General features: G+C 34.2%; 3 protein-coding genes across 3 annotated transcripts; 1 reads left to right on the top strand and 2 right to left on the bottom strand.

Moving 5' to 3' along the window:
- Positions 1-3,177: 3,177 nt before the first annotated feature.
- LOC134256049 (uncharacterized) lies at positions 3,178-17,295 on the bottom strand. Its single transcript, XM_062738639.1, has 4 exons — positions 16,853-17,295; positions 14,460-14,559; positions 5,230-5,436; positions 3,178-3,197 (listed from the first exon to the last, which is right to left on the bottom strand). The coding sequence occupies exons 1-4, from the start codon at positions 17,126-17,128 to the stop codon at positions 3,178-3,180; spliced, it is 603 nt and encodes a 200-aa protein (XP_062594623.1). The 5' UTR covers positions 17,129-17,295.
- A 13,648-nt stretch (positions 17,296-30,943) lies between these two features.
- On the top strand, positions 30,944-70,151 carry LOC134256047 (neuroglobin-like). The gene is made up of 3 exons (XM_062738636.1): positions 30,944-31,676; positions 51,526-51,757; positions 69,592-70,151. Exons 1-3 carry the CDS (start codon positions 31,483-31,485, stop codon positions 69,847-69,849), a joined length of 684 nt encoding a protein of 227 aa, XP_062594620.1. The 5' UTR covers positions 30,944-31,482; the 3' UTR covers positions 69,850-70,151.
- Positions 70,152-109,787: 39,636 nt separating this feature from the next.
- Positions 109,788-110,774, bottom strand: LOC134256048 (integrase/recombinase xerD homolog). Its single transcript, XM_062738638.1, has one exon. The coding sequence runs from the start codon at positions 110,772-110,774 to the stop codon at positions 109,788-109,790; it is 987 nt and encodes a 328-aa protein (XP_062594622.1).
- Positions 110,775-122,260: the final 11,486 nt, after the last annotated feature.

Raw genomic sequence — 122,260 nt, 5'->3', positions numbered from 1 at the left:
TAAAGTTTTTAGTCCCAACTGCTACTTAGAATTCTCTTCCTTTATTATAAGAACTACAGTCTCGACAGAGACTTCCGGTCATACTTAATGTCACCAACCATTAATGAATGTACTGATGACGGTAAAAACTGATTCTGAGAAAATGCTCAATGAAGAATGCTGTGTTTTGTGCCCAGTTTGAACTGTTCATTAGCCTCGTCCACTTCTAAGATAAGACAAAGAAGATTTCTAAGGTCTATATGTCCTCTGTCTACAGCTGGGATGGGTATTATTAAATCATGCACCTGAAAGGGGAGTAAAATTTGAATGCTTCTCGTGATCAATTTGTCTGCTTGTTTACACATATGTGAAACACTGGCATGGCGCTTTCTTTGAATGTTCTGTGATCTACAACAAATATGACAACTGTTCTGATTATTGTTATCTGTTTGAAACAGAGCATTACAGATTGTGCATTCTCGTTCATATTTAAATAGACACCCTTCTATTGTTTCTGTAGGGTCTGTACCAAGATTCTTGGGGGCTTGGTCTTGTTTGAGAGGATATCTCTGGATTGTTTTTTTTTCAGATGACATGTTCTGAGGCTCAGGAATTTGTAGGTCTTCCTCTTGTTGAAGAGTGAGCAACATTTTCTTCAGGGATATAGAGGATGAGGACAATCTAATCTTTGGAGCACATCCAAACATTGCTTCGTATGGTGACCTTTTAATCCCAGAATAATCACGGCGATTTTTCTGAAACAGTGATCCACTTCGTTGTATGATAATCTCTCAACCAGCTTACTTACATATCATGAACATCACCATTTGATCTTTCGACACCTCCCAGAGATTGCAGATGGCTTGGTTTTCCATGAAAAATAATTAATTCTTGCCATATTTCAACTCAAATCAAAATCAATTTAAAAAAAAAAAATTATCTAATAAAAAATTGTTTTTCATTGTAATTCTATTTATAATGTTTCAATGCACCTTTCCACCAAAGTATTTTTTAAAATTCATATTATTTGAATTTTTATTAAAAAAAATTATCTGATAAAAAACAAAATTGTTTTCAATTGTCATTCTATGTCAAATGTTTCAATTCAACTTTCCACCACAGTACTTATTGGAATTCATATTATTTGAATTTCTATAAAAAAAAAATGCTTTCCCCATAGACTTCAATGCAATCTTTGTTAATTAACTAATGCTTAGTTAATGAACTTTTTTACTCTCTCTTATTTCGATGAACGGTGTTGCCTTTGTTTCTGGAAATAGAAATTTCTCTCAATTTGCTTTCAAAATGCTACACCTCCTACAGTTTTGATCTGATTTCAATATAACTTGGCACACAAGTAGACTACACTAAGATACACAATTCTTTCTATCGATTTTTGATTTCAAGGAATGATGTTGCCATGGTTACTAAATTTGTGAATACTCTAAAAGTTTATTAATAGCTACTCCTACAGCTGTAGTCTTATTGCAGTATCTTGCCACAAAAAGAGCTCAATCAAGCATCATTATTTTATTTATTGCTGTTGTAAAGTTTTAAGTCCCAACTACTACTTTTGTCTTCATTTGTTATAAGTACAAACCAGTAGAGCTTCAATCTCGAAAGAGACTTCTGGTAAAGTGTACATTTTGGTCAATTTTGAAGTGACCTTGAGAACACACCCTTAGCCTCATGGTAATTCCCCGTGCAAATTTTAATCTTCGACATATTTTGATTCTTTGTTTGTAAGTTTGACGAAAATATGCCTGGTGGTTATGGAGAAGATTTTTTAGCAAGCAGTACTTTTGGTTTTATTTTCCTGATTATCTCCCCTTGTTTAAAAGCCCCAACCCTAGTATTAGTGTAAATGGTATCTCTTGGGCCAAGGATACCCTGTGACAAATTTGACACTGATTGCCGAAGAGGTTCTTGGGCTATAGCCCATTTTCTAGAAAGTTTACGCACACTGCACAAATGGTCATAGCATGCGCTCTTTGAGCCTTTGGCTAAAAATATAAATCTGAAAATTGTAGATCAAACGAAAATAATGACAAAGAAGAAAAGCAGTTTAAGTTTAAATCGCCCAAAAATACACAAAAAACGAAAATGATGAATCTGAGTGTAGTTCGACATCACAAAAGCAAAAACGAATTGTATCAACACCATCAAATATGATTTTATTCCGCCCGTGGTGTACTAATTTTCATTGCACAATATTAGAATATAAGATCCTTTCAAAGACAGACACAAAAAACACCCACAAATGTTCCAGTCAGGAAAATATATAGAACCCAGTTATTCTCCGAATTATTGACCACTTGTTCTGAGGACGATTTTGAAATGTTACCATGATTATGTAATGAAAGAGAAAACACATGTAATATTCTCCACGAATTGTTTTTTTAGAATTGTCCCTCTGCGAGAGTTGAACATTTTATATGCTTCAAATAATTTCACAAAAAAGGTTTCCATGGAAAAATAGTACACATTCCGTGCTCAAGGATATTATTAAGTGCCACAACATAGAAAATAGTAATATTTACATTTCCAATGTCTTTGTCCGAGATAAAATTACCAAATGTTAATGTACTTTATTTCCCCATCAATGTATTGGCGCGGTTCCAAAAAAAAAAAACCCACGTGCAGAGCGGGACAAACAGCTAGGCCTAGACAGAAGCAGGGCTTGGAGCACGTGGATTGGCGGAATCAAAGCATGTAAATATAAGGAATAACTGTCAGATTTTTCAATTTCATGAAGATGATCAATCGATTGGCTTGCGTGATAATTTTATGTATAAACGCCTTCGGCATTTATGCAAATTATCACGCAAATCAATCGATTAATCACTTCATGAAATCGAAAAATAAGACAGTTATTCCTTAAATGAATCAAAACTTGTATGGAAGCTGGGTTGTCTGATGTATATCTGACGATAACATCAGACATCGATGCAATTTATCCATCTTCAACAAGACCTTGACCAACTTGTAGCATGAGAGGAGACTTGGAAAATGAATTTTCATCCAAAAAAATGCAATGTTCTCACTATATCCAGACAGGAAAAGGCACCCCATTATGAAGAATAACACCCTTCATGGTGATCAGCTTGAACATGTAACAACAGCAAAATATGTAGGTGTATCAATTACATCAGATATGAAATGGAACCAACATATATCCAATATCTGCCAATGATACCATCAGCTTTCTAAAACGTAACCTGAACATAAGAAATGCAAACATCACAGAAAAAGCCTACAAGTCAGCTGTAAGTCCTACCCTATGCTTGTACTACATGGGACCCATATTTCAAAGAGGATATATAAAAGATTGAGATGGTACAACGCAGGGAAGCCAGTACGTTACCAACCGATATCATAACACCTCGTCGGTCACCTATATGTTGGATACCCTGCATTGGGTCGCTCTGGAGGAGCGCAGAAGGAGGGCCAGATTAATTCTTTACAAGATCCAAAATGGACTAGTCGGAATAGAAACATTAGACAAATTAGTGCCGTCAAGACTCAGTCGAAACATTGGTATGCGCACCGAAGTGGCAGTGTTATCAGTGGTTGATGGTGGCTGCAGAGTGGTAGAAGTAGAAACCTCAGTATAGAAGCACACTTTCTCCAAGGACATGAATTACTCACTCTGTGTTACTCGATACAGGTATTCTTAGCAGCATTGAGCTGCGATGAATTTCAATTGTATATACTCCTTAGAATCTAATCATGCAGATTGAATTTGACTGCATATTTCAGTAGTTGTACCCCCTTGGATTTAATATAGGCTTATATAATTTGCACTTATTAATGGCATATTTTTTATATCCACGGATATATACCATAAACATAAAGAGTAGAATTTCAGAGACAGTAAACATTACCATTATGCACAATGAGGAGTAAAGACATATATCAATACTAGTAATTATATTTGGAGATAACAAACTCAGAAAATCAATGAAAGGGTTACTCCTACCTTTACTCACTGAAATAAAAATTTAGGAAAAACAAATTGTTATATGTATTCAGCGGATTTATATTCCTTGATTTTTTTACTTAGTTAAAGTGCAGTATTTATATTTTTAATGCCTCAATAGTTCACATTTTTTATACATGGAAAGATAAACACTCGGGTATTTATAATAACTTTTTCGATTTCCAAAATTTAAACTGTCTTTACAGTATGTTCTACAATTTACCATACTTGTACATGATAAAGTTTGTCCAAATGATTCAAAACTTATTTTTGAAAAGGAAAATTTAACATTTTCTGTTCATTATCATTGAACAAACACCTTTATTAACAATACGCAGCATTTATCTATTTTCTGAAGCCTTATATAATAAACATCAAAAATCAGAATGTGGCATTAAAGTCAAAAGAGTTGTTTGTACTCGAAAAAACAATTATTTATAATTTTTTATGCCCCCGTAAACGAAGGTTCGGGGGTATATAGTTTTGTCGTGTCCGTCTGTCTGTCTGTTTGTCCGGAAAAAACCCAACCTTGCCCATAGCTTTTGATTTAGTGGAGTTTGACTTTCATACTTCACATGTGTATTCCTTGTAACAAGACCTCTCTTTGGGAACCTCCGACCATGACCTTGGAGTTTGACCCACTTTGACACTAAAATTCTAAACTTTTACTGTGGCCATATCTTTTGAACAGTAGATACTAGGATATTTATAATTCACATATGTATTTTTTGTGGAAAGACCTTTTAATGGATATGAACAACCTTGACCTTGGAGATTTTTGTACTTATGAAAAAACTTAACTTTGGCCATAACTTTTGAACGGTAAGGGATAGGGCTTTCAAACTTCACATACGTAATCCTTGTGAGAAGTCCCTTCATTGGATACCAAGAACTTTGACCCTTTGAACTTGGAGTTTGACCTACTTTTAAAAAGCTAACTTTGACCATAACTTTTAAAGATGTATGGCTACTGCTTTCATACTTTACATATTTAATCCTTGTGACAAGACCTTTCATTTGATAGCAAGATCTTTGACTTTGACTTTGGCGTTTGACCCATTTTTTCACACAAAAATTCCAAACTTTTACTTTGGCCATATCTTATGAACAGTAGATACAAGGACGTTTATACTTTACATATGTAATCTTTGTGGCAAGACCTTATTCCTAATATAATTTGTGGGGGAAAAAATTCCATTTAGCCCCGGGGTTGAATGGGGGGGGGGGGTTCCTGTCCACAAGTACATGTGATATCCAAATGAAAATTATACCTTGGCAGGAAAACTTTGGGGTTTCCCATAAACCGTTCGCTAAACACGTTAACTGATTTCCTCCTACAGGAACTGTTCCTGATGCACATGTGTATCGTTTACTGTCACCCACGTAACTTTCCGATGTAAATGAACCATTGCTATGTAAGTTTCCTGGTAATGAGGCGTTGTATCCATAAAAAACCGGAGGTGGTTCGTGCACACACCCTATCAAGAAACAATTTTAAAAGCCAGTATTAATAGCAGGATGATTTGTAAAATTAACAACAATTTAAACAGTGCAATGCTTTCTTTCGTTCTTCTGTTGCAGATTTTGTGTGTGTGTGTGTGTGTGGGTGGGGGGGGGGGAGTAGCTGCAGTACAAATTCCCGTTATATCAAACAAAGACATCTTATCATTTATATCTGTAGTATTCGGTACAAATAATCATCTAAAAAGGATTTATTAGATGAAATAGAGTATTGTTGATTTTTGCATCATTCCACATTTCATTGATGAAACAATCACTGTTCATGTAATCTGTTAAGGTGATATGCTTATTGATAACTTGCAATGGTTTTCTTCCGAAATAATATGGAGATAATATTAAGTGGATGTAAGCCTATATATTATTTATAAGAATTGTATGTTGCAATCATTCCATTCTGATTGAAGTTTCTTTACAGTCACAGCCGTGTAAAAATTCCAAGATGATATAATCAGGGACTTTGTAGTGATTTTCGATTTTACGATGTAATGATTGCAAATGTTGTCCTATATTCTGCACTAAGGACCTTTGAGCTGGAAGGAATCTCTTTCGTGCCAGCACCCTCTGCGACACGGGATCTCTGTTTATGCGGTCTGCACGTCCTCATTCATAGATGAAATCGCTTACCAAATCAATGTATAATTTTGTATATCAACCGACAACTTGAAAAACTAGATATCATTGAGATGGTGGCCATCTCAAAGGGCCCCACTCTTAGCAATATGAGTATGAGTCACAATGGACCGATAGGAGAGAAAATTAATATGCTCCAAACAAGGATTTTGATATAATTCTGCTATGACCTTAACTTTGATCTAGAAACATGGTTCAAGGTCACTGCACACGCTTCACCCAAAGGCACTCTGTGAGTTAAGTATGACCCTCATTGGACCAAGGGGAGAGAATAAGAATTTTTCATATAATTCTGCTATAACTTTATCGTTAGAAACATGGATCAGGGTCACTGCACACCCTTTACCCAAAGGCACTCCGTTTGTGAAGTATGGGCCAGATTAGGCCAAGAAAAGTGAAAATATGCTACAGACAAGACTTTAAATAGAAAGGCTATTTTTGACCTTGACTCTTGACCTAAAAACTTTGCTCAAGGTCATTGCACATTCAATGACCACTGGCACTCTGTGAGTGAAGTACGAGTCGCATTGGACAAAGGGGAGAGAAGATATGCTCCGAACAATGATTTTTCATTTGATTCTGCTATGACCTTGACCTTAGACCTAGAAACATAGTTCAAGGTCACTGCACACCTGTTTCACAAAGGCACTGTGGGTGAAGTATGATCCAGATTGGGCAAAGGAGAGAGAAGATATGCTCCGAACAAGGATTTTTTTTTATCTAATTCTATGACTTTGACCTAGAAACATGGTTCAAAGTCACTGCACACCCGTTACCCAAAGGAACTCTGTGGGTTAAGTATGAGCAGACTGGCTGAAGTAGAGAAGATATGCTCTGGACGGACGGAAGGACAGACTGATCACTTTACGGCGCCCGCCCTAATAATGCATTTGTCTGAATAGAGATATAAAGGTGTTCAAGCAGTACCGTCCGGACACAACCGAACAGAAAGCGAACCCGGAGCGCACTCCGGGTTCGCTCGGGCTGACCCAGAGCGCACTCGTAGCGGACCCAGAGAGCGAACCCCAAATTTAATAGAGGTCCCATAAAGCAAACGCGCGTTCGATATTGCTTAATAAAATTGTCAATCAGGATTAGCGATTAACCAATCAGCGCGTTGACCGATCAAAATGGCATATAGATCTGTCAATTGGGATAAAAGATCAAATGCGAAATGTAAATCCAAATATTGTACAATGTACATGCAAGCAAAGTGTTAATGTACAATACCGACCGGACACAACCTAATACCAGACCGAACTCGAAGCGCACCCAGGTTCGCTCCCTGGGTCCGCTTTCAGAAATTTTGCCGCGTGCGCTTTGCGTTTGCTCCGCGTTCGTTCGAGGTCAGCTCTGGGTCTGTTGGAGCGAACCCGACGTTCGCCTTTCGCACTCATGCGTGAAGCGGACCCACGCTTTAATCTTGCCGCCAGTAAGCCCTGTCCCTTGTACCGTACATCCGTTTTTTATCGCGATGATCTATTTTTCGCTTTTTTCTGCGATCATTTTTAATTCGCAAAATATAATACAAGCAGAAATTATGCTAGCTATAATGTGACATAAAAACATTACCATCTTTAATCGTAAAAAAAATAACTTATGCAAAATAAAAATGTCCAAGTCTAACTTTTTTTGCAAAATTTCGAACACGCGAAAAAAAAACCCACATGTATATACGGTATATTCCAATACAGTAATGGAATTGATCATTGTTGTTTTTGCGACGATCGATAAATGTACACTTTACATGGTTAAAATGACAATGTGGAGTACATCGATAAATTTTCCAGAATTCCGCTGTACATTCGACGTAGAAATGTAAGTGACGCTGATTTCCTAATATCTCCGGGCTCGGAATTTCGAACCCGAGAAATTGTAAGTTTTATAACAGCGGGATATTATTTTACACGTTTAACGCGGGAAACTAGAAGAGGAAGAAAATTGAAGGTGTTGAATTTATCTTTAATTTAAACAATATTTTATTCACTGATGGTATCGTGAATAGGATTGGGCAGCAGGCGCAGCCTATTTTAGCCCTCTCCCTACATTTAGGTCAAAGTACAAAACAAATAGTAATAATTAGAGAATGTACAAAAGAAGAGAAAAAAAAAACACAAACAAAAATGAACAAAGTAACAGAGAAAAAAAAATACAGAAAAAGTCATATAAAGAAAATAAAATGATTTATCTTTAATGCATCGGATGTAGTACTAGTGAAACTGACGAGAGCATCAAAACACTTTTCAAATTCATGCATAAAATAGTTTAAAATCTATTTGATATTGCTGTTGTTTTGCTAAATTGTAGTTTAAATTATTGAAAGACAAACACATTAATTATGATATTATCTGATCTATTACTCACGGTTCTTCGGATGAGACCGTATAAACCGAGGTCCCGTGTCGGCAGTAGGTGCTGGCACGAAAATGATCCCTCACTGCTCAATGGCCCTACATGTAAGTGCTGAGTATAGGTAAAAATGTGTAGCTCTCCACCGGCAAGTGGTGGTGTCTCCGTATGAGTGAAACGTTTCGAGAGGGACGTTAAACAACATACAATCAATCATATCTAAATATGAAGTGAGACACATACACGTAAATATATGTTAAGTGTTCATTTATAGCAGTTTCACATCAAGGTTTCTAACACATATTTAACTGAAAATTTTTGAAAAAAAAAACATTTGATAACCAGAAGTCTCTGTCGAGACTGTAGCTCTACTGGTTTGTACTTATCAAAAACCATTGCACTATTTTATGTATCTTTGTGTAGTCTACTTGTGTGCCAACCTATTTTGAAATCAAACTAGAACTGTAGAAGGAGTAGCGTTTTTAAGGAATTTCACAGAAAATTCTATTTTTAGTAACCATGGTAATACCGTTAATCGAAATCAGAAACAGATGCACTATTCTATGTATCTTAGTGTAGTCTACTTGTGTGCCAAGTTATATTGAAATCAGACCAGAACTGTAGAAGGAGTAGCGTTTTTAAAGAATTTCAAAGAAAATTCTATTTTTAGTAACCATGGCAAAACCGTTCATCAAAATTAAAAACTGATGCACTATTCTATGTATCTTTGTGTAGTCTACTTGTGTGCCAAGTTATATTGAATTCAGACCAAAACTGTAGAAGGAGTAGTGTTTTTAAGGAATTTCACAGAAAATTCTATTTTTAGTAACCATGGCAACACCGTTCAACAAAATCAAAAACCGATGCACTATTCTATGTATCTTAGTGTAGTCTACTTGTGTGCCAAGTTATATTAAAATCAGACCAAAACTGTAGAAGGAGTAGCGTTTTAAAGGAATTTCACAGAAAATTCTATTTTTAGTAACCATGGCAACAAAGTTCATCGAAATCAAAAACCGATGCACTATTCTATGTATCTTAGTGTAGTCTACTTGTGTGCCAAGTTATATTGAAATCAGACCAAAACTGTAGAAGGAGTAGTGTTTTTAAAGAATTTCACAGAAAATTCTATTTTTAGTAACCATGCCAACACCGTTCATCAAAATTAGAAACCGATGCACTATTCTATGTTTCTTTGTGTAGTCTACTTGTGTGCCAAGTTATATTGAAATCAGACCAAAACTGTAGAAGGAGTAGCGTTTTTAAGGAATTTCACAGAAAATTCTATTTTTAGTAACCATGGCAACACCATTCATCGAAATCAAAAACTGATGCACTATTCTATGTATCTTAGTGTAGTCTACTTGTGTGCCAAGTTATATTGAAATCAGACCAAAACTGTAGAAGGAGTAGCGTTTTTAAGGAATTTCACAGAAAATTCTATTTTTAGTAACCATGGCAACACCGTTCATCGAAATCAAAAACTGATGCACTATTCTATGTATCGTAGTGTAGTCTACTTGTGTGCCAAGTTATATTGAAAACAGACCAAAACTGTAGAAGGAGTAGTGTTTTTAAGGAATTTCACAGAAAATTCTATTTTTAGTAACCATGGCAACACCGTTCATGGAAATCAAAAACCGATGCACTATTCTATGTATCTTAATGTAGTCTACTTGTGTGCCAAGTAATATTGAAATCAGACTAAAAATGTAGGAGGAGTAGCGTTTTGAAAAATTGTTTACAGACAGACGGACAGACAGACGGACAGACAGACAGACAGACAGACGGACGGACGCCGGACGCATTACTATCACATAAGCTCTTCTGGTCTCTGACCAGTAGAGCTAAAAATCAGATCTTTGTCGCGCTCGGAAATACAATTTTGTACAGCGACCATAAGAATTTCGGAGCGTAACAAAGATCTGATTTAAATCAGAATTTAATAAAACCCCACAAAAGGCACAACATATATTAATTTGCTCAAGTTACTTTCAAGTAAATGTTTTTACTGGTTCATGCCCCCTCACCCTTCATATACATGTATATCACAAATAAATGAAATTGAAAATGATTTTTCAAAAAAGGTATTTCTAATTATTTAAACATAATTATGAAAATGATTCTTTAAAAAGGATATTTCTAAATATTTGAACATAAATAAATACAGGGAGATCTAGACCCCCAAAAAAATCGTAACCGTAAACTCTCATGATTAACTAGATTTAAAGATAACGTCCGATGGGTTTTTAAATATACGAGTCTCTTTGTTTTCTATGAACCTGCTGTAGTTTCATTTTCAAATGATATACAGTACAATGTATATTTAATTTTTACTTTTCGTTCTCAATTAAGAAGATCGATAATTTTGATGTAGATTTTCAAAAGAATATGTAAATTGAGATAATAGAAATAAAATAATTGAATGAGGGCACGCACATATTCCTGTACTGTATTCTAAGATAATGAAATTATACAATTTGTCTTTCCTTCCCATGTTCAGTAACAAATGTCATACACTAAGCAATAATACTAATAATTTATAGATGAGATGCCATAACTCGCGTGTGTGTCAAACATTTAAACTACGATTTAGCAAAACATGTGGAATAACAAATAAAATTTTCAAACTTATGTAACGCATGAATTTGAAAAGTATTTTCTTAAGATGCTTTCGTGAGTTTCACATGTACTCCATTCGATACATTGAAAATAAATTCAACACCTTTTCCTCCTGTTCTATTTTTGTTTTCGCGTTATAAATAAAGACAAAATAAATGCCTGATAGCCCGCTTTGAAATAACTTTCTCGGGATCGAATTTTCAAGGGTGCCTTTTTAAAAGTTGTGAAATGTGTCGCTCCAGAGTCCGAGGTTTCCAGTGGCGGATTTAAGGGGGGGCGCACCCGGCGCGCGCCCCCCCCCCCCAAATTGTCAAAATTAACGTAAATCACAGTTTCGTCTAGAAAATGTAAATATGTATACTTGGTAGACCTTATTTTTACCCTACAAAATCTCTAGAATCCAGGAGCTTCCGGGGGCTTCGCCCCCTGGGCCCCCACCAGGGCTTTGCCCTGGACCCACTGGGGGCCTCAAGGCGGCCCCCAGACCCCTTGCCTACTTTTGGCGCCCCCTCTAACTTCAATTCCTGGATCCGCGCCTGGTTTCCGTAGGAGGGGGCACTGCTGATTATTGCTGAATATTACTGATAAGTTGAATGCAATTTTTTGTCTACTAGCTCTGCTTATGGGTATTAAGTTACCAAAGTAACTATTTAGTTAGTTTATTAATATCAAGGAGCAGAGAAGACGATTTTCAAAGAACTAGTATGTTTTCACTACAAAACCAATACAGCCCCGCCCTTACACTAGACCCACTCACCCTGGAACCATGAAATCCACAATTTTTTCACAATTTTAGAAGAGGCAACCTTTCTAATCATAATTACGCAATGACGTTGCGCACGTTGTTGGTACACATTGACGTTACGTCAAAATAACGTAAAAAAAGTCATAACGTTTTTATAACGTTTTGAACCTGCATATTATAGATCTTTAAATGAATTTTATTTTTCAAAGATATAAGAAAAAATTAAATAAAAGGGCACATAGTGTTCAATGTTTGAACCTTCTTTTTTGAAATATTTATATGTTTATTAATAGATCTTAATAATAAAATTTTAATTACTGAAATGCCAAAGGCACTCAGTGAATATTCCTCTTTCTATTTTTCTCACTTGTCTGTCTTAAAAGGAGAAAATATATAAGTAGCTTTCCCTTTCAACCTCCTTCAATATTTTTTTTCAGTTAGGTCATTACAAGTCTTTTATTTCTATATAGCGTCCGCATGCGGTTTGGGTGTATAGAGAAAAAAATTATACTTCCTACGTTTCAGTGGAAATGGTGTCATTTTGAATAAAAAAAATTAGTATCAATTTAGTATATTGAGGGGTTGAAAGAAAGGAGGGATGGAGATGTTTCACCATTATTGAAAATCTGGTTTATCACGAAAATTCTAAAATCTTTTTACTATTTTTAGTGAAAGAAGGGGGGGGGGGCTCTTATAATGCATACTTCGTTTATTAGGGTATTTTTGTGGTACGATATCATTTTGGGATTTTCATAATTTGTTTTCCTTTGGTACATGTACACATGATGATTAAGTGTAATAAATATACTTTGTGAAAAAAATCTCCAACAAGCTCCGGGGTTGAATATTGGGGGTGGGTGGGGGTGGTTCCTGCATGACCACAAGTACCTGTGAGCTGGTACTACGGACCTGCATGAAAAAAGCCACGGCAATAAAAATTTGACGCTCCTGACGTCATATGTACGCATTGCGTAAAATGACGTTTTTCGTACCTGTGACAAAATGGCTACACTTTTATTGATGCTTGCATTTATTTCATGTAGACCATTACTGTAAAGATTGTGTAATTTGTAAATGGAGCATTAAATGTTCTTTCAAGCTACATACATGATTGCTTTATATCTTACATAAATCTATATATTTTTGATATGTTACTGAGACATATTTAGTAACAATACAGTGACTCTTGCGTGCATAACAAAATGGCTACACTTATGAAAGCCTTCCTAATATTTACGTTGGAAAAGTAATATAAAATGTATCAATCCACTTAATCTAAGAAATATATGTACTAAAAGATTATTCACCAAAATTAATATTTGTCTGGGATTTATGTCTGGTACACATCTCCATTTCGGCTAATGTCAGTGTAAGGAAACGATTTCTTACTGTTAGACATTTTACTTACGCACTGTAGATCCAGTCTAAATTCATGAAATTGATAAAATGATGTTAAAAACTCAACAATATCTTAAAGAATGCATATATTTTATTGTACCCCCTAAATTTCATTTAATCCAGAGAGTTGTAAGTGCATTTTTTCACACCTTTTAGTTGCGCGACCAATAATTGATGTAACGTCGGACATGGGAATTTCGCCGTAAATGACCAATATTGATTAACGCCTCATCAAAGTTAAAATAATTTTAGATTATTTAAAAGAAATTTTAAGAATTATTCATTACTTTAGATAACATAAATGATTTTATTTTTAATTTAAAGTAAATATGACATCGCGAAACCGCCATTTTCTTTGCGACATAAAGAGTTAGATATTATAGTACCAACACCGTGCGCAACGTCATTGTTAGTATCATGTTTAATGCCCAGGAGCAGAGAAGAGGATTTTCAAAGAATAAATACATTTTGACTATATAATTAATATAGCCTCGTCCTTATACTAGAACCCCTGACCCTGGGGCCATGAATTTCACAATTTTGGTAGAAGAGTCAGGGCTTATTACAATCAAGCCAATAGTTTGACTGCGTGATGATTAAGAGGAAAGAAGATTTTTAAAGATTGCATTAATTTTAATGGTTTTTGCCTACCCTTCAGGCCCCAGTGGGGACAGGGAACATTGTTCCATTTCGCCCATACATGCTTTATGGAAAAAACGCAGAACCTGAAAATGTTCAAATGTTAACACACGACGGACGAAAACAGATAGCTAGAGGTCACTCAGGTGACCAAAAAAAAAATATTGGATTTTTTTATTTGTACATAGTGCAGTTAATACCAATAGACTACTGCCACATCCATACAATATGCAACATCACTATAAGCACGTTAAGAACTCATTTCTAAATATAAATATAGCATATATTCACCAAAAATTAGGCAAAATGATTACTTCCACGTACTGTAGCTTAATTATATATATACCGTGGTTGTAAATATTAATAAGAGATTAGCATCTAATTAAGTAGTCTCCTCATGTTGAAAAGAGCTGCTATATTCCTCATTGAAAATGTAAAACTTGTAGTAGTTTCCCCATATAATATTGTTGATTATGTACAGATAACTCACACTGTTTCCAAAAAAAAAAACACCCCTAACTATGATACAATAAGGTTTATCTTCGACTTGATAGTTGTATAATGTGATCTTAAAAAAAGAATTGTAAATATACTAACTTGAATTAATACATGTAGTTTTCCCCGAGCGTAGAACTATACATCTCTTTCCTGGTAGACATGCAACAGTACTGCAAGCTCCTGTGATGGATATTACATCCTAAAAATATAATAATTTCATATGGGCGCACATTAAAGCTGTTTTCTGAATGAATCAATGCATTTTGTATTCAGATGGGGGGGGGGGGGGTTCGAGGGGGACACTTAAAGAAGGGCTTAATTCTTTTTTTTCTTTTGATAATTTTAAAATATGTAAGAATTAATACCATAATATACGAAAAATTTGAAAATATATGATATTCATTGTGTGGTAATGAGATTCACGGAGCAATCACTTGATTCCAGTTAAGTTTTTGCACATTTTTAAATACGTTTCATTCTGTAGACTGTTAATGTCTGTTCCATCCTTAAAAATGGAATGACGTCAATAGTGAGACATAATTATTCTTGTCTGAAATGTCCTTTGTGGGGTCCACAGGAGCAAAGTTCGTGGGATATTGGAATAGCGAATGGACAGGGTCTTCAAATTTGTCTACCCTACCATTCTAACAAAGAAGATGGTGGGGATAAGGCGGGCAGAATGCTTATAGCGTCAGATATTAAGAAATCGCATTTGATATGTAAATTGAGTAGTTAAATTTACCTCTCATTATTGATATTTATGAAATTATGAGAAAAAACATTTTCTGAGAGAAAATAAATCTCTTTAAAAAATTTCATATAAAAAAAATATTAGATGGTATACGTGGGATTCGACCCCAAAATACCGAAGTATCATATTGCTTTGAGACTAACGCGCTAACCACTATGCTACATGGCTCATGATGATTAAGGGCATTTAAATCATGTTTGTGATATGACCCTTGAATTAATGGACTTGAAGTATTTCTCGGAAAGGTGCGAATGTTTTGTCATAAAAGTGTATTTTTAAGGTATAGTGGGTCTTCGCTCCATTTTTTTGTAAACCAAAAAATATTTATTTTATCGCAAACTTTTAGGATTATCTTTCAAAAAAATGGAGCGAAGACCCACTCATATTAAAAAAGTTTGTTAAAGTATGAAAAAATTATCGTTTTTGTTCTTTAAAGTCTGTGTTTGCTTTTTCATTGGCAAATATTTTCAGTCATTGTGAGATTTTTGTAAATTATAGCGATTTAACATTAAGTATACTTTAATATTAGATGAAATATGAAATAAAATTTGGATATAATTGAGATTAAATTTTTCACTTCTTATCTGTCGCGCTATAGGCATCCTGCCCGCCTTATCCCCCCATCTTCGTTATTACCATTTAAAAACTTTTGTCCTAGATATGTATAGGCAGTTCCTACAGCATCTTACAACATTCTAGTGTCTTGGGTATTTTCCTCTCGGTAGATTTAAGTATAATAGATCCATGCTCTAATAATCTCGATGACGTAGAACACTTTTTTTTGTTGCCATTCTCGCCTACTTTATTAATTTTACGCAGTGATAATCTTTAATTGACAATAAAAGAGTCCCTCCACTGAAATTCAAAACTTGGCCGAAGAGAAGTTGGGGGGGGGGGGCTCGAGGGGGACACTTAAAGAAGGGCTTAATGTTCTTTTCTTTTCTTTTTTTTTTTTTTGATAATTAATATGTAAGAATTATTACATAATATACGAAAAATTTGAAAATATATGATTTTCATTGTGTGGTAATGAGATTCACGGAGCAATCACTTGATTCCAGTTAAGTTTGTTCACAATTTTAAATACGTTTCAGTTCTATAGACTGTTAATGTCTGTTCCATCCTTGAAAATGGAATGACGTCAATAGTGAGACATAATTGTTTTTGTCTGAAATGTCCTTTTTGGGATCCACAGGAGCAAAGTCCATGGGATCTTGGAATAGCGAATGGACTGGGTCATCAAATATGTCTACCCTACCATTCTAATAAAATTATTACCATTCAAAATCTTTTGTCCTAGATATGTATAGGCAGTTTCTACAGCATCTTAAAAATTCTAGTGTCTTGGATATTTTTCTGTTGGTAGATTTTTTAAATTAATAGATCCATGCTCTAATAATCTCGATGACGCAGAACATTTTTTTTTGTTGCCATTCTCGCCTGCTTCATTAATTTTGCGCATTGATAATCTTTAATTGGCAATAAAAGAGCTCCTCCACTGAAATTCGAAACTTGGCCGAATGATGTATCATAAATATTGTACTGATAGGTTAAATATTAATTTTTGCAAAGATACACTAATTTCTTAAAATAGAGATCTTCCCACACTTTATATAACAGCCCTCGTTTAAAAGTTAATTGTATATTTTGCATTGCAGAAAGTTTTGATCCCCCCTCCCCCTCCCCCCCCCATTTTTTTTATTTACATAGAAAATGAATTTTCTCCCTACAAAGAACGTACCGGAGGAATAGATTGCCTCGAGATGTAGATGAAGTCCTCCGTTTCACTTGTGTTTTCCGTGACGGCAAGATTTCCAGATTCCTGTTGTGAATTCATCTCACATAAAAGCCGAGTTCTACTAAAATTAATGGAGAGACAGTCGCTATGGACGAAACACAACTTCAAGCATTCTTTTTTGCTCACCGGGCTTTCTCTTTTGAAATCGAATCCAAGTAACCTACGCCCTGCTTTCACGGAAATAATACACATCCAAAAAATTACACTCATATAATTCATTTTATAAAGTAATAAGTCACTCTAATTTTAGATTTGACTTAGATCTCCTGTTTTGAATTTTCTCGGTGATTGAATTGGTCCATTTTATAGTGTAACTTACTTGGTCTAAATATTTATCCCTATGACACACTTGATCACAGTATCAATAATTCATATGCAATTATCCTGAGCCGAATGATGCATCTTTCATTTCTGATTTCCAATACATGTTTATCCCTGGTTTTATTAAAGAATAGAAAATGAATATTCAATTAACTGTGTATTTTCAAATGTCAGATGAAGTTACATTATTGAAGAATTCCACTCTGCAGGAATAGCATTCTTTACAAATACACTGTACTGAAAACAATAATGAAAACAGAAATCTCATTTGTCACAACTCTGATCCTCGTCTTATATGCTTTGCTTGACTTGACAAAATGAAATGATTTATTTTCCTTATATTTTCGCAACTCATAGATCCAACTGATTTCCGATAGTACAGAAGGGCTCATACAATTTGAAACGACTGAAGCTATTAAGGATTTCCATCCCTAATAGGACCAAATTCTCTACCCTTAAATATTCAAGTACATAATACTCTGATATTTAATTAAAGCATTTTATAGTAAAAATGGATTGCCCGCGAGAGTCAAAAATTTCATTTACTAAGCAGTAGTTAATTAACAAAGATTGCATTGAAATCTATGGGAAAAACATTTTTTTTTATACAAAAAAAAAAAAAATATGAATTCCAATAAATACTGAGGTGGAAAGTTGCATTGAAACATTTGACATAGAATGACAATTGAAAACTATATTTTTATCTGATAATTTTTTTTAATTGATTTTTTTTAAATGAAAATTCAAACAATATGAATTTCAATAAATACTTTGGTGGAAAGTAACATTGAAAGATTAGAAATAGAATTACAATGAAAAACAATTCTTTATCAGATAAAATTTTTAGAAATTGATTTTGATTTGAGTTGAAAGAAAAATGGCAAGAATTAGTTATTGTTCGTGGAAAACCATGCCATCTGCAATCTCTGGGAAGTGTCGAAAGATCAAATGGTGATGTTTATGTTATGTTAGTAAAGCTGGATGAGAGATTATCATACAACGAAGTGGATCACTGTTTCAGAAAAATCGCCGTGATCAGTTGGGATTAAAAGGTCACCATATGAAGCAATGTTTGGATGTCCTCCAAAGATTAGATTGTCCTCCTCCTCTATCCCTGAAGAAATGTTGCTCACTCTTCAACAAGAGGAAGACCTACAAATTCCTGAGCCTCAGAACATTTCATCTGAAAAAACCAATCCACCTCTCAAACAAGACCAAGCCGAATCTTAGTACAGACCCTACAGAAACAACAGAAGGGTTTCTATTGAAATTTGAACGAGAATGCACAATCTATAATGCTGTTTCCAACAGATAACAATTATCAGAACAGTTGTCATATTTGTTGTAGATCACAGAACATTCAAAGAGAGCGCCATGCCAGTGTTTCAAATATGTGTAAACAAGCAGACAAATTGATCACGAGAAGCAATCGAATTTTACTCCCCGTTCAGGTGCATGATATAATGTAACAATACCCATCCCAGCTGTAGACAGAGGACAGAGAGACCTCAGCAATTTTCTTTGTCTCATCTTAGAAGTGGACGAGGCTAATGAACAGTTCAAACTGGGCACAAAACATAGCATTCTTCATGGAGCATTTTCTCAGAATCAGTTTTTACCGTCATCAGTACATTCATTAATAATTGGTGACATAAATTACAAAATGAAATTACTGTTAGGAATGCTTCTCGGCTACAATCTGTTGGGGGTGGACAAGGCTTCACGAAATGTACACTGTACATGTACATGTAAAAGTGGCTTCATCAAAAGAACATGTAAATGTCTAAAAGCAAATTTACTTTGTAACTCTAGGTGCCACAAAAGTCTGTCTGTCACAATAAGTAAACGAAATGTTTTTAACACGTATGTTTTTCTTTTTTATATGAATGTAAAGTATGATTTTTAAAATGTATCTCCATATATTTTACTCCTATTGGCATACTAAATTCAATTTTTAAATACTTTTATATATGAAGTCGTTGTTTTTAGAAGGATATAAGTAATACAATATGGTTTAGTTAAAACGTGTAAAACTCTCTAAAATTTTCGGTATTTCCTAACCCGTTCAGTGATTACATGTATTTCTTAAAATAGCCAGTAAATACAGGTATTTACTGAACGGGTTAGGAAGTACGTGAAATTCCTAATTATATATTTACTGTAATATATAAACAAATCTTTTTTCCATATCTTTTTATTATTTGCTTCAGTTCATAATTTAATAATTTTGAAAATCGGGGGGAGGGATCGCCCGACCCCCCCCCCATCCCACCAATCTGAGCTTCCTTCTCTTTTTCCTTCAGCGGGGGACACAAATTCTCTGAATAAACTTGTTTTTTAACACATCATTTGCTGATTTAATCAGAGCTTTTTTCTTCTGGTGTTTATTTATATCTCCACACTGCTGACTTGAGATACATTTCTCTTGTCTGCACTGTCTTGAATTATGATCCAATTTAAAATGACAATTTGAACATTGCTTTCCAAATTCGGGAGTATTATTAACACAAAATTTGTCTCTCAAATTTTTGTAAATGCCCCAAAGCACTTTCGTTTTGGACCTCAGGCTCCAAAATTTCTTGTTTTAAATTATTCACCGAATGTTTTATAAGCGTTTGATATGTGAAATTTCGAAATATATCCTTTTTCTGCACAAATAACTGAGTCTCTGACACACTTTTAGGCGTTTTATGCATAGGTGGCTCAGGAACTCCTTCTTTCACTTTAATAGTTATATTTGAATCTGTTGATGAGAAAAATTTCAAAAATCGGTTGTTCTGTTTTTCTGTCAAATCGACAAAAAAGTTTTTCTGTAAAATCGAAGTAATTCCCCGCTTCATTGCGGTATGATAACATAGGTGTACACATAAGACCAATAGATTTTATTTCGGAATAAGTGACACTTTTTAATCCAATAAAAGAACTAAGTCCCGTAAAGTCTACCAACAAAGGGGACACGCGTTTCACTTCGTAACTGTAATTATATGAAACTGTTCTCCTTTCAACTTTCTGATAAATAACTGTCACTTTCGTTTCCCATCATTTATTTCCATCAACATTGGTAAAGGAAATCGTAGAGGAAAGGGAAAAGATTGACTACAACAAACAAAATAAACAGAACTTACAATGCTGTACATTATATAAATGTGGCTGATCAAAATGATGCACTATTCAACTGATTGATAATACCGAGTACAAATATTACAAATACTTTATGTCATAAACTAGTAATGCATGATAGTGTTGAATAATTTCAGTGAATAGAAATTTATAAATGACAATAAAAATTTACCCTGTGAGAATGCTAAGTTACATCCTATGCTCAAACTGAATATAACCGTTATTTACTCCAAAAATACAGTATACAAAAAGATATGAAGTTAACACTGCATTCAGACAACCAAAAAAAAAAAGGTAATTACCGTGATTATTTTCCAACTCGTAGAAAAATATCAGGTAAAACAGCTCAAAATCAAAACAGCTTTTGGTATACATCGAAAAATCGTGCAAACATGGCGGGTTCACACGTCATAATTGAAAATTCCTATTCTGATAAAATTGCAAAAATAAATGAATCCGGATAAATTTGGACAATAACACAAAATCAATCTTACAGGAACATTTATTGCGTATTAAGGATATGGAGATAACGAATAGTGTTCAATTTCAAAGTCTACAAAACAATACAAAACAGGAGCAGAGCAAACACGGATCTCCAAAACATCAGTGGGATCAGGTACCATGGAGGAGATAGCATCCCCTGCCGCCCGGTCACACCCGCCGTGTGCTCCTTGTCATGATCGGGAAATAACAGAAAAATCCGTCGTTAATTCAGTGTATAAACAATGGACTAACAATTAGTATGAAAAACGTCAGTCAGCATTTGACTTAATGATAAATTGTATTTGCTGACAAGGTCATTGTATCGACCATAGAACTTACGAAATGATGACTTTAAACGAACCTGCTGATATTCCTGTTTCATCAACTTGTTTTTCAATAATTTAGCTAGTTTTAGAAATTGTTCATACGTAGAGCATGCTCTTGCATATCGAATCAACTGAGATATATAAACTCCGTATGCAAGTGATGAAAGTATTATATTGTTGCATAAGTAAGGAAAGTTGACAATACAAAAGTTAAAGTCATCATGTTTATCATAGAGCTTGGTTGTTAGATTACTTTTACCATTGACGTCTTTTTCAAGTAAAATATCCAAGTATGAAACAGAAGTGTCAGACTCTGTGGTATCTTTTATCTCAAGCTCACCAGGATATATCGTATCGACATACATTGTAGGAATGGAAATTACCATTGTTTATTGACAATACGTAATGCCACAGCAAATGTTTTCTTCTTTTCAAGCATAAGATTTTGCACAAATTCATCTTCATATGAATACAAAAATAGATCTCATAACGGAGCATGAAGAATACATCTCGAACACTTTCTTCAAACACCGCCGTAATAATCACGTTCTACGAGGGATGTTCAATAAATAATGTCACCGGTGCTCGGAAAGAAACGCTTTTCAATGATTTTATCTTTTTTATTTCCCTTAAAGTTACACAATGAGTCAAAATCACATGTTTGTTTCAAGATATCTGCAGCATACAGAGAAAGACATGAAAACCATGAGTCGAGCGAAGATACGACAATTAAACTGCCCTGTAAAGCAAAGAATGACTGCACAATATAAGCCCCGGAAAAGCAAAGGTTGTATCTACCGTTTCGTTATTTTCGTGTTTGTCAAGGTCACGCCACTTTAATTTTTAGCTCAAACTTGTAAACAACATTCAACTGGAGCATGAAAAATATGTTCAAACAACTTTTTAAAAAGATTGCATCAACATCTTTGGTCTACTTACATTCATTCCTGGGTACTTGAGACCACGGTGACTTATTCAACTTTTCTGCACACGCGTACAATAGGGAGGAAGAAGTAAACGCAGTACATTTGTATTTTTGTTATGGGACATACTGAAATTATCTTACTTTTTTTTCTCCATAAAAATAGATTTTTTTAGGTTCTGATACCTGTAATATTTTGAAACCTAATACTTTTAGGTTTCTTGGGTCATGCAAAAAATCTGCGTTTGTCAATTTTCCCTTTGTGCGTCATGGTGTTTCTTTAAATATTTTCTCATGTTCAGCAATATATTCAAGAAGTGGCGTGAATCAGATGTGCATACTCAAAAATTCTCAAAAACTTTTGGACAATTTGAAATCGCAAGATTTTACGAAAATCAACAGCTTAAAAACGTACGACTTTTTAACTTTATACACAACCATTCCCCACGATAAATTAAAGTCCAGGTTTTTTGATATCATTGACAGCTGCTTTTTCAATAAAAAATGGAACTCGTAAATTTACTTACCTGGTCATTTGTCATTTGCAAAATTATTTTGTTAAAACACATTCTGTTTGCACACACAAGCACTCTGAAGTTGACATCAAAAAGATGCTTGAGACTCCGATTAACAATATCTATGTGGTTTTTGAAGACCAGGTCTTCCAACAATCTATTGGAATTCCCATGGGAACCATTGCGCTCCGTTATGAGCAGACCTATTTTTGTGATCATATGATGCAAATTTGTGCATATTCTTATGCGTGAAAAGAAGAAAACACTTTCTGTGGCCTTCAACTCAACATTTATCATTAAGTCAAATGCTGACTGGCGTTTTTCATACTAATTGTTAGTCCCATTATTTATACACTCAATTGACGACGGATTTTTCCCGTTATTTCCTGATTATGACAACGAGCACACGGCGGGTGTGACCGATCAGCAGAGGATGCTCAATCCTCCATAGCACCTGATCCCACCTCTGATGTGTTAGAGGTCCGTGTTTGCTCTGCTCCGTTTTTGTGTTGTTTTATGGACTTTGATTATTAAATACTGCTCGTTATTTCCATATCCTTCATTTCAGGTGAAATAATGTCTGAAACATTTATTTCCAATTCCTAATTGTTTAAGAGCACATTTTTTAGTACGAGTCTTCGTTTACTGGAAAATGGCAGATCCTATGATTTCCTGGACTTGTTTCTTGTTTCTGAAAGATGTTTAGTAAAGTTTGGAAAATGAAACAATTCCAAGTGTGAAATATCTGGGGAATAAAACATTATTTTTCTGTTTATTCCAAATATCCCTTTACGATTCAGGACGTGTCGGTTTCGACGCTTCATGAAAAAATGAATTAAGGCTGGTTACTAATTCTGGTTCCTTTTTAGCTCTACGGTCAGAGACCAGAAGAGCTTATGCGACAGTAAGTTGTCCTCCGTCCGTCTGTCTAGCCATCTGTCTGTAAACTAATTTTCAAAATGCTACTCCTCCTCCAGTTTTAGTCTGATTTCAATATAACTAGGCACACAAGTAGACTCTATTACGAAAAAAAAATCATTTTATCGGTTGTTGATTTCGATGAACGGTATTGCCTTGGTTACTAAAAATAGAATTTTCTGTGCAATTCTTTAGAAATGCTACTCCTCCCACAGTTCTAGTCTGCTTTCCGTATAAGTTGGCACACAAGTAGACTACACTAGGATACATAACTCTGTATATCAGCTTTTGATTTCGATGAACGGTGTTGCTGTGGTTACTAAAAATAGAAATTTTGTGAAATACTTTTAAAAATGCTACTTCTTATACTGTTTTAGTCTGAATATAATATAATGTGGCATGCTAGTAGACAGACTGTCTACTAGCATGCCACATTATATTAAATACTCAGCAGACATGATTCCAAAGAAAAAGAAAAAAGGCTGAAGGGGGTCTGGGGGTCCTCCCCCAGCGACGCTTCAAGGGGCAGCGCCCCTGATCAGGGGGGTCCAGAGGGCCTTTGGCCCCCGGCCGAAAATGGCTATTTTAACATTCAAACACCCCCCCCCCCCCTGAAAACTGAATTTTAGTTCACATAGTTAAATTTTGAATGTTAAAAATAAACATGAAAAATGTCTTCTTAAAATTATCCTTTGGAGAAATAAATAACAATGGGTAACACTGATGTTATCTATTTCTTAAGATTTTTATGTTGTTCCAAACTTCTCCATCCCCTACCCGCATACTAGTAACTGATATGTTTGTTGCAGAGCTGGCATAAAGCAGTGCCTTTCAAGTTTAATTTACGGATATATTTTGAGATCGGCTCGTTATTGACGATCTTTTCCAACCATTCCCACTTCCAGCAATTGCGAAGACCCTTATCAATTGCCTGAACATCTGATTGTTCTCGCTGCACCACAAGTCCGGACATTGTTAGGCATTATCTCGATCGTTACATAAACGGACTCAATGATTGGACAAAATCAAAAAGGAGGCAATTATTCAACCAATGAACAACCCGAACACATAACAAATATAGGAAGTGTTTCGAAAAACGTAAAAGACAAATTAGTTACGGAAAAAATCCGAATTACTATATTACTGCACTAAGACACATTAATCTTTTTATCGGTTTTTGATTTCGATAAACGATGTTGCCTTGGTAACTAAAATTAGAATTTTCTGTGCAATACTTTCGAAATGCTACTCCTACAGTGTTGGTCTGATTTCAATATAAATTGGCACACAAGTAGACTACACTAATATAAACAACTCTATTTATCGGTTTTTGATTTCCATGAACAGTGTTGCCGTGGGTACTAGAAATAGAATTTTCTGTGAAATACTTTAAAACTACTACTCCTTATACAGTTTTAGTCTGCTTATAATATAATGTGGCATGCAAGTAGACTACACTGAGATACATAGTTGTTTTATTGGTTTTTGAATTGGATAAATGATGCATGGTGACTAAAATTGAAAACTATTGTAAAAAAAAAACTTGTAAACTTTTATTTAAAGCTTCTCCTACAGTCATAGTCTTATTAAAGCTTCTCCTACAGTCGTAGTTCTGTTGTAATCTTGCTACAACAAGGGACTTAACAAGAGACTTCTGGTTCTCACCTTTCAATTTTTTTCAAAGATTTTATTTTCTAGGCTCGTCCAGATCCCAAATAAGAATCTGTGCCCGTTTTACAAAAGAACTTATGACTAAGAAGACCAAAAATTTTAACCATTAGAGAACAGTGGGGAAAAAATACCCCATCTCTTTTCAAATATAGGTTGTTTTTTTTAGCTCCATCATGGTTGGTAGTGTCTTTCAAAGTCTTTTCTTATACATAATAGTGTCTTTTTACTAGACATATTAAAAGGTTCAGTATAATATGATATTTACCATCTCTCCCAAGTATAACATCTATTAGGTTTATTTCAATGTTCTGGTCAGTTTTATCGTTTATCCATTCTACAACTTTATTCCATGGTATATCAACATATAAACATTCCCAAAACAAGTGGGCAATAGATTCAGGATGCATACCACAAAAAGTACAGAGATCAGAATTTACAATTCCTATTTTCTTTAAATAAAATTGGTGCTTAAAATGAACAATTCGATATTGAAACCATCGTTAAAATTGTACTTGTACGTGTTTAAAATAACTATGTACTTGTTTAAAATCATTATGCTATCCATTTTTTTTGATAACTTATCTGTCGATACATATACATATTGTATGAATGTGGTGTGAAAGGATTTGTTAGCTTTTTTTTCATTGAAAAATTGTCCTGGTCAAATTTATAGTGTTCATATTATTAATAGTAGTTTACTTATAATAGTGCCATGTGTAACATGTTCATATACATGATAAAGTGAAAGTCATTTTATCAGAATTATTATATATCACGGAGATGTTAACACCCAACTCGTTTCTGGGAAATATTTGTCATCTTGAAAGTATGACTATAATGTACATCAAAGGATTTCATAAATTTTATATATTCTATATATATATGTACTACAGTGTATACACTATATTGTCCTTAAATTCCTCTCTTTGTCAGTTTGGTGAATCCGTGGCTCCCCAACCTTGGCGCCATGCATCATGGCATGGAATCATATACTGCTGGGGCAATTAAACAAAAAGAAGAAGACCAAAAATTTTAGTTGATTGTAAAATTCTTCCAAATTTATCAAAAAGTATTCGAAAACTAGAGTGTCCCAAAGAACGCATATGTCGTCCTCCTTTTAGCTTCTTTAAAGATGTAACTGAATCCTAGAGTGGTCAGTTACTACACTTCTAGCATATACAGTATTTCATGCAAAAAACTGAAAATCTATAATGATACTTAATACATGCTTAAAAACATCCAGATATAGTGTAAAACTGCGGTATATTGACACTTTGAACTTTTTAGTAAAGTCGGTAAAGGGTCACGATGTCGGTAACCATGGCAATTTACAGATGTCATAGTGTCAAGCTTAATTATAATAAATGTGCAAAATATCAAGTCCACATCTCTTACAGTTCTGAGATACAAGGTGTGACAGACGGACGGCCAGCCAGACACCGGGTACAGTGATCCCTTAGTGCCGCTCTGCTCCACAGGCCAGGCGACACAAAAATGACGGTTAAATTTTAAGTGCTTAAACCAGCGCCTTCCCATGCACAAATTAGAGTTATCCCTCTTACTATTTGTATGCACAGACATACTTTGTTATGACGTATTTTTGTCGTCTGTAATATTGTTTTGTTCCCGGTATCAAAACAAATGGGCAGGGAAGAATCTGAACTTTGTGAGTCCGAAAAAGACAGCAGTCTATCCTTGTCTACAGATAATGCTAGTATAAATGAAATACATGTAACTCAAAGGCCCAAATCTAAATTCAAGTTACATATGTGGGATTTTTTTTTTTTGAATGAGTTATCGGACTTCGCCTATGTGGACGAAGATGGGAAAAGAGTACCAATTATTTTCCCGAAGAACTCTATACAAATCTGTTGCCAGTACTTTACTATTTCTCTTTCCAACAAATCCCTGGTATCATTTGAAACTTCATTCTAAGCGCTACTATAGTATTTAAAAACACTGAAAAATACATACCGTGCCGTGGCGATTATAGGTCAAATTGCAGATATTTACAACTTACCGTGATCGGCAGTTAATGGCACTCTACTTCTAAAATCAACCCCACTCCTTCATTTATCCCCTGGTATTTCTATACTTTCTAGAATATTTCCTCATTCCATCATTTATTTCAAACATTAATATTTCGCTTCAAAATGAAAATATTTACATACCTGAGTTTAGCCAATCAGGTAAAGCCTACCCATCTAGTACTCTACTTTATCTTGTTTAACCAGGAAATGATGTAAAAATACGGGGATTTGGTGCTCTTTTTCCAGATGAATAGCTCGACACTTGCTTTCTTCAGAGGATAACGTTGCATCTTTAGACAAATATGTACTGGAAAATCAAAATTGATTGCATATCACCCTATCAGTGATAAATAACTAATTTTTGGGAGTTCTGGTTTCTTACGTATATATATACGTGAAGCAATTGTCAAAGAGTTTTGCTTTTTTATACCCCAAATATGAAACATTTTAGTGCAAAAGAGTCACATAATAATTTACGTGCATTAATTTGCATTGATTTGTTCAATGGAAGAAAATAATCAGATTATTTTATGTAAAATAAAATTATAATTATTTTCATAAAAACATCTAATAATAATACAGGATAAAGATAAAGTGATTAATCAGAGTTACAATTTAAGTGCAAAAAAGGTCAACTTAACTGAGCAGCTGCTCAGTAAGATGAACACTGACACCAAACACCCCATTTCCATTGCAATTTTGAGTTAGGCTATATGAGTACTTAATATCTAAAAATGAAGTCAAAATAATAAAGTATGTAAGTTATAGCCTATTTTGATGTAAAAGATTGACTTTGGCCTTATGTACAGTATACTTCTCAAAGAATCCTTGATATAACTTACTAGTATTTCACGAGTGTAATTATTATTATTTGTTTCGTTTTCAAACAGCGCAGAGTTTCCGAAAGTGACAGAGTTACTATCATTCCAATAACAGCGTGTCACTTTATGGAGAATTAAAATTTAACACGTCGATCACAATATTTCTTATTGATTGGATGTTTGATTTCAATGAAAAGAAGACTACTTGCATATAAACAGAGAAGCCAACAATGACTTTAACTGACCACGTGTTGTTGCCCATTACAATTGTCGTCCTCGTAAACAATCTTAAATACGATTGGTCAATCTTATTAATGTACTGCTGCATTCTCTTCTTTATATGCAAAGTCGCATTCATTTCTTTCGAATCAAGCATCCAATCAATGCGAAATATGGTGATCAACATATGGAACTTTTGCACGCTTGATCTTACCAAGTGACACGCTGCTATTGGAATGATAGTAGAGGGTCTGGCGATGCAATTAAAAAATATTATTAATATTGAATTAAAGGAGGCTCCAGCAAACTCGCATTCGTCAGAAAAAAAAAGTGCTATCTATATACACATTTAAGCTGAAAACGACCCGTAAATATACATATGCCATATTCAATTATACTATATATGATATCGGCATCGGGGTATATATGCCGCATTCGTTACGCCTGACTGCTTTATTTTCAAAGGTATCGGCGAGGAATGGCGACAAGTGCTCGTACTGGTTTGTCTTTGTTTACATTTATTTGCCGTTGACCATGTACTTGTGTTTTTTGTATACTGTAGTATTCATACAACTGTTGTCAGTTTCTTTGGTATCTGTCTCTCCTGCCGTAGAAGTATTTTTTTACGCTACCGAGTGCTGTGTTTCATGCGACCGACTGATTACAATGCACAGTGAATATGTGAGCGGCTTATATAGGAACTCTCTGATACTGTCAGTGAATATTAAAATAGGGAGGACAAATTCCTTTTACGAAACATGTTCAGCTTTAATGCTAAATATGACGAGTTTAAGGGGGCCGACTATAGTTTCCATTGCGCAATATTTCGCGCATCATAGAAAAATGAAGCGTATTTACTGTTTTAATGCAACTTTTTTTGCTTAATTATTAAAATTAAACAAAATTAAGAAATTATAGGTGTAAAAATGTAATTACAATTTGATATAGCTGATTTTTTAACCGATTCTGCAATTGATAGGTAGGTTGACGTCGTTGCAGTGTGTTTTTGACGTTATGATAATCTGTAGCTCTTAAAGAAAAGAGTAATAAAAATATTATTAAGGAAAAAGTAATAAACATACGCTCTTGAAATTTAAAACATAGAAATTTGAGAATATCTCCAATATTTTTATCATGTTTTCATGTGAATCCATTGTGTACGTCATATTTTGTAATACTCTATAAAAATAGTAAAATTTGCTAATATTTTGCATTTTGAGATGCTCCCTCTGGTAACAAGACGGTAGAATTTTGTGTTTCTTACATATATTGTATAATATAGTATTACTCATCAAATATTATAGTTTGAATAAAATGTCTATTGTAGTATTTGTATAATTTTCTTTAAAGTGCTAAAAATTGGCATTTTCCCATATAATCCTATAGTAAATGTACCTGTATTTTGAGACGGTCCCTCAAAAATACCTGGACGGTAGATTTCCCCCAAACTTTGCATGTACACTGAAGTTAATGTAAGTTATATATGGTATAAAAATGAAGAGTTTCGCTATTGTAGTTTTCACACAATAAAACTATAGTCGGCCCCCTTAAATTGATGTAAATGCGAAGGAATCTTGGCATGTTAACCCCCGATATGGTGACTAACGGAAAACCCTTGCTAATAACATATTTCAAAACAATATATAGGAATGTGCTTTAGAGAATCAGTACTGTTTTTGTAAAACTTTTAAAATATGTAATAGGTAACAGTATATTGGTTAACTGATTCTTGTTTAACGTCCCTCTCGAGAATTTTTCACTGCATGGAGACGCCACCACTTGCCGTCGTATTTTGGCTTATTTGTTAAAGGCTAACGGCAGGTATGATAGAGAGGATGCTTACTCCTCATAATCACCTGATCCGACCTCTCGATTTTCTGTGGAGTCCGGGTTTGGAGAGCTGCAAATGTAGTCCTATACTCTGCACTCAAGGCCATTGAACAGGGGGGATATTTTTCATGTCAGCACATTCCGCGACAAGGGACCTCGGTTTAAAGGGTCAGGTATCAGTATAGAGGATATTTAAAAGTTGTTATTTAGTGTACTTTCTAAAATTATTACGAACTAACTTACCAATTGCGGAAGGAAATAGATGATAACTTTGTACAAAGCACGTTTGAAAGATTCCAAACTTTGATAAAGCTTATTTCAGACTTGTGAAAATACTCGGAACTACTTGAAATTTTATCAAAGTTAAATCAAAACTGTTCAAGGTTTCCTCAAACAACATTTATATATACATATCTATAAATATATGTATATATTTGAAAGAGAGAAAGGTCTGTATTTTTATGAACATACCGGTAATTCTAGAGTTCAAGGTCAGATTCGAAATGTAATAAGTTAGCCGGCATCCTTTTATCAGTCTGATGTAGAATCTAGACCGCCAAAGCAATCATTGGCTCAAGAGAACTAGTGGAGATGGTCAGCGTATTGTCACATATTAACAAAAGCGATCCAAGATTGACATAATTGAATCGACATTGTATTACATTCAATTTATTTCGTCTAACGGTGATGCACAAGACATATGAACGCTCTCTGCTGAAAGAAATAAACTGACCCACTCGCCTCAACTTTATCAAATAATTATGTATATTGATCCTTTGTTGTTTAAATACTTTTTTTCTATTGTAAGAAATAATTGAGTCATACAAATTTTTTTACATTCTGTTGAGGGAACAGTAGCCCTGGAAGCAATTACACGACTTCTAGGTGTAATTGGTGTAGGGGAGAGCCGCAGCCCACAGAAAACAAACATTACTGAATGACTAGGTCGGAAGAGGCAATCGATAGATTGATTTCACAAGCTTCAACCTGGATTCTACAAACTAGTTGGATCACTTGCCAACTTTCCCCGTATTTGTTAAAGCCGTTGTAAGTAGTGGAATAGGAAATAACTACCATTTTGCAAGGTATATATTTTTGAAGACCATCAAAAAAGGGTCTGAAGGAAGACGTTCAGTAAAACTTATCACAAAAGAAATAGAGCCATCGGAGAGCAGATAATCATCTGGTTGATGTTTTCAGGTTTACTGATCTAAATGTGATCTCCATGAAGAAATGTAGATGTTTTCTGATTACTACCAACGGTGTTTGATACACGTAGCAGCAGGCATTTTCTCATCTGTTATATTTGTCCGCGCAATGGTTCAAATTTCCGGGAAAATGCTCATTGGATGGCTCATTTAACTTCATTTTAAATGGATTTATAACTAATCGTGAAAATGGGGTGTCGACAAACAAAAGTTGAGAAAGATGTGGAAACCAAAGAGAATTTTGACAAATTGGAGGATAAAAGCTCCGTCCCTCAGGTAGATCCACGGCTTCCAATCGACGCCAGAGAAGCTTTTAAACTCAAACAATCTTGGAAAGGCATTAAGCGCAAGATCGAAGAAACAGGTGTGGAGATGTTTATTAGGTACGTCTTAAAATACTCAACGTTAAAAAAATGGTCTTATCTTTTTTAGAGTCTATTGGGAATATTTAAATAGAGCTACAAATTGGTTTGGAATTATATGGCTCAATGCAAAGTTCAGTCGGTATAATAAAAGAGGCATTTTGTCAATTTTTAAACTTGACGTATAAGCAAATTAATTTGATAACTAAAATTTTATTTTGATTAATAACTTTACATGTTTGATACACGTAAAGCTGTTCGTTAGAAAAATTGTGCCCATGGAAATTTTCAAAATTTTTAATTATAAACAACTTTACAATAATTGAACATGTTTGATACATGTAAAATTGTGCCCTTGGATTTTTTTTCTTAGATAACTGTTTCCTTTGATTTACATCAAACTGATGTGTTCGCAATGCGAGATTTATAATTATACATGTGCATCATTTAATTACGATTGAGCACGCATTACGTGATGCCATAAATACGTTCAAGTACAAATTTGAACTTTATGCTGATCCCCGGGAGATTATTGGAAAGTTTAAGATAATAACAGAACAATAAAAATGCATCTGCGACAAGTTTTTTTTACACATACTGCATAATGACTTGACTGAGAAACCAATACCAAAATCTGCGTTAAAAATGGATCGCATGATCAGCGAACCTAATGTTCAGAGTAAGATCGTTTTATGAATTGGGATTTTCACTGATCTATCTCTTTTCACTTTTCGTAGAACAACCATTAAATATTTATTTTTCACGAATCATTTCCCGATCCTTTTAGATCGTTATAATGTGTGTTTTCTCGAACTTGAATTGAAAGAGCGTTAATATTTGTGTGGGAATATTATATTGAAAATTCGAAGTACATCTTTTCTGTTTTATTGGACGGACGAAAATGCGAAAAATAAGAGATAGGGAAAGGCACAACCCATACACCTTTACATATAGAGCAATCATCAAGAAACAAAATTCTCCATCTGATTTAGCTTGTCTGAATGTGGTAAATATAACTATCGGATAAAAGACCTTCCCTGCATGAAATGAAGCACACACACACACAAATGTTCAACTTCTCTCGTCTCGGCTTAATTAAATAAAAGTCAAATTTTCAATAATCTTTATAGAGGAATGATGTTATCATACTTACATGTAATAAAAAGTTACACTTTTATAAACCTCTTTTTTTAAACTATAAAAATAACATACAGAATTCTATAACTAAGATGTAAAGAAGGTGTTGCAGTTCTTTTGTTATTTTCCCTAAATGTGTAGCAGATTAAAAGAATAATTTTTATGTTGCAGAAACTCATATTAATTTTTTTCAAATGCAACAATATATGAAGCACAACGAGAATCAGTATTTGGAAGCTGCGTATTGACTTCCAATTTGTCATTAAATCATGTGAAAATTAGTCTCACGGCAAAATATGTCAGATTTTCCGTTTTTTAAATAGGGAATCCCCACTGTTTTGAAAAAGTGCCTACTCGAAACAGAATAATTTTGATAAATACACAAAGAGGCATGAATTTTCTTCAAAACTGTCATTTCCGATTTTTGTTTCAAAGAGGCACATTTTTGAAAATCGCAAAAATTAAATAAAAATTATTCTCCAAACGAAATGAAAAATGTGAACATTAAATAACCCTCGATCTATCGTGTCCGAAATGGTCTGGTGGATATGCTGGTGGGCTTTCAACTAGTATTTTTACCAGAGAATGGGTTCGAATCCTGGAATGGATCATTTTTGCATATTTTATTTTTTTCTTATTTTTTCCCATATTTAATGGTAGTGTAATTATATATTTTGTAAGAGAGAGTGAATGTCAAGAGGTTAATTGGGTAATAATTATAAATGAGAAATGCAGGATTGAATTCTTTTCCTTGCTGACTTAAAACTAATGCTTTATAAAATTTAAGTTTTGTCTTGGAAAGTTATTGTATTGTTTAAATAATCTATTTTTTACTTTCTTTAGTTATTGCAATTTTGAATAATTCTGGTCTCTAAGTTAGTAGCCAAGATTTGATTTAAAACAATGTCCTGGATGTAGCACCAACAGTGTGAATATGGGACACAGTTTTATTTCATTAAAAACAGTTCCGCACGATGTCTATAGTATATCTTTCAAAATGCTGCTTTAGCTTTTGTGCTTTTTGTTGTTCCAACTTTTTACGTGCCAAATGACGAAAGTGTTTTGCTGTGTCAAGCAGGAAACACCCGCCGTAAACATAGTCCTCTACGTAGCTGTAACTATATTTAGACATAACGAGGGTATTTAAATGTCCTTCTCGATATATAGGGAATAATCGCGAGTTTCTGCAACACCCTCTTTAATAATAAACATTGCGCAATTCTAAATTTTTACACGTCTTCTTTGAGCAAACATTCTGAAAGTAGTGTATTTTACAGTAAGGGGACGACCATTTGATTCTGAGGGGGGCTGGCAAATTTTTTTGAGACGGATTATTTATTTTCATGCCTGTCAAGGACAGATTATTTATTTTCAAGATTATCGAGGACAGATTATTTATTTTCTTCTTTGTCTTAGGGTACCTTGATCGATTGATTCTAAAAGACTTATCATTTATATACCATAGGCGGATTCAGGATGGGGGGTGTGTATAACTTCGTTCAAGCAAGAGGTCTTGGGCCGGGTTAAGGCCCCCAGTGGGTTCTGGGCGAAGCACTGGTGGAGGCCAAGGGAGGGAAATTCCCTAGAAGCTCTTGGGTTTTCGGGTATTTTAAGAGTAAAACCAGAACAATTATAGTGGTATTGGTTATTATATAGCAAAGTATGACATTATTAATATTGGTCATATCATACTTTGAAAGAATGGGGTCCAGGGGGCGAAGCCCTCTGAAGCTCGTGGGTTTTTGTGTATTTCAAGAGTAAAAGCAGGCACAATTATGTAGGAATTGGTTAGTTATGTTCCAAAGTATGACATAATTAATACAAGTCATATCATACTTTGAACGAAGGGGGCGCAGGGGGCGAAGCCCCCTGAAGCTCTTGGGTTTTTGTGTATTTTAAGAGTAAAACTAGGCATAAAAATATTGGTATTGTACTTAAAGCATGGCAATATTAATATAATTCATATCATACTTTGAAATTTTAGGGGAGGGTCATACACATGTATGCCTTCCTTAAATCCGCCACTGTATACTTTGTATTAATTTATCAGGAAGTATAATTCTTTGAAAAGAAAATCTATCTTTTGTGGTGTTTAAGAATTGGCTTGTTTTTAAAGTGATTCATCACATCTACTGAGTGCTCATTGTCATGTTGATCAACTGACTACAAGTATCCAGTCTGGTAATCTGATTTTAAATATTATTTGGTTCTAAGATGGCGAGCGAAGCGAGCCAAAAAAAATGCTGAATTGAAGATTAGAGGTTAAATTACACGGAAATAAAAAGGTATTTTCACAATATTTAAATATCATAAGTCAAGGTCAGATTATTTATTTTCTTTGCAGAGGAGGACAGATTATTTATTTTCAACATTTTCAGGGACAGATTATTTATTTCCAAAATCTGCCAGGCCCCCCCCCCCTCAGAATCAAATGGTCGTCCCCTAAAGAACATCTGGACAAGGATAAGGTTCCTTTTTAAAACATTCGTTTATTTTTTCTCTAATAAGGTATAGCAATCAATTAATAGTTGCTTAACACCGAGTCGGCAACATTTCACCCATATTTCGACGGAAGAAAAAATAATAGACAAATAAATAAATAATTCTGACCTACTGGTATCTTTATGGCATTTGGTAATTCAAGGGCAGAAAATTACAAATAACTTTTTCTGGTCTGTATTGAATTGGTAAAGAAAAACAATATTAAAACCAGAAGTCTCTGTCGAGACTGAATAGCTCTACTGGTTTGTACTTATTGCAAAGGAAGAGAAAAGTACTTGGGAATTGAAACTTTACAACAGCAATAAATAGAATAATGATCCTTGATAAAGTCTCTTTATGTTCTTAGTGTAGTCTACTTGTGGGCCAAGTTATATTGAAATCAGACCAAAATGTAGGAGGAGTAGCATTTTGAAAGAATTTCACAGAAATTTCTATTTTTAGTAACCACGGCAACACCGTTCATCAAAATCAAAAACTGATATACAGAATTATGTATCTTAGTGTAGTCTACTTGTGTGCCAAGTTATATTGAAATCAGACCCAAACTGTAGGAGGAGTAGCATTTTGAAAGAATTTAAAAGAAATTTCTATTTTTAGTAACCATGGCAACACCGTTCATTGAAATCGAAAACCGATACATAGAATTATGTATCTTAGTGTAGTCTACTTGTGTGCCAAGTTATATTGAAATCAGACCAAAACTGTAGGAGGACTAGCATTTTGAAACAATTTTACAGAAATTTCTATTTTTAGTAACCACTGCAACATCGTTCATCGAAATCAAAAACCGATACACAGAATTATGTATCTTAATGTAGTCTTCTTGTGTGCCAAGTTATATTGAAATTAGACCAAAACTGTAGGAGGAGTAGCATTTTGAAAAATTGTTTACAGACAGACGGACAGACAGACAGACGGACGGACGCCGGACGCATTACTATCGCATAAGCTCTTCTGGTCTCTGACCAGTAGAGCTAAAAATCATTTGGCCTTTGACCATGAATTGGACTGCCATAATAAACAGTAGGACGGACAACCTCAGAATGGACATTTTTCCGAACTTGCGCACCCTTTCATTTAAAGCTATCATCTTGGGATTTTTTTTAAATGGTGGGGTTTTCTTCCCAAATGCGTTTCTAAAATAAAAAATGCAACATTTTCTGCTAGTTTTTGAGATATTTAGTGTCAAAAATAAAAATCCCATGGGGAAACATGTACCTAAAATTACCCCATGAAAAACCCCACGGAAACCCCATGAGGTTTATAATTTCCCCCATGGGGCAATATGGGTTTAAAAACCCCACATTGATTTTTATGGGTATATTTCCCCCATGGGGGAAATTTTAAACCCCAGGGGGTTTATGTGGGGTTTTCCATAGAGTAATTTAAAGTACATATTTCTCCATGGGGTTTTTATTTTTGACACTAAATATCTCAAAAACTAGCAGAAAATGTTGCATTTTTTTATTTCAGAAATTCTATAAGGAAGAAAAACCCCACCATTTAAAAAAAAAATCCAAGATGATAGCTTTAAAGGAAAGGGTGAGCAAGTTCGGAAAAATGTCCATTCCGAAGTTGTCCGTCCCACTGTTAATATTAACAAATAAACTTTGGAAAGTTCAATGAAAGTGCAGAAAAGTGTTAACTTCTTTAGATGACACAACTGGAGTTCTTTTTACCTGAATGAATTAAAATGACAGATGTTCAATTAATCTTGCAGCTATTTTTAAAGTTCTTAAAAATCGCACTTCAATTTAAATAATCTACACATCAAAGTCAATCGGAGCCTATTTGATTACCGTTCCTGTTATAGATTGCAAATTGTACCTGTATATATTTTAAGATCTCAGTTGTATGACTTTTTGGCAATAATTGTACAATTTAACATAGGATTCAAATACCAGAGTTTTTACATTAAAGACACAACTTATTCAATAAAAACTTGGAAATCATTGTTTGTCATCTGAAAAATGTCTTTGTGAAAATCATGTACAATTACGCTGAAGTTGATGTTTTGATTGATAATTAATATCTATGTAGTCTTTGAAGACCAGTTTCCTAACAATCTGATGGAAATTCCAAGGGCTTCAACCGTGCTCCTTTATTGCCATCTAGGTTAACGGGAAAAAATCTTACTGTGACTTTCAATACATATCGACGACGTTTTAGCAATATTAATTATTAACACTAAGCATTTCATAAAACACGGAAAATAATTTCCTTTTATCTCAGTTATTTATTTCGATGTTTGTATATTATCAGGGGTGAACAGACGATGTCAATCATGTCACCCGAACTTTTGATTGTTGAGTTTCCATTATTACCTGCATGCATATTGTGTCTGTTTCCGTCTCAAAACTGATTAGGTACGAATAACATTCTGTAACCGATAGTTATACCCCATGCAACAAGTTGCGTGAGGTATAATGTTTTTGACCCGTCCCTCAGTCAGTCCTGTTTTTTGTCAGCGCATCTCCTCATAAACCGCTGCACAGAACTTTGTCAAACATTGCAGATATTTAGGACACAATGTGTAGATGTGCATTTTACCAGGAAATTCCGGTTCCTTTATTTTTTCCGTGAATTTCTGCACTTTTCAACTTAGATTTTTAGCCATACCTTGAATATTGAGATGTACAGTTTGTCAGCGCAACTTTTCTTAAACCGCTGCACAGAATTTCATCAAACTTTGCAGATATTTAGGACACAATGGGTAGATATGCATATTTCCAAGAAATTCCGGTTCCTTTATTTTTCAGAGAATTCCCGCATTTTTGGCTATACCTTTTATATAGAGATGAACAGTTTTTCAGCGCAACTCCTCTTAAATCGCTGCATAGAATTTCATCAAACTTCGCAGATATTTAGGACACAATGTGTAGATGTGCATATTACCAGGAAATTTCGATTCCTTTTTTTTGCGGGAATTTCCACACTTTTCAACTTAGATTTTTGGCCAAACCTTGAATATACTTCTCTTATACTGCTGCAGAATTTCATGTGCATATTACCAGGAAATTCTTAATCCGTTATTTTTCTCGGAATTTCCGCAGTTTCAACTTAGACTTTTGGGGATATCTTGAATATAGAGATGAAAAATTTGTCAGCGCAACTCCTCATAAACCGCTGCAAAGAATTTCATCAAACTTTGCAGTTATTTAGGACACAATGAGTAGATATGCATAATACCGGGAAATTCCGATTTCTTTATTTTTTCCCGAGATTTTCAGCACTTTGAGTTTTGGGGGAGCGTGGGGTATGTGAGCCTGCTCACTTTTTCTTTCATTTTTTTTTAACCGAGGCAGGCTGAAGAAGCCGCTTATCATTTTATTGTTGTGTGGTGACTTGTGACGTTACATTTTATTTCCAAAAAATTTAACTAAAAAAAATAAAAGTTCTGAGTAAAATATTTTAGATAATCGTCGTTTTAAATAATTCGTTCACACGAAATGAAATTCCTTCTTACGAAATTAAATTCATTCCCAAGAAATACGTTCCCATAATATTAAATTAGCTCACACGAAATTAAAAAATCGTTCCTATGAATTAAAAAAATCATTTTTACGAGTAATTACAGGCTGCAGGAACGGTCTTTCTATTTTTGGCTGTGTCCTATTTATTGATTCAATATATGGGGCATTCGTAAAGAAAGAAAGGCCAAACCAGTCAGCAAAATATTATCCAGTTTTAATTGGTAGTTAGATCATAAAAACGACCATAGAATTTTTGAAAGGCTGACTTTAAACGTGATTGTTAAAATCACTTTAACATCATCTTTTAAAAAATAATCGTACTCCTGAGCATGCTTGTGTAGCGAATAAGGTGGGAAATATGAACACTACATGTATATGAAAATGATTGCGGAATTCAGGAAAAAAATGCACTGAACTTTTACTTATCTTTCATTTTGTGTATGTTTGTGTTTTAAGTTTTTCTTTGAACACAGACTGATATAAAGAACTCTTAACTTTATTGCTTTCAATCAATGCTCATTTATGAGAGTTTTTAGCTCACCTGAGCCGAAGGCTCAAGTGAGCTTTTCTGATCACATTTTGTCCGGCGTCCGTCTGTAACTTTTCACATTTTTGACTTCTTCTCGAGAACCGCTGGGCCAATTTTAACCAAACTTGCCACAAAGCATCCTTGGGTGAAGGGGATTCAAGTTTGTTCAAATAAAGGTCACGCCCTCATTCAACGAGAGATAACTGGGAATTAGTGAAAAATTGATGTTATGTTTTACAAATCTTCTTCTCTAGAACCACTGTGCCAGGAAAGATGAAACTTATGAGGAAACATCCTCAGGTAGTGTAGACTCAAGTTTGTTCAAATCATGACCCCCGGGGGTAGGACGTGCCAAGATGGCCGACCAAAGTTTTACATAGAAATATATAGTAAAATTCCTTAAAAATCTTCTTCTCAAGAATAGCAAAGCCATAATTGTTCATATTTATATGGAAGCATCCTCAGGTAGTGTAGATTCAAGTTTATTCAAATCATGACCCCCTGGGGTAGGGCGGGGCCACAATGGCCGACCAAAGTTTTATATAGAAACTAATAGGAAAATTCTTTAAAAATCTTCTCAAGAATAGCAAAACTTTAAGCCATACTTCCTCATATTTATATGGAAGCATCCTCAGGTAGTGTAGATTAAAGTTTGTTCAAATCATGACCCTGGAGGGTAGGGCGGGTCCAAGATGGCCGACCAAAGTTTTACATAGAAATTAATATAGTAAAATTCTTTAAAAATCTTCTCCTCAAGAATAGCAAAGCCATAATTGCTCATATTTATGTGGAAGCATCCTCAGGTAGTGTAGATTCAAGTTATTCAAATCATGACCGCCGGGGGTAGGGCGGGGCCACAATGGGTGATTAAAATTTTACATTGATATATATAGGAAAATTCTTTAAAAATCATTTTCTTAAGAATAGCAAAGCCATGATTGGTCAAGGGACTACTTTAGGATTTTATTTTTTCAATAATAAACCAATTTCTACTATCGAGCCACAGTGCTCAGGTGAGCGATGTGGCCCATGGGCCTCTTGTTTAAATGTACAATTTTGTATGTTGCTGACTTGATGATTTGCTTCATAATATATTGGTTGATATTGAAAGGGTTGAACAAGTCTTGTGGAAAAAAATAATTTAAAGGCTTTGATCCCCATTAGTTAAGGGGAGGGACATAGATATTTAAATATTTTCCCTTATAAGGCAAAGCATAGAAATGAGAATGAAAAAAGCAAGAATATATTTCGGGACAATGAAAGACAAGAGGCCCATGGGCCTTATACGTCACCTGAGTATCATGTAACAACTTTCCAACAATTGAATTTAAGTTCGTGTTTTAAACCAGAGGTCATGAAATTACTTTGGTTACTTAATACCCAGAGGTAGGGAGATCAGAGTAACAAAGAGAAAATGTATTTCCACTTTATCAGTTGTGCACCCCATCCCACAGGAATCACTGACCCTGGTGCCACTTACTAAATTTTGGAAAGTTTATTTCATCATATTGTTGATAAACACGCAAGCGCAGATTTCAACGCATTAAGTTATTTTCAGACTATGTAACACCCCCCCCCCCCCACACACACACCTCTGTCCCAGGGACCCGGAAATTAACAGTTTTGAAAGAAGCAGCTTTCTTCGTCATAAATATGTACTAGGATCATTGGTATAATACCTAGGAGAAAAGGAAATATTTTCAAACAATTCATGCATTTTCACTATGTAAACATTAGAGCCCCACCCTAAGACAAGAAGCCCTGACCCAGGGGCCCTGACATTCACAAATCTCAAAGAGACATTCTTCCTCCTCATAACTATCTACACAGTTCACTGGTTTAATACCCAGGCGCAGAATAGAAGATTTTCGAAGACAAAATTCATTTTCACTACATAATCTTTATAATCCATCCTAGCACTAGAACCCCTGATCCTGGGGCCATGAAATTCAAAATTTTAGAAGAGGCAGTCCTATTCAACATAACTTTGCACGTGCTTAGTTTATTTAATGCCCATGAGCAGAGAAGAATTTGAAAGAATTTATGCATTTTCACTACAAAATCTATATAGCCCGGCCCTGTCACTAGAACCCCTGACCCTGGAGCCATGAAATTCACAATTTTGGAAGAGGCAGTCATTTTCAACTTAAATATGACTTAGTTAGTTTATTTAATGCCTAGAAACAGAGAAGAAGAATTTCAAAGAATTTATGCATTTTTACTATATAATCAATAGAGCCCCGCCCTAACACCAGAACCCCTGACTCTGGGGCCATAAAATTCACAAAGTTGGAAGAGAGTCATTTTGCAACTCAACTATGCACTTGGTTAGTGTATTTAATTCTAAGGAGCAAAACACAAGAATTTCAAAAAATTTATGCATTTTCACTATATCATCTATTTAACGCCGCCCTAGTACTAGAATCCCTGACCCTGGGGCTATGAATTTCATAATTTTGGCAGAGGACTCAATGTTTATAAAAATCATACCAACAGTTTGACTGCTTGATGTCCAGGAGTAAAGAAGAAGATTTTTAAAGACTGCATTAATTTTAGTGGTTTTGGCCCCACACCCAGGCTCCAGGGGAGGGGGGGGGGACTATGAAATTCACAATTTTTGTTCCTCTTCACCCCTAGATGCTATATGTCAAAATTAGTTCAGTGGTTTCAGAGAAGAAGCTAAAAAATTCCAAATATTAACGCACGACGAACGACGACGGACGAAAACGGATAACAATAGGTCACCTGGGTGACCTAAAAACAAATACTAGTGACTATAAGCTATTCCTTTGGCCATTCCTGTTTAACAAATGCCAGATAGTAAAAAAATATTTAAAGTCTTGGAACACAGTTTTCCTGCTAAATCAAAATCGTGGGAACATACAGACAGACTGTCACAAGACTTTGTCATAACTTTTAAACGAACATATATTTCATTGCATTACTAACAGGACATTTTCATGACCAGATATACATGCATCCCCTTTAATTCGGATTATCAGTGATATTGAGTCCAAACGATTTTTACTTCCTGTATTACTGTTTTTAAGTATTTTTTTTTTTAAAAAAAACCCTTCCCAATATATCTAGATTTTTTAAAACCTCACAAAATTTAAACAACGGGCCTTATAGGTCACCTGACTATTGTGTATTAACTTTCAAACAATTAAATTTTGTTTATGTTTTAAACCAGAGGCCATGGAATTCGCAATTCACAATTTTGAAAGAGGCACCATTGCTTAATATCATAATTATAGACTTAGCATGCTTACTCTATTTATTTAATACCCATAGGCAGATCACAGTAACAAAGAGAAAATGCACTTCAACGTTATAAGAAGTTGTGCAGTTCACCCCAAAGGAACCACTGACCCTGGGGCCACATATTTCAAAATTTTGCAAATCATATCATAAAATGGTTGATTAACACCAAAGAGCAGATTTCAACGCATTAATTTATTTTCAGACTGTGTAATCCCCCCTGACCCGGGGGGGGGGAATAAAACATAACTATTTTGCTAGATGCACCTTTCTTCATCATAAATATATATACTTGGATCATTGGCATAAAACCCAGGAGCAAACGAAAAGATTTTCAAAGAATTAATGTATTTTAACTGTATAATCAATGGAGCCCCGTCCTAACACCAGAGCCCCTGATCCTGGGGCCATTTAATTCACAATTTTGGAAGAGGTACTCTCTCTTATCATAACTATGTGCTTATAGTTAGTTTATTTAATACCCAGGAGCAGATAAGAAGATTTTCAAAGAATCAATGCATTTTCACAACATGATCAATAGAGCCCCGCCCTGACACCAGTACCCCTTGGGCCATAAAATTCAGTTTTGGAAGAGGCACTCTCTCTTATCATAACTATGTACTTAGTTATTTTATTTAATACCCAGAAGCAGAGAAGATTTTCAAAGAATTAATGCATTTTCCATATATGATCAATAGAACCCCTGAGGCAATAAAATTCACAATTATGGAAGGGACACTCTTGCTCAACATAACTATGTACTTAGTTAGTTTATTTAATACCCAGAAGCAGAGAAGATTTTCAAAGAATTAATGCATTTTCACCATATGATCAATAGAGCCCCGCCCTGACACCAGAACCCCTGACCCTAGGGCCATGAATTTCACAATTTTGGTAGAGGACTCAAATGCTCATTACATTCATGCCAACAGTTTGCATGCTTGATGTCCAGGAGTAAAGAAAAAGATTTTTAAAGATTGCAATAATTTTGGTGGTTTTGGCCCCACCCCTCAGGCCCCATGGGGGCGAGGACCATGGAATTCACAGTTTTTGTTCCCCTTCACCCATAGATGCTGTATACTTAATTTGGTTGAAATTGGTTCAGTGGTTTCAGAGAAGAAGCTGAAAACGTTCAAATGTTAACACACGACGACGGACGAAAACGGATAGCAAAAGGTCACCTGAGTAACTCAGGTGACCTAATAATATCTCTAACTTAAGCGCTAGATCATGAAGAGACGGACGTTCAATTACTTTTACAAGATCCCAATATTCCAGTGTTTTCCAACAGTTCCTCTTACTCTTTCAAAGAATGACCTTTGTAATGTAACTTATTCTTGTCAAGCCAAGGCTTTTCAATTCTTTCCGTGAAACATTTTCTCGATTATTGACAGCAAAGTAAGGACAGAAAATCGAGTTATTATATACCATAATTCATTGAAACTTCAAAACAGGGGACCACCATTCTATGAATTTGCTTGCTTAATATTTAAATGATTTTTTGGCAGAAAGCCTAATGGCTTGTCGTGTATTATACTTAAAGCGTAAGCTGCGTTACATGACGCTCAAATCCTTGTCATGTTGGCTTATACATATAGATAAAGCTGTATTTTATGACTAAATGGGAAGATAAAGTAATAAGCATTTGGATTTGATACGATTTATTGTGCATGCATTCCTTTAATATGACTGCGTGATAGAAATCACGACATGGAATGCCATGGTCCCTTGCCGCAAGTAGGTTCCCATCAGACCAGATAGACTGACATTACCAATTCCAATTTCTTATTTAACAGCTCATTGCATCCTTCAGTGGTCATATGCTACTTACAAAACCGGATTCATTAACCTAAGAACTGAATTCTTCTAAATGCTGAAGTATTGAGCGCTCGTCAACATCAATTCGATTTCGCGTCATCATTAATTGTTCAGCATTACTGTATATGTCCTCGGATATTTTATCATCCTTACATAGTAAAATATAATGGAAAAATGATTATTCGATATTTCTCATACAAATCAGATGGACAGCTGTTGACACGCCATAAAATAATTCCGACTTGGAACACAATCAATATGACTTGCACAGAATTAACTTCTGTTAAGCTTTAAGCATTCAAAAGTTTCAAACCCGTCTAGCTCGTATAATGACTAAATGAAGTCATTGTTCATGTTGAAATTATTTTGCTTCAATCAGGTTCTGATCAATTATTTCCTGTTGTTACACAATAAATATTCGAAATACAATTCAAAACAGTGTATACCCTTATTCAAAAGGACAATCATTATGTTTATTTACTGACTGGGTTTGGGGCAACAGGCGTTTTGTTGGATCCAAGAACCAAACTGTTTGCTTGAGGCTGTTATGCTGAGGCCATATTATTTGATAAGAGAGGTCAACAAAACGCATTTTGCCCGAGCATACAGTCAATAATAAATGTTATCTTTGATATTATAAAACGTTGAACTATTTATTTTTTGACATATCTTGCAATGGCTCGCATATTTGTGCCAGTTGATAAGATGTTTATTTGAACTGCTCAATTAAAACACAGGAAATGTTTATTAATTTTTTCTATTTATAGAGAAAACATTTTAAAAAGACTTAATACTTTTAAAAGGTGTTATAAAATATTCCAGTTTATTCTTAATTAAGGCACTGCGGATATGCATTTTTGCACGATTTAATAGTTCCCTTTACAAATTATTTGTTATATTCTGTTACACTGTTCGTGGAGAGTAAGATCACGTAGATAAGACATGCGCTCCGTAAAAATTCATTGATTTCTTGCCAAAACATAAAATTCCTGCTTTGAATTGAAAGAGGTGATAAAGTTATAGTTCTTGAAAATGTGTGAACAAGACAAAAAACATGAACCCCTTGAATTAAATTCCAATAGTATAATGATTGATTGTATATTGTTTAACCCTTTACGAATTTTTGTTATATTCTGTTACACTGTATCGGTGGAGAGCTTCAAATTTTGACCTTTACTCGGCACTCAGGGCCATTGAGCAGTGACTTTATCGTGCCAACGCCTGCCGCTGACAATTCCTCGGTTTCTTGCCAAAACATAAAATTCCTGCTTCAAAGTGCCGAGGCATGATAAAGTTATACCCATTTTTGAAAATGTGTGAACAAGACATAAAACATGAACCCCTTGAATTAAATTCCATAAGTATAATGATGGCAAAGGCGAGATGAGGCCCTCCCCGGCCGTTAATCGGTCACACCCGCTGCAGGTATAAAGATTAAAAGGAACAATGTGTGGTCAAATCTGGCATAAGACAATGGTCTCAAATGGCTGAAATGTGATAGTCAAAACCAATTATATAGGATGTGTTTGAAAACAAGTTCATTATAATTTTCGAAACGATGTCTTCGAAATTTCTAAGATCAACTGTCTTATTTGCTAATTAATAGCCTGCCTAGGTTTGAAACTTAATGCTCTATTATTTAATTAAATAGTGCGCTTTCATTTCAGTGTGTTGCTTTATAACGCTTGGTCAGCCTGAACATTCTTTTTTTCTTGGTCTTCTATAATGCTGCTTAATTATTCAATTGGGATTCAATCTTGTCAAACCTTCCTAAGGTCACCAGAGTAACCTATGTGACCTGTTGCTGTCCGCCGTCGTTCATCGAGCGTTAACATTTGAATATTTTAGGCTTCTTCTCCGAAACCGCTGATCCAATTTCAGCCAGTTTTGGCAAGTGACATCTATGGATGAAGGAGAAAAACATATGTGAAAATAATGGTTCCTGCCCCCCCCCCCCCCCCCCCCCCGGGAACTGAGAGATGGGGGTAATACGTGTAACCATCAAACTTTGTGCTATTTACAACAATATATGTTTGTGAAACACTGATGTTCCCATATGGCAGCTTTTGAGGAGGGTTGAATTCTCTCCAATGTATGTCAAACCCCAAAGGTCAAAATTGTTGGTACATTGTAACAAAAGGAAAGGAAGGTCTTGTTACATGGAATACACCTATGAAAAATGAAAGCCCTAGTTCTAACTGTTCAAAAGTTATAACTAAGGTTAAAGTTTTTAAAAAGTGGGTCCAACTCTTAGGTCAAGGTCAAAAATATTTACACCAGCAGAAAGGTTTTGTTTCAATAAACACACATGTGAAGTATGAAAGCCCTACCCTGTTCGAAAGTGATTGCCAAGGTTAAAATGAGATATTGTTTGTAAAAGTAGGTTAAGGTTAAATCTGGTGGTACCTAAAGAAAGGTCTTGTCACAAAGAATACGCCCGTGAAGTACTAAAGCCAAAGACCCATCCACTCAATGGTTATGCGCAACAAACAGAAACGGACAAACATACAGACAGAACAAAAACAATACATCCCCGGGATCTTTCTATCCGGCGGCATAAAAATCTTCTTCACTCCTGGACATCAAGCAATCAAATTGTATTAAATAATTGTATAACATAAATAAATAAAAAATGTAGCATGGTATCAAGAAGAATTAATCTCTCTACCTAGATTTTGAAATTCATGGCCCCTGGGTCAGGGGTTCCGATGTTGTGGTTGGGCTCTAATGAATACTGAGTATATAAATAAAAAGAATTAATTCAAAAAATAAAAAATCTTCCCTGCACGTGGGCATTAAGCCGATGAAGTACATACCAGAAGTTATGATGAGGAAGAGTGCCTTTCTGAAATTGCGAGTTTCATGACCCCTGGATTAGGGGTTCTGATGTTTGGACGGGGCTTTAATGATTATATTCCTTGAAAAATCATTGAAAATCTCCTCTGCTGCTGGGTATTACGCCGACGATCTAAGCATATAATGCCATATATATGTACTTTAGCTGCAGATCTGTAGCGTTATGGTTCTATATATTTGTCTTTGACCATTATGGTCAAACACAAATATATAAATTAAAACCATAACGCTACAGATCTGCAGCTGTATGTACTTATGATGAGGAAAGGTGATTGTTATAATAAATCTGTAGACCAAACTTCATTTCAATATGTGCAACATCTGCGAAGAAAATGAACGGAAACAGCAAATTATTGGAATTTTTCTAAGTCCAAGGGGCATACTGTAACATACTGTAAATGAACCCGATCGTAACCAAAAGAGAACTTGACCTAGATATTCTTATCATAAATCTGTAATATCAAATTTCATTTCAATATGATCCACATCTCCGAAGAAAATGAACGGAAACCGATGGTGGACCGACAGACAGACCAACCGATCGATAGCAGCAAAGCAGTATGCCCTCCCTTCTTCGAAGGCAGGCATAATATGATACACAATTTTGATGTTGATAAACGTTATAGTCGTTGTTACTAAAACTACAGATTTCTGTGAAATACATTCAAAACGCTATCCCTCCTATTGCTTTAGTCTGATTTAAATATAACTTGGCACATAAGCAGACTTTACATTGATACATAATTCTGTACATGTATATCGATTTTGATTTCGTTGAACGGGCTACTGAAAATAGAAATATCTGTGAAATACATTCCAAATGCTACTCTTTCTACAGTTTTGATCTAATTTCACTAAAACTTGTCACACAAGAAGACTACACCAAGTCCCACAATTTCGTATATCAATTTTGATTTCGATTAAATGATTGATTGCATATTATTTCACGTCCCCCTCGATAAGTTTTCACTCAAATAGAGACGCCACCACTTTCCGATGGAGAGCTGCAAATATTTGTCCTACACTCGGCACTCGGGGCCATTGAGCAGACAGAGGATCTTTTTTCGTGCCAGCACCTACTGCGAAACGGGACCTCGGTTTATACGGTTTCATTCGGAGGAACGGTCTCCAGGTCCCACAGTGGGATTCGAACCCACGATTTAAGGATCAACTACTTACTGTAGAGTAAACGCTGTAACCACTGCGCCACGCGGGCGACATTTTGATCTCGATGAACAGTGTTTACTATACATACATATGTAGAAATTTCTGTGAAATACTTTCAAAATGCAACTCCTTCTACAGTTTTAGTTTGATTTCAACATAACAGCATACAAGTAGACTACACTTAGATACACAATTGTCCCTCTTGATGAGTGATGTAGCCATGGTAGCTAAAATTGAAATGTCTGTAAAATTCTTTTTAAAAGGCTAGTCCTTCCATTGTAGTCTTATTGTATTCTTGCCATAAAAAGAGACTAAATCAAGGATCATTGTTTTTTCATTGCTGTTGCAAAGTTTCAAGTCCCCAGTAAGTATAAACCAGTAGAGCTACAGTCTCGACAGAGACTTCTGGTTTTTATAGGATTCTAACCATATCTGTTGAACATAGACGACTCTCCTTTTATTTTCTTTTTTCATTGAGTAGATCTGAAACCATATAAATCTCTTCCCGGAGCTCTTTTTCTATATCCCCATGTCCTATTTTAACGGTTTCCTCTTCACCATAGAACACACCAAGGGCTTCGATGGCACCGTCTGATTCAATTTCCTGGGCATCATAAAGTACCAAGAACCCTAGCACAAGACCAGAGTCATTAAGTATCTAACTGTCTTTTGTTCTGAATTCGTACTTCATGATTTTACTTTACTTGGGCTTTGCCTCTTTCCGTCAGACTACAAAATCTCTCTAGACTTTATCTTAATAATGGATAAGCCTTTCCTCCTTCAAACTAGCAACCACTGAGTTCTCTTCAGTTTACAGTACACGGATTCTGCAACATCTTATTTCCCTTTGTGCTGACCAATCCTTGCCCTCAAGAGAATCAAGTTTCCTAATGAAGCGTCTATCAGTGGCTAAATATCAATGACGACAATATCATGTTTTATAACTGTTCACTCAAACACTCCAAGACTTCATGCAATTGAAGCACTAAAACAACCATCCTACATATTTTGTATTCTGAAAAGTACTTTGAAAGTCCCTGAGCTAGGGACTGTTTCTGCTGCAAAGTTGCACAGTGTAGCTATAACACTGAATTATCACACAAACATTTCGTCAACGGATTCATTAAAACTCTGCCATCTAATGGCATGAAGTTAACAGGGAGCTTAGGCTGTCCCAGGAGTTTCTGTAGTTGTGCAATTACTTCTACTTTATTAACAAAAAAAACTTGGTTTGCCCAAACCTTTTCACAGTTTCCTCATTTTAACACTTTCCGATTTCCCTCACCTTGAACAATTAACCAAGGATACATTGTTTCCCAACAATAATCAATTTTTCCCCAGCTACGAGGGGTGATATAAAATCTCGCGATATAAAATTAGGTTTCAATGTGTATTTTTTTAAAATAGACCCAACCCTTCCCCCTACATGACCTCGTCCTGTTCTGCCCATGCGCGTATCACGCGGTCCAGGCGTCCGTGAACGTGACATGCTCCGTTGCGTACTATTCACGGCTTAAACATTTTTTCGAGTCTTATATTTTTTACCATGTAGATATTTTTTATACTAATGAATCATAAATAGTCCGTTTGTCACAAAAGACCACACCTAGGCAAAGATGGGTGGATAAGGACTGGAAGGTCCTGAGTTTGAATCTCGTTTGCAACTGAACTTTAGAGATGGGAAAGAATAGGTAGCAACAGTTCCTCCAAGGCAATCGTTGTTTACATCAAATTTATACCGGTATATGATGACGTCTCTAAATGGGTGAAAAATTCTAAAAAGGACGAACAAGCAAATCCAAATTGTGGTCCCCCGCTTTCTGTGTCTTCGTGGGTGAGATTTCTTTATGGTATGTTGTGTCAAATATGAACGCCTTTTCTTATATCATTAGGAAGTTATCACCGAAGTTGATTTTTTTTAATCGATCGTGAAGGTCAAGGGGTCAGAGATCACAGCATGCTCGGAAATATCTTGTCACATAGAAAGGTCTTGTCACAAGTAACATACATTTGTAATATGAAAGCCTTGTCACGATATGACCAAGCCTAAAGTTTTTGTAACGGACTGACAGACGATATTTTATATATGTCCGCTCGCTTCGCGAAAGCGGGGAGACAAAAACAACAAATCGTCTGTAAATATTGGGACATATTTGAACTATCTTATTTAAACATAACCGTTTATATGGAACTCGCTGAGCAGAGAAATTTCGAGCTCGATTTGAAGGAAACATTTTCAAATTTCCTCGAAGCTAGACTTGAGGGAATTCATTTCAAGAGCACTGGTCAGTGACTTTATTAACGATTAAGCAGATGAATTATTTAATTTTGTTTTTTTTAGAAAAACCATTTTTTAACTCTACTGGTCAGAGACCAGAAGAGCTTATGCGATAGTAATGCGTCCGTCGTCCGTCCGTCTGTCTGTAATTAATTTTTCAAAATGCTACAGTAACTCCTCCTACAGTTTCAATTCAATTTCAATACAACTTGGCACACAAGTAGACTACACTAAGATACATAATTCTCTGCATCGGTTTTTGCTTTCGATGAACGGTGTTGCCATGGTTACTAAATTAGAAATTTCTGTGAAATTCTTTCAAAATGCAACTCTTCCTACAGTTTTGGTCCGATTTTTATATACTCGTAACTTGGCACACAGGTAGACTATACTAAGATACATAATTCTATGCATCGGTTATAACTTTCATAAGTGGCAAGGATCATTTTTCTATTTATTGCTGTTTTAAAGTCTCTAGTCCCAACTGCTACTTTTCTCTTCCTTTGTTTCAAGTATAAACCAGTAGAGCTACAGTCTCGACAGAGACTTCCGGTTTTCTAATGTGCACAAATGGACATCTACAATATATTTCTAGTATTTTATTGCTCTTGCGCTTCCTCAAGAATTCTTCCCTACCAGAACTTTTACGCAATTACATCACCAGTGTTACTCTGACGTTAATTTAAGCTTTTAGGTATAGTAATTGAGGAATAGTTCGTGATAATTTGAACTCATCAACCACATTTATTACTATTTCAGATCTAAAAACATTCTACTTTGTGACAGAGAAAGTGTGTCCTATAACTTGTTTCATCAATTTAATGATTGTATCTTCCTTTTAATTTTCAGACTCTTCAAAACCAACTCTCATCTAAAATACGTATTTACTAAATTTACACAACTTGAAACAGAAGACGACATGAGACAGAATGAGGCCTTAGAACAACATGCAACTTTCGTAATGACTACAGTTGATGAAGCTATTTCAAATATAGACAATTACAATTACGTCACAGACCACCTCCACCGTACCGGGGCCACACATCAAAGATTCGTAGACTTCAGTTCAGAAAACTTCGCGGTAAGTGTAAAAGAAATGAGTCTCTTTAAAAATTTCATTTCTCCATTTTTTCTATTTGCGCAACATGAATAAAGGACTGCTATTTTCTCAAATTATAAAAAAGGAAAAGACACATGGGCCTTAGCTTAACAGTCATCTGAATATAATGGGCTTTTCAGTTGATGTCAATTTTGAGCAAACCTTGACTTGCATCATATAAGAAGTCTTGTTTAAAGTCTTCGCTCGCGTGGCGTAGTGTTTAGCGTCTGCTCTTAAGTCGTAAAGTAAGGAGTCTATTCTTACGCCGCGGGTTCGAATTTCGCTGTTGGACGTTACGACCGGTCCTTCGGATGCGAATGTATAAACGGAGGTCCCATGTCGCTGTAGGTGCTGGTACGAAAAAGATCCCTCCCTGCTCACAGGCCCCGTTTGCATTGTTTAGGGCAAAATTTGTAGTTCTCCATCGGCAAGAGATGGCGTCTCCATATGAGTTAAAAATTCTCGAGAGGGACGTTAATCAACATACAATTAATCGTTTAAAGTCATCATTTCGTAATTTGTATGATCGATACAATGACCTTGTCAGCAAACACATGAACAAATAATCATTATATTAGATAAAATGCTTACTGGTGTTTTTCATACTTGTTGCACACGGCGGATGTGACCGATGGGCAGGGAATATTCACTCCTCTATGACACCTGATCCCACCTTTTATGTTATGGAGGTCTTTGTTTGCTCTGCTCCTATTTAGTATTGTTTTATGGACTTTTGAGCTTGAATATTGTTCGTTTTCTTCACATGTTTCAATTAAGCAGTTTGTCTTTTGATTAATTATATTATAGAATGAAATTTCACTTTGGAACTAACAAAAGGTTTGAATCATACCGATTTAACTAATAAAGGGCATAGCAGAATCTGACTCATATTTCTCATATATGGACGTTTACTACAGAAAGACTGCTGGCAATTTTACAACTTTTTATTTTATGATAAATGTGAAGATTTCAACTTTATCGTCAACTCGACCAATTTAGTAGCAATACACCATTATCACATTTACATAAGATACACAAGAGCACGTTTTACTTGATCAATTTCTAAAATGATGCAGGGTGCCTGAAATATAAGTTGATTTTATATTGGTATCAAGAATATATTTTAAAGTCAACATTTCGCAAATTCTAAAATCAATACAATGAACTTGTCTGCCAATACAGTCTCTTTTTAGGTCGTGTTGATTAACATTTTTCATACAAGTTGATATAATACTTAATTTTTTATGGATTCTCCATATACCAAATCAAGACAAGGAGCGCATGCTTCTTGTCAACAGAGGATGCTTTTTTATGACACCAGATTGCTTTTGCAGTGTTTAGATACGGCCTTGCCTGCCCAGTTCACATTTTTACTGTTTTATGGGTTCGTATAAATACGAAAATTGTTCGTTCTTTTCACATTACATCAAGAAAGGATTTTATCAAAGCAGTATCTTTTCCCCATCTGTCTATTCCACGTACGTCTACAGTTCTGAATAAAATGTGTGGGGGTTTGGTGTAAGGGAATGCTCTAAAGATTAAAAACATAGCATGTATGCCACTCTTAAAAAATTACCTACCACCTTCATATATATATTTAGCAGATAGATAAATTGTATGGTTATAATATGAAAGGGTTCCTCTTTTTAAATTGTGAAATTCATGGCCGTTGGATAAGGGGTAATGTTATAGAGGGACTGAAATGATGGTCAAACATTTTGTCCCCCGCTTGAAAAGTGGGGGATATTAATTTGGGTTTGTCCGTCCGTCCGTCCGTCTGTCCGTCCGTGTTTACGAGAGTGCATTTATTGGGTATTTTTCATGCCAAGATTGTACTTATTGGGTACTTTTTGCTTATTGGGTATACCCAATAAGAAGTGTCGCTGAATATGCTTAAAACACCCTAATTGGGTATTTGCAGGTTAGTACCCAACAAAACTTGGACACGACGATTTGTCCAAAAAAGTGTCCAAAAAAGTTGCTTTCACGGACGCACCGTGTTTTGTTGTTTCAGTTTTACATTCGGAACTCTAAATTTTCGAGAGTTCCGAAAATCAACTTCCGTTGATCCTGATCATAACAACGTTTGTTTTCATGGAAAAAAAATATGGCGACTAAGAAACACTTAATGTCAACAAGATTTTCTGATTGACAAGAGAAAAGGTAAGTTTATTCGATTAATATTTATACATTGCTGGGTTCTTGTTTAAGGAAAATAGATTTTAATGTAATTTTGAAAACAATTGTGCACAAAATTAAAATAGATATATCGGAACAATTAATCCTAAGTTGTACTTGTTTGTATGTTGAATTTTCTCTGTCTTTTTAACTCTCTTGAGGGCGAGAAGTATTTAGTAAATGATCGTATATTGTTAGATAATCTTTAATCGATCGAAAGTGTTTATTATTTAATTTTATATCATAACCAACTAAGTATGTTCTGACAATGTATATTGGAAAGGGAAATGAAAATTTTAACAATCGTGTATTCATAAATCAGCTGTAAATTATCGGTTCATGTAGACAGTATTACAATCGCAAAGTGGGCTGAGATGATGATAAATGGGATAATTGACAACAACTAAATAATTGTATGTAAGTTTATCTCATCTGATATGTAACTTAAGAGATTCATTGTATTACTGAAAAACTTTCAGTCAAAACTGTGCTTCTTTCTGTCTTTGATTTTGACTGAGTGTCTGCTTTATTTTGATTTTTTTTTATATTATTGTTTTTGTCATTTGTTTTAATTAATTTAAAACAATACTGAAATTGATATAGGGCTACTATAACTATTTCACATGATGGGTGTGTAATTAGCATCGCGCTACACCCGGGGCTTCCATTTTTGAGGATGGGGCTAGTGGTTTTCTGCACTGAGGAATCCCCTTGGGCTATTAGGAATTTTAAAATACACATATAATACATGAAAAGCACCACCGGTATTTTCACTCTTTTTTGCTATTAAATTCTCTAATATGGAAATATTCCAGACAGCATGCTCATATTATCCATAAATCTCGACAACTGCATCCATTTTGCAGTACTACAAGACTTAATTACTTAAAAACAATCTTTTATTTCCTAATTTGAATTCCCCCCTTTCCTTTGTTTAATAAAGCAATATTTGCTTGTGCATATATGCCTCACAGATATCTCATTATTAAATTATATACATTCACTCAATCAGCTCAATGATAAGTGTCATGCAATTATGTAGCGTTTTTTTAAAGCCATATATGGTGTAACTGAGAAAATATATTTTTGAAAAATACAAAATTAAGTAAAGAAATATAGTTAATACATTTAAATTAAAGCTTTTCATACAATTCGGAGCACGGAGAACACCTCGTTTTATCTAATTATACGATTTTATCTTCTCTATAATGTGTTATTTAAATCTTTTGTATTTTCTTCCGAGTCGGAGAAAATTCCAAGAATCCAAATCAAATTGTGATATCTTTAGAACGCAATGGACTTAGATTTTGTAATTTACGGAAAAGTGCTGTCTTTATATAAAGTAATGATACAAATAATAAGTTCTTATAATTTTAGTCTAATAATTTTCATTGTACATACGCCATATATGGCTTTAAATGATTCAAGATGAAAACAAAATGATTTTTGCTTCGTTTTAATTAGACGACCTAGTGAATGACCAGAAAAGGAATATTTAATTTTTTTTCATTTTTTTAAATCATTAATTTATATATGATTAAATTTTACTACCGAAAATTAAATTAAACATTAATTTTAAAAAGAATCATCTGTACTTAATACCCTGGGGCCCGTTTCATCAAAGGTCGTACGCCCAGTCGTAGCGCTACGCCGGCGTAAAGTCGGGACTAGCACGAATATTAGCATTTCATTAAAGAGCGTATCGTTACGCCTGACAAAATTTAGGCCAAAATTTTACGTCTACTCATGGGTAGGCGTAAGTTATGGGCGTAAAGTTAAAATAAGGCCTTTTTATTAATTTTAGCGAGTTCTAAAGAAAAAGTAAGGTTCTAAGAAGAATTTAAAATACATACAATGCATTATTTAATTATACATATTATGAAGAGGGGGGGGGGGGGGGTTGTTACAGCTACTTGGGGACGTAGTTGATTTGAGTAATAACGTACTCAAATAATATTTTGATAAATTTCTGCTGAGAAGAAAAGATGGTCTTATTAGAGATTTCTTACGTTTTGACAATGCATTCAAACACATTTGATTGTGGTATTGTATGTCTAAGGTATTGTAAATCAATTTACATATATAACTGTATATCTACACCCCGCTTGAAAATCTCCCGAATTTGCAGATTAATTAACATTGAATGTACATATTACTTAGTTAAGGACGAAAGTAATTATTTTCCTAGGTATCTGGGACAAGTGTTGTTCCCGGCGAATCATAGACCCCAACCCAGGGAGGGGGTTGGGGTCTCATAGACAATAAGAGATTTTTGAAAGTGGTAATAAATTATTGCTTTTATAATATCGATGTAAGACGGTGATAATTACACAGTTAAGTTCAAGAATGAATTATTCCTAATTTTTTTTCTCAGACAAACATTGATGCAGAAGACATCTTTAATTTTCATAATTTTGTTTAAAAGAGCAAATCTTACATAGTATAAGATAATCTGAGCGCATATAAAGCATATATAAGATGAAAATATACATGTTTTTGATTCCCTGCATTACTTACATTTTAATGAAAACAAAATAAAGAGTAGCTGTAACTAAATTTTAAAGACAGAGACCACACAAGCAGAGAATTTTTGTAAGAATATCTTTGTAGTCATTTTTCCAAACCTCTCTCTCTCTCTCTCTCTCTCTCTCTCTCTCTCTCTCTCTCTCTCTCTCTCTCTCTCTCTCTCTCTGCGTACTTTTAAAACGATACATCGCATTTAATCTGTAGATAGTAAAGAATTTTTTTTCTATAACTGAACAATTATGTATCAATTGAATTGACAAAAAATTAATAAATACAGAGAGGATTATCTTACATGTACCATAGTAGTAAACTTGTAAAATTTATTTCTTGACTCAAAATGTGTTCATATGTAAACCGTTTGCATTTTGTTTTCATTATTTTTGCTTGCATATACATTTTTTATTAAAACTTTTAAATCGTATTCTGTCTCAAACTTAATTATTAGTATTTGTCAGTAGAATCAGTATTTATCGAATCATGAAATTTATTATCAAAGGCGAAGTTATTAACCTGTATCAATTTCGGGAAGAGGGGGTATGGCTGTAACTAAATTTCCAAAAATCATGTCTCTTACATAACACTATAAACCCATGCATGTTTCAATTAGTGCAAGTATTAATTTATCTATAACTTGTGTTATTCTGTACTTTGACGTGCTACAATTTATACATGTTTGTACGCTTTGGACAATGTTTATGTTTTTGCGTCAGCGCAATGCAACGTTGTCAAGGACTTAGTTCTGTGACTAAGCGTATCTTTTACGACTAGACTTACGCCAGTTGGTGAAACGCAAATTACGCTAGACAAATTTTGGCATAATCCCCGGAAGTACGCCTAAGTTAAGGCTTAACTTTACGACTTTTGATGAAACGGACCCCTGACTTTTTTCACGATGAAATTTTTTTCAATGTTACTTTTTAATTTTTGCCTCTATATTTGGGCTTGTCACTTTTTACTCGGGGATAGTAACTTTATTGCCACAAAGCTGTGGATTAGTACTTGATTTCCTTTATTGCACAGCGATGACTATGATTTAATGGCACAAAAAGCTAATGGGTTTACATATGTGAATTTATATGATTAATGCTTACTTGTGATTTTAGGATAACTGGAGATAATGATTCCTTTTTTCCATTTATATTACATAAATATTTTTCTTGGTATTATGTTACAATAAATTGGTTTAGATTTTTTTTTATAAAAGTAATCAATAATTAAAATGGAAATCAAAACCATAATCATGTTCATTGCGGATTTTCAATATGTAACAGGTAAACAGGAACTTCAATTGTGAACATTGCAGAGAACACACCCATCAGAAGATGACCCTCAGAAAAAGGACAATTGTAAGTAATCAGTAAAATGAACAGGAATACTTCATGCCAACCATAAGATTTTTAGAGACATTTTCGCTTCTTAAATTAGAAGAGAAAACTTGTACATACTACATAACTATACTAGGCAACCAACTTTTAACTGCAGGAAAGCTTTTGGTATGTGCAATACAGCTACATAAAACCTCTTTAGTATTCATGTTAAGTTTGAGAAAGTACCTTAGTATTTTTCCTAGTGTTTGCCAACATTTTTATGCACACTGTTTGCTTGTTTGTACTATCATTTTATTTTAAATTCTTCAGATGCCCTTTACCTTTGCCAGTTTAGAATCATTTGTTTTAAGGGCATCTGAGGGTTGGTTCCAGAACTTAATTAATTGTAAAGTAAATACTGGGGTACTATACGGTCATAGGTTATGTTAATACATGTATAACATTTTGTTCTGATAGAGGTGGCATACAGGAAAAGAAACAATACTAGATATCACTTCAAAGGAATAAAACAGCTTCATCTTGTAGGTGTATTTTATTTAAGGATCACTACTTCATGTCTGATGTGCTGAAAGTTATTCATAATCTGTTTGACTGTAATTTTTCATATTTTCAACTTCTATCCAGCTTAGTCAATTTTAATTAAATTTTGTGCAAAGCATACCCCAGGAAGGGGGGATGGAGTGTCAAGTGTGTCTCTGTCCCTGTCAATATAATTTCAAAGCAGTTAGTAAGGTTTGGGTCAATTTTAAATCCTCTTTAGCAGAACCATTGGGCTAAAAACAATACTAATGTGAAAGCTTTATCATTAAGTGTAGAGATGTTTTTGAAGATTATGTACCCCTAATGTACTGATAGTGTTACATTAGAAGTCTAAAGTTTGCAAGAAATAGGTGTAAAATCTACTTCTTAACAATCAGAAACTAACATACTGTCTAATTAATATGCAACATCATTTTGTGTGTTGAATGATGATTCCATTTTGATAAAATTATGGCGGATGGGGGTAGGATGAAGATGCAGTTAGACATAGAAGAAAAAAAGAGTTGATAGAATTTAGTTTTTCTTCCATTTTATTTATCATTACATATTTCTGAATAAGAAATATACTTCTACTTCTTGGTTGGGTTTGATCAACATAAAGGGTGATCTTGCTGTAGTCAAGAAAAACATGTTTTATACGGCAAAGAAATGCCTTCATCTAATTGCAGAATGAATAAAATGGACAGAGGCAGAACTGAAGGAGATGCATGAAATGAGGAATATTTCAAAGATTGCCTGAGCATAACCACTGCTACTGGATAAACATATGGCAATATAAAAGAGCAGGGTCAATGGAGGTATCATACAGTATAGGCCATGAGAGACCCTGAAGAAGAAAGTATTGAACAGAAACAAAAATAAAACCATTTTGACATTTATTGAAATATAGGATCAAAGTCTTACATGTAAAATTTGGGCATGTAATGACTTTTCTCTAGCTCTAAGACTTATAACAGTGATGATTTAATTCAATATCTTTATCCTGATTTGTCGAAAAGATTAGGACATAGTGCATCAATTATTTTAAAGTTTTGATACAACGAATTCATTCATTGTACTTGTAACTGAGTTTTCTGGTGCGACACTGTTTTATCGGCTTCAAAACTAAGTTTGTGATTTCCAAACCAGATTAATGAGATCATGTAATATATTTTAACATCGGTGACTATTTAATCCATTCTTTTACACATCAGAAGTATTTTTATTATTACAGGGAAAATATGCATTGTACATGTATCTGTAATAAACAGGATTATAGAAATTTTCCATATAATACAACACAATCTTGGCAACTGAAGGCAAATATTTTATCAAGGGTGTGATCTATTTATCAGTATGGTTTTCAGCATCTTGCTCTACCTGTAATGACTTGCTCCAAGTTCCAATATTTAAATTTAAATTTTGCAAACATGGTTATAAAATTCTTTAAAAGCCAAATAGTTTAGGCACAAAATGCTTATATATTTCCTATCATTTGTGAAGTGTACACTGAATGAGATGTGGAATGTTAGAATTAAAGTATTAAATATGTTTTGGACTTATGTATGCTTATGCAGATAAATTTGAATTCAGCTAGGGAAGGTAAATGTCGTACTTATTGGGTTTGCAATCTAATGCAAGAGTATAAATATCCAAGACAATCTGACAATTTTAATGAAGGGTATAAGTAACCCAAGAAGAATTGGACAGGTAAACATCACCTGTTGGGTTTTCTTCTAATGTTGGGATGTAATATCCAAGAAGAGTTGAACCAATGTCCAATACCTATTGGGTTTTCTTTCTTATGAAAAAAAAAATGAATAACCCAAGAAGAATGTCCAATACCTTTTAGTTTATATACTATTGAAGGGATGAAGATATCCAAGAGGAGTTGGACAGGTGTCCATTCATGTTGGGTAGTATTCTGATGAGGGGATTCTCAAGAAACCCAAGAATCAGACAAGTGTCCATTGCCTGTTGGGTGGGATGAAGATATCCAAGAGGAGTTGGACAGGTGTCCATTACCTGTTGGGTGGTATTCTGATGAAACAATTCAAGAAACCCAAGAAGAATTGGACAAGTGTCCATTACCTGTTGGGTGAGATGTAGATATCCAAGAGGAGTTGGACAGCTGCCCATTACCTGTTGGGTGGTATTCTGATGAAACAATTCAAGAAACCCAAGAAGAATTGGACAAGTGTCCATTACCTGTTGGGTGGGATGTAGATATCCAAGAGGAGTTGGACAGGTGTCCATTACCTGTTGGGTTGTATTTTGATGAGGGGATTCAAGAAACCCAAGAATTAGACAAGTGTCCATTGCCTATTGGGTGGGATGTAGATATCCAAGAGGAGTTGGACAGATGTCCATTACCTGTTGGGTGGTATTCTGATGAAACAATTCAAGAAACCCAAGAAGAATTGGACAAGTGTCCATTACCTGTTGGGTGGGATGTAGATATCCAAGAGGAGTTGGACAGGTGTCCATTCCCTGTTGGGTTGTATTTTGATAAGGAGATTCAAGAAACCCAAGAATTAGACAAGTGTCCATTGCCTGTTGGGTGGGATGTAGATATCCAAGAGGAGTTGGACGGATGTCCATTACCTGTTGGGTGGTATTCTGATGAAACAATTCAAGAAATCCAAGAAGAATTGGACAAGTGTCCATTACCTGTTGGGTGGGATGTAGATACCCAAGAAGAGTTGGGCAGGTGTCCATTACCTGTTGGGTTGTATTTTGATGAGGAGATTCAAGAAACCCAAATAGAATTGGACAATGTACACATGTTCAATTGTTCTTGGGTAGTTTAATCCCTTCGTCAAAATACAACCCAACAGATATAGAACACCTGTCCAATGCCTGTTGGATACCTTCATTCTGTCCACCATGTAATGGGCATTTGCTTATATTATTATTAATTGGTCATGACTCAAAAAGGTTTCTCCTTATAAATACTTAATTTTGTTATTCAAGAAACAGAGTCTGAGATGTGTTGAGTTGTGTTTTCACAATTCAATTTTTTTGCACTTAGGTATTCATATATTTTAATATTAGTTATTTTGAAATATACAGGTGTATATCCTTATTGCTAAGAACAAATTAGTTAGGTGTTACAATAAAAGAGCTATATCACAGAAATTGACAAAAATATGGGTTCAAAACCAAAGGTTTTCAGTCTTGTCTGAATTTACCAGCAAATATTAAATATATAATAAATTTGAAATGAATAAAAAACAATAAGAAAAAACCCAATAAAATACGGACACGAGGATTAATATCCAATAAGATTTGAACAGTAACTACCCAAATAATGCTCTCTCGTGTGTACACTTTTTTTGTATCCAATAAGCAGTATCCAATAGGACTTGGACTTGATGTACCCAATATATAACCAAATGTGTGTCCGTCCGTCTTTCTGTCTGTCTGTAACGCTTTCGTTTCCACACGATATCTCGAGAACCCTTTGAGCTTTTGCAATGAAATTTAGCATAGCAACTCCCTATGGACTAAAGAAGACCCCTTATTGATTTTGAGGTCAAAAGGTCAAAGGTCAAGGTCATAAATAAGCAAATTCTGTCTGTTAAAACACTTTCGTTTCCACACGATATCTCTAGAACCATTTGAGCTATCGCAATGAAATTTTACATAACAACTCCCTGTGGCCTAAAGAAGACCCCTATTGATTTTGAGGTCAAAAGGTCAAAGTTCAAGGTCGTAAATTTATACATTCTGTCTGTGTGTAACACTATCATTTCCGGGCGATATTTCAAGAAGATTTTGAGCTTATGCAATGTAATTTTATACCAAAACTCCCTAGGACGTCTCTCGCCCCTCTCAAAGTGCCCCGCCCCGTTTGTTTTATTAGTATTTATAGTATTACATGTCGCTATTTTTAGCGCAGGGGCATGAGGAGAGTTATTGCGTATAAAACAGGTTCTCGGCGGACTTTATGTTCTTATTACATCTATTATAACTGTTTAATAAAGGCTAAATAAATCAAACACCATGGATTGTGTAAAATTTTGAGAATACCGGACATGAAAACATGAATATATACATGTATGTGACTTCAATTCTGCATATACTTCACTCCGTGTAAAGCGACTCCGTGGTCTAGTGGTTATGTCTCTCGCTTCAAATGTGAGAGGTCCCGGGATCGGATCTCGGTCGAACCTTTTTTTTTTTTTAAAATACTTTTTTTTTAACTAAATGATAGTATTCAGCATGTGAAATGAAAAATTTATGAGGTTATAAAATCATCATTACAGTGTGATAAATATTCCATATAAAAAATCTTCTATACACATAATAAAGAATAAGCAATCAAATCTTTATATGCATATTGACATACATGTATTTTATTTCCTTCAGTATACATGTATACATTTAATAATTCTACAAATTCAGTCAGGGGGAGCCGACTTTTTCCCTAAGCGGGGGACACGAATTCTCTGAATTAGCTTGTTTAATTTATGTTATGTAAATCTGTCTCGGCTTTCTTGTAAGAAGGATACATGGGCCATTTTCAAAAAAGTCCACTTTTTTGTCTTTTGATCAGAATAATAGGAAAACATTTTTTAGAGTGAAATTTTTTTCCCGTTGGTTAATATACATGGTCATATAGCTATAAGTAATTTTATGATCATCTCCCAGGTGTTTTATAAAAAATATTCTCTGCATTCCGAGTAAAATTTAACAGTAAAACCATGTCACATCAACAAAAATTTTATAACGCGGAAAATATTACCCTGTGAAGATATGTACAAATTTTGCACCTCATTTTAATTGAATTCATTTACAGATTAATTTAATATGATTGTTTTACTTATGCCGCCCACTAAATACTAGTATCGTGCATTTAACATTCAGGAAGTGACATGTCCCACCAGTTTATGTCATTCCTGTTATCAGAAAGAAAATGGTAAAATAAAAGATATCTCACTTTCCTAGGAACTGCTTTCATGATCCACAATATATCATCATTTTCTGTTGTCTCAAGTTTATGAGCGCCATGTTTTGAAAGTGAGTAAAGAAAGGGTTCAAAGGTCGATAATTTTGTCTTATTGGTAGAGTATAATGAAAATATGTCCTATCTGTTACCTTCATAATATGCAAATACTCTTTAAATTGTTTATTCTGCTAAAACAATCAGATTTACTAAGTTACAAAGAAACTGTTTCAATGTCTTGATGATGCAAAAAGAGTACGTTATAATAAATAACCGGTGATTTATATGAGAAATGTCCATCCTGTTACTGTCATTCCTGTTACCATTAATATGGTAACAGTAAGGAAAACTGGACTTCATATCTTGAGTTTTAACAATAAAAACAATTACTTTTATTTTTCTAAGTAATATAAGTCTAGTAACACATGTTAAAAAACTTCGTAAATCATATTGAAATAAGTTAGTGCTTCTAATTGTGCCATTATAACTTAAACATGCACTCTTGTAACAGAATGGACAAAAATTGTAACAGGAGGGACAAATTATCCTGGTATTTATATACCTATTTAAGTTTCATCATTTGTTTTTCTTAAAATTATGAAAAACTCTTAGTTTTGCAACAGCATAGAGTACCTTTAATAAACAAAAATTGAACTGATAAATATTTTAATAGCACTTTAGAATTAAATTTCGTAACAGGATGGACATAAATGTCTTTTATTGTCTCAAATTTGCCAGATTTGACAAAATCATTTTTTTTATTCTACATTTATTTCTCTTTTCCTAACCAATAAAGTTTAAAAAAAGTCAATTTTTATCTAAAATGTAGATTTCATTGTCCATCCTGTTACACTGTTTTGTCCATCCTGTTACTGTTTTGTCCTTCCTGTTACCCGAGTCCTTACTGTTACCAGTATATTTTCCTAGTTTAAATTGCTTTGGCAGAGCACCTGTTTAAATAACTTTCTGTAACTGTTTATTCTAATCACAAAAATAATGTACAAGAATGTTTTTTTCAACTATAGCATATAAACATTCCGCAATAAGGCTTTTCATGAAGAAAAACCCGTAGATTTTGCTTCTGTTTGGTATATGGTAGTTTGACATGCTTTTAAACGCTCATATATTAGATGAATGTCAAACATCTTGGCATTCAGTGATAATTTTTTCATTTATTAACGGTATACAAAAGATAATTTGATGAAAATTTTGAAATAGAGTTTTACAGCTCTTTTTATGAAAGTAACAGGAAGGACATTAAAGTTTAAATGACTAAGATAAAATGTCAATATTTTATAAAAGAAATATTTTCTTTTATGCAATGCAGTGGATTTTAGTAGTTTATTACTATATTATTCAAAAAAAGTTGAAAAAATCATAGTAAAACCACTTTCATTTTTCAAAATATGTAATTCAAAAAATAGACTTTTTTTGAAAATGACCCACATATGGAGAAAACGAACAGTATTCAAGACGGAAAGTCCATAAAACATTACAAAATGGGAGCAGAGCACACATAGACCTCCAAAACAGGTGGGATCAGGTACCATAGAGCAGTGAGCATCCCCTGTCGACCGGTCAGACCAACCGTGCGCTCCTTGTCATGATCGGGAAATAACGGGAAAATCCGTCGTCAATTCAGTGTATAAATCTGCTTTCGTGTTAACAGAGAAATGAATTGACGGTTTTGATGAGCCAGGAAGGGAAATTTGTAGGTCAGAGGTTCCGGTTTATGGCGGTACTCGATTGATCATATTGTGAAGATGGATTATTTGTCTCTTATTCCAGCTAAATTGCAGAAAACCGAGGGCTAAGTTATTTTTCAAAGATTCATGATTATTTACAAAGAAATGAAACGTGATACTGAAAAATCAAACCTGGGGGCTAGATTTATATACTAGGAGACAAATGCATACACTGTTAAGGAAGACCTTATTTTACTTTAGCGGTTGATTTCTGATTACTTCTACTCGCGTCTTTATTCGGGTCAGTGTCTCAAAATAACAAGGATCGCAAAATAAGGGATTCATTAGAGATTTTAGTATACTCGAAGGAATGAAGTTCCTTATTAGTTGCACGTTGGGAACATAATTCTTTAAATCGGATTGAGATCATGTGAAATTGGAAAATCCTATTAACGAATCAATACTGTGTCTTCACAAGACGGCGGTTTAATGTTCAGTTAGATTTTTTGTTGAAGCAGAATTGCCGCAGTTTTGTTCTTAATGTACCAGTTATATTTGTAGATTGTTCCTCAAAATCACAGGAGATTTAACAGTAGAGGGGGAAAAAAATCGGACTTTCTACATTACTATGCACTTACTTGCTAATATTTTTTTTTATAATGGCTAGAAATATTTGACTTTAATGATTAGAATGCTGCTGTCGCTTTCCGGTGATTCTGAACATACTTTGAAGTCTGGTTCCAATTAATTATCAAAATGACACAGAGATATAAAACCATTTGGAATACGCTCTAAGTGATCAATGCCTTGTAACTTTAAATAAATAAAACAGAAAAAATGCATTTAGCCAAAGTTGTTCGGATATTGATAAGGACAACATTCTATTAAACTCGACAACTTTCTATAGCATGGAAAAGAACACTAACTAAAAGTTCATGTATCGACATTGGCGGTTGAATTATATACCCAGTAAATGAGAGGGTCGGGACAGAAATATATTAGCCTGCGCACTAAGAATTAAGTAAGAGGGTACATGTGAAGTACATACATATCCTGCATATCCTGGAATTGCATATCTATATTCGTCTTCAAGTGTGACCAGTTCTTTAATGGTAAATCTTTGCATAACGATGTGTTAGTATATATAATTAATTTAGTATCGTAAGTATATGCCGACGTAATTAGAAATATGCGTCGCAAACCTACGTGTACGAGGTATCAATAAATCAATAGTAATGCTAGTAAATGTTAAACAACTTTAGTATAAACAGAATTTGCTCAAAGACCATATCACGTTTTGATCACAAATGGCAATAATTTTAATACAGTTTCCGTGTAGTAATATACAATGCCCTTATTTTCTAAAAGCTTCTTTCTGCGTGGCGCAATGGTTAGAGCGTCTGCTTTAGAGTCGCAAAGTAAGGAGTTGATCCTTTATACATCGCGGGTTCGACTCCCACTGTGGGACGTGGAGACCGGTCCTTCGGATGATCTGTGTAAACTGAGGTTCCGTGTCGCAGTAGGTGCTGGCACGAATAAATCCCTCCCCTGCTCAATGGCCTCGAGTGCCTAGTGGAGACAAACTTTGAAGTTCTCTGACGGCAAGTGATGGCGTCTCAGTGTGAGTGAACAATTCTCGAGAGGGACGTTAAACACCATACAATCAATCTAAAAACTTCTTAATGAGACCCAGGCCTCTAACTTGGAAAATTTTCAATTACTCTATAAAAGCTTTTCCTAAAAGCAATCGGTGAATTTACGCTCAGATAAAACCCGAGTTTTATGCTTGTGAAACCGAAGTGAAGCAATTAAACCCCTAAATAACCCATATACAACATTAGTCACTACAGCTATTTGTTATGTAATTGTTTGGAAAAAAAGATGTTTCAGTTGTTAATTTTAGATCACATGAGCCACATGTTCTCATGAGCTATTCTGATAGAAATTCAACTGTCGTCTGTCGTTGTCGTATATTAAACTTTTAACATTTTCATCTTTTTCTCTTGAACATTGAGCCAATAATTAAACAAATCAAGTACCTTGGGTTAAGAGAAATCCTGGGAAGATGGTTTAAAAATACTGAATATTTGGTGAAGAAATTTTATATTCTTTTAAAGAACCAGAGTCAGAAAAGATGGAACCTAAGTGAAAACTTCTTGACATACCGGTGTAGCGTAGATTCACGCATATTCAAAACATGACTTGACTCCTAGGGGTAGGTTGGAGTCATTATGAGCGATTTAAGTTTTACATAAGAGAACATGGGAAAAATCTTCAAAATTCTTTTTTTTTCAAGAAATGCAAAGTAGATTAGTCATAATTATATAGTAGCATCCTGAGGTAGTGTAGTTTGTTCTAATCCCACCTTTGATGTTTTAGAGGGTTCTTTACAGAATGTCGTAATTTTAACGAGGTGATAAATTGGGTTATACTGCCCCTCCCCTCCATTAATTAATAAATGAATAAAAGTAAGCTAAGTATAGCAATCAGGAATGCATTCCGTCACAAGAGAAGTTGGATCGATCGCAGAGAGATTATTTCCGGGGCTTTATTGGGATTTACAAAGTCAATGTCACCGTCCATCTTCTGTGCTCGCATAGTCATTGCTCAAGTCAATTTCAGGTTACTCCTTTTCATTTTCGATAATACAAGAAATGGAGAGAGACAAAATTCCATTAATAAATCCAGTGAAGGACTTTGGTCCACGTTGAGGAGATTAGACTTTATGGGAATCGATGCCGAGCCATATAATGACCGGGTCATTGTATTCTAAAACCATATTAAGTACGTCTGTTACACTGAAACATATTTTTTTAGAGAACCAACAAGCAGGAGGTAACAAAACTGTCAAATTTAAGCGTACCAAGAATTATAAAGGAGTACTGATTGAAGAATAATGAGCATAGCCGCCAGGTTTTTGGTCAAAATGACAATATACAAACATTTTAATCCTTAGTTAAAGTAACATACGTATGAAAGAGATTTCAGAAAAATTATTCATCATGAAAAAAAATATTTTTGGGTGAAGACTTGATACTGACAATACTTTTTTTTTTTTTTTTTTGCTTTTCGGAATTATGTTTACTAGCATATCAATAACTGGGGACTTCTAAAAAATGCTATTAAATATGAACTTAAATTACAAACTTGGCTTTCTAAAGCTTCCAATTACAATTCTTTGGTAACCCTGAACAAAAGTAATGTTTTATCTATTATAATAATTATAATGCCAAACTATAAATTATGGAAATTTTACGCACAATTATACACACGTGCTCATATTCATTTATACATTATTGATGGTAGAGCCCATACCGCACTTTGTTATGCGATGTGATAATCAACACTGTTCATAAATATACGAGGGGTTATCAAAAAGTTCGTGGACTAGCGGTATAAAATTAAAACCGCTTTAGGCACATCAATGAATTTTAAAATATCTAGTAAGCGTCATCTTTTCTATCTACAGAATAAACCATAAATCATAAATTTTATTTTTTAATAAATTAGTAATGTTTTTGTAAGCAATGGTATGCCCAGGCGGCGCAACCTCGAACACGACGTTTTTGCGACCTATGTGAAACTGAGAAAAACTCTTTTGATATGAATATTTTACATCCAAAAATCCCGTTAATTCAGGTATGTGTCGGGACACAATTTTTCCATAAAATGTGAAATTTTCACTGCATTTTGTAATTTCTATGAATTTTTATCGTAAATTTTACATTTGATGTCCAAACAAATGAGGCCTTGAAAATGACGTTAAAAGGGGGGAGGTGTTTCTTTTTCCAACTTTCTATCAAGTTTTGCCCCTGAAAAAATGGTATAGACCTAAGAAATGTTTAAACTGGCTACAGAGAAATAATATGCATCCAGAATACTTGTCTTTTAATGTCAAAATATATTCAGAGAGAAAAGGGATACACAGTTAATGTCCATTTGTAGTCAAGGTGTGAAAAATCAATCGCGTCAAAAAAAAAATGATGTTGATCATGTGTTGTAGATATTGAACTCTCAAAAGCAAAGTATACTGGCACAATGAATCAAGGATCTCTCCCAATGTATAAATCCATTTGGAATATTATATTTACTGAAAGCCACAGTTCATGACATTGTAGAGTCATAAAAACAAGACGGTTTGAAGTCCTTACTCAGCTCCAGGGAATCTCATCCAAAAAAAATGCATGAGGTAGAAGAAGAGGACATTGAAATAAACAATGACGTCAGACGTCATGAAAATAAACGACGACAGCGCCGGGTGATCATATAATGTCGTTTTTATTTTATAATAATTTGGCATATAATGAACGTATCAAGCTAAAATTTTCAACATTTCTTTATTTTTTGTTGTTTTATGTTCCATATAAATTGTGAAAGCACAGACTACATAGTACTAATTTTATAGCCTCAGTCCACGAACTTTTTGATAACCCCTCGTAATTAAACCTAATAAATAATAAATATCATAATGTAAAAAGTAATGTAGTGTGTAATTAAAATTATTAACATCATAATAACAGTAAAAAGTGTTTTAATCATTCATTATTTTCTACATCTCTACATAATACACGTAGTAAAAAAATATGCGAGTGTTCCAATTATCTTATAATAATTATTTTTTATCATTTTCAGAAAATCAAAGAACCGTTTCTGGAGGCTGTGAAAATAACGTTGGGAGATCGGTATACAGATTATATGGCAAATGTCTACACTAAAACAATCGACTTCATTCTTGTTACACTACGCAATGGATATCTCGACAAGAATCAGTGTTACGAACTACAATCCTCAAAATCACCCATAAAAACCGAAGCAGATCAAGCCAATGGGGTTTCTTCTGATCAAAGCTTACCGAAAATCGAAATAAGTGCAAACCCTGAAGAAAAATGACAAGCAAACGACAAGCGAGCAGTATTTATATTAACGATTTTTTTTCATTTTAACAAGGAAAATTTCTACTCTTCCACTTTCCAGTTGACTGAATTTGATCAAACTGCAATGTAAATAAACTGACTTAGTAAGAAGGAAAATTTCTACTCTTCCCCTTTCTAATTGACTTAATTTGATCAAACTGCAATGTAAATAAACTGACTTAGAAAGTATGTATAATCGGATCTGTTTTAAAAAATCATTCCTAGAAGTCCTGATATGAAGCAATAGGTTGTTTCAATGTAAATATTGAATAAAATATATCTTGTGCTAAGACACAGAATTCTTCTTCTCGTCTTCTAGTCAAAACAAAACGCTTTTACTGTGGAAAATTGGAGTTTCTCACATTATTTACTTTACTGGAGTCAACAATTCGTTCCAATTCTTATTCAAATGGAAGGATACCTGGGTTTGATAAAGGTCTGTATGTTACTGATAGGTACATATTTATTTTTTACCGTGCACTCTACCTAACAAATGAATATTTTTCAAAACATCATCTACATAGGAAGATATTCCGAAATTATAATGCAGAGATTGTTGGTTTGTAGGACTGCATTAGCATTAAAGGTACAGTGTAAAGATAACGAACGGTGATCGATCGCAATATTTTATTTATATATGAATACAAATCGTAAATCTCGGAATCCTGGAAATTCCGGAGATGGGATCAGTTGCCAAGGAGGAATATGCATCCCCTGTTGACTGGTCACGCCCTCTATGAGCCCTATATGGATATGGCAGAAGCAACATTCTGCAGTCAAATTCAGTATAAACAAGATGTGTTTGTGAAACACTGATGCCCCTGTATGGCAACATGGCGAAGGTTAAGCTTGCTCAAATGCAGATAAAATATGTTGGTACCTAAAGTAAGGCCTTTTCAAAAGAATTACAAATGTGAAATATAAAACCCTAGCGCCACCTGTTCAAAGGTTATGGCCAAGGTTAATGTTTATAAAGGTAAGACAAAGTCCGGGGTCAAGGTCAAAGGGTCAAGGTTGTTGGGTTTTAAAGAAAGGTCTTGTCTCAAAGATTACATGTGGGAAGTATGAAAGTGCTGGCCCTTACCGTTCAAAAGTTATGGCCAAGGTTAAAGTTTGTAAAAAGTAGGTCAAAATCCAAGGTCAGGGTCAAAGTTGTTAATATCCAATGAAAGGTCTTGTCACAAGGATTACATATGTAAAGTTTGATAGCTCTAGCACTTTTTGTTCAAAAGTTATGGTTAAAGTTTTTTTTCGTAAGTACGGAAATGTCCAAGATCAAGGTCAAAATTGTTGGTTTCAAATGATAGATCTTGCCACAAAGAATTGATATTTGAAATATAAAATTTCTAGTATCTACCGTTTAAAAATTAAAAGTTCGGATTTTTTGTGCAAAAATGGGTCAAACTTCAAGGTCAAAGTGTCAAGGTTCTTGATATCAAATGAAAGGTCTTATCACAAGAATTAAACGTGAAATATGAAAGCCCTAGTTCTAACCTTTCAAAAAGTATGTTCAAGGTTGTATTTAAAAAGTAGATCAAACTCCAAGGTCAAAGGGTCAAGGTTCGTTGTGTCCAATGAAGGGTCTTCTCACAAGGATTACATATGTGAAGTATGAAAGTCCTAGCCCTTACCTTTCAAAACTTATGGCCAAGGTTAAAGTTTTTTTCATAAGTACGGAAATTTCCAAGGTCAGGGTCCAAAAGGTTAAAGTTGTTGTTACTCAATAAAAGGTCTTGCTACAAAAAATACATATATGAAGTACAAAAGTCCTGTTATCTACTGTTCAAAAGATATGGCCAAAGTTTAGAGTTTGGAACTTTTGTGTAAAAGTGGGCCAAACTCCAAAGGTCAAATTTGGTGGTACCCAAAGAAAGGTCTTGTCACAAGGAATACACAAGTGAAATATATATATAAGTTATAGCTCCACTAAATCAAAAGTTATGGGCAAGGTTAAAGTTTTTGCGGACAAACAGACAGAGAGACAGACAGACGGACGGACACGACAAAAACTATGTACCCCCGAAACTTCGTTTACGGGGGCATAAAGACAAAGGCTTAACTATCGTATGAAAAAAATCTAGCAAAAAACGACCCAGTAATATGTTTCAATTGCTAAGATAAGATTTACAAGATAATTATGAAGACCAATGAATATACGAAAAGCCGGCTTTAAAAGGTCGTTGGAATCCCTTTAACATAAACCTTATCTGTCAGTAGCCTGCCTCCATTATGAGACACGAGTTTGAACAATATTTTAACGACTACGAGTACCTGACGAACAGATGGTTACTATCCCGTCTGAGAATTTTTCGAAGACAACATTAATATGCATACAGTGTATGTTTTAAGGTTTGTCCTAATATCGTATATTAAAATACTAATTGAAAGAACAAAAGAACTGCGAACGATAGTATTGATCTCCCGCCTACCTCCAAGTAAATTTTCAAAAATTAACATAATCGATGAATTTTTAATATTTTTTATAGATAATTATATGGATTTTCATAAAACATTACTTATTTCGGAAAACAAAGAGAGATAACTTTAAAATTTTGGTAAAACTTGTGTTTTTCTCTATAGAAATCGACGGAAAACGGGAAGTATTTTTAAAACATCTCCCCTCCCCCACCCCGTGTCACAAAAATTACTTTTTACAGGTAATATGGAATGTTATTTCACAAATTCATACCAAAGCTTCTTGTGTGGCACGGGGTGGGGGGCATTTATTTATTAACAAAAAACGATGAAAAAGCTTATTTTCCACCAATTTCAAAGCGATTTACAACTGAAACATTATATTTTATTGATATATTTATGTTTTATTGATTTGCCTAAAACAAGAAAAGATACCGGTATAAGGAACATTTAATCATATCCAAGACTATTTCAAAATATAATGATGCTTGAAACTCCGATTTCAATGGAAAATATTGTCTACCCCCCTTTTTTTCAAGAGCTGAAATTATGGATAATTTGCTGTTTAGCGCTGGTATTAAGACAATTCATTAATTACCATTGACTATTCTTTGTATTAAACAAAGATTTTATGGCCAAATTGCTATTTGTATTGAATTAAACGGTTCCAAAATGTAGGCGGGAATCGAGAGTTAGCGTGCGTATTTCTTTTGCTAACAAACATACCCAACCGCTTCGAGGAAAATCACAAAATGTAAATCTTTACAAGTAAAATTTGATTGGATAATTTTTACAGCATCTTCTATTCATACACGGTCAGTATGTTCTTTTGCCTTCAGTTTTCGCAAAAGCATGACATTCGACGGGCTGTCAGTCGGTCGCAGAAACTTTTACTTTGGTGTTTGGTTACGTGTGAATGAGAAGATATGACTTACAGGTTTTATCCACAGGCACCTGATGTTACTTATTTTTCTTTTAATAAAAAAAAATATACACATACCGAATAATAAACAAGGTACCCATCGAAACCCGCCATCTTGGATTTTCGAAGTAGGTCATCACTTGAATTTTCGTCTGAAACTCTGTCAAATAAATTCCCTGCAACCATATTCTTTCTGTGGCCAGTCTTTCGAGGTCTAAACTTACGGACACTGCAGCCAGAAAGGCGCATCACACTTGCAAATATTGAAAAATCCCTCGTCAAACTCGACCTACTGCTTCAACATTCCGAGAAATCGCCAAAAGGGGGCCGGAAGTTTACATCAATATGTTAATGGGAATTCCGTATTTATCAGTTTTGTGGTGGATCTAAAGCGGGGTGTTATAATTACTTTGAAATTTTAATGAATATTTCGATTATAGAAATGAAAAAAATGAAAAATTGGAAAAATAAAACACTTCTTATAAATATACCTGTAAAATATATTGTATTAATCTATACACAATCTTGAATAAAAGAGGGGGGGTGCTTGAAAAAAAAAATCAACAACAAATCATCTAGAGTTAATTGAATCGTTTTCAAAAAACAATAGACTGCAAACCATCCAGTTATATATACGAGTATGTATACATATATACCTGGCATATGATTAATTGAAAAAGGAGAGGGATCACATATAAAAGGATATGTAATGAAATCAATCTGTGCGACATGTATATGTATAATCTGTCACCAAGAAAAAAAATGAAAATGTCGCCATGCCACTAATTTATTGCAATACATAAAATTGCAGATCTCAACATTCCCTGGGATAATTTTAGTGTAGACCCCCCCCCCCCCCCCCCCCTCACACACGTGCGTACGTACTTAAAAAGTCAAGTCAATCTTCTGCACGGATAGCGCTCAATCAGGGCATCAATAATGACAGTGTTATTAATTATATTTAGTGCATGTAAGTAGGGACTTACAACCAACTCAATTTGTCTCGAAAATGTTCATTGATCAGCTAGCATGATCAGGCCGATCTTCGACATTTACAAAATACAATCACTTTATTTATAATCAAGCTATATCGAAATTATTTTGAGAGAAATAAAAAGAATGTTCTTACATGTATATTACGTTGTATTAATGTCTGAAATATTGTTTTTGGAATATAAGTACTAACTTTCGCCGGTTATTTTTAAATATAAATCGCACAAATATATTGACCAATCAAAAAAGGGCTTTCCCTAAGAATTTCAAGTAGTATGTAAACTTCCGGCCCCCTTTTGGCGATTTCTCGGAATGTTGAAGCAGTAGGTCAAGTTTGACGAGGGATTTTCAATATTTGCAAGTGTCCGATGCGCCTTTCTGGCTGCAGTGTCCGTAAGTTTAGACCTCAAAAGACTGGCCACAGAAAGAATATGGTTGCAGGGAATTTATTTGACAGAGTTTCAGACGAAAATTCAAGTGATGACCTACTTCGAAAATCCAAGATGGCGGGTTTCGATGGGTACCTTGTTTATTATTCGGTATGTGTATATTTTTTTTATTAAAAGAAAAATGAGTAACGTCAGGTGCCTGTGGTTTTATCATGTAGATAATCCGTAATAATGTCTTATGGATTCGACCTCATAAAAACTTAAGCTCCTTGTCACGGGAGGCGTTGGTATGATAAAGATTCATCAACATTATCCCATGGCCCCTTTATGCCGCATAAAGGGCTAAAGGCCTTTCACCATAATTCTTTTATATCTCTATATTTAAACTTCAAGATCATGAGGTCAAAGTCACAGTACTTTTCGAAGGGTCGGGTCATATGCAGTGAACATAATGAATGTGAATGCGGTATCTTTTCTAAGCTTCTAATCAAGCTAAGATCACATGTTCTAAAAACATGGTGCATTTAGGAAAAGTTTTATATCCTTGACGATAATTTTTTCACTAATATTTATGAGATCCACGAATTTCAGGGAAGTTGAAAAAGTTCAAAACACGAACACAGCCAGAGAACGTTATAAGGGTGACAGTTACTTAGCTGACCTAATCAAATCATTAGACATTCCGATCATATGGCAAGGGATACATTGAACACAATTGAAATCAATTAACTACATGTACATCTTGTATGCATTGTGAAAGCTTGATTGAGATTGATTTAGGAGTTCCCGAGGAGTCAATTACACTGTACTAACATGCGTATTTATCTATCAATCTAATTAATTAGATTGATTTATCTATCATGAAACGAGTTCTTTTTATATTAGTCGCCTGAGTGGCATTGAGGTCCGAGCGTATGCTGTAGAGTCGCGGAGTAAGATGTTGATCCTAACGTCATGGTCCGAATCCCACTGCACATACTGCGACACCGAGCTTCACTTAAATGGTCTCGACCGAGTGACCACGTACCTCAGTGGGATTCGGACGATGACGTTAGGATCAACATCTTACTCCGCGACTCTACAGCATACGCTCGGACCCCAATGCCACTCGGGCGAATAAACGTTCCTTCGATGTTTAATTATTTTAGAGAAATGAATGAAACTAGCAATACTGAATGTACTGAGGTTAATTGGCCTAACTATTTACATGTAGATAATTACAATAATAATGAGCTGTTAGACTATCCAATTACCAGGGAGGAAATTTCATCAGCTGTCAATGATTTGAAGAACAGTAAGGCCCCGGGCTTCGATAATATTTTAAATGAGCACATAAGAACAACTTTGCCATTATTTTTGCCAATATATGAAACTTTTTTAAATCTTATTTTTGAAACTGGTATCGTACCAGAAAACTGGTTAATTGGTATCCTGAAATCAATCTACAAAAATAAGGGTGACCCAACGCATCCTGAAAATTACCGCCCGATTACCCTTTTAAGCTGTTTAGGTAAACTTTTTACAAGAATATTAGGTAGCCATTTAGAACATTATGCAGAAGAAGTTATGCTTATTAAAGAAAGTCAGACTGGGTTCAGAAAAGGTTACTCTACTTTAGACAATATCCTATTATTACAATTTTTATCCCAGACATTAATTAACAACAAAAGAAAACTGTTTTGTGCGTTTATAGACTTTAAACAAGCGTTTGATACAGTCTGGCGTGAGGGACTTTGGTGCAAACTTCTTAGAAGTGGGGTCAATGGTAAATGTTTTACTTTCATCAAAAATATGTATAGTGGTATAAAATCTAAAATACAAATGAATGGTCTGTCATCTGAATTTTTTAATTGTAATGTTGGTGTACGACAAGGTGAAAACTTATCGCCTTTCTTATTCTCATTATATATTAATGACTTGGAAGATTTTCTGACAGAAAAGAATATTGTTGGTTTGTCTAGTATTAGCAAAGGTATACAGAATGAGTTGTTTTTGTATATGAAATTGTTTATCTTATTTTATGCCGATGATACTGTAATTCTTGCCGAAACTGCTGAAGATCTTCAGAGAGCATTAAATGAATTTTACAAATATTGTGAAGAATGGAAATTATGTGTGAATATCAAGAAAACAAAGATACTTATTTTTTCAAAGGGTAGACAACCAAAGAATATTTTTACATATAATGGCAGTATCATAGAAGTAGTCAAGGATTTTAATTATTTAGGGATTGTATTTTCTCGTTCAGGCTCATTATGTAAAGCAAGAAAACACCTATGTGAACAAGCACAAAAGGCAATGTATGGTGTGATACGTAAAATTAGGCAGTTTAATCTCCCCTTCGAATGTCAATTGGATTTGTTTGATAAAGTAGTTTTACCAGTATTGTTATATGGCTGTGAAATATGGGGGTATGAAAATATCGATATTATTGAACGAGTACATTTACGTTATTTAAAACGGGTGTTGCTAAAACGCGGAACGGAAAACGGAACGGAACGGAAAACGGAAAATTGTCAAGAAATAACCTAGATTTGTTATAAATCACACATAAAAAGCAATATTCATGATATAAAAGGCACCTCTAATGAAAAATTATAGTAAAATACGATATATTCATTAACCTGATGCACCCCTCAGAAATGGCTCATGTACATGGGATGGTCAATAAATATAGCCTGTGAGATTATGGGTGCGTTCAGAGTATTTCCAATGGTACCACCACCTCTTTGCCAATGGTAACAATTTGTACCGTTGGTACCATTGGACCCATATGTACTCTGAACGAGTTTTGGGTAGAGTTGGTAGGAAACTCACCAATGTTAACAATGGCACCATTGGTGTACCATTTGTGATATTGGTGTATACCATTGACAGATTTCTTAGAAAAAAAAACCAAGAGTACTGTATTATTCTTGCTTCATGCATCATTTTGCAGCAAAAAAAATGCTCTCAAAAATACTTTTTAGTCCACTAAAGTACTTCTCCACAACAGAATTTTTCTCCAACTTGTCTTCCGGATTGTCAAATGTAAAATAATTAAATTAATTAAATTTTGATTTTACATTAAATACACTTAGAAGTTATTAAAATAAATATTCTGAAACTTTCAGTCAAGAAAAACCACATTTAAAAAAGACGTTTCGCGCCTATATACACATCTCTAGTTCATGTATTTAGGTGATTAGGTGTGGTAAAAACATTACAATAATTTGTTTCTTTTTCAACTTTTTCCCCGAGGGAAAACTTTCTTAGAATAATCTGGTTAATATTAATTTTATAGGTAGAAAACGATTTATAGAGTAAAAATGAACTAAATTAAGCATAAGATTTATTAGAATTTACCAAATACCACCCCGTAAACCTAAAGATCTCTCGGGTTGTCTGTTTAGTAGGACCGACTGGATCAGTACCCGCCATTTTGTTTGACGTCATTAAAAAAGTTACCATCGCTAACAGAGCTCTAGTTCGTCTGCAGAAAAATCTACCTATGGTAAATTTTTTCGGCAAACTTTGGTACCATTGGCATACCAATGGTGAGAAATTCTACCAACGGCAACTTTTGTTAGCCAACGGCAGTACTCTGAACGCACCCATATACTTACTAGACTCAAATCCAGGGTAACCATGCATCTGAAGGTTTCGTTCAAATTATTTTTTTTTTAAGAAAGCTCATTCATGAACGAAATATATGAATAGGCGGAAGGAAAAAACTACTAGTAAATACATACATGTATCTGTAAACATTGTCGTCGGAAGCAAATTGAAAGGGGGGGGCTAGGTGTAAAAAAAATATATATACCTTCAGGAAAACCTGACAAGCAAAAAAAAAAAAGAGGATATGATGAACATTTCCCAAACACGGGAATCCTATTTCGTGGGGGAAGGGGGGGGGGGTAGGTTCGAACTTCAATGGCAAAATTTTTTTTCCAAACACCATCACTTTCCCAATTTTTAACCTATATTGCGACGTGTCTGTGGAAAGCGGTGGAGGGGGGGGCTAAAACTACAAAGCAATGTTCAATATCTATACTAGATATATGTTTGGAAAAAAAAGTTAGCCCCCCCCCCGGTTCCGACGCCTATGGTAAAGACAAAAAACATGCACCCGTTCTGACATTCAGATTATGCATGCAGTGGCGTATCCAGGAATCTTGAAAGGGGGGTGGGGGCAGTTTGGGGTCGGAATAGGTGCCCTCAGCAACACAAAAATTGATTTAATAAATTTCATGTATATTATGTCACCAAAAATAGGTTAAGGGGGGGGGGTGGTGGTCTTGGTCCCCCTAAATCAGTGACATGATATCAATGCATATTGAGAAATTAAAATATGAACATAAGAAAAAAGTTAGTGCAAATGAATTTAACAAATGAATTTAACAGCATGTTCAACTGTTTTCTTTAGTTGCTACTTTTCAGATATGAGACGAAAAACAGGGAATCTGAAAATGTTTACGGGGTCATTCATACCCAACCGTCACCTCCAAACACACTTTAATTTCATTGACTGTACAGATGATACATAAATTTTGCCACAGTTAAGATTTATTACTCTTTCTATATACCCAGGATTAGATAGAAAGCAGCTCTATTTTGTACAAAATTTTAACAAGTTTTACACTCGAGGTGTTTATCCGAAAGGGGTACTCTAACAGTAATCTTAAGATATTTTTTTAGATGTTTATTTCTCTTACCAATTAACATGATCCATTTAGATATCAAATACTTGCCTCCCCCTCCCCCTTTTTTCCAGACATAAGGTTTTCATTATAGAATTGTTCATTGAAACCCCCAACACTTTCTGTTAAATTTATGTAGTAAGTTAGTGTAAAAATAAGTACTGAAAGAAGTTTGAGTCGGAATTTACCCCCCCCTTTCGAATAGAACAATTGTTTTCTTTTTTCGCTTGTCCAGTTCTTTTCAGGTACTGTCATGTTGTAAATTTTGAATTTACCGGGTGGCAGTAAATGCAAAATTTACAACATGACAAAGGTGTCATGTTGTAAATTTTGTATTTACTGCCACCCGGTAAATTCAAAATTTACAACATGACAGTACTAGTAAATTGATTGTTTCTTCTCCGACACCCCCCCCCCCCCTTTCGTCACTGCTATGTCAGCGGTTTTCGTGAATAAGAGACTTAACATGACTATAATCAACTTGCATTAATTAATGTGGGATTAAATATGCATAAGTTTACCGTTTCTGATAAAATCTGTGTAATCTAAATTATTTAATCTGAAATTATATTTTCCGTTTTCCGTTCCGTTCCGTTTTCCGTTCCGCGTTTTAGCAACACCCATTTAAAACATATACTGAATTTGAAAAGTAGCACTCCGAGTTATATGATTTATGGAGAAACTGGTAGGTTTCCATTACACATAAATATTTACTCAAGAATGATAAAATATTGGGCAAACCTTGTGAATGGAAAAGAAAACAAATTGTGTAGAATAGTATATATGTATTTACGTAAACAACATGATAAAGAGCAAATGAAAAATTCATGGATATCATTTGTACAAAAGATTTTTGATAGATGTGGTTTATCAAATATATGGTATGAGCACGAACATTATTTTTATAATGTAGAATGGATAACTGCTACAGTCAAACAAAGATTAAAGGATCAATACATTCAAAAGTGGGAATAGTGAAGTTCAAGAATCTTCAAAAAGTTTAAATTATAGAATTTTTAAAACCAATTTCGAGTGCGAAAAATATTTAACACTGTTATCATTTAAATTTAGAAAAACTTTTGTTAAGTTTAGAACCACAAATCACCACCTCCCAATTGAAACAGGTAGATGGAATGGTACTCAAAGAAATGAAAGAGTTTGTAGCTTATGCAGTAGTAACCAGATAGGAGATGAGTATCATTATATATTAGAATGCAGTGCTTTAAACCAACTAAGAAAAGTTTATTTGAACCAAAATTTTTGTTCTAACCCAAATATCATCAAGTTTTGTGAAATCATGTGCCAAAATGATGTTGATTCTTTGAAACAATTATGTACATTTATTTCTAAAATTAATAGTATTATCTGTTCTCCTTATTAAATTATCACCTTCTGCTTGACCCACTGTATTATATGTATATATGTTTTATATGATTTTGTACCTCATGTACCATTTACATGGTTTTGAGAGAATAAATTGAATTGAAGCATTATTCATTCATGTTGAGACTTGACCACTTGCCTGTGATAAGCTGCTAATTAAGATCTGTACTCAGCTCAATGCTTCAACAGCCTAACGAGCTGAGTACAGATCTTAATTAGCAGCTTATCACAGGCAAGTGGTCAAGTCTCAACATGAATGAATAATGCTTGAGGGAACGTTAACATGTAGTCATGTTAGACCGCTTTGTTTAAATATTTATCCTCATATCTATATCTATATTAGGAATTACAAATTATAGAGAAAGCATCTGTTTTTCTGTACCAATATATTGCAAAGTATGCATCTTTTTCTGCACGAAAGTATACGTAAGTGTGTTTGTACTACTTAATTTTAACTTGAAGTGCCAAAAAAAAGCAGTTGATTAGCGTGAATAAATTAGATTCGACCGGAATTAACTACTAAGCAAGAAATATTTTATACAAGTAAACTGGGTTTATATCTCTTTGGAATTTCTAACTTTCTCGAGGGAAATTCAGTTTCCTGCAAATAATCTAATATAGCACTCTTCTTGGTAAATAAAACACGAACTTGAGAGTGCAACCATAGTGCCCAAACCCCAAATCTGTAGTTTTATGAAATATGAAGACTGTTCATTTCTTGTCTGGTTTGGTTTACAAAATGATGGATCTCTCAACAAGCTCTCATTACGCAGAGGTTTCCGTTCTAATTCAATTAATTGTTTAGGATACAAGAAGAAGAATTTATTTTACAAATATTGACGTTAAAGAAACAGATGATGAATAACCACTTCGTTGTTCCTTTAACGCGAACCTCGGAATATACATGCATCATCTAAATGAGCAGAGTGTCCCGCAATCGCTAACAAGATAGAAATCCTATCAGCCTGGAATAAAAGTTGAATCTATGGACGTATATTGATGTAAATATTAGATGAATTTATTATTCATATCCCGCATTGTTTCTGAAACCAAATGCATCTGATAGAGGACCATTCATTTGACACCGCCATCATCCATCAATACATATTGTGCGAGAATTATGCATAACGCAAGTTAAGTATTCCCATAAATTGATTATTTAGTACATGAACTTCGTCTTCGTGTAAATTCGGTATAGAATGACGAAATTAATGCAGGTCTTTTGTCGGCTTGGGGTAAAAAGCTGAGTGGAGTGGAGTGGAGTGGAGTCGTGGAGTCATGGAGTGGAGTCGTGGAGTGGAGTCTGTATTATATAACAATACAGGAAGTTTGAGAACAAAACAATTTCTTTCGCATACAATATCTCCCCTTCATTGTTGTTTTGGATTTGTGTACACTGTACCAAGAATGAAACAAGAAACAAAAGAAGTCCATGCAATCAAAAACTAACGACCTTTAAATGTCAAACAGAGAATCACTTAGAAATGCTTTATATAAACACTATGATATCTAAACTTAGCAAGACTGTTTGACCCTATTCGCCTATCCCAAAACAGGCAAACCTAGCAAGAGGTGTTGACAGCTTTAATATCAAACAGAGAAAGAGCACTGCACTGCAGAACTGATGACAGCAATTTAATAAGAAAGGCACATTTTTTTTTCATTTTACTATTAAAGTGCAAGATAGCCCCTTTGTTGGAATTTGAAGGTCACATTTTTTTCTGTATCTCTATCTTCTTAACACGTATCTTCCTTTTCTGGTTAAAGTAGAGGACATGCTACAGAATAGAGTGTTAAGACTCGACTGATAAATACATATCAGCCATTGGATCTGTTGAAGTTTAATAATTGACCAGGATTAATTACTAGACTTAAAATAAATATAATTACCGGAATTGAAAACCTTAAAAAGTAAAATATTTATTGAAATGAGCTCAACAACTTGTGTTTTTGTTTTTGTTTTTGTTTTCATTTTAAAGTACACATTGTGCATTTTAAACGATGACACACAATTAACTTTAAATAAAATTATTTTACCCTTGTTTTGTGAAAAGGGAGCTGTTTTGATTTATACCTATAATTAGTTTCACCAATATTTGATCAAGCTTGTTTTATAAATGTGACTCATAACAAAATTAATACATATGATATAAGTAATGTCCCTACCCTAAAACAAGTGCTTTCCTTTTATTTTGCTGATCAATGTATAACATGCAGTCTATTAACCAGTATATGTATCACTGAGGCAATTATTTATTATTGATGAAAACATTTTGACAGAATTCATTGGAACTTTAAAAGAATGTTTATCCCTATAGCGATGTGATGAAATGTATTTGGTTACTTCTGATCATAAAGATGTGTTGTAAACTAAGTTATTTATATCTTATTGATTAATTATTATATATACTGTAGTTGGAGGGGCAGATATAGTAACACATTTGTTTGTTTTAGTTTGTGTAAGTTAACAGGTGACATCATTTAGAATTTTTTGCTGACAAAAGCAATAGTTCTTTTTCAAGCAAATTTTTATTTACAATCAACAACTGAGTAAGCATTTCAAGCGCAGTAATTAAATCTGTCAACACTTCTCGCCTGTTGGGATGGGAGTGTATATGGGTCACTTGGTCTCTCTTACTCAAAACAGAAAGTTATTCCCATTGATGTGTTGACATTTGAAGGTTATATCCCCCCCCCATTTTCTCATTCATCTACAATATATATGAACTATTATTGTAACATTCTCTCAATGATCACAGACAGCTAATAGCTTGGGCATTTAGAGTTGAAAAGGAAAGGAGGGATTGTGTTCGATTACCTGGGTAATTTTTTGAATTCCATAGCTCTACATCTACTATATAGTAATGTTCTGTAGTGTTTCCTACAATTTACCAATACCTGCTAACCTCTACGCCCAAAAGCAGAGTTGTAAATATTTACACAAAATGAGAAATAACAAACAATTAAATAAGATAGTTTTACTTTTAAAAATAATTTAGATAGAGATTGAAAGCTACCGCATTATATAATACAAGTAAAATAAAATAAAATTGATTTGAATGTAATGATTTTTTGACAAATCATTGAATATTTCGTACATTGTAGCAAACCATAAAATTTTAAGAACAACACTAAGTTGACAACATCCTGCTTGAACTAGTCATCTTTTTAAAAATAAAATTGAATAACCAAATACATTTCAGCACATCGCTATTGGGATAAACTTTCTTTTAAATTCTACATTGACTGCATGTTATGTATTGACCAGCAAAATACAACGAAAGCACTATTTTTCCCCACTACTTATGATATGTATAATTTTTGTTCTGGTCACATTATAAAATAAGCTTGGTCAAATATTGGTGAATCTAATTTTGTGACTAATTGTATGTTGTTTTACATCCCTCTCGAGAATTTAAACTCATATTTAGACCCCATCACCTGCGGATGGAGATTGAGCTGTAATTTTTGTCCTATACTCACACTATACTTGATCATTGAGCAGTGAAGGGTATTTTTCGTGCTAGTAACTACTGCGACACAGTACAATGAACATTGATGTTTGCGTTCTCATCTGAAAGACCGGTCTCTATTTAGTCCCACAGTGGAATTCAAACCCATAATGTAAGGATCAGCTCCTTACTGCGCGACTCAGAGCAGACACTCCAATCACTGTGCCACGGGGGTGACAAAACTAATTATAAGAATGAAGTATCACAAGTTCCTCTTCAAGAAACAAAGGTTAAAATTTGAAAAGTAAGTAATGCATCATTGTTTAAAATGTGTTTCAAAAATCAGACATAGCAACACCAGTTTCTCAGCATACATTTCAAAAAATATTATCCATTTTATGTTTCACAGCAGTATGATATGTATTTGTCAGTCGAGTCTATTAACACCTATATTCTGAAGCATGTCTCCTAAAAAGGATATATGCATGTAAATATTTAGATATATATGTTTATGTACAAAGATAGAGATACAGAAAAAAAATTGTGACCTTCAAATTCCAACAATTTGAAGAGAATATCTTTAATAGTGAAACCTATTTTTTAAAAATATGTGCCTTTATAACTATGTAGTTGTCATCAGTTCTGCAGTGCTCTTTCTCTGTTTGATATTAAAGCTGTCAACACCTCTTGCTAGGTTTGCCTGTTTGGGATTGGCGAATAAGGTCAAACAGTCTTGCTAAGTTTAGATAGTGTTTATATATTACGAGGTAAAGCATTTCTAGGTGATTCTCTGTTTGACATTTAAAGGTCATTAGTTTTTGATTGCATGGACTTCTTTTGTTTCTTATTTCATTCTTGGTACAGTGTACACAAATCCAAAACGACAATGAAGGGGAGATATTGTATGCGAAAGAAATTGTTTTGTTCTCAAACTTCCTGTATTGTTATAATACAGACTCCACTCCACGACTCCACTCCATGACTCCACGACTCCACTCCACTCCACTCCACTCAGCTTTTTACCCCAAGCCTCTTTTGTCATGTTGCATTAAATGCTGTAGTCGGTATAATGGATATCAAAGTGTTAACTCTTCCGGTACGCTGAAGTTTTCTATTTGTTTTACAATTAAGAGACTCTAGCTGGGTGCATTGTTCTGCTGAAGCTGGATAAGCCTATATGGACTCAAAACGTCTTTGAAATGTATCAACCCATTTTAAAGGATTTTTTGTCCTCTGAAAGCTGTTCTTCATCCTTTCAACCAAAGCCGGATGGAAATTTAGTTTAATTCTTTGTCCGAGTCTGAGAAGACTTTCATGCTATTTGTTCTTAAACGCTTGCGGAATATTGAGATGAAGTTACATGAAAATGTGTCGTAGTATCATCAATAAATTTATGACAAAAGATATTCATGCCCCCCAACCCCCGAAGACGGGGGAGCACATTGCTTTGCTGCTGTCTGTTGGTTGGCCGGCCTGTCTGTTTGTCTGTGGTCCACAATCAGTTTTCGTTCATTTTCTTTGCAGAGGTTGCACATATTGAAATGAAATTTGGTACACATGAAGCATGCTTCTGACAGAAAAGTTAGTGCCAGAGGGATTTCAACACACTCGTAAATTTCATGTTCGCTATAATGACCTTGCTAGCAAATTTACCATAACATAGGATTGATTTTTTTGGCTGATATGTTTCATACCAGTTCTTATCCCATTCAAACAGAGCTGAGATAGATAACGTATTGAGGTCGGGGGGGGGGGGGGTGTCCTTGTGTGCGTAACGGAAATAACATGATTTTGCATCGGGATCGATGTCGACTTGTACCTTGATATATTGTCCCCTGTATTCGCGAAAACGAGGGGATATTAAATCTCATTCGTTTGTAAGTCTGTCAAAAAAAAACTTGAACCTTGGTCATAACTTGAAGTTTTACTTCTATGTGAGGAGGGATAGGATTTTCATATTTCACATGAATGTTACCTATGACAATACCTTTCAAAATATGCCTTGGTTTTTTACCCTTCGACCATGAAGTTTGACCTACTTTTTATAATATTTATTTCGACTTTAAATTGGTCTTAGCTTTTGAAAGAGATAATGTTGTGAGGGCCTTCTTACGACACATGCATATTTTCTGTGAGAAGACCTTCCTAAATATACTATATTTGACCTTGTGACCTTGACCGTGAAGGTTGCCTACTTTTCAAAAATGTAATTTTTCTTCATAACTTTTGATTCAGAAGAGATATAGCTTTCGTATTTCACATTACCTGTGCAACATCCTGTGACCAGATGCTTCCGAGGATGCTAAGATATTTTTTAACCCTTGACCTTCATGTTTTACCTAATATTCAAAAATGTTACGTTTGGCGATTACTTTTGAATGACCTATGATGGAGTGTTCATATTTAATTGACACAATATGCCATAAACAATTAATGACATGTTGCCCACTGAGACATCGAACGCGGGGGACCATAATTCCTTGAATTTGGTTGTCGATATGCTCACTTCTATCCGATCAATATTTAGGGTTAACGGCAGGTGATCAACGGGGCATCTTATCCCACTTTAGGATTTCCAGGGGTCCATATATTATTCACTGTTCGCAGATTTCAATTGTTTATATATGTTTTGAAATCAAATATTGTTTGTTATCTTTACTTTTGCATTCATGATAACTGAAAGTCTGTCTCTTTTGAAACCATTGAGATAATAAAATACAGCTGCCATGTCGCATAACGTCATATAAAACAACCAGGCACTCAAAGACGAGCATCTTCGCAAAAGGGCGGCAATAAAGGGCACATAAATCCTGATATAAATTATTACTTGCATTACTTCCGTTATACATTAATCCTCAATCCACCTATATTAACATTCAACGAAATTCTTGTGCTTGAAATAGTTCTCCGATCTGTGCTTTCTGTGTACATTAACTCTTGCGGTTCAATGTTTTTTCCTGACTTGGCCGGGCTGATTGAAGATTCGGGGGGTTCATAATATCTACACTGTCCGTCCGTTTTTCTGTCTTGTCCGCAAAAACTTGAATAATCTTGCCCATCATTTTTGAGAGGGGGAGGGTTGTTATGGCTTTTATATTTCTTAGGTGTTTTCCTTGTGACAAGGTCATTCTTCAGGTACTATCAAATTTTACTTTGGCAACGTCAGCCTTCGCCATAAGCTGCCATATGAGGGCATCAGAATTTCACAAACACATCTTTTTTGGTGGATCCCACATAAACCTCTTAATCTACGTATTGTGCTATTTTTCACTGAATAAATCCATGTCCTGAAACATAATTGTACGTCTGTTGCTAGATTGGGTACATTTTCATAACTGTAATATAAAGAGACAACCATTTGAATCGGGTGGGGGTGGGTGGCAAATGTTGTCAAGTCATATTATTTATCATCACCACCTCGAAGAACAGAATTTTCATGTCCAAGATAATCTAAATAAGATTTTCTTCTTTGAGTATTTTATTTTCCTCCCAGTGGAGGATTGAAAATTTTCTAGGATAAAATATATTTCCAAAATTTGCTTGCCTTCCCTCTTACAGGATCGAATGATTTCTCCGGTTAAAGCGTTTGGTTGTCTAGTATATCATATATCTTTAAATAATTTCAACTTGTTTCAAACTAATAGATCTATCTTTGTAATTGTCAATAATGAAGAAGCATTTCCACTCCTTCGTTTATCAAATTAATAAACTTAGTCTAGACTGCGTCAGAAGAGATTAATTGCATCTAATTTACTCCTCATTTTGATGAGAAAAGCATATGTTTCACAATAAAGTTCTTCATTAATGTACCTTATATACTTTTATATGTCGTATTTCCTGTTTAAGAAAATTATGATTGCATTTAATGAAAACTTGCAATCAAACAGAACTCTCACAAAAAGCACTCACAATTCTACAGGAAGGTGTTCCGTTTCATAGTATAATATAACTGCACTTGCTTACGCATTAAGTCTTTATTTGTCCTTCGGGAAAAAAATATTTTGTAACACTGGAATCGAAATAAGATAGAAATCAATATTTTGTAAATGTTTTGTGTGCACATAAATCGGTTACTTTACATGCAAAACAATTAGAGGTTTTCCCACCTTCTTTAAATTTCATCTTTAGATTAAAAAATGACTGCATATTGTTATATTTCATACCAAAAGAAATCAGAAATGGCATAAAAATTAATAAATTAAAAATTTTAAAGACAAGAGGACCTTCTAAGGCCTTAACGTTCACCCGAGTATAATACAAGATCTACGCTGTACTGCCTCAATTTGGGGATCCCAAATTCTGGCAGCTTACTCAGGCTGTGAACGTACCACAGCATTGTATGCACAGGTACTTGTGGACAGGATCGACCCGCATCCCCCTACCCCCACCCCCGATATTCAACCCCGGGGCTTATTGGACATTTTTTCACAAATTATATTTATTACACTTATTCATCATGTGTACAAAACAAGACGTGTTTGTGAAACACTGATGCCCCCGTATGGCAATATAGCGAAAATTTAACTTTTCTTAAATGCAAATTTACTAGTAATATATTGGCACCCAGAGTAGGGTATTCTCAATGGAAATACAATTGTGAAATATGAAAGTAGGCCAAGGTGAAATTTTTTTCATAAGTTCGGAAATCTCCAAGGTCAAGGTAATTGGTATCCAATGAACGGGTCTTGCCACAAAGAATGCATATGTGAAGTGTGGAAGCCTTAGCCCTAACCCTTCAAAAGCTATGGTCAAGTTTGAAAATTTTAAAAAGTAGGTCAAACTCTAAAGTCAAAGGGTAAAAGTTCTTGATATCACATGAAAGGTCTTGTCACAAGGATTTAATCTAAAGAATGAAAGCAATAGCACTAACCCTTCAACAGTTATGGTCAATGTTTTATAAGTAGGTCAAACTCCAAGGTCGAGGTCAAAGGGTCTAAGTTCTTGGTATCCAATGAAGGGTGTTTTCACAGGGATTACAAATGTGAAGTATGAGAGCACTAGTCCTTACCGTTCAAAAGTTATGGCCAAGGTTAAAGTTTTTTCATAAGTACGGAAATCTCCAAGGTCAAGGTCAAAGTTGTTGGTATCCAATGACAAGTTTATCTCTTAAGAAAGATAGGTGAGCTAGCGCCGTAGCACTTTTTAAACAGAGAAAGGAGGATCCGTGATCAAGTGATTTATTTCGCTGAATTCTTTAATTTTTATCGAAGCTGGAGAATCGGACTGATAAAGTTATAATTGTTTTGTGAAGTGTATTTTATAGACACATAGGTAAAGAAACGAGGGGGGTATTTTGTGTTGACCTCTGGCTCAACGAAACATTTACAACCTTTACTGGAGAGGGGGGCTCTATATAATATGGAGAGGATGCCGATTGAGGCATTGTATGAGCTGGTTTAAGAATAGAATTTCTTGGCAATGTAGCAAAGAAAATACAGAGGAGTTTAAAGGAATATAGAAAATAACTCAAAGTGTATATTGTATACAGAAATCCAGAGAGTTCCGAATGTGAAGTAGCTTGGTCCTTTAGGTCATCTTTGTCAAGAAATGTTAAGTTGAAGGTCATACACATCAGAATTTTTTTTTTTTAATTAATAATTGGATTTATTCGTTATTTTAGTGTAAATTATTGTTTCTGGAATTTGTAAGATTGGCTTAATTGACCAATCAGAAATTAGAGTCTATCTTTGGTTGTGCTTAGACGTAAAAAAAAAAAACCTCACTTGTCTTTGTTTAGAACAATCAGATATGACGTGCTTTCCGTCAGAAACCCCCCGGAAAATTTGAAGGATTACAAATTTATAGTTATCTTTAAAGTGTAAGCTACACAATTAATAAACATAGTTTTTTTAATGCTACAACATGATACAACGAAATTGTTATCGTACGGTCCATCTATAGTAGTTTTCCCAGAATGCACGACCGTGAAGCCGAGCATGCGTATTCAAGGAATTTGGACTAACGCAGTTGCTAGAAAATCTTTTACAAAAAAAAATTTATGAAGTACAAAAGTCCTGGTATCTACTGTTCAAAACGATATGGCCAAAGTAAAAGTTTGGAATATTTGTGTAAAAGTGGGTCAAACTCCAACTTCGTTTACGGGGGCATAAAAATCGTCAAACCAAAATAATCACTCCACAAAAAAAATTACCCCACTAAACATTATGAGAGAAAGGTATGCGACTTCATTTTGTTTACATTGTACTCCCACTGCTCTTTCTTGATTTAAAAACATGTATCTATTTTTTTTTTCAACATAAATGCTTACAGTGTATGTCAGGCCAAAATTCTCTCGGACGTTATCGTAATAAGTGAAACATTCTCTATGCACTTCCGTTGCGATTACCTGACTGGAATGCTGTTTAAGGTGATATTGTGGGATGCTAACGAGATGCAGATTCAATCCGATCGCATGGACTAAGACAGAAATATATGTAGAGAGTGAAGACAGACTGAGAGAAAATCGACATGTTAGGTTGAAATAAAATAAATACGTTTTTAAACCCAGAAAGACCAGTGGGTACAACGTAAACAAACTGGAGCGATATACCTTTCTCTCTTATAATGTATAGTGGGGGATTTTTTTGTGGAGTGATTTTTTGGGGGTTTTGACGATTTTTTCCTATTGTAAGTGTAATAAATAGTATTTGTGAAAAAAGTCCAATAAGTCCCGGGGTTGAATGTGTATTATTATTTTGAATATCAGTTCAGTGTATGATAAATGCGTATTACAAGAAAGACAACTCCAGTACGGGTAAGATTTTACATCTAGTTGAAGTATACAAAAAATAAAGAACTATCTAAATTTCTTTTATGTCCTCTCCCATTCATCCATAATCGAAGTATGTTGAACGTTACTTCAAACATTATTATTGTGAATTTCATGGTCCCTGTCTCCCTGGGGCCTGAGGGGTGGGGTCTAGACTAAAATTAATGCAGTCTTCTTCTCTACTCCTGGACATCAAGCAGTCAAACTGTTGGCATGATTGTAATAAGCATTAAGTCCTCTAACAAAATTGTGAAATTCGTGGCCCCATGATCAGGGGTTCCAAGTGCTAGGGCGGGGATATATAGATTATACAGTGAATTTTTTTTGAAAATCTTCTCTGCTGTTGGGTATTAAGCAAACTAATTACATAAAAAGTTATGATGAAGAAGTGTGTCTCTCCTGATGTTGTAAATTTCATGGCACTAGGGTCAGGGGTTCTGGTGTTAGGGCTAAGCTATATAAATTATATATTGAACATCATTAATTCTATTGAAAATCTTCTCTGCTCCTGGGTAGTAAGCAGATGAACTACCTAATAGATGTACATGTAGCCATGATGAGCAACGGTCACTGGGTGAAAAGTCCAGTTTCCGCAAAACTGAAACTATATGGAAACCTTGCTGAAACTTGGCGTTGAAGTTTCCTGTATGGTTTCCGCAATGCGGAAACTATATAATAGTTTCAGCAAGTTTCTGTAGGGTTTCCGTATGCTGAAACTATTAGGTTTGTTTCCAAACAGTTTCCGCAAAACGGAAACCAATGTAAAATTTAATGAAATGTCAATTTAACGATACTTTTTAGTTTCAGTAGGTTTCAGTTTCCGGAAACTATTGATTTCGATTCCATATGGTTTCTGCATGCTGAAACCGAACTGAAACTTTTTCTTTTCTTTTTTTCAAATGGGTAAAAAAATCAATTCAAATGATTTTTTTTATTGATTTCGATTCCATATGGTTTCCGCATGCTGAAACCGAACTGAAACTTTTTCTATTATTTTTTTTTTTTCAAAAGGGTAGAAAAATCACTTCATATTATCTTTACTATTGATTTTGATTCTCTATGGTTTTCGCATGCTGAAACCGAACTGAAACTGTTTTTTATTATATTTTTTTTTTCAAAAGGGTAGAAAAATCAACTCATATCATATTTTTATTTATTTATACATTTTAAAAAATGGATTTATTTTTAAATACCAGGTACGTATCTACTAGTTCATATTCAGATTTTGAGATGTGCTCTGTGTAAACTTACACATACCGATATTGATATCAATGATAAGCACTTTACACAAGATCCTTGCTTCATATTAATTTATTTCATATTGTGCTGGAATTAAAAAAAATATCATTTTTAAACAAAATCGATTCCTCTCACCAGGATTTTCTACATTACCCAACTCGAGACTCCCCCTCGGGAATTAATTCTTTTCATAACATACATTATTTTCACAAAATATTACTTCCGTATGAGAACAAATCAAGGGTTATATATATGGAGGTTCCTCTGTCTACAATTACATTTAATGTTAATTTGTTTAAAAAAGAAAATTAGTGTGTCTTCATGGTGCATGAAATACAGATAATTACGAGAGCGAGCGTTTACATTATCTGAGATAGCAAGTTTTGCATTTATATTCCTTATACATGTATCTATATTCCTGAATGGAAAATTATCATTTCAATAATTCAATTTGTTAACAACACATACTGACTAGGAAGCCATTTTTACTATTCAGTGTTCGACATAGATAATATAGTGCAATAGTTACTAGTTGTTTTTATAATTACATTGATTTAATATCTACATAATTATATGTATTTTTATCTCCGTTCTCATGAATACATTTTATTCGTTTAACAGGCGTTAATCTTATTCGAAAGCCGCGGGTAAATATTGCAAGAAAACATGTCCTGAACATTTGATGCCATGGTTCTTGAGATCTGCAGCATATTATGTCAATCTAATTAAAATTAAATCGTCTCATTTGTTACCCAAATGCTTATTCGCACGAGGAAGACTTATTAATGTAAAAAGTCTGTTTTTGTGAAACAATACCCTGGGAGCGAATGGAAAATCTCATTTTAATTAGATTGCATATTATGTGTAGGCTTTTTTTATTTATTTATTTTTTTTTTTCAAATATCTTGCTTTCGTGATGTTAATTAATGCAATATTACTGAAAACGCGGTACCTATACTTTTTAGTGATATGTTCAATTATATTCGTATTGAGATGTATAATGTGCTAAATTTGTGATTTAGAAAACACTTTTTTTTAAAAATAAAAGTAGTATGTAAGTTGATCAAATTTTCAATCCTTTTCTTTGAACCCCACTCGCGGGCACCTGTCCTCACGTGCCACAGGTGGGGAGACACGTGTCGCGAAGACACCTGCTACCGTGTTGGTGTATTTTTTGTATATTCTATGTGGATTGAGAGGTTTTTTTACCTTAGAGGAACAATGGGCTGTGACCAGGCGTAATATATACATGCAGTACATGGTATACACAGTATAGTCACTATAGTACTGAACCCAAGGTGTCTGAACATTCAAATTTTAAAAAAAATTTAAAAAATCCCACACACACTATAGATATAAAACTTCACCTAAAATCAAACAAATAAGATTGTTTTATAAAATATTTTATATAAAATGTTTCATATAAGCTGTTAAGTTTATTATGTGTTGGTGATTAAAAGAAAAAAAAAAGGAAAAACCTCTCAGATATTTATCTATAGATCAATCTAATAAATAATAAAACTAATCTACAGGTAAGGAGAATATTTGCTAGTTCAATAGACTATTTAAAAAATTTCAATATTATTTTACAATTTCTCCACAAAGAAATCGGCAATCACAAAAAAATCGACAATTAATGGTATTCGTTGTTTGCCACCATTGTAAACTTCAAATATTGAAAATATTTAGAGATCGATGACACGCAACCTAAATGAAAACAAAGTCTATGAATTTTATTTCATAACTTTTTTTCTGTAGGTTATTTCTAAGTACACAATAAAACAACGTTTTATTTCTAATTTAGAGTCCAAAACAGAAAAGTGTGAGGTTATTACAATAATAAGGAAAAGAAAGATAAAAAAAGATAAATACATTAATTTTAGTAAACAACAATATACATGACGTGTAAAGGACTATGACTACTATTACATGATATCATTCATAAATTTGCCCGCAAAATTAAGAGTTTCCGTATCTTCTGTATTGAGTAATAACCAATAATTTGTTGTTCATCATCTAATGCTGAGAAGTAGCGCTATTTACTATTAATGGAATGAATTTTTTTTTCTTTGGTGATCATCTATTTTACATGACAGTGTTATAAAAAATAAATTTTGATTATCATTTATACTGTTGGAATTGCATCTACATAATCGATCTTCTCGAGAAATATTGGTAAATCTGGCTACTTCAATTTTTAACCCGTGACAGGAAATTCTTAGTTAACATATAGACTTAATTGTACATGTAGATATTTTCTGAGATGGAAATTTTTAACAATTGATTAATAATTCTTATAACCCCCCAATTTTGCTTTTGAGTTTCACAAAGGTATAAAAAGCAATACCAGAGAGAGAGAGAGAGAGAGAGAGAGAGAGAGAGAGAGACTCGTACAACACATTCTAATATATAGTTTGTAATATTTTTCTTCGTTTTATTTAAGTTACGAAGGTCAAAAATTAATCATTATATAATTCACTATGTAACAATGATTATAAACTTACATGTACTTTGTTTATCTATTCTATTTTAGGACACAAATAAAAATGTATCCCGTAGATTAAGATTTTAAAAAACTTATAAACATAAATTTGCAGACTTGTGATAAAGTTTTAACCAGCTAATTCGTATCGCTTACTAGAAGGTAGGGCTGTGCAATATTACCGGTATATCGGTATATTGCGGTATTATACACCACGATAATATATCGCGATATGAAAGTCAGATACCGGTATTTCACGATATTTATAAAATTATATAAAAACCTCCTTTGTTGTAGAAACTGCTGAAATAATACTTGTAACTTCCCCAGGTCTTTTCAATATAGTTAAAAAAAATTCTTCGTCAGCTTTCAGAGGCAGATAGAGAGAAAAGAGAGAGAGGGAGCTTTTCATTCACTGTCGCAATTTTAAATATCTTACTTTAAAATAAAATTGATAATTAATAAAAAGACTTTTAAATAAAATTATCAAGAAAGAAAATACAAAAAACAGGGTGTATACCATGTGTACTGTGGTTCTCAAATTTCATGGAATCTACACGATCGACGATGAATGTTAAGTTCAAGATACATACTACAAATAAATAGCCATTCATGTTTTCACTTGATACAGTGTTGCTTTTTATTATTTTTTAACAATATTCATGCCATTTTAAACACCTTCATGCTATACCAGGAACATCTATATTAAAACAATAGAAATAGGTCAATGCAGTTCCTGATCGTATATCATGATCTTAAATTAGGTCGGGTCAGACTAAAACACCAAACACCCGAAAATAGGTCACAATTTCTTTCTGGCTTTAATTTTATTCTGTGACCACATAAAATTTCCATGTAGTATGTATTGTTTTAAGTTACATTTTATGCTATTTCAATAATTATTATTCTACTTTAGTGGAACCCCCCCCCCAAAAAAAAAAAAAAAAACATTTAAAGAATATATTATCCATAAACTTTTTTTTCCAACTTGAAAATACTTCAAATGAGTACATTTTGTTTTAATATTTTACCTGGTATTTGATTAAAGTTATTATAATAATGTGTGCGATTAATTTAGTATCCCCGCCCCCTTATAAATCTATAGATAAATTCAAATAGTCTTTGAACTTGACAGCATTTTAAACTTTATGCACAAATTTATTAATTATGATTAATCTACAATATATCGCAATATATTGCAATATTCAAGACAAAATATTGCAATATATCGCAATATGGTTTTCACTCGCAATACCCAACTCTACTAGAAGGGGTGGGGTGGGGGTGGGGGGTTAAAATCGCTCTTGTATGTGGATAATATGCCATCAGCATAACTTTGTTGACTTGTATATTTTTTTTTACACAATAATCTAAGTACATGTGTATATGATTTTCAATCTACTTGCAAAAATCTGGACAGTCCGTTTCAACAATTACCATAATCATGATAATCATGATAATGAGGGACTTAAAATACGGTTTTATACCCAACTTCGATTCCATGATCAATTTTATTTAAGCATTTAAAACTGACAGGTTCATTCTTGTTGTCATAAATGCAAGGACGTCTGCAATTAAAACGTAAAAAAAAATATTTGCCAAAACTAAGGCGAATTTTCCGTAGAGACTGACATTCAATCACTAGGTGGCGTATCGCGATAGAATGCTTCTCTCTCATTGGTTAGATTTTTAGTAGAAGAAAGAGGGACGAAATGGCGAAGAAAACACCAAGAACTTGCTCAAGAAAAACAACAGAGATGAGAAGATCTTTTGACTCTACACAGAAGAAAGGCACCTCAAACGACAGATTAGATACAGGTAGTTTTTTCTTACAGTTCAGAGCACCTTTATTTTTGTTTTTATTGTCTGCAACCGTAAGAATAAAGTTGGGTCAAAACGGCGGGTTCCAAAAATTCAAATTGACCATTGTACAGTTATAATTATTTTGAAACAGCGCCTTGTAAATCATTCTCAGCTTAGGTTGTAATACGTATAATTAATTGCTGTTAAAACGGCCGCATGCATTTTGTACCATTGTATTTATCTTGCATGTTTTCGTATGATTATTAGAATATGTTTTTCTGCATCGTCCCGATCATGTTTAAAAAAAAATATGTGTTGTAGTATTCCGGAATTTTAAATGTAGGTTGGTTTTAGAGGATAATATCGTTATGAACTTGTATCCGGTGTTTACTTTTTCGGAAAATCGAAAGATTTGCCCCCACGCTTATGTTCTTTCGGAAAAGGTGAGCTTTGTTGTTCATTTTAACTACTGGATGTGTTCATTGTTATTCGCAGGAGTAGTTTCTTGAATCCTAAATTTATTTTTTGCTGAATTGTTTTTATTATTGATGGAAGACTGTGCTGCACAGCTGAGGAAGGGGTTGAATATATTTTTAACATACATGCAGTCTAGAATCGGAAATATTAGACAAGTTAGAGGGCATCATGTTGGGAGAATGCCATTGTGTAGTATTGTATCACTGTGAAATGCCAATTTGTACATGTTGTATAGTCATGAAAGTAAAATTCATGAGAACTTGCAGATTTTGGGATATGAAAGTGACTTGATAATTTTCAGAATGCCTCACATTATTCAAGTTGAAGTATTTTATTAAGTTTCATGCCATACATTATGATTTTGAAACATTGTCGTACGTGAACAAGTTATACACAAAGATACATAAACATCTTTTCTTACAAGGCATAATTATGATTAATTAAACGTAAAATGTTAAAATGATATTTATTTTAAATTAATAGATCAATTGTAATTTCATGCTGACACAATTGTGCATGTTTTGATCTATATGAAACAATTAACACTATTTTAGCAACCTAAAACTTGATTTACCGGTAGTGTGCATGGTGTAATTGTTCATTAGAAATACCATGTTTTTATTGTACTTTGTGTATTAAATGTGGTGCAGTTTCTAAATACATCAGAAATCACAACCATAAAAATGATTCTCTTGATATGAACAGAACAGTATTTACCTGAAGTGTGTAATTATGATAGACTGGAGCTTGATGAAATGGGCAATTGGCCATTTTCAATTTCTCAAGTTACATGTATTGATTCATTATACAGTCATATACTTGTATTTATTTGTTACCCTTTAGAGAACTTTTTATTAATGTGGACACGTCACCAACACAGTCTCATCCGAGGGACCAGTCTCTATGTACTACATTGGATTCAGACCCGTGATGTAGGAATCAGCTCTTACTCCCCAACTCTAGGTGTGTCGCTCTAACCACTGGCAATGTGACCCATTATGAAAATTTGACATAATTAGGGATGGGTATCGCCAAAAATTTTGTATCGCGATATATCACGATTTTTTTCCCAAAATATCACGATAATATCATGATATTTTTACAAGCAATTTTTACACTGATTTTCAATGAACTGTCATTATTTTTCTTTAAAATGTGCTAAAGAAACAAAATTTCACTTTTTTGAAATTTTCATTTACATAAAATTAATCATGGTTGGATGGTAAGATGCCGTTCTTTTCACCTTTTTCAATATTTCTAGACATTTTATAATTGTAATTTGAAAGATTGAACAAATAAATGAAAATTTTTTGGACTTTATAATATGTACCTAAATACCGGTATTTAGGTCTCCGTATCACGATACGTATCACGCAACAAAAAATCGCGATATACCGGTATACCGATAAAATCGCACATCCCTAGACATAATACTTTTATGATCTCTAAATTTTATTGACTTGATAAAATGACTGATACACAAATAAGATTTTTGTTATCTCTCTGTTTATAGCTGTTTACCATTTGCCATATTTCTATCACTAATTAAATCAGTTTTCAACAATGGCCACTGAAGAGTCCTAGTTCTGTCTTATTATACAAATGATCTTCCCTTGATGTAAAATAGAATATTAAATAAAATAAATTATCAAATGAATTATAATTTTGAATCGGAGAAGGCCTACATATCTTAAACAAACATAATTTAGATGTAGTCTTGCTTTTATGGAAAATTATAACTAGAGTTGGGTATTGCGAGTGAAAACCATATTGCGATATATTGCAATATTTTGTCTTGAATATTGCAATATATTGCGATATATTGTAGATTAATCATAATTAATAAATTTGTGCATAAAGTTTAAAATGCTGTCAAGTTCAAAGACTATTTGAATTTATCTATAGATTTATAAGGGGGCGGGGATACTAAATTAATCGCACACATTATTATAATAACTTTAATCAAATACCAGGTAAAATATTAAAACAAAATGTACTCATTTGAAGTATTTTCAAGTTGGAAAAAAAAGTTTATGGATAATATATTCTTTAAATGTTTTTTTTTTTTTTTTTTGGGGGGGGGGTTCCACTAAAGTAGAATAATAATTATTGAAATAGCATAAAATGTAACTTAAAACAATACATACTACATGGAAATTTTATGTGGTCACAGAATAAAATTAAAGCCAGAAAGAAATTGTGACCTATTTTCGGGTGTTTGGTGTTTTAGTCTGACCCGACCTAATTTAAGATCATGATATACGATCAGGAACTGCATTGACCTATTTCTATTGTTTTAATATAGATGTTCCTGGTATAGCATGAAGGTGTTTAAAATGGCATGAATATTGTTAAAAAATAATAAAAAGCAACACTGTATCAAGTGAAAACATGAATGGCTATTTATTTGTAGTATGTATCTTGAACTTAACATTCATCGTCGATCGTGTAGATTCCATGAAATTTGAGAACCACAGTACACATGGTATACACCCTGTTTTTTGTATTTTCTTTCTTGATAATTTTATTTAAAAGTCTTTTTATTAATTATCAATTTTATTTTAAAGTAAGATATTTAAAATTGCGACAGTGAATGAAAAGCTCCCTCTCTCTCTTTTCTCTCTATCTGCCTCTGAAAGCTGACGAAGAATTTTTTTTAACTATATTGAAAAGACCTGGGGAAGTTACAAGTATTATTTCAGCAGTTTCTACAACAAAGGAGGTTTTTATATAATTTTATAAATATCGTGAAATACCGGTATCTGACTTTCATATCGCGATATATTATCGTGGTGTATAATACCGCAATATACCGATATACCGGTAATATTGCACAGCCCTAATTATAACTTATTTAATTTTTCTCACTCTCAGATATAATTGCATATCAAGATCTTGTAAATTGAGGTTTTGATAGCCTGATAGGACTGCCACTTAGAATTAGACCAGAGTGTGACTGTGTCCATTTTAAAATGATACAATTTCTAATCATTTTTTGTTTTCTTTGTCATGTGTCCATTAGAATTTTCACTGCATGTCAGGTGCAAGGAAATGGACATGCAAGTGGTTTTTGGGACTTTTCTGAGCTCATGCTAAAAACAAAAAAGTTATTACTGTACGGTACTGTACTAACTCGATCTATTTTAATTTCAGATATCCATGGAACAAATCATCTGAAAACTAAGAGAGGATGAAGAATACTTCTGTTAAAAAGTATGTTTTAGTAGTAAGAACTTATGTAACTATATTTTAGGAAATTAAGGACTAAAGCACAAAGTTTATGTTTTTATTTTCTATTGTTTTCTTAATCTCACTGTATAATTTAAAGCTCTCTATTTATCATAGTCAGTTGTTGTCAGTGTGTGTGTGTGTTGTGGGGGAGGGGGGTGTAAGCTGCTTTCCTCTACTTTTTAAGCTTTATATATCTTTATATGTTCGGCATTTCCATCAAATTAACAGATGTTAACATTTCCTTAGAAAGTCTCATTTTGCGAGCTACCTACTAAAATTCTCTGATTTATTTAAAATAAGTATTTATAAACAGGCCTATTTTTAGGTCACCTTAGTAAACTCAGGTGACCTATTACTATCTGTTTTTTTCTGTCGTGTGTTAACATTTGAACATTTTCAGCTTCTTCCTTGCAACCGCTCAACCAATTTCAACCAATTTTGGTACAAAGCATCTACGGGTGAAGGGGAACAAAATTTGTAAATTTTATGATCCCCCCCCTTCTTTTTTACTCCTGGACAAAGTGGACATCAAGCAGTCAAACTGTTGGCATGATTGTAATGAGCACTGAGTCATCTACCATAATTATGAAATTCATGGCCCCAAGGTCAGGGGTTCTAGTACTAGGGTTGGTCCATATAGCTCTTTGGAATTAATCAACCATTTATGATGAAATAAAACTTAAGATAACATTTAGAAAATTTTGAAATGTGTGGCCCCAGGGTTAGTGGTTCCTGTGGGGTGGGGTACACAACTGGTGGTTTTAAAATGGAATTGCATTTTATCTTTATTACTCTGATCCACCTTTGGGTATTGAGTAACCAAAGTAAGCATGCTAAGTGTATAATTACGATAAACAATGGTGCGTCTTTCAAAATTTGAATTTCATGGCTTTTTGTTTAAAACACGAACCAAATTCAATTGAGTGAAAGTTGTTACATGATACCTATTAGGTCTATGAGCCTCTAGTTGTTATTCAAATAAAAAAATATTTTGATGAACAAGTAGAATGAAAGAAAATTCCTTAATTTATTCTGAAAATCAGGAACAAATCTATACATACATATTCAGGTACATTTAAATAAATTCAAGTTTGTTTATTTCCTTATCCGTAGTCAAGTGTTTAAAAGAGGCAACTTTAATAAACTAATGATATTTTACACTTGATAAATTTTTAGATTTCATTTTAAATCATTCTGATTAAAAAAATGCTTAAAATGTGAAATTAATCAAACAAAAGCTTGTACTAGAACAGCATTAGGGACTTTGTCAATCCAATTAATATTAAATGTTAGATACTGCCTAAATCTAACAACATCCTGTAGAGCGTCACGTCAGAGGTCAAATTCTATTAACCAATCAAATAGTCAACTGCAAAATTATTGTTTTTCATATATTGGAACGAATAAGTCTAGAGTTGTTCCGTATTTGACATCTGACATGACCTTCTATGGGATGTTGTTAGATGTTGTGTAGCGAGTATGCGAGAAGATCTAACATGTTGTTTTATTTAGATTGGGATTTTGTTAAACTATATTTATATATATTTTCAATAGGTTGAAGTAACTGATGAGCAGATCAATCCAACTTGAACATGATATCATTTCTCCAATGATGAAAACAAGTCTCTTTATACTCAAGCATTGATGTTTTTAAAGTCAACTGAAACAGGTCATACATGCAGACTACAGTGATGCGTTGCACAGTTCCGAAAACATGCAGCCACCACTAGCATAAGCATGATAAGTGTAAGTGGGTCATCAAAAAATGAGAACCACTCAAGGACTTTTCTGTTGGTTGATGATGGACTACAAACTGAATTTTTAACAAAGGAATCCACCTTGGTGCTTATTGGCTACTTATGATGTGAACTTGTGCATTTATTATACCAAGTAATTTTACATTTCCTTGATAATATTAGACTTGCATAAACCGAATTCAGGTTTAGTTGATTGATCGCAGTAATGCAGTTCTAAGTTCCTCTCACAAGATTATATCTCTGATGTATGAGACATCATTAAATGCAGACATTTTCTCTGTCCTCCTGTCGTGACTTGAGGGCTCGGACTTAGCTGTAAAAATGTTTATGATGCAAGAGAAAATAAATGTTCAACCTGATGTACGTAAATGTTGATAATAACATTAAATATTCTTTGATAACTAGTGTTAGTGTGTTGTTTTTTCCAATATGAGAATTCAGGGGGAAAATGACTTTTGGTTGAAAACCAGGGCTAAAATTGTGTAGTCAATACTACAGTTTCCGTTGCGGAAACCTATAGTATACCCTATGTCTATCAATATTGTAAACGCATACTGAAACCTTGCGTATACCTCAAGTTTCAGCAAGTTTCTGTTGCGGAAACCATTGGTAAACCATATGTATTTCAACTGTGTACGCATACTGAAACCTTGCGTATACCTCAAGTTTCAGCAAGTTTCTGTTGCGGAAACCATTGGTAAACCAGATGTATTTCAACCGTATACGCATACTGAAACCTTGCGTATACCTCAAGTTTCAGCAAGTTTCAGTTGCGGAAACCTATGGTACACCATATGTATTTCAACAGTATACGCATGCTGAAACCTTGCGTATACCTCAAGTTTCAGCAAGTTTCAGTTGCGGAAACTATTTGGATTCGTGGACACCTTTGGTTTCCGCACTGCGGAAACTTGATGAAACTTGAAGTTTCCGCACTGAAACTTTGCAGAAACTATTAGTAACCTTAAGTTTCCGCAGAGTTTCAGTAGAGTTTCAGCCATGCGGAAACTGTATTTTTCATCCAGTGGGTCCTTCCTTCCATATTTGTGAATTACAAAGTCCCTGGGTAAAGTGTACCGTAGAGGAGGGTGGGGCTATAATTATATACTGAAAATTAATGAATGCTTTGAAATATGCTCATTATTAATCAAACATATGTGATGAGCAAGGGTGCCTTTTCCAAAATTGTTAAATATGTGGACCAAGGATCAGGGTTCTTGTAGCTTGGGGCACAATTGATTATTTAAGAAATAAAGTTCGCGTTTTCCTGAATGTTGCAGGATAACCTCCGAGGTCGAGAAATGTTGTTTGAAAGATAAAAGCCGAGGCGTTAGTCGAGGCTTTTGTATTTCAAACAACAATTCGAGACCGAGGAGGCTATCCTGCATCATTCACGACTATGGTTGGCCGTTCTACTCACAATTATTTATTTTTACTCCACTAAAATTATTTTTACTGCAGTAAAAATAAAACACTGGCCAATGCTACTCACAATTAGATATTTTTACTCCAGTAAAAATATTTTTACTCCAGTAAAATTATTTTTACTCCAGTAAAAATCATTTTTACTCCAGTAAAAATCATTTAATTTCTTACTGAAGTAAGATTACTTTTTGGCCACATTACTCACATTTAATTAATTTTACTGCAGTAAAAATAAAACACTGGCCATCTAACTCACACATTAATTATTTTTACTGCAGTAGAAATATAACACTGGCCTTCTCTACTCACAATTAAATATTTTTACTTAAGTAAAAATCAACCAATAACCAAGTATGTTACAAATTAGCATTTCTAATAAATATTGGCGGTAATGGCGTATACAAGACATCACCGTGAATCAGAAAACACTAAAGAAGAATTCTTAAGACGAACAAAGCAAACCATCAATGACTGTATACGTTTATCAGCCACAGATAACCTTGAAGCAGAAACCATTGACAGCATTGTTTTAAGGTAGGCATCATAAATTTGCATATTTATCTTGTTTGTTGGCGGATCCAAGATTTTTTTATGTGTTGTGAGAAAAGTTATATTTCTCAAGACCTATCGAAAATTTTCATCATGTTCATATTCCAGCTGTTACTATTTTGTACTAAAACTCAGTATCTAATTAAATATATATTTTTTGTCAGGTTCTTATATTCGGCAATGGGTATCATGAAAAATTATTTTTATACTCACGGATCAATAGATCGGGGCGCATATTGTTTTTGTCTTGTTTGTTTGTCTCTCGGCTGTCAACAGCCACGTAGCATCGTTTTTGAAGGGGGGGGGGGGGGCAGCCCAGAGAAAAAAAATTTCACTTACCTGAAGAAAGTTGACAAGAAAAAAAAACAAAAAAAAAAGAAAAAAGGAAAATTGTCCAAAGTCGGGTAGTTTGACAACTTTTTTCAGTGTCATCAAGTTCTTTCAGTACCAATTTTTAGCATTCAGTACTACATTTCCCTTATATAAATTTCCTGTAGTGTATAGAGGGGGGGCTACCAACCTTTCAATTAACATTTCCTATAGTAAAAGTTAGGTTGGAAATAAAGTGGGGGGGGGGGGGGAAGCCCCCCCCCCCCCCGTTGCTACGTGCCTGATCAACTTTAACATTCACCATACATGTAACTTACAAACCATGTAAGATAGATTCACTCCACTATAATTAAATTCTTTCAAATGACACCAACGTTAATGACCTTGTGACCTTAATTGTAACCTATAAGCTAAAAATATTTTTTTTAACCTTTACAATGATTTTTGAACCACAAAAATTATCGAGGGACTTCATGTTTGGTATGCATCTTCCACTAACTAAGTTCTTTCAAATGACACCAAGGTCAATGAATGGCACAAGTCATACATTGTGGAGTAAACAAATAATATATAGCCAAACAGCTTTTCCTATATTAATTAAATGCACCACGTACATGTACATGTATGAAGTTACAAATAAACCTCTGCTAGATGAAGAATTTTAGAAATGTCATCTTGCTGTACATATAAAAAAGACCTCAAGTCTTTTTATATATAGCAAAATTATATTGAAAAAAATATATATTTTGAGTTCTTTAAGGAGGAATGCCACATCAACTTTTTATTTTATAGATCTCTGTGTCAACCTTTTTAAACAATGGTTTCAGCATTGAAAGGACGACATTAGCTCTTATTTATTTTATATGATTTTGTTTTGTAAAGTACAAAGAAAATTAAAGGTATATTTAAATTTATTTTTCAAGCTTTACATAATTTTCTAATGCAAGCTTTGTTTCAGAATCGAGCGCGTTGAAAGAAATCTTGTCAGAGGCATTGGCGTTGTGTTGTCACAAGAAGAAACTGGGCCAATTTTAGAAGAGACTCGGGAAATGCTGAAAGATTTTGAGCAGCTAAGGGAGGCATCAGGTTTAGGTAAACTAATTAACAATTCAATACAACTGAAAATAAAGTATTAGGAAGCCCTGTACGTTCTGAAAAAGATCACTAAATTATGTATGTTATGATAATCAAAGTGATATGTCTTCATAATGTGTTCCATGCAATGTATTGAACTCTTTAGTATGTGATCCAATTAATATGATCTAATCGATAAATATAACAAGATTTTTGTGAATCACTGCATGCTGTCCCTGTATGGCAAAAAGTAGGTAAAACACCAAGTTGAAGGTCAAAGAGTCAAATGAAAGTTGTATGTTTCTAATTTAATGAAATTAAGGTCTTCTCACAAGGATAACATATGAAGTACTAGTATATGAAAACCCTAGCCCTACCATTTATAAGTTATCGTTGAGGTTACACTTTTTTGTGTGAAAATTAGCGACATCAATCAACCAAACTTGTAAGAGATTTATTAGGACCCGACACTCCAAACCACACTTCTAGTAGATATGATTTTTGCATAGAGCAGATTAATATTTGATTTGAATTATGCAAGTAGTTGTAGAGTGTTTCGGCTATTAAGAAGCCTCATCAGGGGTCACGGACATAAATCATGATGTTTGTTTTAGGTGAGACCGGATTATTTCGTCACCTATATTCTTGTGTTTGCTGTAAGCTAGATTGGTTGAGAATGAAATAAAGTTTTGCATTCTGGATTTCTAAGAATGGTGTCCCAGTATTTCAGAATTCGTTTTTTCAGTCCTTTAACGCAAGGGTTAAATTTAGTAACCAGTACTGTAGGGTTACGTAATGAATGTTCTTTAGTCTTTTTGATGATGAATTTTGATCGGTTTGTGTTGACCGTTTCCTTGATAATAGGATCAATTTCCGAAGTAGAGTAACCTCGCTTTGATAAGTGCGTCTTGAAGTCATTAAGTGTTGCATGTAATATTTCAGGGTCAGTAGTATTTCTTGCATGTCTAATGCATTCTCCTTTAATGAATCCTTTAAACACAGCTGGGCTATGAGCGCTCTGTCTGTGTAGATACTGAAAGTTATTTGTTGGTTTGATAAACGTGTGAAAATTAGCGACATCAATCAACCAAACTTGTAAGAGATTTATTAGGACCCGACACTCCAAACCACACTTCTAGTAATTATGATTTTTGCATAGAGCAGATTAATATTTGATTTGAATTATGCAAGTAGTTGTAGAGTGTTTCGGCTATTAAGAAGCCTCATCAGGGGTCACGGACATAAATCATGGTGTTTGTTTTAGGTGAGACCGGATTATTTCGTCACCTATATTCTTGTGTTTGCTGTAAGCTATGATTGGTTGAGAATGAAATAAAGCTTTGCATTCTGGATTTCTAAGAATGGTGTCCCAGTATTTCAGAATTCGTTTTTTTCAGTCCTTTAACGCAAGGGTTAAATTTAGTAACCAGTACTGTAGGGTTACGTAATGAATGTTCTTTAGTCTTTTTGATGATGAGTTTTGATCGGTTTGTGTTGACCGTTTCCTTGATAATAGGATCAATTTCCGAAGTAGAGTAACCTCGCTTTGATAAGTGCGTCTTGAAGTCATTAAGTGTTGCATGTAATATTTCAGGGTCGGTAGTATTTACCGAAAACCCACAAAATACCAGCAAACATTTACAATGCTCTAATAAACGGTCAGTGCAGCATTAGGAAATTACCACCTGGTAGACCAATTATCTCGCAATGCGATACGCCAACGAGGAAAATAGGACAATATTGCGATTACTTTCTTGTACCCATTGTACAAAAACAGTCAACTTATATCAAAGACACTACGGACTTTATCACCAAAATCGAAGGCCTCACATTGCCAACAAACGCATTATTAATTACTTATGATGTGACGAGCATGTACACAAACATGGAATTCAACGAACTTCTCTCATCAGTAAATGAGGCTTACACACAGGCCAATAAAACGCAATTAGACATTCCATATCCGGACCCTGAGGATCTAAACTTCTTACTGAAATGCGTCTTGGAAAACAATTACTTTGAATTCGACGGAAAATATTACAAACAAATAATAGGAGCAAGTATGGGGGCAGTCCCCAGTCCAGAGATCTGTGACATCAGAATGTATCAAATCACAAAGCATATAATGGCACAATTTCGACATGCCAGCAAAATTGTCTTCCACGGCAGATACCGTGATGACGGTTTCATAATATTCAATGGAACGCAACCAGAGATAGAAGAATTCTTTAATATCGGCAATCACTGTCACAAGCATCTAAGATTTACATTTGAAATTTCTCCAACTGCTGTCAACTTCCTTGATACTACAGTTTATAAAGGACAGAAATTTCAAAAGTTTAACAAACTTGATATCAAGTCGTTTATCAAACCAACAAATAACTTTCAGTATCTACACAGACAGAGCGCTCATAGCCCAGCTGTGTTTAAAGGATTCATTAAAGGAGAATGCATTAGACATGCAAGAAACACCACTGACCCTGAAATATTACATGCAACACTTAATGACTTCAAGACGCACTTATCAAAGCGAGGCTACTCTACTTCGGAAATTGATCCTATTATCAAGGAAACGGTCAACACAAACCGATCAAAACTCATCATCAAAAAGACTAAAGAACAGTCATTACGTAACCCTACAGTACTGGTTACTAAATTTAACCCTTGCGTTAAAGGACTGAAAAAACGAATTCTAAAATATTGGAACACCATTCTTAGAAATCCAGAATGCAAAACTTTACTTTATTTCATTCTCAACCAATCATTGCTTACAGCAAACACAAGAATATAGGTGACGAGATAATCCGGTCTCACCTAAAACAAACACCATGATTTATGTCCGTGACCCCTGATGAGGCTTCTTAATAGCCGAAACACTCTACAACTACTTGCATAATTCAAATCAGATATTAATCTGCTCTATGCAAAAAACATATCTACTTAAAGTGTGGTTTGGAGTGTCGGGTCCTAATAAATCTCTTACAAGTTTGGTTGATTGATGTCGCTAATTTTCACACTAAAAATAATTTTACTGGAGTAAAAATAATTTTACTGGAGTAAAAATATTTTTACTGGAGTAAAAATATTTAATTGTGAGTAGCATTGGCCAGTGTTTTATTTTTACTGCAGTAAAAATAATTTTAGTGGAGTAAAAATAAATAATTGTGAGTAGAACGGCCAACCATACACGACAACAAGGACTTTATTTAGGAAGTTATTTCTATTCTACCATTTCTACTAAAATCGCTTAAATACGGCTGATCGTTTCCTCTATAGAGAAACGAATTAGGTCACCATGTCTCGATTACGCTGTTTCATTTAACACCAGAGGAAAAATTTGTTTGCTTACCTGTGTATGGAATACAGACGATTTGAGCTTTCGTTGCATTAAAAATAGCTCTTTTAGATTACAAATTTGTTCGTTATATGTATTGATTAGTTTTAATGAATATACAATAACAAAATCATGTTCATTATGCAATTTACAGTGTTTATGCTGCAAAAGACGACACATCGATGTGGTGTAAACAAGTATTTCATGCTACAGCCAAACATGCATTTGAATTGTTTAGGTTTGATACGTGTTTCTGATCTGATAATTTTTTGATGAATTTCGTGATTTATTGGAGAATAATGTCCGCGGCTTTTCTTTGATCTTGGCAATAATCGTGGCAGAATGCTGAATATTAATGATTAGTTGAGATGAATTTTTTTGTTCTTCCCCTACTCTGCCTATTGGGTGAAATACAATACTGGGAACAGTAAGGTTGCACTTTGGTGTAAAAAAATTAATGTATTTATTTTGCCCCAAAAATATTTTTTCTAAAAAGTAGAGTATCTCTAGGATCTGGAACATAAACTGTTTTGTGAAATTCACATTAGAACTTTGTTTTTTTTTTTTACAAGGTGATAATAACCCCATTTGAACAGGTTACGGACACTAAAAGTGTTGTTTATTGTGAAATGAATATTGAAAACTCTTTATAAACATTTTTTTCAACTGCTCACAAACAAACAACATACAGAAATACATAATATGGACAAAAGTTGGACAAGAAAAGGTGGCATGAAAACAGTTCTTACTTAATACACTTTTAGGTCACCTGAGTAACTCAGGTGACCTATTGCTATCGGCTTTCGTCTGTCGTCGTCCGTCGTGTGTTAACATTTGTTATATTCTCCCTCACTTCGTTCGTCCGAATATAAATTAATTATACTCTTTATTCTGTATTGAAAGAATAATCAACTCATATGTATGGAATGCTGCTCGTCAGAACGTTTATTACAAATTTAACACATTTGTATTTATTTCAACACCCATTATTTTTAATCATTAAATAATATTGATATATACATACATATATGTGTGTGTGTGTGCCTAATTTACTGGTTTCCATTCCTTACAACGTTCTGTACGAGCGGTAGAATAACTTTTAAAGCACCCACCTGCTATTTATATGACAATGTCACGTGACATAAAAACCACACAGATCCACCACTCTGTTCACACAGGAAATACCCATAACGACAATAATAATAATTATATTTACACGAAAAGACTATTAGACACTTTCAATTTGTTATCTATACAATCCTTAATATAATTGTCTCTGGAATAGTCAGATTTCCAACGTCCATGTATTTTGATCAGACGCTCCGACACATTTTTCTCGGCTGCAGTTGTTGCCCCTCCACTTCGCAGACTGTGCAAACCAAAACCTTTTGAATCTATTCCCACTTTTTCCAAAGCTTCTAACAATAACTCTCGGGCTCTTGTATATGAAATCGGCTTGTTAATACTGCACAACATATATTTTCCACATGACTTGTAAAATCTAATTGCTCTGAATACATATTCCTCTGGTTTATCCTGAATTTCAGCTAAATTTAAATAATGCTTAATCCAAGATACAGGACACAGCTTCCATCCTGCCTCTGCCAATGTCACTTCGTTACCACGCCTGTAAACGTCAGTTTTGCTGGATTCGATGCAAACATTCATGTATAAATTCTTGAAAATTATATTTTTCACTTTAATATTAGATAATTCACTAAATCGCAAAAACCCTGCGAAACTCAACAACAACATAGCCACTGTTCTCACACTTCGTAAATCACAATTTTGCTCCCGTTCCCCATATACATTTATAATCTTCTCTAACACATCTGGCGAAATTGGTTCCTTCTTCTTTATGGGCTTTGATAAAATTCGTTTCCCCCCCTCCATTAAACTATGAATAACACTGTCGTCACAGGGATTAGAAAACGCACAATGAAGATCATGATACCACTTTATACTATAGAAAAATGAACACAGAACTGCTTCAGAAACTCCTTGTTGAATTAATCCACTTAAGAAAATGGCAATCACACTAGATTTTGCGGGAAAACTTGCGACATCTTTGGAAATACACCACTGCGTAAATTTCTTGAAATACGTTTCATACTGCTTGACTGTGTTTTTACTTTTTGCACTTTTCATGATGTGGAATATTGAGGAATCTGCCGATTTAAACTGCTCTTTCGTTGACATGTCTTTAATTTCCGCCCAAGTATCATTAAAAATCTGTGAATAAACAGCAAAAATATAACAACACACTCATTTACATATTTAAACTGCTATTATTATATTTTTCTGAAATCAATTCTAACAACCAAAACGTTGCTCAAAAACATATCTTGAGCAAATATACTCGACTTGTCTGATCCTGACATAAAAAATTTTCTTGAGTTTTTATATTCAACATATTCTTTTATATAAGATTTGTAAGATGTTGTACTTTTATCCCATATCATTGGCCAAAATAAAGCAGACAACCATTTAGGAATGATTAAAGTTCCATATGCATTACACAAACGCAAATGTTTGATCACTTTGCCCATAAGAAAAGGAGGAGGTACTATCCAACAATTTTCACCTGACCAATCATAAGCGAAAGCGTCAACTCCTGTAGTGCCTGGATTCCAATATTTCGAATAAAACCTTTTAACTTTGTTATTCTTACAATTTGCAAAAAGATCAATTGTAAAAGGACCCCATATTCTATCAAAATATCGGAAAATGTGTTCAAACACACTCCAATCATCACTGTCAAATATGCGACTGTAACTATCTGCATCCATGTTGAATTCTCTTGGTATCCACTGTACTTCAAGTAAAATACTGTATTGCACACAGACACCAAATATACTTAATGCCAGCTGATGCAGCTCGTCAACCATACTACCTTTACATGCGATGCGCACGACATTTTGATTATCTGTAAATATTTTCACAAACCTTCCACTCAACACATCTGCCAGACTTGTTAAGATTATTTGCACTGACTTTAATTCTCTCCAAGTTGAACTTTTACTTTTTTCACACTGATCCCACATGTAATGAACTATTTTCTTATTCCTTTCACATGTAAACCCTGCGCCTGCATGAGAACTTGCATCTGAAAAAATAATTTTCTCTGGTGTCTTATCAATACATGTAAAATGTTTGCAAGGGAGCTTACTGATATTGTAATGCCAAAACTCCAACTCTTGAATATTCCCATTGTCTACATACAAAATTTCATCCCAGCCAGTTTTAGAGCAAATTGTAATACTGAGACGTCTAGTCATTAACTGACATATATTTCCCAAAGATGGTTTTAATGCGATAATTTTTCCCACAACAGAAGATAATTTTCTCGCCGAAATATTGTTTTTATTCTCTAAAAGTTCTTTTAATAAAGATTTAATATTACTAATTTTTTCCAAAGGAACTTCTAGCGTCCCGCTTTTCAAATTCCACAAAAACCCTAACCACACTATACTCTGAGTAGGCTCAAGTACTGACTTCTCAGTATTTATGACAAAACCTGATCTCTGTAACGTGTCTTGTATTATGTCTGATGCAGACTTGCACTTCTCGTACGTATCACAAACCCAACCATCGTCCAAGTATACTACCACAGGTATACCACATGATCTCCAATATTTCACTAAAACTCTCACTACTTTTGTGAAAACATGCCCTGCTGAAGATAAAACAAAAGGTAACACATTAAATTCGAAAAATCTGAATTTGTCACCATATTTCCAAGAAAAAACCTAAATATTTGTGAAAATCTGGATGTATATCAATATGGTGATAACCTGATTTTAAATCAAACTTAATCATGTGCATTCCCTGTTTTGCATATTGTAAAGCCTCACTCACCCCTTCAAACTTCACCTTTCGTTTTTCTACAAATTGATTTACATGTCGAAGATCTAACACCAACCTTTTCTTACCTGTGCTGTTCACTGAAACAGTAAGTGGATTAACGACATGTATTTTTTCTTCAGATATTTCGTGAATACAACCAGAATTTAAAAGATCATTGATGGCTGTACAAACAAAATCACTGTGAATATGAGCCGACTTATTATTTTTTAAAACGACCTTAGGCGGCAATTGAATAAATGGAATTACATAACCAAACTGAATAGTATTTTGGACAAAAATGTTTGAAGACAATTCACTCTTCCAAAATTGTAAACAATTTTTTAACCGAAACTTTACTGAAATCTTCGAACACGTGTTTAACTCATATTCATAAGAATCACTCATACAGCCTTCATTTTCGCTATACTCAACTTGTTCTCTACTACTGTTTGTTGGCGTTGTTGCTAGAGGCCGATGCGACCGTGGAAGCTGACACTGGAACTTGTTGTCCTCTGGCAAATGGGCAGTCCCTGACGTAATGTCCTACCTGTCTGCAGAAAAAGCACTTCCGTTCAAAGGTCTGTTGACCTTCGCCGTATTCGATTGGCTTTTCGAATTGCTTGTACGCCCCTGTTGCAAACGTTTGGCCGAAAGTGCGAAAAAAGTCGTTGGCAGCAAATGCATTCTGTCTACGGTTTTGCATGGGATATGTATATGGCTTCCCTCTGTAATTACGCTTACGAACAGCACGGCTAACAGCGCCCCGTAACTTAACAGCGTCGTCATTGTTGTCTGCTAATGGATCGTCTAAATATTCGTTGACAGTATCCCACCCGTGCCTGTCTGCTATTTTTAGAATCTTGTTTCGTTGTCGCAACTCGGCGATTTCTTTTTCAATTGTCAGTGCCGCATTCTCCAAATCTTTCTTCTCTATAAAGTTTTTTTGTTTCAATCAACTTCTCTATTCTCTCTGTATTAAAGGTATGCTGAATGCGATGTCCCTCGTGTTTGAAATCGAATGAGTTATGTTTAGTATCCTCCCGTGCGCTATCCTCGTGCCCGGTATTCGTGGCGGGATTATTAGGTTTACTGTTAATTTGCTTCACAATGGAACTCACAATGACCTCATTCTGCTGTTGCAAAGCTTTTCTCAATGAACTATTAAATAAAGATACTGCATCCTCGTTAGACAATTGTTCACTAGTACTAGACTCGCCCAATAAAACTTCTTCAGAATAGTGCACATCTGAACTCGCTGTACTGGTTTCCATTCCTTACAACGTTCTGTACGAGCGGTAGAATAACTTTTAAAGCACGCACCTGCTATTTATATGACCATGTCACGTGACATAAAAACCACACAGATCCACCACTCTGTTCACACAGGAAATACCCATAACGACAATAATAATAAAACATTTTCAGCTTCTTCTCTGAAACCACTAAACCAATTTCAACCAAATTTGGTATACATACAGCATCTATGGGTGAAGGGGAACATAAATTGTGAATTTTTTGCCCCCCCCCCTGGGGCCTAAGGGGTGGGGCCAAAACCACTAAGATTATTGCAATCTGTAAAAATTTTCTTCTTTACTCCTGGACATCAAACAGGCAAACTGTTGGCATGAATGTAATGAGCATTGAGTCCTCTACCAAAATTGTGAAATTCATGGCCCCGGGGTCAGAGGTTCTAGTAATAGGGCGGTGCTATATAGATTATATAGTGAAAATGCATTATTTCTTTAAAAATCTTCTCTGCTCCTGGGTATTAAATAAACTAACTAAGCACATAGTTATGATGAGCAAGAGTGCCTCTTTCAAAATTGTGAATTTTATGGCCCCAGGGTCAGGGGATCTGGTGTTAGGGCGGGGCTCTATTGATTATATAGTGCAAATGCATTTATTCTTTGAAAATCTGCTTCTCTGCTTCTGGGTTTTAAGTAAACTAAATAAGCACAAAGTTATGATGATCAAGCGTGCCTCTTCCAAAATTTTGAATTTTATGGCCCCAGGGTCAGGGGTTCTAGTGCTGTGGAGGGGCTATATCAATAGATTATTTAGTGAAAATGCATTATTTCTTTGAAAATCTTCTCTGCTTCTGGGTATTAAATAAACGAACTGAGTACATAGTTATGATGAGCAAGAGTGCCTTTTCCAAAATTGTGAATTTTATGGCCCCAGGGTCAGGGGTTCTGGTGTTAGGGCAGGGCTCTATTGATTATTGAAAATGCATTAATTCTTTGAAAATCATTTCCTTTGCTCCTGGGTTTTATGCCAATGATCCAAGTATATATATTTATGATGAAGAAAGGCGCATCTAGCAAAATGGTTATTTTTTTATGCCCCCTGGCAAGGGCGGATTCAGGGGGGATGGGGGGGGTTCGGGAAGACACCCCCCCCCCCGCTCATTTTTTTTTTTTTTTTTTTTTACAAGTGTCATTTTATCATTTTGTTGCATTGATAAGACTCTAAAAACATAAACCCTTTGTTTGTACAACTGTGAAATATACATCCACTACGTAACAGGAAATCTCTTTCCGCTTGAACGCACTCAATAAACAGGTAATCAACAGAGAGAGTGCCTCAGAGATCGGGTAGTCCGTGCATCTAGTGAAGTCACCAGGTCACAGTACAATGTAATCAGGTACCAACAACAGAAAACTGCAAAGTTACGGTGCTGCTCAGTAATATTCTTTTGCTGATCAAATGCATGTTTTTTAAACTATGAATAAACTATTATTCAGGTTTTTTTTACCGTTTTAAAATTAAAGTAATATAATTTTTTTTACAAAACCAGGTTGGCTTAGCAAACCCCTCTAGTTTCGACAGATTCTCCAGTTTATGTAAATTTTTTCTTCAGTTCAGGCAGTTTGAAATTTCATTAATTGTACACGTATGTTTATATTCCAAATCATATTGACAGTATATACTCAAGTAAGTCGAAAAGCACAAGTTAGGGATTCTGAAAAGAATTCAATTTTTAATTTTTTTAGTGTTTGAAAATTTGGTACATTAGTTGTATCTTGGAAGTCAGCTTGACATAGGACTAAATTAATTGTAGGTGCTTTTAACGTAAACTAAGACAACTTGAAGTCAACTACTTGCATTCCTAAAATTGTCAGATTTAACATTTTTTTAAAGCAAAGTCTAAAGTCTTGTGTTAAATTTAAATCAAATTGAAAACATTTTATTAAAAATTTGTAATGATCGGTCTTTAAAAAAGCTACAAAAAGTACCCCCAAAATGCTGGAAAATGCACCTTTTAGAACCATTTAAAACCTATGGGAGGGGGACACTCCCTCCCATGCCCCCCCCCCCCCTTTGGGCCTGAAAACCCCCCCCCACATGAACTTCTGGATCCGCCACTGCCTGGCATTTTGAAATTGTGGCCCCAGGGCCAGTGGTTCCTTTGGGGTGAGGTGCAAAACTGGTTATAAAGTGGAAGTGCATTTTCTCTTTGTTATTTTGATCTACCTCTGGGTATTAAGTAAATAGAGTAAGCATGCCAAGTTTATAATTATGAAAAGCAATGGTGCCTCTTTCAAAATTGTGAATTGTGAATTTCGGGGTCTCTGGTTTAAAACACGAACCGAAGTTAATTGTTTGAAAAATGTTACACAATACTCAGGTAACCTATAAGGCCCGTGGGCCTCTTATTGTTTAAAATGGATGTATTTCAATTTATGTAGACTCTTTAAAACCAATTTAAATAAAGGAAGAACTATTTATACATAACATTTTTAATGTCTGTTGAAACAAAAATACTTCATTAAAATAGGAAACTTCATTTTTATAAGTTTTCTAAAATAATTTGATTGTTTCATTAAGTTACGGACACTACAAAACCCAAATATTTATAATTGGCTTTTGATTTATGGTTAAAAGAAACATAAACGTCTTAACTATTAGAAATAAGATTTAAATGATTTTTGAATACAAAGTACATAAAAATAAGATATTGTTTCACGTAAAAACAATTTACTTGCAGAACTAATGCCAATAAGGAAAAAAATCCAGTTTAGGAAATCCTGAAACTTTCTTTTTTTAACATAACTATATAAATGAAGCGCAGAAGAAAAGTTCTCTAATTCATTAACGTTTTATGAAAACTATTTAGAATACAGGCCTAGGTACACTGATCAACAAAGTTAATCAACCAGATTTAAGGGTTACGGACACTACACAGTACTTTAATTTTTCACAGGCTTGAGGATGTTTTTGTTTCTCAGCCCATTTTCTATACTTTTTTCAGCATTTTATTTCTCGATTCAGTTTCTCCTGATTTTTTTTTTATTCTTCAGATCTCAACTCCATCTGATAAAAGCATACGATAACCAATATACCTTGAATAAATATGTACACATATATACACTTGTAACTTTAAACAGGTGTAATGTTAAAGCAGAAAAGTCAAACCTTAAAGAATAAAGCTCACTAATATTTCTTTAATTTATTTTTTTTTTCTGTGAAGCATGATATTTTTCTTCAAACACTTTTAAAATATATAATACTTTATCTGAAATTGGTGTAATTTTCGTTGTTTTCCGTTTTGAAATTTTTTGTAGTGCACGTAACCTGATTACTTCCCAACTGATTTACTTTGAATGAAAATTTACTTGCATTGAACACATTTTAAGATATGACCTAATAAGCAACAATTGAAGGAATATATATCAAGAAATGTGGGCTATGTAACTCATGATAACAATTTTTGAGTATTTTTATGTCAATGTGGGTGTCCAGTCATTATTTTAGTACTTGCAGTAAAAAAAAAAAATCACATGATCTAAAAGAAAGCCAGCTAATGAACACCTTTTTATTTTTAAATTCAGTAATACACTGCTTCAAAAATTTATCTGTAAATTTCGTGGGGAAAAAAATAAAGATTTCATTTTCAACATGGTGGTTACAGACACTACAAACTCTACAAGTTCTTTAAAACAGGATGAAACTTAACCTTAAATAGAGGAATTCCAACAAGATTTTGTTGAATTTAACACCAGTTGACTTAAACAATGGAAAAATAATGACATGCTATTTGACTTCAATCCTAGGATGTCAATGGCATCTGCCAATATCAAGGTGATGTAACATCTAGGAACTTGTATATGGAAATGGTGCAATCAGGGTTTCCCAAATTAGTTGCAGTATCAAATTGAGGGAGAAAAATAAGCAACATTGATTAACTTGTTAAATAAACATCTGACCTATGTGAATATACTAGAATTAGTGTTTTATCACAGCCTGTTTCAAAGAGCCTCACGTACAGGTTACGGACACTACAGGATTTTGTAGTGTCCGTAACCACATTTGTGATGATATCAGAGAAACAGTGGTGATGATCAGGAAAATTACAACACATATCAGCATCTATATGAAATGCCTATCAAAGAAACTAGTTAAGATATTTATAGAGCCTTCCAATTTCACAGAATTTAAGTGGTTACGGACACTACAGTTTTTTGTAAAATCTTAAGTTTCCATGATGAAATTTCATTACAATGGTTACATAACCAAACTTTTTTCTATAAGTAACAGAGCATTAATACTGTGATTTTAGACAGAAATCTGTAAAAATAAATGATATGGATATTATTTTCATTTGGCATAATGAGAGGGGTAAAATTATGTGAAAATGTATAACATTGCACCCCTATTACTTTTTCTTTCATATCTTCAAAAGTTGGTATTCAATCCTAAAAATTCAAGCAGCAAAATAATTTGTAAAAAAAAAAATCCTAAAGTCTGATAATGATCATTGGCATGAAAATCTTTGATATTTAACAATTATTTCAATTGAAAAATGCTGTAATTTCAAAGTGCAACTGCATAACGCTGAAAAAAAAGTCATTTTGGGGGTACATTTTTGCCTTAACTTAAATTCTGTTAAGGCTAGATCAACAAAATTTTGCATCCAAGTCCTTTATAAGTATTCCTATAAATGAATTATGATAGATTGCATGAAAAGAAAATAACGTTTCTTAAAATCATGTATAACAATGTGGTATTCTTAATGCGCCCTATATTGTGTTTCACCCATATAGGTATAAGGTAACTGAACTACATGTAAGCATGCTAAGTGTATAGTTATGATGAGCACTTGGCGCCTCTTTCCAAGTTGTGAATGTCTCCAGTGGTTGAAGAGTTGTTGCATAATGCTCAGGTGACCTATAAGGCCCATGGGCATCTTGTTAAGATATCGATTAATGTTCATTAGTAGCTAGACAATATTTATCATAAGGATGCGACTTGTACTTTGGGACAGCTACTTTTGTGGGGTATTGGTAAGGAGGGGATACCCATTTCTTTCAGCAATATATAAAAGGGACATGGACACAGTTTCAGCTAAAAATTTTCAAATTTATTGTTCCTTTTTTGTTTTTTAAAAATATTTAACTATGGTTTTTCTAGTAATCATCAAAAATATGGATATCAGTTGTCGAATGAAACATATTGAGAAAATGAACAGTATTCAAGATCAAAAGTCCATAAATTTGCAAGACAGATTTTGAGCGCCAAAATTTTGTTATGAAAACAGGACTAATGCCTGCTAAAAACGGGGGGGGGGGATTCCAATAGATTGTTGGAAGACCTGGTCTCCCAAAATCACATAGATATTGTCAATCAGAAACTCGAGCATCTATTTATGTCAACTTCAGAGTACTTGTGTGTACAATCAGAATGTTTTTAACAAAATAATGTTGCCAATGACCAAAAAGTTAAGTAAATTTACGAGTTCCATTTTTATTGAAAAAGGAACTGTCAATGATATAAAGTAACCAGACTAAGCATGCTACTGATAAAGTTATAAGCAATGGGGCCTATTTCAAAATTGTGAATGTCATGGCCTTTGGTTTAAAACACGAACCAAAATCAATGCTTGGAAAATTGTAACATGATGATCAGATGACCTTTAAGGCCCAAAAGGCTCTTGTCTTTCAACATTGTCATCACACTTGAATCTTTGTTCCTAATCTTCATGGGCTTCATCAATGCCAGAGAGTAAATCTGGAGAGTTTCACCTTGTTGCCCTTGGTTGGACTGGTAAAACGTTTTGCTGTAATTCTGCAATAGTTTGATAGTTTGTGAAAACGGAATATATTAATTTTTTTTCTGGAGCATCCCTTTCATTGTCAAATCTGAGACGTATTTCAGCTTTGTCATTGCCCACTACTGTTGTCATTTGACATCTAGTTGTTCAATTGTCTTTAAATGTTGCTTCTCATCATAAATACACTTATGAATTTCAGGATCATTAACACTTACAGATCTTCACACAATTTGCGTTTTTTCTTTTATCTTGCTTTAAGGTTTCTTCAAAGATCAACATGTCTAAAAACTTATTTTTACAATAGCTCCAAAACTATATGTGGTATAAAGTCAAAACGTTTACAGTTTATAGATATATCATTGATTAATAGATAGAAAGTATCACTTGGTAACAAATATTTTTAAAAAGATATTTTTTGAGAAAAAATTTATCACAAAATGTGCATATTTAAAGAAAAATACACCTGCTTAATTCTGTCCTTTTTGTGAAAACCAACATTATATAAATAACATATGTTTATCATTGAAGGGCAAGTTCGACGTGAATGGTCTCTGAAAGGCTGTTATTGAAAGCATGACATGTATAAAGAACCCCTATAGAATCCGCCATTTGCAATGTACTTTCACTTTCAAGTCTTAACATTTGGACAAAATAAACAGGGAAAACAACTTACCAGAGGCTATCCAAGCCCAACTTGCCCTTCATTGATAAACATATTTTGTTTCTGCAATGAAGGTTTTCACTAAGAGCACGGAATTAATGAGGTTTATTTTCTTGAAAATATATGCATTTTCAAGAAGAATTTTTCTTAATTAATATTCTTCCAAGTATTTTTTTATCAAGTGATACTTTCTATCTGTTAATCAATGAAAAATTTATAAACTATAAAAGTTTTAACTTTATACCTCACATGGTTTTGGGGCTATTGTAAAAATAAAGTTTAGGACATATTGACCTTTGACGAAACCTTAAAGAAAGTCTCGTTGATGGTGAAATAAATGAAATATTCCAAGAAAAAATCTTTCTCAGTTAGAAACCTTGAAAGGGGAGAGAGAGAGAGAGAGGTAAAGGCAAAATACAGCTCAATAAAAGAGACAAAAATTTCACTTCAAACTGGGTAGAACTGTCTGAAAAAAAATCTTTCGGGTGAAACATAACGTTCACACACTAGAACAAATATTGCGAAAAACACAACTTATTGCCATTACAAATCATATGTCATCGATATCCCGATATCATTACAAATCGGGAAAAATAAAGGTATACAAAGACACATTGCATTCGTATTACCTACAAACCTAGGAAAACAAGATGACATTAGTATCAAGGCATTCGATGAAAGTGACAAGGCGACATCTGTAGTCGCGATGTACAATGTAAGGAGTTGATCCTTACGTCGCGGGTTCGAATCCCACTGTGGGACGGGGGGACCAATCTTTCTGATGAGACTGTATAAACTGAGGTCCCGTGTCGCAGTTGGTCCTGCATAAAAAAGAACCCTCACTATGTGCCGAGTAAAGGACATAATTCGCACCCCTCAAGAGGGACGTTGAACAACAAACAATCAATAAACGGCAATAAATAATCTTTTTAACTTACATGAGCCGAAGGCAGTCGTCGTTGTCGTCAGCTTCGTTAATTTTTTGCAATGTCATTTTTCTTCTTCAGATCCACTGGGGGTCAATTTCAACCAAAATCGCAACAAAATATCCGTGGCTAAAGAGGATTCAAGTTCAAGTGAAGGGGCCACACCTTCTTTCAAATGGGGATAATATTGAGTTAGTAAAAATTTAATGGTATCGTTTAAGAATCGTTTTTCTAAAATTCAGTGGGCCAGAAAAACTGATTTATTATTATTATTATTATTATTTAATGCCGAGTCGGCAATATTCAGCCATAAGGAAGTGAAAAAGAAAATATGGAATTTGTGTAAAAGCATGCTTCGGTAGTGAAGATTCGAGCTTCTTAAGGTATTCCATCCCTAATACCAACACATTCCATGAAATTGAATACAAAACAGATATGATAGGAGTTTCATACTCAGTTCATGTATATTTGAACATAATTCATATATATTACAATTAGCATGAAAGGGTGGGATGTATCCTAATTTATACCAATGTATTTGGTAAGAGGTAGCTGCAATAATGTAGCCCTCTCCGATTTTTTTATCTGATATTTTCTGGAGAGGGCTACAATTCCATCGCATCTCCGTGATTGTGCAACAATATTTTTTAAATACGAGCGATTGCAGGCCGAATGAATTGTTTTAACATTCAACTTACTTATAATAAGACGAAATGTTTATTCACTGTTGACATCATAGCTCGTTAAACGCGAAAACCATGTAAAATAAATCTGTGTGATTTCTTCTCGCTTATTCGGCAGCCATGACAGTTCACGCGTGACGTAGTGAGACGTGCGCTTTAAATTTCGAATAATTCAATAAAGCAAATGTCGATGTTTATAAATAATTTTGATGAATAGTAACACTAAACATCGATGAATAAAATAATTCCAAGTGTCATTTTTTCGTAAACAGCGATATTTAGGCTTAAAATAAGGTTATTCCAAAGAAATCCGCTCCCTATAGATCCTTAATCTCATTGGCTGTCTCAAAATAAAATCTGTCAAGGTCAGTAAACATGGCGGATAAATTTAAGTTGTGATGTTGACATACACGAAAAATACTGATAAATGGATTGTGCTGTATATTTTTTGATCGATTTATGTCTGGGATAACTACATTTTGGAAGTTCGGGCAAGGCATATAAATAAAATAGCCGTT

Source organism: Saccostrea cucullata, unplaced genomic scaffold (assembly GCF_032062105.1).
Source record: "Saccostrea cucullata isolate Sc308-1 unplaced genomic scaffold, CSIRO_AGI_Scuc_v1 ctg2116, whole genome shotgun sequence".
Taxonomy (NCBI): Eukaryota; Metazoa; Mollusca; class Bivalvia; order Ostreida; family Ostreidae; genus Saccostrea; species Saccostrea cuccullata.
This window is presented reverse-complemented; position numbering and strand designations above follow the sequence as displayed.

Coding starts and splice junctions, on each gene's coding strand:
- LOC134256049 (XM_062738639.1), bottom strand. CDS start 17,128: ATGAATTATATGAGTGTAATTTTTTGGATGTGTATTATTTCCGTGAAA. Junction 14,560..16,852: donor CGAGGCAATCTATTCCTCCG/GTACGTTCTTTG, acceptor TTATATTTTTAG/GATGTAATATCCATCACAGG. Junction 5,437..14,459: donor AACTACATGTATTAATTCAA/GTTAGTATATTT, acceptor GTTTCTTGATAG/GGTGTGTGCACGAACCACCT.
- LOC134256047 (XM_062738636.1), top strand. CDS start 31,483: ATGGGGTGTCGACAAACAAAAGTTGAGAAAGATGTGGAAACCAAAGAG. Junction 31,677..51,525: donor GGTGTGGAGATGTTTATTAG/GTACGTCTTAAA, acceptor TTTAATTTTCAG/ACTCTTCAAAACCAACTCTC. Junction 51,758..69,591: donor TCAGTTCAGAAAACTTCGCG/GTAAGTGTAAAA, acceptor TATCATTTTCAG/AAAATCAAAGAACCGTTTCT.
- LOC134256048 (XM_062738638.1), bottom strand. CDS start 110,774: ATGTCAACGAAAGAGCAGTTTAAATCGGCAGATTCCTCAATATTCCAC.